The sequence below is a fragment of the Capricornis sumatraensis genome, chromosome 14 (genome assembly GCF_032405125.1).
Source record: "Capricornis sumatraensis isolate serow.1 chromosome 14, serow.2, whole genome shotgun sequence".
NCBI classification, from domain to species: domain Eukaryota; kingdom Metazoa; phylum Chordata; class Mammalia; order Artiodactyla; family Bovidae; genus Capricornis; species Capricornis sumatraensis.
Window position 1 is genome coordinate 9,562,438 of NC_091082.1, and position 143,309 is coordinate 9,705,746.

Below are 143,309 nucleotides of genomic sequence, written 5' to 3' on the forward strand. Positions count from 1 at the left end.
AAGCAGTTAGATTAATAGCTCATACAAAGTGCATTCTTATGGGCCTATGCTAAATGTGGGTTGATTTTAAGAGGATTGATGAAGTCCATGAGGACAGGTATATAACAAACGGAGTTGTAGAGGGTGCTCCAGCAGGTCATATCTCAACACAGGATCCAGATTTACTCACTACTGAGGGTTCTTGGCACTGACCTCAATGATTTCTTTAGAAAAAGAAAATGCACTCAAGTATTGCTAAGTCAGACCACATTGTAGGATATTTTAAGTTCAGGAATTTATCCAGTGCTTTCTACAATTCTAGGAAAATTTATTTTCTTGGTGAGTGTGATTAACTTTCACTATAATCAGTTCCATGGAAATGAAGTCCCACTGATAAGGTTGATGTTTGGTGATTTAGATACATCTTCAAGTTTACACAGAGTGGTTAATAGCACAAAAGTCAGAGTTAGAGTCTGCCAGAATTAGAGTCTGGATCTTAACCTTACTGTGTCTCCATTTTAATATTTGTGAAATGAGAACAGTGCTAGAAATTATCACATAGGCTTGTTGTGAGACTTGAATGAATTAGTACATGTAAAACACCTAGACTAGTGCCTGGAACATATAAGCACTCAATAGATATTAATTTCAAAATGGTTATATATATATATATATGTGTGTGTGTGTGTGTGTGTGTGTGTGTGTGTGTGTGAGAGGGTAACAGGCAGGAAAGCCAGGGGTCTCCAAACAGAGGAAATAAACTGTGAGTGGCAGACATTTTTTTCTCTCTCTCTTAAGTGGCAGGAGGAAACCCAACAAGTATTAGATTTTTTCCCCTTCTCTATACAAATTTAAAAGGAGGTTTCTTTTATATATATATATATATATATATATATATATATATATATATATACACACACACATATATACGTACATATACATACATACATATAACATAGCATATATATAACATATATATACATATATATATAACATCAAAATCTGAGAATGTCTCCTGAAATGTGACGTTATGACCATCAGATAGCACTGCATTTCTTTATTGTTGGTGATTTCATTGGGCTTCCCTTGTGGCTCAGCTGGTAAAGATTTCATTGTGCTCAGAGTACTGAAACAATAAGAAATGAAAGCAGGTTCCAGTGGTCAGTCACTTAGTTCACACATCCAGCTTAAGCTCAACATGAGTACTTCCTCCATCCAATGCATCAGCAGTGTTTCACTTTCAGGATCAGAGTGTTTACAAGTCTTGTCACATACAAAAGATATGAGTGGCCTGAGGTCTGAAGAGTTGAGTCCTTCAAAGCTTTTTAATTCCCTATGGTGGAGAAGCAGTTCAGTAAACCTCTCAAGCAAATTTTCCATGACTTCACTACCCAACAGCATCGATATAAATAATATTTTCATACTATGTTTCATCTTCTAAAATTTCAGTAAACCAACAATAATAAAAGCACAAGAACAAAGAAAATTCACAACTTTGGTGACTTCCTCCGTGGTATCAAGCAATGAGGTGATTTTCAAAGTTCACAGTACCCATTCTTCAAACAAATGATGCAATGCAAATACCTTTTGATGGGAATAAACTGCTGAGATCCCTCTGCTGCATCCATGCTTTTCTTTGCAGGAGACCAGGCTACAAACAGTGAGCTCTATTTTTGCATGTTTATATTTACACTCTTTAATAACCTTTTTTTGGAAGGCTGAGGTTTAGTTCTGTCAGAAGTTTCTGGTATACTGTCTTTAAGAGTCAGTGGGCCACACACTGATCTTGATCTTATGAACAGAGACAGTGCAGTATATATGAATCTTGCTGTAACTCTCTGTACTTCTTACTTGTATTCTTCATGTAAGTTACTGAGCACTTACTGTGTGACAGGGACTTTTCTAGGTGCCTTCCATAAATTCATATAATTGGGAAGGCAATAACAGGCTCCCTAAGCCACAACTGGCCTTTCTCAAGGAAATGGAGAGACCCAAATCAAAACGACCATGTGCCTCCAGACACACCCTTACCCTGTGCCCCTCATGTCAGCCACTGGATCCAGTCAACCGCTGAGATGGAAACTGGGAAGTCATCCTAGAACTCTCCTCCCTCCCTTCTCATAACCCATTGATTCCTGGTCTCTCAAGGCTTCTCCTTCTCTTCAGTCTGTAACCGGCTATCTACCCGTCCAACTTTCTCTCTTAAGACACTCTATTTGATCACTGACTGACTTGTCATTCAGTTGCTAAGTTGGGTCTGACTTTTTATGACCCCATGATCTGCAATGTGCCAGGCTCCTCTGACCTCCACTATCTTTAAGAGTTTGCTGAAATTCACATCCATTGAGTCAGTGATGCTAACCATTTGACCCTCTGCCCCTTCTTTTGCCTTCAGTCTTTTCCACCATCAGGGTCTTTCCCAATGAGTCAGATGACCAAAGTATTTGGAGCTTCAGCTTTAGCATCAGTCTTTCCAATGAGTATCAGGGTCTATTTCTTTTAGGATTGACTGATTTGATCTCCTTGCAGTCCAAGGGACTCTCAGGAGTCTTCTCCAGCACCACAATTTGAAAGCATCAGTTTTTTTGTGCTCAGCCTTCTTTATGGTCTAACTGTCACATCCATACATGACTACTGGAGGAAACCATAGCTTTGACTATATGGACCTTTGTCGTCAAGGTGATGTCTCTGCTTTTTACTATATTGTCTAGGTTTGTCACAGCTTTTCTTCTAAGAAGCAAAAGTTTTTAAGTTTCATGGATGTATTCACTACCATGGGGCTTCCCAGGCGGCACTAGTGGTAAAGTGGCGCTAGTACCAGTGAAGGACACACAGGTTCCATCCCTGAGTCAGGAAGATCCCCTGGAGGAGGGCATGGCAACCCACTCCAGTATTCTTGCCTAGAGAATCCCATGAACAGAGGAGCCTGGTGGGCTACACTCCATAGGGTCCCAAAGAGTCAGACACAACTGAAGCAACTTAGCACAGCACAGTCACCATCCAAGTGATTTTCAGTTCAGTCACTCAGTGTCCAACTCTTTGTGACCCCATGGACTGCAGCACACCAGGCCTCCCTGTCCATTACCAACTCCCAGAGTTTACTCAAAATCATGTCCATTAAGTTGGTGATACCATCCAACCATCTCATTCTCTGTCAGCCCCTTCTCCTACCGCTTTCGATCTTTCCCAGCATCATGGTCTTTTCAAAGGAGTCAGTTCTTCGCATCAGGTGGCCAAAGTATTGGAGTTTCAGCTTCAGCATCAGTCCTTCCAGTGAACATTCAGGACTGGTTTCCTTTAGGATGGACTAGTTGGATCTCCTTGCAGTCCAAGGGACTCTCAAGGGTCTTCTCCACGGTTCAAAAGTATCAATTCTTTGATGCTCAGCTTTCTTTATAGTCCAACTCACATCCATACATGACTACTGGAAAAAACATAGCTTTGACTAGATGAGCCTTTGTTGGCAAAGTAATGTCTCTACTTTTTAATATGCTGCCTAGGTTGGTCATAACTTTTCTTCCAAGGAGCAAGTGACTTTTAATTTCAAGGCTGCAGTCATCATTTACAGGGATTTTGGAGCCCTCCAAAATAAAGTCTGTCACTGTTTCCCCATCTATTTGCCATGAACTGATGGGACTAGATCCCATAATCTTAGTTTTTCGATTGTTGAGTTTTAAGCCAATTTTTTCACTCTCCTCTTTCACTTTCATCAAGAGGCTCTTTAGTTCTTCTTCACTTTCTGTCATAAGGGTGGTATCATTTGCATATCAGATTATTGATATTTCTCCCAGCAATCTTGATTCCAGCTTGTGCTTCATCCAGCCTGGCATTTCACATGATGTATGATGTAAGTTAAATAACCAGGATGACAATATACAGCCTTGACGTGCTCCTTTCCCTATTTAGAACCAATCTGTTGTTCCATGTCTGGTTCTAACTGTTGCTTCTTGACCTGCATACATATTTCTCAGGAGGAAGGTCATGTGGTCTGATATTCCCTTCTCTTTAAGAATTTTCCATAGTTTGTTGTGATCCACACAGTCAAAGGCTTTGGCATAGTCAATAAAGCAGAAGTAGATGGTTTGCAGTGATTTTGGAGCCCAAGAAAAAAAAAATCTTACTGTTTCCACTTTTTCCCCATCTACTTGCCATGAAGTGAAGGGACTGAGTGCCATGAACTACTTTTTGAATGTTGAGTTTTAAGCCAGGTTTTTTATCTCCTCTTTCACCCTCTCAAGAGGCTCTCTAGTTCCTCTTCACTTTCTGCCATTAAAGTGGTATCATCTGCATATCTGAGGTTGTTGATATTTCTCCCAGAAAGCTTGATTACAGCTTGTGAGTCATCCAGTCTGTCGTTTCACATGATGTACTCCGTATATAAGTTAAATAAGCAGGATGACAATATACAGCTTTGTTGTACTCCTTTCCCAGTTCTGAACCAGTCAGTTGTTTCATGTTAGGTTCTAACTGTTGCTTCTAGACCCACATACAGGTTTCTTGAAAGACAGGTAAGTGGTCTGGAATTCCCAATCTCTTTAAGAATTTTATACAGTTTGCTGTGATCCACACAAAGGCTTCAGTGTAGTCAATGAAGCAGAAGTAGATGATTTTTCTGGAATACCCTTGCTTTCTCTATGATCCAATTAATGTTGGGAATTTGATCTCTGGTTTCCTTTTCTAAAGCCAGCTTGTACAACTGGAAGTTCTCAATTCATTTACTGCTGAAAGTCTAGCTTGAAATATTATGAGTATAACCTTGCTAGCATGTGAATAAGCAGAATTTTATGATAGTTTGAGCATTACGACTGGATGAAGCACAAGCTAAAATCAAGATTGTCGGGAGAAATATCAATAACCTCAGATATGCAGATGATACCACCTTAATGGGAGAAAGTGAAGAACTAAAAAGCCTCTTGATGAAAGTGAAAGAGGAAAGTGAAAAAGCTGACTTAAAGCTCAACATTCAGGAAACTAAGATCATAGCATCTGGTCCCATCAGTTCATGGCAAATACATGGAGAAACAATGGAAACAGTGATAGACTTTATTTTGGGGGGGGGGGCTCCAAAATCACTGCAGATTGTGTCTGCAGCCATGAAACTAAAAGATGCTTGCTCCTTGGGAAAAAAAGCTATGACAAACTTAGACAGCATATTAAAAAGCAGAGACATTACTTTCCCAACAAAGGTCTGTCTAGTCAATCCTATGGTTTTTCCAGTGGCCATGTATGGATGTGAGAGTTTGGTCATAAGGAAAGCTGAGCACCAAGGAATTGATGCTTTTGAACTGTGGTGTTGGGGAAGACTCTTGGGAGTCCCTTGGACTGCAAGGAGATCCAACCAGAGCATCCTAAAGGAGATCAGTCCTGGGTGTTCATTAGAAGGACTGATGTTGAAGCTGAAACTCCAGTACTCTGGCCACCTGATGCAAAGAGCTGACTCATTCGAAAAGTCGCTGGTGCTGGGAAAGATTGAGGGCAGGAGGAGAAGGGGACGACAGAGGATGAGATGGCTGGATGGCATCACTGACACGATGGACATGGGTTTTGGTGGTTCCAGGAGTTGGTGGTGGGCAGGGGGTCCTGGCGTGCTGCAGTCCATGGGGCCACAGAGTCTGGGTGGGCTCTGGGAGTTGATGTTTGGCAGGGGTCCTGGCGTGCTGCAGTCCATGGGGTCTCAGAGTCAGACACGACTGAGCTGTTAACAAGTGCTTAAAAGTTGCTCACTGAATGAATTAATGAATAAAGTTTTATTATTTCTACATAAAAGTTTCATGAGTTAATTCCTCTACTCTTGTCCCATTAATTGCCCCAATTTAGGGTCTTACTCTTTCTTATCAGAACTCTTATAATAATGTCCTAATTTATGTTCCTTCTCTCCACTTTGTCCTACTGCCACCCAGTTGGCTCATGGCCTCAATGGTCATCTTATAAAGCACAAATTAGAGTATGATGTTGCTCTGATTAAATGTTTTAATGCTTCTCATTGCCCTTAGAATAAATTCAAGGCCTCATCTCTTACCTATGTTTCTCCTAAACTCTAAGTTTAGCTATACTGAATGATAGTGTGTGTGTTTAGGCCCTGGTGCCTTTGCACTTGTGCCTTCTGCCTAGAATGCTTCCCCCTTTTCTCTGTCTGATAATCTCCTGCTCATTCTTTGAAATGCAGCTCAAATGTCCCTTGCTTGTGAAGCCTTCTGGGACACTACAACCTCCACCTATAGAATATCAGACCTCTATTTGAGCTTTTGTTGACTGTCTATAATTGTTTGCTCACACATCTCTCTCTAGGCACTAGAATCTGAGTTCAATACAGGATACAGGATGCTTGGGGCTGGTGTATGGGGATGATCCAGAGAGATGATATGGGGTGGGAAGTGGGAGGGGGATTCAGGATTGGGAGCTTGTATACACCCGTGGTGGATTCATGTCAATGTATGGCAAAACCAATACAGTATTGTAAAGTAAAATAAAGTAAAAATAAAAAAATTAAAAAAAAAATAAAACAAATAAAAAATAAAATCTTGTGCTTGGTATCCCTAACTTCTTCACTGGCTTTAAAAAATATCAAAGGGAAGAGGGTGGAAGGTAAACATCATTGTACAGTGGAAATTGTTTTCCGTCCAAGGAGCCTGGAAGAGCCTGAGTCAACACTATCACTGACATTGCTTCTATGGCTAAAGATGGCCCAGCCTTCAAAACATGACTCCAATCCTTCTCTCCTCACCTCTCTTCTCCTTTCTTATTTCATCTTCCGTGCCCTTCTCTCCCTCTCTTCTTCACCATTTTCCTTTTATTTATTTTCCTTTCTTCTTTTTGTTGCTATTTAACATTAAATATTGCAAAAAAATTACTATTATGACAATATTAATGTAAGTAAGCAATAATAATAGTATACCCACAATTCTGTTACTATAACAAATCAAGTTGTTTTGGCTGTATTCCCTTTCCAGCTTTATATGTCTGCATCATTTTACATGGTTGTTATTATTATATAGTTTTAATATTATAGTCTACTTTTTAACTTTTTAAAAATTTATTTATTTTAATTGGAGGCTAATTTACTTTACAATATTGTAGTGGTTTTTGCCATACATTGACATGAATCAGCCATGGGTGTACATGTGTCCCCATCCTGAACTCCCCTTCCACCTCCCTCCCCATCCCATCTCTCTGGGTCATTCCAGTGCATCAGCCCTAAGCACCCTGTCTCATGCATCGGACCTGGACTGGCAATCTGTTTCACATATGATAATATACATGTTTCAGTGCTGTTCTCCCAAATCATCCCACCCTCGCCTTCTCCCCCAGAGTCCAATAGACTGTTCTATACATCTGTGTCTCCTTCACTGTCTCAAATATAGGGTTATAGTTACCATCTTTCTAAATTCCATATATATGCGTTAGTATACTGAATTAGTATTTTTCTTTCTGACTTACTTCACTCTGTATAATAGGCTCCAGTTTCATCCACCTCATTAGAACTGATTCAAATGTATTATATTTAATGGCTGAGTAATATTACATTGTGTATCATAGCTTTCTTATCCATTTGTCTGCTGATGGACATCTAGGTTGCTTCCATGCCCTGGCTATTATAAACAGTGCTGTGATGAACATTGGGGTACACGTGCCTCTTTCAATTCTGCTTTCCTCAGTGTGTATGCCCAGCAGGGGGTTTGCTCAGTTATATGGCAGTTCTATTTTCAGTTTTTAAGGAATCTCCACATTGTTCTCCATAGTGGCTGTACTAGTTTGCATTCCCACCAACAGTGTAAGAGGGTTCCTTTTTCTCCACACCCTCTCCAGCATTTATTGTTTGTAGACCTTTTGATAGCAGCCAATCTGACTTGTGTGAGATGGTACCTCATTGTGGTTTTGATTTGCATTTCTCTGATAATGACTGATGATGAGCATCTTTTCATGTGTTCGTTAGCCATCCATATGTCTTCTTTGGAGAAATGTCTGTTTAGTTCCTTGGCCCACTTTTTGATTGAATCTTTTATTTTTCTGGAATTGAGCTTCAGGAGCTGCTTGTATATTTTTGAGATTAATTCTTGGTCAGTTGCTTCATTTACTATTATTTCCTCCCATTCTCAAGGCTGTCTTTCCACCTTGCTTATAGTTGCCTTCATTGTGTAAAAGCTTTTAAGTTTAATTAGGTCCCATTTGTTTATTTTTGCTTTTGTTTCCAATATCCTGGAAGGTGGGTCATAGAGGATCCTGCTGTGACTTATGTCACAGAGTGTTTTTCCTATATTTTCCTCTAGGAGTTTTACAGTTTCTGGCCTTACGTTTGGATGTTTAATCCATTTTAAGTTTATTTTTGTGTATGGTGATACAAAGTGTTCTAGTTTCATTCTTTTACAAGTGGTTGACCAGTTTTCCCAGCACCACTTGTTAAAGAGATGGTCTTTTCTCCATTGTATATTCTTGCCTCCTTTGTCAAAGATAAGGTGTCCATAGGTGTGTGGATTTGTCTCTGGGCTTTCTATTTTGTTCCACTGATCTATATTTCTGTCTTTGTGCCAGTACCATACTGTCGATGACTGTAGCTTTGTAGTATAGCCTGAAGCCAGGCAGGTTGATTCCTCCAGTTTCATAATTCTTTCTCAAGATTGCTCTGGCTATTCGAGGTTTTTTGTATTTCCATACAAATTGTGAAATTATTTGTTCTAGTTCTGTGAAAAATACCTTTGGTAGCTTGATGGGGATTGCATTGAATCTATAGATTGCTTTGGGTAGTATACTCATTTTCATTATATTGATTCTTCCAATCTATGAACATGGTATATTTCTCCATTTATTTGATTTGTCATCTTTGATTTCTTTCATCAGTGTTTTATAGCTTTCTATATATAGGTCTTTTGTTTCTTTAGGTAGATTTATTCCTAAATATTTTATTCTCTTGATTGCAATGGTGAATGGAATTGTTTCCTTAATTTCTCTTTCTGTTTTCTCATTGTTAGTGTATAGGAATGCAAGGGATTTCTGTGTGTTAATTTTGTATCCTGCAACCTTACTATATTCATTGATTAGTTCTAGTAATTTCCTGGTGGAGTCTTTAGGGTTTTCTATGTAGAGGATCATGTCATCTGCAAACCTGAGAGTTTTACGTCTTCTTTTTCAATCTGGATTCCTTTTATTTCTTTTTCTTCTCTTATTGCTGTGGCTAAAACTTCCAAAACTATGTTGAATAGTGGTGGTGAGAGTGGTCACCCTTGTTTTGTTTCTGACTTTAGGGGAAATGCTTTCAATTTTTCACCATTGAAGACAATGTTTTCTGTGGGTTTATCATATATGGCTTTTATTATGTTGAGATATGTTCCTTCTATGCTTTCTGGAGGGTTTTTAATCATAAATAGATGTTGAATTTTGTCAAAGGCTTTATCTGCTTCTATTGAAATAACCATATGGTTTTTGTCTTTCAATTTGTTAATGTGGTATATCACATTGATCTATTTGCAAATGTTGAAGAATACTTGCATCCCTGGGATAAAGCCCACTTGGTCATGATGTATGATCTTTTTAATATGTTGTTGGATTCTGTTTGCTAGAATTTTATTAAGGATGTTTGCATTTATGTTCATCAGTGATATTGGCCTGTAGTTTTCTTTTTTTGTGGCCTCTTTGTCTGGTTTTGGTATTAGCGTGACAGTGGCCTCATAGAATGAGTTTGGCAGTTTACCTTCCTCTGCAATTTTCTGGAAGAGTTTGAGTAGGATAGGTGTTAGCTCTTCTCTAAATTTTTTTTGTAGAATTCATCTGTGAAGCTGTCTGGTCCTGGGATTTTGTTTGCTGGGAGATTTCTGATTACAGTTTCGATTTCTGTGCTTGTGATGGGTCTGTTAAGATTTTCTATTTCTTCCTGGTTCAGTTTTGGATAGTTATACTTTTCTAAGAATTTTTCCATTTCTTCTAAGTTGTCCATTTTATTTTCATATGATTGCTGATACTAGTCTCTTATGATCCTTTGTATTTCTTTGTTGTCTGTGGTGATTTCTCCATTTTCATTTCTAATTTTGTTGATTTGATTCTTCTCCCTTTGTTTCTTGATGAGTCTGGCTAATGGTTTGTCTATTTTATTTATCTTCTCAAAGAACCAGCCTTTAGCTTTGTTGATTTTTGCTATGGTCTCCTTTGTTTCTTTCCCATTTATTTCTGCCCGAATTTTTATGATTTCTTTCCTTCTACTAACCCTGGGGTTCATCATTTCTTCTTTTTCTAGTTGCATTAGGTGTAGAGCTAGGTTTACTTGATTTATTTGATTTTTCTCTTGTTTCTTGAGGTAAGCTTGTATTGCTATGAACCTTCCCCTTAGCACTGCTTTTACTGAATCCCATAGGTTTTGGGTTGTTTTGTTTTCATTTTCATTCATTTCTATGCATATTTTGATTTCTTTTTATTTCTTCTGTGATTTGTTGGTTATTCAGAAGCGTGTTGTTTAGCCTCCTTATGTTTGAATTTTTAATAGTTTTTTTTTCCCTGTAGTTGACATCTAATCTTACCACATTGTGATCTGAAAATATGCTTGGAATGATTTCAACTTTTTTTAGTTTATCAAGGCTAGATTTATGGCCCTGGATGTGATCTAACCTGGAGAAGGTTCCATGTGCACTTGAGAAAAAGGTGAAATTCATTGTTTTGGGGTGAAATGTTCCAGAGATTACTTTTAAACTTAATATCAGAAGTTTTTTCATACTCTTACACAGTCTTCAAATTGTTATTTTAATGCTACGTAATATTCTGGTGAATATATATGACAAGTTTTACTTGTCTCTTTTCTGCTAGACATTTCCAGTTTTACTCTGTTGCAGAGAGCGCTATTGCATACGTATTCTTTTACATCTTTCTCTTTCTTACTCTTTCCTGTTCACTTTCTTTCCCTTTCTACTCTCTTCATTCTCTTTTGAAACTCCTTCTACCTTCTTGGGTGCACTCTCTTTCCTAGAGCAGTGATCTTCCCCAGCTGGATGTAGAAATCATCTTAATGGGACTCAGGGTTTTTAAATTACTAAAAATGTGTTATAAAGAGTTCTTAAGGACACTTTTACTATTTTTGCATCCTTAAAACAGTATAAATGATAAATTTTCCACTTCACAAGGGGAAGGAACATAAGACCAGACAGGACAAGGTTGGAGAAGGCTCAAGCATGTGACAGAATACAATGTTTATAATGAGAGAAAATGACAGAACCTGGATGTCTGTCAACAAGGAGGTGGCTAAATGAACCATGATATGTCTATTCGAAGAATATCATGATGTAAATCTATATGTACTGGTTTGGATAAGACCTTTTTTTAGTGAATTTAATTGTGAAATATTTGTGGTTTACAATTTATGTAAAAAAAAAAGCAAAATCCAAGTCTACATGACAGAATTATATATTTTCTATGTATATATTAGGCAAATATATATTCAAGCTGGTAACAGTGGTTACCTCTGTGTTGGAGGGAAATAGTCTGGATTTAGGAGACTGATCAAAGGGAGTCTGAATCTGAAATGCAATGGTTTCATTTTTCTATTCAAGGGAAGAACATTTACATGTTGCTTATATAACAAAAAAATTAATTTTAAAAATATTGCCACTGTGTGTCTTTCTGTTTACATTGTACACTGAAACCCCTGACTCAGGTCCTGGCTACAAATAAATGAAATGTAATAAAAGAATGCTACTAAATATGCAAGTATCCTTTTGAGAAGAGTGGGCTTCTTGCTTTTTTTCACCCTGCATTTGCAGTTTGTTTCAGTCAGTGTTGGTGGGTCTAGGATAGAGAAGAACTAGGCCTGCTCTTCCAGGAGATAAGGGTGCCCCTAACTCAGACTCTGCCTTTCAGCCAGTGCTGCCTACCTCAATCCTGGCAGGTGAAAGTTGGGGATTTTGAAGTTTAGTCTCTTGCCCTGGATTCCAGATGGAGGACAACAGATGAGGCCACATAGCCCTACTGTTCAGACCCAGTGAGACAGATGGAGACTCTGGAGCCAGCGTGTGAATGGTGGCGATTCATAAGAGGTACAGGCAGGCAGAGTGCCTAGCTTAGGGCCAGTGACAGCTGAGCAACACATGGGAAGGGGAGGGAGCAGGGGCGTGGGAGTGGGGTGAGTGGGTTTAGCCATGAGGGAGGAGGCGAGAGAGGGCAGAGAACAAGGGAGGAAAAGAGGGGGAACTCCTCTGGTCCTACCCCCAGGGTGGAGCAAGCTTGAGGTCAGAGGTCCCAGGCTGACCTGGAAAGCTTACAAATTTGCAGGATAGGTGGACATAATGAGAGAGAAGAGTGTTCCTTATCTGCCCCCTCATCCTTCTCCCCCATCCTCAGCTGTCCTCTACCTAGCTCTAAACACAGGACATTTGGGCCATTCCAGTAGCAGCCAGTCCCTTGGCTGGATCAGGGCCTGGGCAGGTGGACGGAGCAGCTGCCACCCCTCCCCTGGCAGACAAGGGGTCGGAGCACAAGGAGGCGGCTGGATCGCGGACATTTCAAGCACACTACTGGGCTCTCCACACTTTTCTTTCCAGAAGTCCTACCTGCCTACTGTACCCCTCACCCTATTCCTCTTAAGTAGAGTGACAAAATAAGAAAGGTAAAAGAATTGTGAAACTATCAGGTAAGAAATGAATCGCCAGTCTATGTTCGATACAGGATACAGGATGCTTGGGGCTGGTGCACGGGGATGATCCAGAGAGATGATATGGGGTGGGAGGTGGGAGGAGGGGTTCAGGATTGGGAACTCATGTACACCCGTGGCTGATTCATGTCAATGTATGGCAAAATCAATACAGTATTGGAAAGCAAAATAAAGTAAAAATAAAATTAAAAAAAAAAATATTTACTGAAGTCACTATATGCATAGTACTATTGATTTTATGATATATCACTGAATCATCCCAACAGCCCATTATGAAAGTAAGGCCTATTTTATAGGTGAGAAAAATGAAGCTTCTTGGTTAAGTAATGTGCTCAAGGTCAGACACTAAGAAGGGACAGAAGTGAAATTTGATGCCAATTTTTTTTGACATTACAAATAAACTCATAACCCTTGAGGAGGATTGAATTAACAAAATATCCAGCAGAAAGCCAGCAGACCCACATTTCCAGGAGAAATAATGGGATGCATCTAAGCTAGCCTTTCTCACCATTGGAACTGACAGCTGCTGGATGAGGTGTGGTGAGAAAGTAAAAGAAGCTAGAAAATCCTTCTCTCTAGAGATTTTGCTAAGTAGGAACCATCCCGTCTTTTGGGGCTGCTTTAAATGGCTCTGCCTGGAGAAAGAAGAATAAAGGAGAGCAGTCTCTTCATTCCCTCTGGGTGGGCTCTCCAGAGGAGAGGCTAGTCAAAGCCTGGAGTAAGAAGGGACTAGACATAGGCTGTCTCCCACAGGTCTGGTCTGTTTTACCATGGAGCATCCCACCTGAAGCCCTTTATAGTGCACTGAATCATCCCCCTAGCCTTGAGCCTCCTCCCAGCCTTAGGAACCCTAGCTCAGAGCAGGCCCAGTGAGGAAGCCAGCCCTCCGCAGCTCCTCAAGCAACACCCAGGCTTTGGGCTGCCAGCAGGGGGACCCTGAGCCCCAGGCAACAGGGCTGAGCTGGGCAGCTTCTTCTGCATCTGGATCCCTTCTCTGAGCAGATTCACGTGCTGCCCTGAGCCACAGTTTTCTGCTCTGAAAAAAGAAAAAATATGCTTACCTCACCAGCAATGCTGTGAGAGTTAAATGGGTTCTAAATAAACAATAAAGCATTGCTGGACTTTTTCCTATTGTTGTACTCTTGTACAATTACTGTATTATGCTGAAAATTCAGCAAGAGTAATTTTAAGCCCTAGATGAAATCTCTTCAACCCTTCAGGCAGGGGAAGTGATTGAAATAGAAAAATCCAGCAACTGGAGGGTTCCACTATGTCTCCCATTCCATCTGATCAGCTGGATAGAGTGGATGGCTCTTAGGTATAGTTGGATACCTCTGGCAAGCTCCTGTTTGTTCTCCTGGCCTGGAATTTGAAACTTTCAGGTGGGCTCACTAAGGGACCTGGGAACCCAGGCCAGAGCCTATTTCTGTCAATCCTGACTTCAGAAAATGTACTTAGTGCAGAGTCTTTTCACAAACCCAGTGTTCTTTGGTGAAAGTGTCTTAGACTCAGGATAGATGGTCAAGGCAGATTTGAATAGAATATTGGGATTCTTCTTAAGATCAGGGAATTAGCTTTCGGATAAAACTGGAGCTGAGAGATGAGTTGAAGCCATAAAAAGGTCTCCTGTCCATTCTTTCCCCAGAATTATTCCCCAGGAATGTTTTCTCCTCAGTGTGATGGGGTGCATGCTTAGTGTTTTGACTCTGGTTCCATCCCTGCTGGGCAGGGCTTCAGTCAGACAAATCAGTAGGAAAACCTGTGTGTGGAAGGCTCTCTGATAGGCTCCCAGGGCCCTACAGGGGGAGAAGGGCCATTCCACGAGCCAGCACCTAATTAGGAGTTTAGACTGACTCTTCACTTTATGTTGCTTTTCAAAATTCACGTGTTCCAAAGTTCTTGGAGAGTCAATGCTGACTCTCTGAGAGTCACTGTGCTGTGTCGGAAAGAATCCTAGACTGGGTTCGTATTTCAGCTCCAGCATTTGGTGCTTTCAGGCCTCTGTTTGAGCCTCAGTGTTTTAATCTTTTAGATGGGAATCTGTTAAATGAGATCATACAATAGCCTCCCAGACAGGCAGCATGATGATATATGGAAATAAATGTGAGAAAGGGTCAGGCACACGGTTCTACTTTTCCTTCTCTCTGGATAGACTCAAAACAAATGAAAATATAGATTTACGCAAAAACTAGTATCAATACATGAATGTTCATATTGGCATTATTCAAGGTAGTCTGAAAATAGAAACAACCCAAATGAACATCAGCTGAAGAATGGATAAACAACATGTGAGACATCCACACAACAGGATATCATTCAGCCATATAAAGGAATAAAACACTGACATGTGGTACAATACAGACAAACTTTAAAAACGTTTTGCTAAGTGAAAGAAGCCAGTAACAAAGGCCTTCATATTGTTTGATTCCATTTATACAAAATGTCCAAAACAGAAAAATCCATAGAGACCAGAAGTAGATTAGTGTTTACCTAGAGTTGTGTAGGGATGGGGAGGGGTTAGGTAATGACTGCTAAAGGGTTTAAAGTTTTGGGGGGAGTAAGAAAAATATTCTAAAATTAAATTATGGTAAAGTGAAAGTTGTTCAGTCATGTCCAACTCTTTGCGACCCCATGAACTATACAGTCCATGGAATTCTCCAGGGCAAAATACTGGAGTGGGTAGCCTTTCCCTGCTTTAGGGGATCTTCCCAACCCAGGGATTGAACTCAGGTCTCCTGCATTGCAGGCAGATTCTTTACCAGCTGAGCCACCAGGTAATGGCTGGTAATGGTTGCACAATTCTGTAAATACACTAAATACCATTGAATTGTACACTTTATATGGGTGAACTCTATGTTATGTAAGTTACATCTCATTAAAGCTGTTTAAAAATTTAACTGTTCCTAAAATTAATCTGGCAACTCTAGTTTTATCCTTCCTTCCTCTTGCCCCAGTCTTCATGGACGTCTTCCCTTCCTCAGAACATACAGAAGGTAGTGGGCATATTCCTTTCTTGAGGGGACAAGAGCACTGTTTGATGAGTGAGGAGTAAGGGAGGCATCAGGGAATCTGGATACCAGTCTGCTTAATCTCCAACAGAAGTCACATAATTCCCCAGTCTTGATCTTTCTTTCTGCCCACTGAGGGGAAGGAAAGCAGAGAATCCTTGCCTCACACCCTCAGAGGTGATGTTTGAGGGGTCCAGGTAGGTGGGTGTGAATATTCTGGCCAGAATAGTGTAGGCTGTGCAGGGAGGCGTGAGTGCTAGTGAATCTAGTACATGGTAGTGTCAACACCACATCTTGCAGCCTGGCAGACTGGATTGCCCAGAGGCACCTTTTTGGCTGCAGTCAAGGACCAGAGAAGTCAAGAAATTCATAGCCAGTACCTTGTGGGCTGGGGTCAGAAGTGAAGGCTTTGCCATGGGCCTGGAGGAGCTGGTGCTGGGAGAAGACTGATTGTTTAACAGATGTGCAACAGGGCCAGGCAAACTGCTGGCCTCCTGTCAGGGGCGGGTGGGGTGGAAGAGTGAGGGGCTTTGCAGAGAGACTGGGCTGGGGCAGAAGGCCTGGGAGCTTCCCCTCAAGATTCACTGGGGGTGGGAGAGAGGGCCTTGGAGCACTAGTTCTTCCAGGTTTCTGAGTATCTAGAACCTCATGCCCAGCAGTCATTAATCACTTAGGAGTTTGACAAGTAAGGTGTCTTCTCAGTTTCTGATTCATCTCTTCCTTGCCACTACTTGCCTCCCTCTCACTATGAGCATGCTCGGGTCTCCCCATGCAAAACCAACTTCTTTCTGACGCTACTCTCTCACAGCTGGCAGTCCATCTTTTATTCTCTCCCCTGCCAAACTCTTTCAAAGCCTCATCTGCACCTACACCCTGTATTTCCCTGCCTGAGCCAGTGTTAACCTGTGAGATGGTACTTCTACCCCACTCCTCTTTCTTGCCACCAAATCTTGCCATTGCCCCCCTCAGACCATTCAAGCTGCTCTCCAGGCCTGAACCCCCTAGAAGCTTTCTTTCTGAAATACCTGCCAGCCTGCTCCTCACTTTGGCTGCTCCTCTTCCCAGGTGCTATAGGCACAGCCCTGCTTCCTTGCAGCTACTCTTCTGAGTGATCTCTTCTCCACCAGACCTCAGTTGAGATGACACAGATGGAACTCCAGTTGTGCCCTTGGCCAGTCCCACAAGCCCACTGGACCCTGCCCCTGAGTGTCCCTATTGGCACATCCCACCAACCTGTCCTGGAGTAGATTCCCATCCTTCCCCAGCTCTCATAACCAGCAGCTGCTGCTCCCTATCTCCCTTATAGGCATCAGCATTTCCTCAGGAGCCCACGCTTGACATCCTAGAGTCATCTTTGCCTGGCTGTTCTGCTTGACTGCCCAAGGATCCCAGGAATCCTACACATCTCTCTTGCTCATCTCCTCTGTTCTCACTGCTTCCTTTTATGTTTGACTTTTAATCTTCTTGGACCAAGACCATTGTTACCTCTGACAGGTGTCCCTGCTTTTACCCTCTCCCTCCTCCAGTTCCCTCTGCACAGGGTCACAGAATTATCTTTCCAAAGCTTCATTCAGATCTGTCAGTCTCCTGTTCAAAACCTACAAAAGCTTCCTGTCACCAATAGAAGAGACCTTGATATCTATTTAGTGATTTACAACCTGAAAAACACTTTCAAATGAGTAAAATATGTAATGTGATCACCCCTCCTTTATGGACAAGAGAACTGAGGCTCAGAGATGTGGTGCATTGTTGGGGTTCACTCAGGGCTGAGGGGTGGGTGCGCTGCCCACTCCAGTCATCTTGGCCTCCCCTGAGAAGCCTCAGAAATGTGACCCCTCACTGTTGCCCATCAGCTCAGCCAGAGGTCAGCGCTCTCACTAAGTTCCCAACCTTGTCCAAAACATACCTCCTTTGCTCTGGACAGACTGAGCTGAAGCTCAGATTTTCAATTTTTTTAAAGTCACATGGCCAATAAAATCTTATGTTTAAATAAAATCTTATATCAGCAACCCACATGTAATGTAAGTCAGAACAGCTAAAGCAGGGGCAGTTCTCTGAGCCCCAAGACCTGACCCTCCTTCCCAGCCTTTAGAGCCTCTTCTGCCAAGTCCTATGTATTGGGGGTCATTTATGCCTTCTGTCCCCCTCCTGACTGGGAGCTTTTCTTACCTCTGTATCTGCAGTGCTCAGCTCACTGGTACAACAAAACGTGCTCAATAACCCTCTCTTGAATAGATCAAGTGAATGGATGAATGAATGAATGAGCAATGAGTTTAAGAAGAAAGTGACATCTTCATTTCAGGATTTAGAAACAGTTCCATGCTGTCCGGAGGGACTAAGTGGCCCTGACCTTCCCCACACCTCCCTCTCCTCACAAACACACTGAGCCACAGGGAATTCTCCGCCTGTGTTGTCACTCCTTCCCATAAACCGGGCATCTCGCACAATGGAGCCTCTGATCCCAGAGAAAAGAGAGAGGAGGAGGGAGGGAGAAGGAGGCAGGGAGACCTAGATTCCAGATCTGAAGGGAGGAGGGTAGAAGAAAGGAAATGAAGGGAACTTCAGGAAAGCCGCTGCAGAGGCAGGCTTGGCTTGGGGTGGGCCCCACTGGGGAAAGGCCAGGGGCTTCCCTGCCATCTAGAAATCTTTTCCTTCCAAACTTCTTGTCCTTGCCCAGTCCTGTTCCTTTTCCTCCTCCTTGTACACGTGATACTCAGAACAATCCTAAAAAATCAGGCAAGAACTGAAATAACCTCCTCCTGTTGGGAAGAAGAGAATCCTAAAACCTCATCTACCCACCCAGTCCCCTCAGAGCTAAACAGAGCCTTGACAGCCCCCTTCCCTGCTGGTGTCCTGGTTGGGGGGGTGACTGGGATGGCTTCAGCCTCCCTGGGGGGGCCTTCCTGACTTGGGGGGTCTAACCCAGTCTAGAAAACACCAGGAAGGAAGACATGCAGAGCTGCCCCTCAGGAGTGCTTCCACCTCAGCCCCCCCCACCTCTATCCACCCTTTCCCCCACTGATGAGACTGTGGGGGTGAAGGGTCAGGGAGAAACCCAGGACAGGGGCCTTGGGAGGACAGAAGCAGGGCCAAGAGGTAAAGGGGATGAGGGCCAGGCCCCGGGGACCTGTAGACCCATGGTAATGTTATCTTGCTCCCAGAGCCACATGCCAAATATAAGCTTTTCATGGGGTATTTTAAGGACACCCAAACCTGGTACCTATGGAACGCTGCACAGAGCAGATTCCAGAATTTTTCACTTCTCTGCTCTTTCTGCCCCCACTACTCCACCTGCTTGGCGCTATCTACCTGCCTTGTTGATAAAATATCTGTGCTCGACACTCTGCGAGTCAGCTCTTTAAGCCTTCATAACCATGCAATGAGGTGGCATTTCTATGCCAGTTTTATGGATAATGAAACCAAGGCTAACTGTTCAAGGCTGGTGTAAGCATGGAGGTCATTTATGCTTTGGAGGTCAGCAAAGCATAAGTGGACCCTGGCCATAGGGATGTGCATCTAGTTAGGGTGCCCTGGACATACCGTGAAAGCCAGAGTTTTTGGTTCAGTGTAAACTCCAAACACCTTGGTTCCACTTGTTTGGCTAACACCTCTCTACACCATCCTCTGCCCACTATAGACTTCTGTCCCCCTTTTCTACTTCTCCCACCACAAACCTCCCCTCCTCTCAGCCATGAAATCTACCTTAGATTAAGTAGCTTGGATTTAGAAGTTTTCTAGATGGAAAATGGGCTTCCATGTTGGCTCGGCTGGCAAAGAATCCACTGGCAATGTGGGAGACCTAGGTTTGATCTTGGGTTGGGAAGATCCCCTGGAGAAGGGAATGGTTACCCACTCCAGTATTCTGGCCTGGAGAATTCGATGGGCTGTATTAGTCCATAGGGTCACAAAGAGTTGGACACGACTAAGCTGCTTTCACTTAGGTGGAAAATCCAAGTGCCCATGGGTTCCATATCCATCTTGGCATCTTTCCCACCTTGGAATGTACTCACCAGTTGTCAGAGAGAACAGGATGGTAGGTGTCAATCCTCTGAGATGACTGATGTATAAACTGAAGCCAGCAGAGCAAAAGTCACTTGGCTGAGGCCACACAGCCAGTGAGAGGCAGAATGTGGTCTAGAAGCCAGCTTCCAGCTCTGCTAACTCTCAAGTGCTCTTTTCAGCGCACCAAAGGGACCTGCTGCCAAAGACAGTTCACCACTGACACCCCCACCATCTCCCACTCAGGAGACTCTGAGGGGATCGTGTGCTTTTCCCAGAGTTCTCCATGATGGACCCTAACTGAATCAGCTCTGTTCTCAAAGAGGCCAGTTTATTCCCCCAGGACACTTGACCCTGGAAACAGGCAGGAGTAGAGGGAGGGAGGGAAGGATGGGGGGAGGAAAGAAGGGAAAATTCTTTTGGTTTATTTTACCCAGAGCTGAAGAACAAACAAATTACCTACAGGTATTATGCAAATGTATCTATTACATGTCAAAAATCCACGGTGAGGTGAGAAGAATTGCAGATGAGTGTGTGTAGCGGGATGGGGGACAGGGGAGGTCAGTTGCCTCCAGGACTGAAGCAGCTGCTGGAGTCTCAATAGGGTGACCCAACCATCCACCTCCAGCTAGGTCAGCCCAGCGAGGGTTTTGCAGGTTTTTATGACAGCTAGATTAATGAAAATTAGGAAGCTAAGAGAAAATTAAGAGAAAGCCTTGAATCAAAAAGAAGTTGAGTCAAGGAAAGGTCTGAGAGACAGGTGTGTGGACACAAAGCTTGTGTGTTCACAGGGCATGGGGAGTAAGCAGAACTTCAGGAGTGTGAAGGAAATCTGTAATGGAAGTGGAAGGGGACGCAGGTAGGAAAGTTGACATGTTCCAGTTTCTCCAGCTAGGTCCTAGGGAAAGATTGCAATTTCGCTCTTGAGGCATGGATTCCTTGCTCCCCCTAAAGGTAGAAATGGAAGTTAACTTTCCCCATGCTGGGCTTCCTCCTTCTCCAGGGAGATTCAATCCACCCTTACCCTTCTCCTCCAAGCTATTCAGGTTCTAGCCCCACCTCAGGCCTCACTATGATTCAGCACAGATTTCCAGCAGAAGCTGTGGGCTTACGCTTGTTAACTGAAAAACTGTACGACATGAAAGTTGTGTGTTGTTTTATTTGGGGCAAACAAGAGGACCATAGCCTGGGAAACAGCTTCTCAGATAGCTCTGAGGAACTGCTTCAAAGAGGTGGGTGGGGGGAAGTCAGTATATATGTGATTTTGGTGAAGGGGGATATGTGCAAACAAGCACACATTTTGGTAGAGGGTTGCTGTTAGTTATAAGGAGCAAATGTCTCCATTAATGTTTAGTGATTTTCTAGATATGAAAAGATGCAAGAAACTGGGCTCATAGAATCTTCTTCTGAAAATACCTGACTATCTGAAGGGCTGTTTGGCCAGTTTTTCCCAGAGCACAGAGTACTTCATTCCTGATCTCTGTCTGAACTCCTGAGCTGAAGGTCAGTGACTGCAGTGGCTAGTGACCTAATCTTTGTAGAGGCAGATGGCAAGCAACAATTTTTAGTTGGCAGGGATCCCCTCATGGTTATAGATTCAGGCATGATTTCTGGAGGCTTTTCATGACCATTTTGCCCATGGTGCTATGTCAGGTGAGGACTTCATTGACAGGCCACTCAATGTGATATTACTGGACTATAGAGGACAGAAATTGTATGGAGCAAACAGAAGTAGGGCTTCCCTGGTGGCTCAGAGGGTGAAATGTCTGCCTACAATGCGGAAGACCTGGGTTTGATCCCTGGAGAAGGAAAGATCCCCTGGAGAAGGAAATGGCAACCCACTCCAGTATTCTTGCCTAGAGAATCCCATGGACGGAGGAGCCTGGTACGCCACAGACCACTGGGTCGCAAAGAGTCAGACACGACTGAGAGACTTCACTTTCACTTTCCAACAGAAATAGAAGATATTATGAAGAGGTGGAAAGACTACACAGAAGACCTACACAAAAACCATCTTAATGACTTGTACCCATGCTTACATGCTTGTACCTCTCATGCTTATCTCTCTCCCTCCTATCTCCATCCTTGGCTGCATCTCTGAGTCCTGCCCAAAAAACAGCCTTGGGTGAGAGCATGGCAAGATGGACCATTAACTTAAGTGGATTATGCAGATTTTCTTCAAATACAATGACCAAGATTCACCACAAAGCTTCAAGAATTAGCTTCGAGGATTAGTGTCTTAGAAAAATGTGTATGCTTAGTCGTCCAGTTGGACATCACTGAGCAACTGACTGGTGCCCAATAAGCTACTGGAGAAGAGTGGAAAAATTACTCCAGAAAGAATAAAGAGATGGAGCCAAAGCAAAAACAACACCCAGGAGTAGATGCGATGGGCAACGGAAGTAAAGTATGATTCTGTAAAGAACAATATTGCACAGGAACCTGGAATGTTAGGCTCATGAATCAAGGTAAATTGGAAGTGGTCAAACAGGAGATGGCAAGAATGAACACCAACATTTTAGGAATCAGTGAACTAAAATGGACTGAAATGGGCGAATTTAGTTCAAATGACCATTATATATACTACTGTGGGCAAAAATCCCTTAGAAGAAATGGAGTAGCCTTCATAGTAAACAAAAGAGTCCAAAATGCAGTACTTGGGTGCAATCTCAAAAATGACAGAATGATCTCTGTTTGTTTCCAAGGCAAACCATTCGGTATCACAGTAATCCAAATCTATGCCCCAATCACTAATGCCAAAGAAGCTGAAGTTGAATGGCTCTATAAAGGCCTATAAGACCTTCTAGAATTAACAGCCCAAAAAAGATGTCGTTTTCATCATAGGGGACTGGAATGCAAAAGTAGTAAGTCAAGAAATACCTGAAGTAACAGGCAAGTTTGGCCTTGGGGTACAAACTGAAGTAGGGAAAAGGCTAACAGAGTTTTATCAAGAGGACTTACTGGTCACAGCTAACACTCTCTTCTAACAACACAAGAGACAACTCTACACATGGACATCAACAGACAGTCAATATTGAAATCAGATTGATTATATTCTTTACAGCTGAAGATGGAGAAACTCTATACAGTCAGCACAAACAATACCAGGAGCTGACTATGGCTCAGATCATGAACTCCTTATTGTAAAATTCAGACTTAAACTAAAGAAAGTAGGGAAAACCTCTAGACCACTCCAGTATGACCTAAATCAACTCCCTTACAGTAATACAGTGGAAGTGATAAATAGATTCAAGGGATTAGATCTGATAGAGTACCTCAAGAACTATGGACACAGGTTCATAAAGTTGTACAGGAGGAAGTGATCAAGGCCATCCCCAAGAAAAAGAAATGCAAAAAGGTAAAATGGTTGTCTGAGGAAGCCTTACAAATAGCTGAGAAAAGAAGGGAAGTTAAAGGCAAACAAGGAAACGAAAGATACACCCATCTGACTGCAAAGTTCCAAAGAATAGCATGGAGAGATAAGAAAGACATCCTCAGTCATCAATGCAAAAAAATAGAGGAAAACAATAGAATGGGGAAGACTAGAAATCTCTTCATGAAGATTAGAGATACCAAAGGAATATTTCATGCAAAGATGGGCACAATAAAGGACAGAAATGGTATGACCTAACAGAAGCAAAAAATATTAAGAAAAAGTGGCAAGAATACACAGAAGAACCACACAAAAAAGATCTTAATGACCCAGATAACTTTGATGGTGTGATCACTCACCTAGAGCCAGACATCCTGGAATGTGAAATCAAGTAAGCCTTAGGAAGCATCACTACAAACAAAGCTATCGGAGGTGATGGAATTCCAGTTGAGCTATTTCAAATCCTGAAAGATGATGCTGTGAAAGTGCTACACTCAATATGCCAGCAAATTTGGAAAACTCAGCAGTGGCCACAGGACTGGAAAAGGTCAGTTTTCATTCCAATCCCAAAGAAAGGCAATGCCAAAGAATATTCGAACTACTACACGATTGCACTCATTTCACATGCTAACAAAGTAATGCTCAAAATTCTCCAAGTCAGGCTTCAACAGTACATGAACTGTGAACTTAGATGTTCAAGCTGGATTTAGAAAAGACTGAGGAACCAGAAATCAAATTGCCAACATCTGCTGGATCATCGAAAAAGCAAGAGAGTTCCAGAAAAACATCTATTTCCGCTTTATTGACTAGGAAAATCTTTGAGTGTGTGGATCACAACAAACTATGGAAAATTCTTAAAGAGATAGGTATACCAGACCACCTGACCTGCTTCCTGAGAAATCTGTATGCAGGTCAAGAAGCAACAGTTAGGACTCGACATGGAACAACAGACTTGTTCTATTTGGAAAGGAATACGTCAAGGCTGTATATTGTCACCCTGCTTATTTAACATATGCAGAAGGCTGGATGGCTTCAAGCTGGAATCGAGATCGCCAGGAGAAATATCAATTACCTTAGATACGCAGACGACACCACCCTTATGACAGGAAAGAGTGAAAGGTGAGAATGAAATCACTCAGTTGTGTCTGACTATTTACGACCCCATGGACTGCAGCCTACCAGGCTCCTCCATCCATGGGATTTTCCAGGCAAGAGTACTAGAGTGGGTTGCCATTTCCTTCTTCGGGGGATGTTCCAGAACCAGGGGCTGAACCCAGGTCTCCCGCACTGCAGAGAGATGCCTTACCATTTGAGCCACCAGGGAAGCCCTTATGACGAAGTGCAGAAGAACTGAAGAGCCTCTTGATGGAAGTGAGAGAGGAGAGTGAACAAGCTGGCTTAAGACTCAACAGTCAAAAAACTAAAGTTATGACATCTGGTTCCATTACTTCATGGCAAATAGATGGGGAAACAGTGGAAACAGTGAAAGACTATTTTCTTGGGCTCCAAAATCACTGCGGATGGTGACTGCAACTATGAAATTAAAAGACCCTTACTCCTTGGAAGAAAAGTTATAACCAACGTAGACAGCATATTAAAAAGCAGAGACATTACTTTCCCAACAACGTCTCTCTAGTCTAAACTATGGTTTTTCCAGTAGTCATGTACAGATGTGAGAGTTGGACCACAGAGAAAGCTTAGCACCGAAGAAATGGTGCTTTTGAATTGTGGTGTTGGAGAAGACTCTTTAGAATCCCTTGGACTGCAAGGAGATCCAACCAGTCCATCCTAAAGGAGATCAGTCCTGAATATTCATTGGAAGGACTGATGCCGAAGGTGAAACTCCAATACTTTGGTCACCTGATGTGAAGAACTGACTCATTGGAAAAAACCCTGATGCTGGGAAAGATTGAAGGTGGGAGGAGAAGGGGATGACAGAGGATGAGATGGTTGGATGTCATCACTGACTGGATAAACGTGAGTCTGAGCAAGCTCCAGGAGTTGCTAATGGACAGGGAGGCCTGGCATCCATGTGGTCACAAAGAATTGGACATGACTGAGCAACAGAACTGAACTGAGACCTTATTAATGGTAGCCAAAAATCTCTGGACAATTTGTCTTACTAGTCTGTTATGGTCCAGGAAACGATTCCCTATTGCTTTTTTTCCATATTAAAGTTACACTATTACAATCATTCATATATTACTACATAAGTGGTAAACTGCTTCATCTAGTTATTATTTTATCAGAGGCTCAGCCATACATCTGGCAGTGCAGGAAACAACAATTTTGTAAATCAGGGAAAATACAAATGCCAAGAACTTCCATTAGGTGTAGCCTAGTATATCCCTAGGTCATCTGACTTATTCTATTCTGTACCAATCATATCTTTAACAGAAATTATGTATTATCATTATTCATAAGGCACCCAACCCAATGTCCTACTGTTAGGACTATACTCTTTAATCCTTCAGTTCTGTTCAGTTGCTCAATCATGTCCAACTCTTTGTGACCCCATGAACCGCAGCATGCCAGTCCTCCCTGTCCACCACCAACTCCAGGAGTTCACCCAAACTCATGTCCTTTGTGTCGGTGATGCCATCCAACCATCTCATTCTCTATCGTCCCCTTCTCCTCCTGCCCTCAATCTTTCCAAGCATCAGGGTCTTTTCAAATGAGTCAGTACTCTGCATCAGGTGGCCAAAGTATTGGAATTTCAGCTTCAATGTCAGTCCCTCCAATGAACACCCGGGACTGATCTTCTTTAGGATGGACTGATTGAATCTTCTTGCAGTCCAAGGGACTCTCAAGAGTCTTCTCCAACACCACAGTTCAAAAGCATCAATTCTTCTGCACTCAGCTTTCTTTATAGTCCAACTCTCACATCCATACATGGCTACTGGAAAAACCATAGCGTTGACTAGACAGACCTTGTTGGCAAAGTAATGTCTCTGTTTTTTAATTTGCTGTCTAGGTTGGTCATAATTTTCCTTCCAAGGAGCAAGCATCTTTTAATTTCATGGCTGCAATCACCATCCACAGTGATTTTGGAGCCCAGAAAAATAAAGTCAGCCACTGTTTCCCCATCTATTTGCCATGAGTGATGGGACCAGATGCCATGATCTTAGTTTTCTGAATGTTGAGCTTTAAGCCAACTTTTTCACTCTCCTCTTTCACTTTTATCAAGAGGCTCTTTAGTTCTTCTTCACTTTTAATCCTTAGTATGGCTTAATTGTTCCCAACTTAAAGAGGACCTTGAACTTAAATGATTATATCTTGATGTTAGTCATATAAATCTATTCCACAACTGAGGGAGGTTACATTCCTTGGCTAAAATTTTACTCTGACAAGTTTGACTTTAGAAGAAAATTCCTATTTATGGTCAGAGTCAGAGCAGGTATTATTAAATAGCCAGGTGAGAGGAACCTACCTAATAATATGAATACTGGCTTGAACGGAACTACAATTTCTTTCTTGTAGAATAGCTTTCTAAAGGCCTTCCAATTAGAGCCTTGGGGTAGAGAAATCAACAAATGCCACCCAATTATAGGTAACTGACCATAAACCTAATAATTGGATGAACTTTAACTCTGCATAAGTTTGTGATGGACATTTGGTTCATAAGCAAAGGTGTGAGCAATTATCAAAGTAATTGGTATACAGGCCTGGCCCAGCATCTTGGGTCAGCTGTCTACTTCAGATGTTGTCTTCCTCTTATCCTGATCTGGTAGTTTCTTCTCTGTATGAACATTGATTTAATGTAATTTTAAGGTCAGAAGTCCTCTCTATAGGCCAGTCCAATGCAGGGGCACTTTCTAAGAGGAAATAGTAATCCTAGAGTCAGTTCTCTTCAGTTTCCTGTGTATGAGCTAGTTAAGAGTACCTGATAAGGGTCCTTCCTTCTGATTGGAGATAGTCTTTTAAGTGACATCTTTTCAAGTGTGCATACTCCCCTAGTTTCAGGTCACAGGGCCTCTGATCTTAATCCAAAGACAGATTAATGAGATAACCTTCAGAAACAAACCTAGAGTGTCATTTTAATAATTCAATTAAACTTTACAAGAATATAACATAATAGCAAAGAGCTGCATGTGAAGTGAGTCTTCGGCAGTAAATACAGACCTCAATTAACAAATCTAGAATTTAATATCGACTGAAACACTATCTTTCTCTAGAATTACCCTCATTTCTAACAAATACTGCAAAATTGACTAATTTATTTGCAAAATAAATCTGGTTTCAATAAACTTGGCCTGATTACTTATATAATTGATCATATAGGCTTTTTAAAAATTTGGCTTTGCTGGTACTTGTCAAAAAGTTCTTGCTAGGGACTTCCCTGATGATCAGTCATTAAAAATCCACTTTCTAACCCAGGGGACTAAGATCCCACATGTCACACTAAGACCTGATGCAGTCAATAACTAGATAAATATTTTTTAAAGTTATTGCTATGAGTCTTCTTGAAGAGCAAACATTTTTGCAAAGGCATAAGTGTAAAACAATGACTATCAATGAGTGACAAAAAAGACTTAAGAAGGTACAGTTAAGTGCCTGATTATACAATGCTATTGACAAAGAAACTTGGTTACTGCTGTGACATACAGTGTTTTAAGATAATAACTAGAATTATGACTGATAATAGTTTATCAGAACATACCATATTTTTAGAAATTCCATATAATTTTTAAAATATCTATATTAAAAACAGTAACCCAGGACTTCCCTGGTGGTCCACCAGTTGAGAATCTGCCTGCCCATTCAGGGTACATGTGTTTGCTCCCTTGTCCAGGACGATTCCTCATGCTGGAGGCAACTAGGCCCATGTGCCGGATCTACTGAGCCCATTCTTCCAGAGCCTATGCCCCACAACAAGAGCAGCCACCACCACGAGTAGCCCTTGAAACACAATTAGATAGTGACCCTCACTCACAGCTAGGGAAAGTCCACGTGTAGCAACGAAGACTCAGCACAGCCAAAAAACTAAATCAATAAATTTTTTAAAAGATGAGGTTTCCCTCATTAAAAAAGGATTACCCATACCATATAACCTAAGAAGATTTACTACCCATTTGACAATCTTTCCCATTAATTAACATACCAAATGAACCTAGTTAGTTTAATATCTTTGGGATGTTTCAGGGCCCCTTAAAGCATCCCAAAGTAAGCTAAATAAACTTCATTCCAATTTTATTTGGGGAGTCTGTCAAAAAATATCAAAGAAGTTTTAAAATTCTTGGTCAAATAGGATCATAGGTCACTGTGAAAAAATACTTATTCACTTAACCAATGTGACAATAAAATATATCAGAGGCAAATACAGAGGCAAATCACTTAAAAGGTAAAGAAACTGAAAATCTGCTATCAAAGCAGATCAACATTTTAAGAAAACTTTGTTCTTTTAACAGAGAGAAAAGCCAAATTTAAATTTCCACAGTTTACTTTTAAAATTGATTTACTCAAATTAATTCAAAATTTAGTCGATCCTAATCACGCACAAATCTCTTCTCAGGGCTCCTTATCCATCACTTTCTATATCCATATTAGTTTATCCCTTATTTTCTCTATCCAGAAACAACCAGTTCTAGGACAAAATTTCTTTCCCTTAATGAAATGCAATTCCATTCCTCATATCTTCTTTTATTGAAAACGTACATCCTACTTTCTTACTGCATACTGAAACTTTTGTTATTTCCAGTAGCTTTAATGATATTTAAATTAGAATCCTCAACTCTAAAAACCTTAATTTCTACTGAAAACTAAAAAGTAAGCAACTGTGAATTGTCTACTCCATTAGCATTCTGTAGACTGGAACATATAAATACTGATAACAATTGCTGAGAACATGTACTTTTTTATATCAATTATCTCAGTATGGTACCAAATATATGCATTAATAGTACCGAATACCTTTGGTTTCTCTGAAAGGAGGCCGATGTTTAGTAATTAAAGTTTCAGTATCTTATTTTATTTGAGAATGATAAACTTCTATCATTTAACTTAACTTAGCACAACTCTACAATTTTAAGTTACCAAATACCTGGAGAGATTATTTTTAAGTAAACATTCCTGGGGGGGCTTTTCCGGTACTCAGCTGCTAAAGAACCTGCCTGCCAATGCAGGAGATGCAAGAGTTGTGGGTTCAATCCCTGGGTCACTTAGAGAAGGAAATGGCAACCTCCTCCAGTATTGTGCCTGGAAAATTCCATAGACAGAGGAGCCTAGCAGACTACAGTCATGACATGACTGAACACACATACACATGCACAGATATTTCTAAAATATAATTACTCCAAAAGAGTTCACCCAGAAGCTCTTACCTTGTTTATATTTTACTTATAAAAATTTTATCATACCAAGTTACTTCTCTTGCTGACAAATTTGCAATAGATGCTAAGACCTTATTTGACTTCTATTAAGCGTAGGTACAATATGAGGAGTACACTAAAATATTGATGTCTCTAAAGACATGTCCATATTCATTAAATCAACAAGCTTTATTGTTGTTCATTCACTCAGTTGTGTCCGAGTCTTTGCAACCTCATGGACTACAGTGTGCCTAGCCTCCCTGTCCCTCATCATCTCTCAGAATTTCCCCAAGTTCACGTCCATCGAGTCAGTGATGCCATCCAACCATCTCATCCTCTGTCATCTCCTTCTCCTCCTGCCTTCGTTCACAGCATCAGGGTCTTTTCCAATGAGTTGGCTCTTCACATCAGGTGGCCAAGGTATTGGAGCTTCAGCTTCAGCATCAGTCATTCTAATAACTATTCAGGGTTTATTTCCTTTAGGATTGACTGGCTTGATCTCCTTGCTGTCCAAGGGACTCTCAAGAGTCTTCTCCAATACCTTAGTTCAAAACCATCAGTTCTTTGGTGCTCAGCCTTTTTTATTGTCCAGCTCTCACATCTGTACATGACTTCTGGGAAAACCATAGCTTTGACTAGATAGACCTTTGTCAGCAAAGTCATGTCTCTGCTTTTTAATATTCGGCCTAGGTTGGTCAAAGCTTTTCTTCCAAGGAGCAAATATCTTTTAATTTCATGGCTGAAGCCATCATCTGCAGTGATTTTGGATGGTATTAATTTAATACTAGGTAACTCAGCTGGTAAAAAATCTGCCTACAATGCAGGAGACCCCAGTTGGATTCCTGGGTCTGGAAGGTTCCCTGGAGAAGGGATAGGATATCCACTCCAGTATTCTTGGACTTCCCTCGTGGCTCAAAACTTTAATCAGTTCAGTTCAGTTCAGTCACTCAGTCATGTCCAACTCTTTGCAACCCCATGAACTGCAGCACACCAGGCCTCCCTGTCCATCACCAACTCCCAGAGTTCACTCAGACTCACGTCCATCGAGTCAGTGATGCCATCCAGCCATCTCATCCGCTGTTGTCCCCTTCTTCTCCTGCCCCCAATCCCTCCCAGCATCAAAGTCTTTTCCAATGAGTCAACTCTTCGCATGAGGTGGGCAAAGTATTGGAGTTTCAGCTTCAGCATCGTTCCCTCCAAAGAAATCCCAGGGCTGATCTCCTTCAGAATGGACTGGTTGGATCTCTTTTTTTCCTAGTTCCTGTGAATACAAAATTCATTCTGGCAAGTTTTTTATTCTGAGAAATTTATATAAGCTCTTAATTTTCTTTAAGCCAACTAAGTAGAGCTAATATCATCCAAAGTTAGATGATATTAACAGACATATAGACAGATACAACCAGAGATCTCATAGCTTCATTTTAACACTTACTTAGCCATGAATCAAGTATTATAATATAAAACTCATTCCATTCTGAAGGAGATCAGCCCTGGGATTTCTTTGGAAGGAATGATGCTAAAGCTGAAGCTCCAGTACTTTGGCCACCTCATGTGAAGAGTTGACTCATTGGAAAAGACTCTGATGCTGGAAGGGACTTGGGGGCAGTTGGAGAAGGGGACGACAGAGGATGAGATGGCTGGATGGCATCACTGACTCGATGGACGTGAGTCTGAGTGAACTCCAGGAGTTGGTGATGGACAGGGAGGCCTGGCGTGCTGCGATTCATGGGGTCACAAAGAGTCAGACATGACTGAGCGACTGAACTGAACTGAGAGTGCCTTGTTCTTGATCTCTGCCCCGAACTCCTGTGTTGAAAGTCAGTGACTGCAGTGGCTAGTGACCTAACCCTCATAGCGGCAGATGGCAAATGGCAGTTTTAGTAGGCACCCACCTCACAACAGAACCCCTCTCTAGACATAATGAAACCCAACAAGAGTGTAGTGACCTCAGGGACTGGGGTGTGGCCAGGTGGTATTGGGCTCCCCCCACTTGACTCTTTGCCCTTCCAGAGCTCTTTTCTAATATCCACGAGCAAGGACTTCTCAGGTCAGGATCTTAGTAAGGCACCCGGTCTGAGTGAGCGTCTTCCTTGGGGTGGTGCTGAGGCAGTACCAGTGGCCCACCTAAACTGAAACTGTGGCAGGAGATCGCCAAGAGAGGGGTCAGGATGGAGGACAGTGGAGAGAGCACTGTGCGGGGAGTCAGCAGCCTGGCTTCTTACTCCGGTTCTATTAGGACTTGCTATGGTAACTTAGGAAAGTCTCTTTCTTCCCCGGCCGGCTTCTTTATCAACAGCACGTGGACATTGGATTGGATACCCCTGGTTTACGTACTGTGCTATGAAGAGGGAGATAGAGAAAAGAAAGGGGGCACAAGAGGAGGTGGCACTGATGGAAATGACCTTGTGAAGCCAGGTCATTCTCTGGGTCTCAGTGCCCTCATCTGAAAACCGGGAATCGCTAACAGATTAAAAGGTGTTCTGAAAGATAGAGGTAAAGCGGACATGCTGACTCAGGATAGAGCCTTCAGAGGAACGTGTGCTGGAAGAACATTAGCGCCTGAGAAATGCAGGGGCTGGTTTCATGGGAAAGGAGGGTTTCCGGGCTGAGGGGTAGGAGAGTGTGCCAGGGCTTCCAACTGACTGTTGAGGCAAATGGAGAAGGGGCGTCCTAGAGACTCGCAGGTGCCATGCCCTGGTGTGATCTGGATTCGCACATCAGACCCTACGGAAAGGTCACATCTTCCAGCTTCTCTCACTCAGAATTACGGCCTTTGTTTAGAGGAGGGGATGAGGGAGGAGACAGAGGCCCAGGAGGGAGGGGCCGGGGCCGCCCCCGCCGCTCCGGCTGTGCGGAGCCGGGCAGCCGGGCTCCCGCGCTGGGGCGACGGAGGCGCCGGGCGCCAGAGTTGAGTCTCAGCCAGTTACTCTCCCTCTGGATTCTTCAAGCATCCCTGGAGCGAGCGGCTGCGCACGGCGTGGAGCTAGGAGGGCGCTTGGACAGAGCCGTTCAGGTGGCTCGGAGCTCTGCCAGCTTTGGTAAGTCCGTACCTGGTTCGCCTGCCGGTCATCCCCACTGGGGATGGAGGAAAGTGCTGACAGGGACTGCTAGAATCCCCCCTCCCCACCCGGGACCGAGTGTTTACGAGGGTCCCTGGCAGAGCCGGACCGGGATTGGGGACTGCTAGGAAGCAGGAGCCAGCCGTGTCTCCGGTAGGGGGCCGTATGGCATGCATGCGCGGCAAGGTGGGAGACGGGGATCCCCGCACCCTGGCCGCTGCTGGGCTTAGTCTCCAGACCCGCGTCTGCCAGACCAGTCCCAGGTGCGAAACTGGAGCGCTACCTCTTTAAAAGCGTCCAGTCTGAGTCTCTGCTGCACCATGTGATTGCTTGAAAGGCAGGGCTGGGAGCCTGGAGGATGGTGAACCGCTGCGCGGGGGCCCAGAGCCCAGCCCTGTCTGGCGCAGCCTCTAGCCTCGGGAGGCACCAGGTGCCCAGAACTTTGGGCACCGCCTCTGGGACTCGCTGGCCACCAGCAGACAGGATCGTGAGCTCCCTGCATCCTGTTCTATGATCATGGGTAGGTAGAGCCAGGCACCGGGAGCCCTGTGGGTTGTGTGTGTGCCGGGAACTGCCTCACACCTGATAAAAAAAAGCCAGTGGAGGAGTGAGTGCTGCTATTTTAAGTTGCTGAATGAATCCTCTGGGGTTGACAAGGAGAGGGGACAGAGATTAGGCAGAGAAAGGGTTAGCGTATCCCGTCAGCTTGGGTAGGCACTACATGTGCCAAGTGGGGCACATCTCCAAAGGGCAACTGGAGTTCCAGAGCTGCCTGGTTCCCCTCCCCCCAGGCAGGCCTTCCCACCCTAGGCTTCCGTGACCACAGGTGCTTGCCTCCTGCCCCTTGGCGCCTGTCTGCTGATGTGCCCAGCCTGTGCCCACCATGCCGCCCTCCATCTCAGCCTTCCAGGCTGCGTATATTGGCATCGAGGTGCTCATCGCCCTGGTCTCTATACCTGGGAACGTGCTGGTGATCTGGGCGGTGAAGGTGAATCAGGCCTTGCGGGATGCCACCTTCTGCTTCATCGCGTCACTGGCTGTGGCTGATGTGGCGGTGGGCGCGCTGGTCATCCCGCTCGCCATCCTCATCAACATTGGGCCGCGGACCTACTTCCACACCTGCCTCAAGGTCGCCTGCCCTGTCCTCATCCTCACTCAGAGCTCCATCCTGGCCCTGCTGGCAATTGCTGTTGACCGCTACCTCCGTGTCAAGATCCCACTGAGGTGAGTCTAGAGCAGCTGCAGGGACCCCATGCCGGGAGGCTCGAGGGCCATCTGAAGAGGAGAACAGGTAGAACGTAAAACCCCACGTGAGCCGGACTTTCCTTGGGCCGTTATGCCCCAGCCCTCACTCTGCAGCACCAAGCTGAACTGAAGTTGAAGCAGGAAGGGGCTGGGTGGTTGGAAGAATGTGAACCTAGTAGTGCTTGGGCCCCCAGAGCTGAAGCTGCTGCTGCTCTCCTGATCCGGCCAGGGCACCTGAGGCTGCCTGTCTGGCCTGCGGAGGCGGTGGTGGGGAGGGGCTAGGTGGTGGAGCTGTGCTCCACCAGTTTGAGGCAAGTAGAAAGAGCAGAGCAGGTTGCTCGGGTGTGCTGAGGGTGACGCACCGCAGAGAGGGGTGCTGCTCCTCTAGCCAGACCTGAGAAGGCTTCCTAAAGATACTCCATAGCTCTCCTGTTCTCCAGATACCCCTGCGCAAGCCAGCTCCGAGCTCCAGGGCTGTCCTGTTGAACCCAAGCAGTCTGATTACCTCTACCCAACTCCCACTTATGGAATCTCTGTTGCAGGCAGGAGCAGACAGGCTCTTAATGATCCCATTCTGTTGTGAAACTGGTGTTCCTCCAGTCACAGCAGAGGTCCTTACACTGTGTCCAGGCAGCACCAGAGTGGGTGGCCCAATAACGGCCGTCCTCTCATGCAGGTGGCAAGCCCACACTGGGGTTCCTTCCCTGGGCCTGCCAGGCCATAGGCTCATCACCAGGCAGTGCCTGGGCCACCAAGTACCAGCAAATGCCTGGGCACACTGCCAGTGCTGCCTTGCTGGGACATTCTTGTGAGGCACGCTTGCCTCCTCCTTAAATCTTCTCACTGGTAGATTCTCTCTCTACTGTGAAGTTCTAGCCATCTTTGTCACCAGCCATCCCTGGAGTAGCTCCCATACCTGGGATAAGGTGCTCCTGGCCTCACTTGATAATTTGCCCAAGCAAGCCTAGACACCCACATTTGTCCTGTTTGTACATTCAATTTTTCAAAGCTTCTTTAATGCACCATTTTTTCCCCTCTTTTCAACATGATTCTGTGAGGGAGGTGAAGTAGAACCTGGTCAAGGGGAAGCAGATCCAGAGGCTCTCCTGGGGCTGGCTGGGAGCGCAGCCTTAATCCCATAGCCTCCTTTCCTTCCTGCCCCCGCTGTGTCCTGCCCCTCCATGCCGCGCTCTCTGCCTTGTTTACCCCCCTCACAATACCCGAGTTTCCCAGGGAAGGTGAAGACTGCTGCTCAAGCGAGAAGGGAAGGCAGCCCAGAAGGCCTGTGAGCTGAGGGGCCTGCATGCTGTTATTAGCCCCAGGTCATGGCTGGCCTGTGCTGACGAACCTGGTTTCAGTCCATTAGAGTAGGCTGGGCCTCTGAGCCTGGCCATTACAACAAAGTGTTGCCACAATCGGAAAGTCATGCAGATTTGTGAATATAGGAAAGCTGCTTAAGAAATGTGGTCTACTGAGTGGGTGCCAAGGTGAGACAAAGGCCTGGCCATGATGTAGCAGTGATCACAGACTCACAGAATGTGCCCAACTTGTCCTGTGGGGGTGGGGGTGGCTGTGCTGGCAGGAACTGCAGGCTCATTCCTGCAGAAGGCAGCTTCTGTCACTCCTTGCTTCAGCCTTGAGGCGGCGGGGTGGCGGGTGAGGGTGAGTGGTTTTTAGGAGCTATCACTGGAGGGCCAAAGCAGAGGCTTTGGCATAGAGGTGAATACTGCAGGCCTCGGTTCAAATCCTTGTTATGAATTCCTAGCTTTATGACTTTAAGAAAGTCACTTATTCACCTCCTTCATTTTTAATTTCCATGTCAATAAAAGGAGACATTAAATAGTACCTTCCTTCTAGGGTGCTTGGAAGACTATAATAAATTCCTACATATAAAGCACTTAGTACTGTATATACTTAGCATTATATGCAGTCCTTAAGTGGTAGGTTTATTTTGTTGCTTTATTATCATTATTAACATATGGGTCTGAATAGACAAGCCCTGTACTCCCATCCCCCACACACTCATGCTTTTATATAACAACACATATGCCCATATACACATGTGCACACACACATGGGCACACACAACACACCACATTCGCCGGGAGGTGTCAAACTACTATGAAATTATATTTATACATGTTTCTTCTCCCTTGCTAGATTGTTATGCCTCAAGGGCGGCAACCTAGCAGTGACCACATTTTGTTAGTTCTTACAGATTCTCTAAAATGCCTAGCATAGTGTCTGGCACATTGAACATGTCTACTCAGTAAAAGTCGATTGAATTGAATGAGTATTCAGACTCACACGGTGAAGCCTCAGGTAGGCCTCCCAGGGGTCTGACCTCTAACCATCCTGCTGTGGCCTGTCTTCCCTGCTTTCCAGCTCAGGGTCAGGACCACAGCTGCCCATACCAGCTCAGGCAGCTGCTTCAGAGCCACGTATCGACAGTGGCTGCAAGAGAAAGACTGCCAGGCCTGGCTTCCGAAGCTGGGATCCCAGAGGCTGGGCTGAGGTGACAGACCCCTCCAGGTCCTTGCTGGTCACTGCCTGGGCCCCTCCTGCAGGAGGAATAGCATGCGTGGCTCCGCTCTGGGCAGCTGGAGTCAGCAGGCTACTGGGCTGGAAGAACACCTCTCAGCCAGAGGCCCCCAGGTGCCTGATTCCTTGCCCCGACAAGCCAATCTGAGGTAGATTGGGCCCTGGGAGCCAGGAAGTAGCATTGTCCAAGCACTGGTGAAGCATGTATGGGGCATGCAGTGCCAGGAGTTAGTTGGACCCCTCGCTAAGCAAGGTATGATTGGACCGGTCAACCACAACTTTTATTCCCTTCCATTTGGAAGTAACAACAATTTTATTTTATTTTATTTTTTAATTTTTATTTTTACTTTATTTTACTTTACAATACTGTATTGGTTTTGCCATACATTGACATGAATCCGCCACAGGTGTAGGTGAGTTCCCAATCCTGAAACCCCCTCCCACCTCCCACCCCATATCATCTCTCTGGATCATCCTCGTGCACCAGCCCCAAGCACCCTGTATCCTGTATCGAACATAGACTGGCGATTCGTTTCTTACATGATAGTATACATGTTTCAATGCCATTCTTCCAAATCATCCCACCCTCTCCCTCTCCCTCAGAGTCCAAAAGTCCATTCTATACATCTGTGTCTCTTTTGCTGTCTCGCACACAGGGTTATCATTACCATCTTTCTAAATTCCATATATATGTGTTAGTATACTGTATTGGTGTTTTTCTTTCTGGCTTACTTCACTCTGTATAATTGGCTCCAGTTTCATCCACCTCATTAGAACTGATTCAAGTGGATTCTTTTTAATGGCTGAGTAATACTCCATTGTGTATATGTACCACAGGGAAGTAACAGCAATTTTAAAGTTTAAATTGTTGATTCATCAATAACCTGTGGTTATGTACATGTATTTTACAGGTTATTTGTGTAGTACCTACACATGTTTGGCAATGGATACCCTATCCCCCTCATTACCTGCTTCTAGGGAACCCCTGGGTCTTCTTGGTGGCACTGTGTCATCTTGATACCTACACCAGGGGCTTGTTATGGTGGGGAGTGCCACTCCCCAACCACCAAAGCCCTCTCTGTGGAAAGGGGATCTGAGCATGCTCTGTCTGTCATCAGATGGGTTGGTGTGGGGGGAAGGAGTGATGGGTATTTGGGAGTAAGAAATACATGAGTTTGAACCTTGCTCTGTTACAAACTAGCTGTGCAACCTTTAATAAGCTATTTGATCTCTCTGAGCCTCCTCTTTGCCACCCCACCCCCTGCTACCTGCCCTCTGGATTTGAGGTCTCTGAGGTTCCTTTCTATGGATATTTCTTATCATGACTCCTCCCAATACTGTGTTGAAAGCCTAGGAAGATTGTGTTGTGTTTTTTAGCTCCTAGTGGTGATGAGCTACACACAATACTATATTTTTATGTGTGTATGTGTGTGTGTGTGTGCGTGCATGTGTGTGTGCACTAAACCGCTCAGTCATGTCCAACTCTTTGCTGCCCCATGGACTGTAGCCTGCCTGGCTCCTCTATCCATGGGATTTTTCAGGCAAGAATACTGGAGAATGTTGCCATTTTCCCCTCCAAGGGATCTTCCCAACCCAAGGATTGAACCTGCATCTCCTGCATTGGCAGGCAGATTCTTTACCACTGGCCCCCTGTGAAGTAGTCGTATTTTTTTTGAAACAAACAAACAACTTTATATATATATATATATATATATATATATATATATCCATAAGTATTTTTTAAATTCTTACTCTCTCTCTTTTTTTTAACTTTACAATATTGTATTGGTTTTGCCATACATCAACATGAGATAAAGCATAATGCTCATAGTTTCCTGCTGATAGAGATTATTATCCCCATTCTAGATACTTCTATAGATAAACTAAAGTCTAAAGCTCAGAACATTTCAGTAATTTACTCAAATGTCTTATCAGGAGCAGAGAAAGGATTTGAATCCAGGTCTAGTGCATGGATGCTAAGTTGCTTCAGTCGTGTCCAACTCTTTGGGACCCCGTGGACTGTAGCCCACCAGGCTCCTCTGTCCATGGGATTCTCCAGGCAAGAACACTGGAGTGGCTTGCCATTTCCTCCTCCAGGGGATCTTCCTGACCCAGCAATCCAACTTTTGTCTGTTATATCTCCTTCTTTAGCAGGCCAATTCTTCACCACAAGTGCGACCTGGGAAGCCCTTAACTAGTGAGCCCATGTGTATTTTGAGTCAGCCTCTAGAAGCTGTAGGATTTATGGAAGAGCTGCCTCCAGGCTGTCAGTGGGGGTGATTTTTCTCCTCTTATTTTTGCCATGGACTCTACACTCTGCTCCAGCCCATGCTTGACGCCTCTCTCTGCCTCCTCACCTTCTCTCCAGTGCGCATTTGAGCCCCGGGCAGCCCTGCCTTTGTCCACAGCTGGAGGCCTGCCCAACTGGGCTGCTGACCAGGGAAGTACAGCAGAATGTGGGGGAGGCCAGATTACTGGACCAGAGCGCTGACAGGGAAAGAAATTTGATAGATTAAGGTATGTTTGCTCTTAGACATCAATTTAGGCAACCCCAACTCTCCAGCTACCCTGGGCTTTTCTGGACAGGTTAAGTGCCTCCTGTTCTTGTACCAGCAAGCGCTCATCTGTGGCCTCAAGGTCCCAGAATAATTGCTCTTCAGTGGTGCCATCTGCTTTCAGTAGACATAGGTCACCTCTAGCTCCTCTGTCTAAGGATGGATTAGTCATTGACTTAGAGTGTCTGAGACAGAAGAGGAGTGATAGCAAGCCCTGAAGCCCAACTCCCTCACATTTGGAGAAGAGGAAACAGAATTCCAGCGTTTTCAAGGTCACTCAGCCACAGGCTGTTTTCTCCTCCTAATTCTGACTGTTGCTCCCCAGCCTTTGATGTAAAAGGCAGTCATCCTCAAGGAACAGAACAGAGAAATTCAGTCTCTACAGCTTGCCAGCAAATTAATCATGGGTCTAGAAGGGAAATGTGATGGAGAGAAAGAAGTAGTTTCTTTGATTGGACTAAGGATAGCCTTCAGATGGGTTATGTTAAAGATCGTGCTAAGCACTCTGGATTAGATTCAGTGGTGAAAGCTTCTGCTAGCTGGCATTGGAATGGCATCTAGAAAGCCTCCAAGTGCTTTAGGAGCAAGATACCGTGGTGGAAGTGCTGCTTGGAAGCAAGAGAATGGCCAAGATACCTTCTGGAGAACGCCTCCACCTAGAGATCATGGGGTCAAGTTTTAGAGGCTGTGCCCTGACATATTTATTTCCAAGCATTAAAGCAATCCATATTTATCGTAAAAATTTTGAGAAATATAGAAAAGAATAAAGATGGTAAAGTGTTAGTAGCGCAGTCATGTCTGACTCTTTGTGACTGTAGCCCACCAGGCTCCTCTGTCCATGAAGTTCTCTGGGCAAGGATACTGGAGTGGGTAACCATTCCCTCCTCCAGGGAATCTACTTAACCCAAGGATCAAACCTGGGTCTCCCACATTGTGGACAGATTCTTTACCATCTGAGCCACTCAGGTCTGTAAAGTTACCAGTAATTCTGCCACCTGCACAGCACTACTGTTAACTTTCTGGTGTTCCAGAAAATTTTCCCACATAGATGATAGATGGATAGAATGATAATTTTTTTATTGTAGTTGAGTACATCAATGATTTTTATATCCTATTTTATTCACTTAATGTTATAAGCATTTCCCCTATCAATAAAAATATTTTCTAAGGATTTTTATAATGATATAATATTGAATTGGCTTTTTACTCATCTTTTAGGTCTTAGCTAAAACAGCACCTTCACAGAGAGGCCTTCTCTGACCCCCTCCTCAGCTAAACCAGTTTTATTTTCTCTGTTATTTACTCAGGTTAGATATATTTCTCCTTCCCATCTCTCCTGGCCCAGGTAGTTCTTTCTGGACTTAGTCAGCACCGAAAGGGCAGGAACACACCTGCTCACATACTGATGTCTATCCTATGCGTGGCACAGAGTAGATTTGCTGTAAACATTTTTTAATAAATGATTATCACATCTTATTGATTCATTCTTATCCTCCCTGGTGGCTCAGAGGTTAAAGCATCTGCCTCCAATGCTGGAGACCCGGGTTCGATCCCTGGGTCGGGAAGATCCCCTGGAGAAGGAAATGGCAATCCACTCCAGTATTCTTGCCTGGAGAATCCCATGGACGGAGAAGCCTAGTAGGTTACAGTCCACGGGGTCGCAAAGAGTCGGACACAACTGAATGACTTCACCTCACCTTCTAATTTTGACTATTTAGATTATTACTGATTTTTAAATTTTTACAAATAACACTGCAGTGATATCCACAGTTCACACTGTTCGTAGGATCAGGGCCAAGCCTAGAACTCTGGATTGTGCCTCCTAGTAAATGGCACAGCTTCTATCTGTAAGAGATTTTACAACTTTAAATATTCCCCAACTCCTTGTCCTCCTACTCTCCCTGCTCCTCCTGCCCAGTTTCATGAAAACTGCAAATCTCCATAGCTGCATCTGGCATTTCTCTGCTCATTTGCCCTTCTGGGCTAGGTAGGGCAGGAATGACTGGGCCCCAAGACCAGTCCACAGGGGGCCTGGGAATCCTGTTTCTTTGTGTCTTGGTGAGGAGAGCACCCCCTAGAGGAGAGAGCCTTGGAATATGGTCCTTCCTGGGTGGCCTCATCTGGCAGGGTGGGCACAGGACAGAGAGGAAGAAGGATACCTGACTCCATGAACTGCATGAATCACCTCTTCAGCCTCAGTCTCTTAACTCAAGCCCAGAGGAAGCTATCAGCTGCTGCAGAAGAAAGAAAAGGCTAGCAGCTGAAGGTGGGGTGGGATACAGAGAAGAGACAGGTAGATAGGCCTTGGTATTCATATCTCCTTGGAAATACTGGCTTGGGGGTAGGCAGAGAGAGTGGGGAAGCTGGCAATGGGCTTCCCTGATCTCTTCCCCAAAAAAAGGAGATCAGGCATCTTATCTTGCAATGTTCCTCACTTTGGAATTTTTTTCTTTACCAGGATCGCAGGGAGCTGTTCAGTTAGGGAGCTGGTTATATCCATTTATCTATTTCATAAACATACATTTTTGTACTGACCATTTATTGGGTACTTTGTGGGGCTTGGGGATACAGAGATGGGTGAGTTGGTTTGGTCTCTGTCTCTGTCTGGGGGTGCTTAGACGCTGCTGAAGTTGTGGATTCTTATATACCAAGGGGGCCAAGTAGAAAATCCCAACCCTTCTAGCTGGTGGGAGTAGGAGTGGCTGGAGAGCTGGAACCCAGCCCCTGACCCCTTGCAGTGCTTGGGCTGGGCATCTGGGCTTGACTCCACATCCATTCTCTGCAGCCCTGGTCATGGTAGAGAGGGCCTTTGGAACTATCTTCCTACCACCTGCTTTCAGAACTCTGTTCTTTGGGAGAGGAGGGTAACTGATTTGTCTAACCCTAATGTGTCTCCACACAGGGCCCTAATTTAGAGATATCTGTTCATTCATTCATAGGAGGCATCCTATGTGCCAGGCATTGTTATGGACACTTGAAATACATCCATTAATAGAACAAAGATTTTCATGGAGCTTGCAGGCTAGTTGGGTTGGTAGACAGATGCTACATAATAAACATAAAACCTAATATGTAGAGTGTTAGAAGGTAAAACACAGGGAGCCCAGCTTGGCACTCTGTCACAACCTAGAGGGGTGAGGGAGGGAGGCTTAAGAGGGAGGGGATATGTATAGAATTATGGCTGTTTTGCATTGTTGTATGGCAGAAACCAACACAACACTGTAAATCAATTTTCCTCCAATTAAAACAGAAAAAAGAGCAGGGCAAATGAAATTGGAAATGCCTGGATAGGGGTCAGTGGGGGTGGGGGTGGTGGTGTTAGTTTTGCAATTATAAATGGAGTGATAATTGAGGCTTTCTTGAGAAGGTGCTATTTGAACACAAACTTGGGGCTGAGGAACTCTGCCATGCAGATATTGGGAGAATAATCCATGCTGAGGAAATAATTAGAGCAAAGTTTCTGGGGAAGAAATGTACCCAAAGTGGTAGCAAGGAAATCTGTGCAGCTGAGATAAAAGGAGAGAGTGGTTGAAGATAAGGCTGAGAAGTTTATAAACTGCTGGCTTGGAAGCCACTGGAAGGACATTGGCTTTTACTCTGAGGGAAATGGGAAGCTATTGCAGGTTTAGAACAAGGAAGTGACATGATATTAATGACTTAGGTTTTCAATGCTCACTCTGACTGATGTGTGGAAATAGAGTGGAAAGCAGAAATTCAGGCAAGAGAAGAGGGAAGTGACGTGAATCAGAATGATAAAATAGCAAGCAGAGGAGATGGTAAGAAGTGATTAATTCTGGGTGTGCACTTTCAAATTCTAGCTTTTTGTATTGTTTTTACTGTATCCTTCCCTCGTTGGCTGAGATGGTAAAGAATCTGCCTGCAATGAGGGAGACCTGGGTTCAGTTCCTGGGTTGGGAAGATCTCCTGGAGGAGGGCATAGCAATCCACTCCAGTACTCCTGTCTAGAGAATCCCTATGGACAGAGAGCCTGATGGGCTGCAGTCCATACAGTCGCAGAGTCAGACATGACTGAGGGACTAAGCACATCCTTTTTATTGGGATAAAATATTCACACAATAAAGTACATAGTCTTACAAGTACAGCTCAATAAACTATTTCACACATGGATGTATCTATGTAACTACCACCCAGATCAATATTTGGAACAATTTCAGCACCCTAAAGGTACTTTCCAAAAGATAATCACTATTCTGTCTTTTATCTCCGTAGACTGATGTTGCCTGTTCTTGGACTTTCATAAAGGGAATTGAGTAGTATATCCTCCTTTCTGTCTGCCTTCTGAAGCTTAAAATTATGTCTGAGATTTATCTGTACTGTTGAATGAAATAGTAGGTTTTACTTGTTTTTTTTTTCTCATTGTTATTAGAATTCCATTGAATGAATATGCCATGACCTGTTTAAATTCTGGATATATTTGGAAGAAAAAAAATTTGTTTATGGCTTGAATGTGGAGTGTGAGAGAAAAAAGAGTTGAGAATGACCAAGATTTTAGTTCTAAGCAACTGGAAGTATGAAATGTGCATTATCCAAGGTGGAAAAGGCTATAGGTGATACAAGTTGTGGGAGCAATAAAAGGAGTTCAAATTTAGACATGTTGGATTGTCTGTATCTATTAAATACCTCAGTGAAATGTTGAGCAGGCAGCTGGATGGATATACGAGGATGGAGTTCAGGAGAGAGGTCTGGGCTGGGGATGTGAATGTGAGAGCCATTGGCATGTAGATAGTGTTTAAATTCATAAGGCTAGATGAGATCACCAAGAGAGAAAGTGGAAATAAAGAAGAGAGTGCAGATGATATGATGCTATACATAGAAAATTCTAAAGACACTATCAGAGTTCATCAATGAACTTGATAAAGTTGTAAGATACAAAATTGATATATAGAAATCGGCTGCATTTCTATACACTAACAATGAAATATCAGAAAGAGAAATTAAGAAAACAATCTCATTTACCATTGCACCCAAAAGAATACAATACCTGGGGATAAACCTACCTAAAAGACAAAAGATCTGTAGTCTGAAAACTATAAGACATCAATGAAAGAAACTGAAGATGATGCAAACAGATGGAAAGATATACCATGTTCTTGGATTGGAAGAACTGATGTTGTTTAAATGACTATACTACCCAAGGCAATCTACAAATTCAGTGCAATCCCTGTCAAAATACCAATGTCACTTTTCACATTTGTATGGAAAGACAAAAGACACAGAATATAACCTTGACACAATCTTGAGAAAGAAGAACAGAGCTGGAGGAATCACATTCCTTGCCTTACGTAATCAAAACAGTATGGTACTCACACAAAAACACACACACGGATCAATGGAACAGGACAGAGATCCGAGAAATAAACCCATGCACATATGGTCAGTTAATCTGTGACAAAGAAGGCAAGAGTACACAATGGAGAAAAGATGATCTTTTCACAAGTGGTTCTGGGAAAAGTGGACAGTTACATGTTAAAGAATGAAATTACAACATTCTCTAATACTGCATACAAAAATAAAGTCAAATGTAAGACTGGATACTATGAAACTGCTAGAGGAAAAACATAGGTGGAACACTCTTTGCCATAAATTGCAGCAATATTTTTTTGGATCCATCTTCTAGAGTAATGAAAGTAAAAACAAAAACAACAAATGGGACCTAATTAAAGTCTTTTGCACATCAAGAGAAACCAGAGACAAAATGAAAAAGCAACCTACTGAATGGGAGAAAATATTTATAAATAGTGTGAAACAATATGGGATTAATATTCCACATATATAAACAGCTCACACGACTCAACGTTAAAAAAAAAAAGGTAAAAAAGTTGGCAGAAGAACTGAATACACATTTTTCCAGAGAGGAAATGCAGATGCCCAAAAGGCACATAAAAAGATGCTCAACATCACTAATCATCAGGGAAATGCAAATCAAAACCACAATGACACAGCAACTCACACCTGTCCGAATGTTGTTGTTGTTCAGTTGCTAAGTCAAGTCTGACTCTTTGTGACCCATGGACTGCAGCATGCCAGGTTTCGTTGTCCTTCACTGTTGCCTGGAATTTGTTTAAATTCATGTCCACTGAGTCAGTGATGCCATCCAAACATCCCATCATCTGTTGCTCATCCTCCTCCTGCCTTCAGGCTCTCTCAGCAGCAGGGTCTTTTCCAGTGAGTCAGCTCTTCGCAACAGATAGCCAAAGTATTGGAGTTTCAGCTTCAGCATTAGTCCCTCCAATGAATATTCAGGGTTGATTTCTTTCAGGATTGACTGGTTTTAATCTCCTGTTGTCCAAGAGACTCAAGACTCTTCTCCAGCACAGCAGTTTAAAAGCATCAATTCTTTGGTGCTCAGCCTTCTTTATGGTACAGCTCTCACATCCATACATGACTCCTGGAAAAACCATAGCTTCGACTATACAGACCTTAGTCAGCAAAGTGATGTATCTGCTTTTTAGTATGCTGTCTAGGTTTGTCATATCTTTACTTCCAAGGAGCAAGTGTCTTTTCATTTTGTGGCTTCAGTCACCTTCCACAGTGATTTTGGAGCCTAAGAAAGTAAAATGAGTTACTGTTTTTACTTTTTCCTCATCTATTTTCCATGAAGTAATGGGACTGGAGGCCATGATCTTTGTTTTTTGAATGTTGAGTTTTAAGCCAGCTTTTTCACTCTCCTCTTTCACCCTCATCAAGAGGCTCTTTAGTTCCTCTTCACCTTCTGCCATTAGAGTGGCATCATCTGCATATCTGAGGTTGTTAATATTTCTCCCAGCAGTCTTGATTCCAGCTTGTGATTCATCCAGCCTGATAGTTCACATGATGTACTCTGCATATTAGTTAAATAAACAGGGTGACAATATACAGCTTGTTGTACTCCTTTCCCAATTTTGAACCAGTACATTGTTCCAAGTGCGGTTCTAACTGTTGCTTCTTGCCCTGCATACAGGTTTTTCAGGAAACAGGTAAGGTGGTCTGGTATTCCTAATCTCTTTAATAATTATATACAGTTTGCTGTGATCCACACTCAAAGGCTTTAGTGTAGTCAATGAAACAGAAGTAAATATTTTTATAGAATTCCCTTGCTTTTCCTATGATCCAGTGGATGTTGGCAATTTTATCTTTGTTTCCTCTGCCTTTTCTAAATCCAGCTTGTACATCTGTAAGTTCTCTGTTCATGTACTGTTGAAGCCTAGCTTGAAGGATTTTGAGTTTGCCACCATGTGAAATGAGCACAGTTGTACAGTAATTTGAGCATTCTTTGCCGTTGTCTTTCTTTGGGATTGGAATGAAAACTGACCTTTTCCAGTCGTGTGGCCACTGCTGAGTTTTCCAAATTTGCTGGCATATTGAGTGCAGCACTTTCACAGCATCACCTTTTAGGATTTGAAGTAGCTCAGCTGGAATTCCATCACCTCCACTAGCTTAGTTCATAGTAATACTCCTAAGCCCCCTTGACTTCACATTCCAGGATGTCTGGCTCTAGGTGAGTGATCACACCATCATGGTTATCTGGATCATGAAGATCTTTTTCGTTTTGTCCTTCTGTGTTTTCTTGCGACCTCTTCTTTAGGTCTATACCATTTCTGTCCTTTATTGAGCCTATCTTTGCATGAAATATTCCCTTGGTATCTCTAATTTTCTTGAAGAAATCTCTAGTCTTTCCCACTCTATTGTTTTCCTCTATTTCTTTGCCTTGATCAGTGAAGAAGGCTTTCTTATCTGTCCTTGCTGTTCTCTGGAACTCTGCATTCAAATGGATTTATCTTTCCTTTTCTCCTTTGCCTTTTGCTTCTCTTCTTTTCTCAACTATTTGTAAGGCCTCCTCAGACAACCATTTTGCCTTCTTGCATTTCTTTTTCTCGGGGATGATTGTTACAAACTTCCATCCATAGTTCTTCGGGCTCTCTGTCTACCACTTCTAATCCCTTCAATCTATTTGTCACCTCCACTGTATAATCATAAGGGATTTGATTTAGGTCATACCTGAATGGTTTAGTGGTTTTCACTACTTTCTTCATTTTAAACCTGAATTTTCCAATAAGGAGTGGATGATCTGAGCCAGTTAGCTCCAAGTCTTATTTTTGCTGACGATATAGAGCTTCTCCATCTTTGGCTGCAAAGACTATAATCGATCTGATTTTGGTGTTGACTATCTGGTGATGTCCATATGTAGAGCCATCTCTTTTGTTGTTGGAAAAGCATGTTTGCTATGATTAGTGCATTCTCTTGGCAAACTCTGTTAGCTTTGCCCTGCTTCATTTTGTACTCCAAGGCCAAACTTTCCTGTTACTCCAGATATCTCTGGACTTCCTAATTTTACATTTTAGTCCCCTATGATGAGAAGGATATCTTTTTTGGTGTTAGTTCTAGAAGGTCTTGTAGGTCTTCATAGAACCATTCAACTTCAGCTTCTTTGGCATTAGTGGTTGGGGAATAGACTTGGATTACTGTGATGCTGAATCGTTTGCCTGTAAGAATGGATTTCATCAAAAAAAGCCATTGTTGATGTTGATTTTCACATGTTGGAAAGGATGTGAAGAAAAGAGAATCCTCCTACATTTTGGTAGGAAGGCAAATTGGTGAAACCACTGTGGAAAACAGTATGGAGGTTTCTTAAAAAACTAAAAACAGAACTACCATTTGAGCCGGCAATTATACTACTATATTATTTCAGAGTATATATCTGAAAAAAACAAAAACACTAATTCAGAAAGATGCATGCATCCCAGTATTCATAGAAGCATTATTTACAATTACCAAGATATGGAAATAACCTGTGTCCATTAACAGATATGGATAAAGATGTGGGGTGTGTGTGTGTGTGTGTGTGTGTGTGTGTGTGTGTGTGTGTGTGTGTGTGTATATATGCAATAGAATACTGAAAGTGTTAGTCACTGTTGTGTCTGACTCTTTGTGACCCCATGGACTGTAGCCCAACAGGCTCCTCTGTCCATGGAAATCTCCAGGGAAGAATACTGGAGTGGGTTGCCCTTTCCTTGTCCAGGGTAACTTCCTGACTCAGGGATCGAACCTGGGTCTCCTGCATTACAGGCAGATTCTTTTGTCTGAGCCACCAGGGAAACCCAATGGAATGCTACTGAAACATAAAAGAGAAACACAATTTTGCCATTTGCAGCAATTTAGATGGATTTGGAAGGCATTATGCTGAGTGAAATAAATCAGAGAAAGTCAAATACTGTATATCACTTATACATGGAATCTAAAAAATACGAGAAACTAGTGAACATGACAAAAAAGAAGCAGACTCGTAGATACAGAGAACAAACTGGTGGTTTCTAGTGTGGGGAGCGGGAGGGGTGAGGGCAACATGGGGGTGGGGAAGTGGGAGGTACAACCTATTGGGTATAACATAGGCTTAAGGGTGTATTGCACAGCATGGGGGATATAGCCAATGTTTTGTAATAACTGTAAATAGAAAGCAACCTTTCAAAAGTGTATATTTTTTTAATTTAAAAAAGGAGAGGAAAGGACCAAGGACTGAGCATCAAGAGGTTGGGAGATGAGACACCAGCAACCAAGACTAAAGGAGAGCCACAGATATAGGAAGAAACCCCGAGTCCCTAGCGTGGTGTCCCAAAAGCCAGCTAGGGAAGGGGGTGAAGAGGGACCAAGAGGCTGGCCGCCACATGCTGCCAGGGTGGCAAGGGAGGCGAAGACTAAGAATTATTGTCAGCAGGAGCAATGCTAATCGACGGTGGGAGAAAAATGTCTGATTGAAGAGGACTCAGCAGAGAAGACGAACGGAATCGAAGGCAGCTGGCATAGGTTACGCCTTTGAGGAATTTTGTTGCAGAGCGCAAAGGCAGGAGGCAGGAGCTGCCAGGGGAAATGGGAGCGAGGCGTTTTGCTCTGTTTTTGCTGAGGAGGGACATTGGTATGCCTGTGTACTTACTGAGACAATTTAGTAGAGAGTGCAAAACTAACAATAGGGCAAAGAAGAGAATTTCTGGATTGATGTTGTTGTTTAGACCAACAGAGCAGGGGCCCGGGCAAACTCAGACGGGTTGGCTTTAGAGGAGCATGGAGGTCATCTAACAGGCAGGAAGGCAGGGTGTGGGTGCTGGCAGGTGAAGTTCTCTTCTGAGTGTTTCGGTTTTCTTAGCAGTGGGAAGCAAGGTCATCAGCTGAGAGGGAGGAGGTGATGGAGAGAGTAGAAAGTGTGAAATAATTCTTTAGGAAATGGGAAAATGACTAGATTCAGAAAGTCCAGTACAATCGGAGGCAGCATTAAGGGCCCACCTGAAGTTCATGGTGATCAATATGAGAGTTCAGCTGCATGGGCACAGGCGTAGAGCAGGTGAACAATTCATTCTTCCACTTAATCAGAAGTGCCAGATTCCTTGCCAGGCATTGTGTATCTTACAATGGCCAAGAAGTCAGCCCTGATCCGTGCCCTTGTGGAATTTAGAGGCTAGTGGGAGTGAACCAAGACCCAGATAGTATTAATGCATATATATGGAATCTAGAAAAATGGTACAGATGAACCTATTTGCAGGGCAGGAATAGAGACACAGATGTATAGAACAGACTTGTGGACACAGGGTATGGGTGGGGGAAGGAGAGGGTGGGACGAATTGAGGAGTAGCATTGTCATATATATACTACCATGTGTAAAATAGAGAGCTAGTGGAAAGCTGCTGTATGACACAGGAAGCTCAGCTCGGTGCTCTGTGACAAACTAGAGGGATGGGGTGGGATGGGGTGGGGTGGGAGCCAGATTCAAGGGGGATATATGTATATATATAGCTGATTCACTTTTCCTGGTAGCTCAGTTGGTAAAGAATATACCTGCAATGCAGGAGACCCTGGTTCAATTCCTGGGTTGGGAAGATCCTCTGGAGAAGGGATAGGCTACCCACTCCAGTATTCTTGGGCTTTCCTTGTGGCTCAGCTAGTAAAGAATCCGCCTGCAATGCGGGAGGCCTGGGTTCAATCCCTGGGTTGGGAGGATCCCCTGGAGAAGAGAAAGGCTACCCACCCCAGTATTCTGTCCTGGAGGATTCCATGGACTGTATAGTCCATGGGGTCACAAAGAGTTGGACACGACTGAGCGACGTGCACTTGCATAGCTGATTCGCTTTGTTGTACAGCAGAAACTAATACGACACTGTAAAGCAATTATACGCCAATAAAAAATTTCAAAAGCAAAAACAAGCAGATAGCTACAATTGCAACTTGAAAAGAATCTGAGGAAGGAAGCCATCCTGGAATTCACTGTAGCTGGCACTTGACTTTGGCTTCTGCAGACTCTGTGTCAGTCAGCTCGCTTGGGGTCCAAGGACTAAGGCAGGATCTTGTAGGCCCCAGGTGGTTCATGGTCAAGAGTTTGGTTTGGATTCTAGGTACACAGTGAAGCCTTTGAGTGCTTTAAGCAGGGAATGACATAATCCAGATTACATTTTTTAAATGTCAAGTCCTTAACAAAAGAGAAGCAAATCAAATCCAGTGATACATAAAAAGAGTAACATATCACAACCAAACAGGTTTTATCCCAAGTATTCAGGTATGGTTTAACATTTGAAAAAAATGAATATCTTTACCACAGTAATGTAAGGTCACTCTGCCTGGTGTGTGGAGAATGGCTTAGAGCGGATAAGAGGAGACAGTAAGAGAGCATGGCTCGGGCGGGGGTTGGGGCAGGCAGACTGCAGGCATGTTAGCGTTAGAACCAGCTGGTAAAGAACTGGATGTGCAAAGTAGGAGAGGGATCAAGTGTGACTCCCCAAGATGAAGGCTGAAGCCACAGGGTAGATGGTGGTGCCCTTTCTGGAGACAGGGAATGGTGAGGAAGGGAGGAGTTGGGGAGGGGGTGATTCAGATCCTAGTAGGTATTCAAGTGGAACTGATGCAATGGCAGGTCTAGTGGTAGTCTCTCTTTTGCTGATTCACCAGCTTCTGTCCTTTTCATGTGGTCCAACAAACAGCCTTTTGGCTTCAAACCGCCTTCTTTAAGGAGTCCCTCAAACATGGAGCAAGCTTCCTGGGTGCCTCCAGCTGCTGCGTCTATTGTTCCCACCTCAATTCTCAGGGGGAGACTGGCTTTCTTAGGCTGAAACCCCAGAAATAAGGACATGCGAGAAGGAGATGGCAGAGTTGGGGGTTTGTCCTTCTTGCCAGGCTTTATTTAGAATGATGCACAGTGGCTTCTGTGATAGCGAAGGCCACCTCGAGTCTCTGCCCATCCTCAGTCAGTCAGGCACTCTCCATAGATGTCCACGGCCTCATTGCCCACCCTCATCGCCGGAACCCGCCAGTGACCGGGCATTGCGCTGCTGCTGCTCACAACCCTAACCCCAACCCTAACCCTAACCCTAACCAGTCATGTCCAACTCTTTGCGACCCCAGGGACAGTAGCCCGCCGGGCTCCTCTGTCCATGGGATTCTCCAGGCAAGAATACCAGAGTAGGTTGCCGTTTTCTTCTCCAGGTCTGGCAGTGTGGACTGTGTTAATCCTCTGCACAATGGGTGTTCCTCTCCCACTCCACAGCAGGGTCCTCTCACAGCTGCTATCTTGGGCACTGGGGGCCTGGTTTTAGCTAACACAGTAAAGGAGATGGTCAACCAGTAAGGAGGCAGTTATCAGCTCCAGACTAGCCCTAGTGGGCAGAGCAGGAGGGCTGGGGAAAGCCCCAGGCTGGCATGGGTCACACAGGGACAGGGTCTCTGTCGCCATGGACTGCTTGGTGGAGCACTATTAACTCTTCCATGCAGAAACAATCTCCTTTAGCCTTGTGTAGCAAAGAAAGCTTTGCAGTACAGTTTGTGGGGTTGGCGCCGGCCATGCACTTGTTCTTAGAGTTCACAGGCTTCTAGTTCTCTGCTTCCCACCCCTGGGAAAGCAGGGACAAAGACTACAGGAGGGCAAGAGTTACTTCTTAGTCCTTGTTTTTCTAGCCCAGTGGAACCAAGTGCTCTGATGCATACCTACCAGTTGGAATGGGAATGTATCAGGTCATGATTCTCTTGGGGGCACCAGAGGGAAACGTTTCTTGGAAAAGAGCCTCTTACCCCAGATATATTTCATTTTTTATTGAAGTATAATTGATTTACAATATTATATTAGTTCCAGGTGTACAACATAGTATTTGATATTTTTATACATTGTAAAACAATCACCAGGATAAGTCTAGTTGATTTTTTACCATACAAAATTATTACACTATTATTGATGATATTTTCTATGTTGTATATTACATTCCCATGACTTATTTTATCCCGATATTTAAAATTTTCATTTATTTTTAATTGAAGGATACTTGCTTTATAATATTGTATTGTTTTAATTTTATTTATTTTTAGTTGGAGGATGATTGCTTTACAATATTGTGTTGGTTTCTGCTATATATCAACATGAACCAGCCATAAGTATACGTATGTCCCCTCCCTCTTGAATCTCCCTCCTACCTCCCACCCCATCCCACCCCTCTAGGTTGTTACAGAGCCCCAGGATGAGTTCTTTGAGTCAGATAGCAAATTCCCATTGGCTGTTTTATGTGTGGTAGTGTGTATGTTTCCACGTTTCTCTCTCCATTCATCCCACTCTCCTCCCCTGCCCCCCACATGTCCAGAAGTCTGTTCTCTGTCTGCATCTCCACTGCTTCCCTGCAAATAGACTCATCAGTACCATCATTCTAGATTCCACATGTGCACATTAATATACGATATTTGTTTTCCTCTTTCTGACTTCACTCTGTATCATAGGCTCTAGGTTCTTCTACCTCAGAATGAACTCAAATGCATTCCTTTTTATGGCTGAGTGATATTCCATTGTATATATATACCACAGCTTCTATCTCAGATATTTTTAATGATCACCTTTTCAGAGAAACATCTCTCTGGTTCTGCTTTATGGAAGTACTCGAGTAAAATGAGGGGCAAAAGCAGTATCCCCAGACAGATAGTTCAGGTACTTAGAACTAGTCATCTTGGAGTAGCTACTTAACCTTTCTGATTAAGGTGACTTAACTTTAAGGTCAAAGCTAGTGGAGGTGATGGAATTCCAGTTGAGCTGTTTCAAATCCTGAAAGATGATGCTGTGAAAGTGCTGCACTCAATATGCCAGCAAATTGGGAAAACTCAGCAGTGGCCACAGGACTGGAAAAGGTCAGTTTTCATTCCAATTCCAAAGAAAGGCAATGCCAAAGAATGCTCAAACTACCGCACAACTGCACTCATCTCACATGCTAGTAAAGTAATGCTCAAAATTCTCCAAGCCAAGCTTCCGCAATACGTGAACCGTGAACTCCCTGATGTTCAAGCTGGTTTTAGAAAGCACAGAGGAACCAGAGCTCAAATTACCAACATCCGCTGTATCATGGAAAAAGCAAGAGAGTTCCAGAAAAACATCTATCTCTGCTTTATTGACTATGCCAAAGCCTTTGACTGTGTGGATCACAATAAACTGCGGAAAATTCTGAAAGAGATGGGAATAACAGACCACCTAACCTGCCTCTTGAGAAATCTGTATGCAGGTCAAGAAGCAACAATTAGAACTGGACATGGAACAACAGACTGGTTCCAAATAGGAAAAGGAGTACGTCAAGGCTGTATATTGTCACCCTGCTTATTTAACTTATATGCAGAGCACATTATGAGAAATGCTAGACTGGAAGAAACACAAGCTGGAATCACGATTGCCGGGATAAATATCAATAACCTCAGATATGCAGATGACACCACCCTTATGGCAGAAAGTGAAGAGGAGCTTAAAAGCCTCTTGATGAAAGTGAAAGAAGAGAGCAAAAAAGTTGGCTTAAAGCTCAACATTCAGAAAATGAAGATCATGGCATCCGGTCCCATCACTTCATGAGAAATAGATGGGGAAACAGTGTAAACAGTGTCAGACTTTATTTTTTTGGGCTCCAAAATCACTGCAGATGGTGATTGCAGCCCTGAAATTAAAAGATGCTTACTCCTTGGAAGAAAAGTTATGACCAACCTAGATAGTATATTCAAAAGCAGAGACATTACTTTGCCGACTAAGGTCCGTCTAGTCAAGGCTGTGGTTTTTCCTCTGGTCATGTATGGATGTGAAGAAGGCTGAGCGCTGAAGAATTGATGCTTTTGAACTGTGGTGTTGGAGAAGACTCCTGAGAGTCCCTTGGACTGCAAGGAGATCCAACCAGTCCATTCTGAAGGAGATCAACCCTGGGATTTCTTTGGAAGGAATGATGCTAAAGCTGAAACTCCAGTACTTTGGCCACCTCATGCGAAGAGTTAACTCATTGGAAAAGACTCTGATGCTGGGAGGGATTGGGGGCAGGAGGAGAAGGGGACAACAGAGGATGAGATGGCTGGATGGCATCACGGACTCAATGGACGAGAGTCTGAGTGAACTCAGGGAGATGGTGATGAACAGGGAGGCCTGGCGTGCTGCGATTCATGGGGTCGCAAAGAGTCGGACACAACTGAGCGACTGAACTGAACTGAAGGTTAACTGTTCAACCTTTCTGATTAATGGCGGCTATAGCTATTGTCAAATAACCCAAACTTGGTTTCACTTACCACTTGCTCTTCTGTGGCCACTCTGGTCCCACAGGGAGGAAGATCTTACTGAGACGCGTTGCCTGCTCTCTGAGAGAAGGACGTGGTTCTCTTCACCTGCCTCACTGACTGTATTTCAGGACCTACCAACGCATGCCTGATTGGCACTTAGTAGGTGGCTGAATCAGTGTTTGGTGGGGGAAGGAAGCATTAGTGGGACAGATTGAGTAGCTTGACTGAGAAGAAGTCAGTTGGATATTTTAAATTCACCCGCAGAGTGCAAATGCAGATACTGGAGAGTGAAGTGTTATTTTATTAAAACATCCCCAGGAGATCAGAGGAATAAAGGGTCTCATCAAGCTTATCTGGCAAGTTAGGGGGAGTATTCTGGCCTCCTGATCCCTAGCTCAGCTCGCGTTGGTCTCCATCCTCCTGTTTCTATAAGGAAAGGGGTGAAGAGTCCCTCCTGAGCTCTGTTTACCTTCCCAAGGCCTCATCCTTCCCTTTCTGGAGGGCTGGCCTCTGAGGGAGCTGCAGCAAGGCTCCCCTGGGGGCTGGCAAGTCCATAAATCCTCTCTGGGGAGGAAAACATTCAGTGTGTTAGAGGCCCACTGTGCTCAGCAGATGCACCTGATGTGGTGCCCTGTCCTCTGCGAAGTAAACACAACTCCGCACCCCGTGCTACACGCTGCTGGTGCCGCCTCGATGCGGATGGTCCAGCAGGGCTGGGGAGAGATGCAGTCACCACTCAGGCCCTGGGGAGCAGCCAGCACGCCAGCGAAGGGTGTGAAGGCGTGACACCCCTGCCATCATCACCGTTAGTCATGACAGGAGGCCCCGGTTTGTGTGTGTGTGTGTGTGTGTGTGTGTGTGTGTGTGTGTGTGTGTGTAGGGAGCTATAGCTTTTTATTCTTTAAGGTCAAGAAATCATATTCTGGATTTGCAGCCCTTTCATTCAATTCTCCTTGTTCACCCCTCCTCCCTCTGATTCCAGTCCTTCATTCAAGGCCTAGGGAAGAGGCCCAGCAAGCTAATCTCTTTTCTGTTTGTGCCCCCACCCAATCCTCATGCCTCACCCCCACCTTTGTGGAAATACAATGTGTTCAAGTCAAGAAATGTTTTTTGACAGCACAAGTCCTGCCCTCAAGGTCACAGCCCCATCGTCCCATGGGTGGGACTGGCAGTTTACCCGCTGCACACACCAAGAGGCCTGAGCAGCGTGGTTCACACACGAGCACACAGGGCCAAGGATGCTCCCTCAGCCTAGGACACTCAGCCCCATCCCTCTTTTTACCTATGCTCAAAACTTTCTTTTCCTCCTAGCCACTTACAGCTTAATCTGTCCAAGCCTTGGAGTTGAGGAGAAATATGAAAGGATATTTAACATATAAGAACATGTCTTAAACAAATACACACACCCCCTCAGAAAACTATCCCCTTCTCTTTTCTAATTCCTGCTCATTCCATAATAGTCAACTCAGACGACACCTCCTCAAGGAAGCCTTCCTTGTTTTGTCATGTTTACAGCTCCCCATGCTCCTCTGTTACACAGCCCTTGTCAGATTGCGCTGAGGTAACCTCCTTAATTGGCTAGTGAGCAACTTGAGGGTGGGGCCCAAGCCTGTTCATCTCTCCTTCACAGTGTCCAGCATAGTTTCTGCCCATTTTTGGCATCCAATGCCTGATCAATAAATGAATGGTAATAGTAGCAAGTGACTCTTGAACACCTAATATTTGCTAGGCCCTGTGCTAAATGCTTTGTGTGGATTCTCTTATTTAAATCCTTACACAGTTTTATGAAGAGGAGCTAATAGTATTTTATAGTAATAGTTAGAATATGTTCCTCTTTTCCTCATTTTCTGGGGAAGCTGAGGCTCAGAGAGGTTAAACAGCTTGATATTAGTCACACAGCAGCAAAGTGTAACTGGGGTTGTTGAATGAGCAGTGGAACTGATGAATGAAAAGACTTGTCTTTGAGCCTTGACTCCACCGTTAGCGCTGGGTGGTTTTGGATAAACCACTTACCTCTTTGGTTTCAGTTCCCACATTTATAGAATGGGTGCAATTGCTAACCATACTGCAGAGAGCTGTCTGTAAGACGGTGCTCTCAGAACAGAAGAGGACAAGGCTCCTTGCTCAGGGGTCAGCTGGCTCTGGGTGTGTCTGGGAAGAGGCAGGACCCCCAGTGCTCCAGCCCCACCTATCCTCCGGCTGCAGCACAGAGGAAGACCCATGAGTTGGGCGGCCGGGCACACAGAAGGGACAAAGAAGCTAACGCTGGCAGCAGGGCAATGGCTGTGCGAGGGGACAGGAACGCGCGAGGCCAACACAGCTGCCGCTGGGAGGTGAGAAGGCAGGAGGCAGGTGCTGCCACGCGCCTGTCTGGGGCTTCGCATGTCTCTGGAGCCAATGTTTAAAAAGAGCACCTCTTCCCTCTCAGGTGTTGTGTCATGCTGTCTCCCCCTCACCAGAGTGGACACAGCTTCTGGCTGCTGGGAGAGGGCCATCCACCTCCAGCATGGTGGACTGGCGGCTCCACACTAACAACTCCCTGACCACATGAGGTCAGTGGGCACCTTGGGGCTGGTGGGGGGAACTCAGCCACTGGACGTGCAGGCTAGCATTGAGCTTGAGGTCCTCAGTGTTGAGCAGCTCTAGAGCCTCAAGGGTCTGCACAGGAGCGGTTGTCACCTCCCACTGCTGACATCCACAAAGGCAAGAAGGGAGACTCTTTGGGCCCTTGTCTTCCAGTCAGAACGTGGCCTGAGTCTGAGCTCAGTCTACTGTTGATTTGAAGAAAAGAAGGGAAACACTTGGGAGGAGAATCAAGGACAAGGGAACCCCTCCCCAACCAAGGAGACGATCCCTTCATTTTCCCAGGGCAGAGAGAGGCTGGGAGCCAGCAGTCCTCTGGCTGGAACTCAGACTGCACCCATCAGACTGCACCCATCAGACTGTACCCATCATCAGACTGCACCCACCATCAGACTGCACCATCAGACTGCACCATCAGACTGAATCCATCATCACACTGTACCATCACACTGTACCATCAGACTGCACCATCACACTGCACCATCACACTGCACCATCAGACTGCATCATCAGACTGTACCCATCATCAGACTGCACCCACCATCAGACTGCACCCACCATCAGCCTGCACCATCAGACTGCACCATCAGACTGAATCCATCATCATACTGCACCATCAAACTGCATCACACTGCACCCATCATCAGACTGTACCCATCATCAGACTGTACCCACCATCAGACTGCACCATCAGACTGCACCCACCATCAGACTGCACCATCAGACTGAATCCATCATCATACTGCACCATCACACTGCACCATCACACTGCACCATCAGACTGCACCCATCAGACTTCATCCATCATCAGACTGTACCCATCAGACTGTACCCATCAGACTGCACCATCAGACTGCACCATCAGACTGAATCCATCATCATACTGCACCATCAAACTGCATCACACTGCACCCATCATCAGACTGTACCCATCATCAGACTGTACCCACCATCAGACTGCACCATCAGACTGCACCCACCATCAGACTGCACCATCAGACTGAATCCATCATCATACTGCACCATCACACTGCACCATCACACTGCACCATCAGACTGCACCCATCAGACTTCATCCATCATCAGACTGTACCCATCAGACTGCATCCATCATCAGACTGCACCATCAGACTGCACCCATCATCAAACTGGAGCATCAGACTGCACCATCACACTGCACCATCACACTGCACCATCTGAACAAGCCACCCCGCTTCTCTGGCCCCAATCCCCACCAGGAGCGGGGACTCGCAGCCCCTACTGACCTCACAGAGTGGCTGCAGGGACCAGGGGGCAGCGCGTGTGCTGAGTCTGAAAAAGGGAGGCAAGCTAAGAGGTGCAGAACTGCGTGTCTCAGGAGTCAGGCTGGCAGGGCTGGTTTCCTCATCCTGACTCTGCGGCTCACTTGTTCTGGGATCTTGGCAGAACTCTCTGAGCCTCAGTTCCTACATCTGAAAAATGAACATAAAGATATCTACCTTACTGAACTGTTGAGAGGATTACATGTGAAAATAATGTAAACCCACCGTCTTTCTCTGGTACCACAGGGCTTGTTCTTCCCCTTTCCTGCTGTTTCATGGAAGGGAGGAGAATAGATGGATAGCAGCGTGGGTGTGTGTATGTGTGTGTGTCTGTCTCTGTTGCAAACGGGGTGGACAGTTAACACACGCCTGCACCACTGTGTCTTGAGGGCTCCTTCACAAGCTTCCTGTGTTTACCTTGGGGAGGTGGCTGCGGCAGGCTGGGAGGCGCGCTGAGTGTGAGGTGGTGCTCTGTCACTGCTCTGGGTACAGTGCCCGGGGCTCCTCCCTCTGCCTGAAGCTCCTCCATGGGCCCTGAGGCTGTCTGACAAAGGGTCCTGAGGAAGGAGGCGTGTGGTCTTGAGGGGAGGGGAGGCAGCTGCGTGCTATGTGTCTCCTCAATGTCAGGAGCAGCACTGAGTGACTTCTTTGGCAGCATATTTAATTTTATTTACCTGTGCAAGGCTGGTATAAACATCATTTCTACAAATAAAGAAACAGAGAACCAAGCAGGTAAAAGAACTTGAAAATTGCTATCCAACTAGTAATTAGCAAAAGTGGAGCTTGAACACCTGCCTGCCAGACGCCAAAGTGAATGCTGTTTGTGATACACCCATCACCCAGCCACTGTCCCCAGGGATTTCCAGGGGAACCGCAGTCCCTGTCCTCAGAGAGCTTCTAGGCTGAGACGGAGCTAGAACACACAAGATTTTCCAGATAAGAGAAACTGGCTGAGAGGGCTGAGACTTCCGGGACAGGGGCTGCTTGCAGCGGGTACAGGCCGGGCCTGACCCACCGTCTGGTTTCTTTTAGGCCCTGTCCGCTTTCTCTCAGGTCCCAGAGCCTGTGTGTGCTCATCTGCACAGCTCCTTCAATCACAAGTGCAAGGAAGCTAAATCAGGAGGTGTTGCTAGCCTCATGACAGCAGAAATAGTCCAGTGAGGTCTGTGGAAGTGAGAATGGAGGAGATGGGCTAAAGAGGCAGCCCAGCAGACGCTGGGCTTGGTCCTAGGGCTTAGTGTTATGAGAGATTCTGGGAAACTTTCTCTGCCACCCGCTGGTAGCAGGCACCCTGCAAAGAGCACTGGGCCACAGTCAGAGGAACCTGGTTAAGTCTTTATCTGTCAAAATGATGTTTATACCAGCCTTGCATGGCTGAACCCTCTTAGGCCTCAGTTTCCCTACCTGTGAAATGTCAACAACAAAAGCTGTCATTTCTGTCAAGCAAGATAATGTGTGCAACAGGGGGGATCCTTGGTTGGAGGTGCTTTGTGAGAAGAAAGGTTCCACCCCACTGTCATTTCGCTGAGGTGGAAACCTCTTGCCCTTCTTTCTCCCGTTCTGGCTCCCTGCCTTTTTCTCCCTCCATATGGTGGAGGTGGCTCTCCATAAAGAGAAGCAAGTCACACAGGTGGTTTGCAGGGGACTTGGCGTGGATTTGAGTTCCTATTTCCTACAGGATCCAAGACAATGCCTTTCTTTTTCCTGGGCTTCTCAGACAGGCTTTTGCGCAAACAAGGGTGGAAAGGGTTACTTTTGTGCCAACCATTCAGCTGAATGCCACTGGGACTTGCTCCTTCGACACACACTGAAGTCTGAGAAGCTTGGACAGTGAGCGACACTGGGGACGTAAGGCTACAGTCCCTGCTCTCAGGGTCTGCCCTGCCTCACGGGGATATGCCTGTGTGAGACACCAAACCCTGGTCTTGAAGGGAGCTGACCTGAGGTGCAATCCCAGTTCTGACCACCAGCTGTATGACTCTGAGAGAGTTACCCAGTCTCATCTGTGGAGACACTGCCTTCTTCCCAGGAAGACTGTGAAAAGAGAAAGGAGAGACTGCACGAAGGCTCAGTGCCAAGTGGTTACTATGGAAACACTGGAAGGTGGATGAGGCAGCTATCAGCTCCGTTTGATATCTGCCTCGCTAAGATTCTGAGAGGTGATGCAATCTGCTAACACAGCAAGTTTGAGTCTGATTCGAACCCAGGCCCTGTGATGCCTGTCACATGCCTGCCAGTGCTTTGTTATCTTGAGCTTCTTGCTTCCCTGGCCAACTGGTGTGACTCTATTGCAGATACTGGTACCGGCTTCCCCAGGAGAGGGGGGTGGTCAGATCCCTTTGTGGGGCGCTTGAGTTGGATCTTCCAAATGGCCCAGATTGTTGGTATTAATATCAGCTGGGAGAGGAAAGCCACTTTGGTGTTCCCACCACATGCCTGGTATGCCTTTCCTACCGAATTCTTGCCTGGTTGAGTCCCCAGGGTCCATTATTGCCCACAATCTGCCTTTACTTTTTGCGGCTCTGAGCCCAGCACTTTGAAGTTTTTGTGAATGGTAGATGGGAAAAAAGGCTTTGATTTTTAATAAGCTTCCTCCTCTCCCACAGACATCATAATGTGAGATTCCCTCATCCAGGGTCGTGGCAGATGTGAGTGATTTATTAGGCTTTGCAGAAGTGGCAGAAGTGACTGAAAATGAGGTCATTGATCAAGGCTCCGAGAAGCTGCCTCACCAGGTCCCTGCTCTGGGATGCTGCCAGTGGCTCCAAGCTGCTCCATTATCCTGATGCAAGTCACGGGGATGTAGGCCAGCTTGCTGAGAACAGACTGTCCCCTACTTCCACCCAGGAGCAGCTGTGAGAAGAAAGTCTAGTCTTGCAGCAGGAGGAAGTGTAGTTAGACTCTAAATAGGCTAGAATCACCTAATTAAGTAGCTTACTGTATTAAGCTGGGTGACTTAGAATGGAAAGTGGGCTGGGTAACTAACTGGCGCAGAAACGTAGGATTGGAAATCTCAAGGAGTCTATGGAAGGTTCCTCAGCTGGTGGGCTGGGTGCATGTTCTGTGCTTCTTCCAGAAGGGATGTTGTGGCAAGAAGCAGAAAGCCTCGGAGCAGCTTCCTCTTCCTCTTCTTCCTGCTTTATTCCCATTTAAAATGGTCAGTGGTATCACTGGCCGTCTACCATGTTAGTGACTGTTTTCTGTTCATTGGATCTGTTCTTTCGCTCCCACCTTCTCTTTTTCTGACTTCTCTGGTTTTAACTGAGCATTCTATGTGACTGTTTTCCTTTCTAAAAATATTATTGTGTGCCCACTGAGTACCTGTACCATGGCAGGTGCTAGGAATGCAACACTGAACCAGACCTGACTCCCATCACTGGGGAACTTTCAGTTATATGCTCCGGGAGGAAAGCATAGTTTTAGTGATTGCCCCGCCTGGGGAAGAGGAGGGTACCCACCTCCACCTTGATCCGGGTGAGCCAACTGTGAGAAGGCCTGGGAAGGGGACTCTATGCTGGCCTGTGCCTACCTGGGCAATGCTGGGTGCCTCCCCATCTCTCACTGCATCAGGACCCTCCTTCTCCCCAGCCCATCTCTGGAGGTGCTACAGGAAAGAGGAGAAAAGCCTCAAATCCAAGAAGTCGGAAAGGCAGGGTGGGGCAGGGCTCAGGGCTGACGCCGTTGCTGAACTTTTCTGTGTGCTCTTGCCTGGGTGGCTGCACTGGCTCCGGGACTGGGCCTGGCCTGCAGCTTCGTGTGAATGTGCTGCACACGGGGATCAGTGAGTAGGCCTGTGGTGGGGCTCGAGACAAAGGAAGCCTGAGAGGCACAAAGGAGGGACGATGGGAAGCTGCTAGGTGCTGGAGTTCTTACTGCTCTAATTGGGGCCCCACATTTCCACCAACCTGAACGTGAGGTGGGAGCAAGGACAGGACTTGGGAAAATATGACTGCAGCTTCTTCCAGGTCCTGAGAGCAGAACTTCCTTGGGTTGGGATACAGCAGGAGGGACTGAGGTTAGATCCTGGGCAGGACTTCCTGGTATAAAAGTACAATCTATGGAATAGAGGCCTGCAGGTGAGATGGGCCTTCTCTTTGAAAAGATTTCCACAGAGAAGGGGTCTTCCTGTTCTCCTGCCCCTCTCCCACGTCTGCTGTGTCTTTCCTAGAGTAGAGGGCTGATGCTGACTTTAGGGAACCCTGAAAGCCCAAGCAGCTTTTCTGGTGGTTCACTGGTGAAGAATCACCTGCACCGCAGGAGACTTGGGTTCAATCCCTGGGTCGGCCAGATCCTCTGGAGAAGGAAATGGCCACCCACTCCAGCATTTTTGCCCAGGAAGTCCCATGAACAGAGGATCCTAGTGGGCTACAGTCCATGGGGTCGCAAAAGAGCTGGACATGACTTAATGACTAAACAACACCAATGAGGCCCAGGCGGCTAAAGCAGAGTAAGGACCCGAGTCCTCGAGAGCAGTGACCTCCGCAGGGCGAGCGCCCCCCACCCCAGGCCAGGGGAGGGCTGGGGGCGCCCCTGTGACTCCATGCCCTGATCCGCTTTCTGGCCTCAGTGGGCTACCGCCTTTGGGCTGCTCTGGACTCTGCTCACTGTCTCTCTGCCCAGGGTGGGTCATGGCCCCTTGAGGGAAGCAGGCCTTTGGGCGGATGTTGAGTACTCTACAGTTCCAGACAGACTAGAAGATGAGCAGAGGGGGGTGGGAGACAGCACTGGAGCCCCCCAAGACTGTCCCCCTGTCTCCACTTTCTGCACTGGCCGCTTACTCGCAAGAGCTTTCCTGGACTTAGCCAAGAATTAAGGTTTCTCCAGGGCCCCCTGTGGGGTGCAGTGCTGGGCTCAGCAAGCTCCCCATGCACTCTGCTCCCCACCCAAAGAATCAGACACTAGTCAGATCAGGGGACACAGACTAGTTCTGTGCCAAGGCTGAATTCAGGAGGGGAGCTGAAGTGAAACAAGTAACTTTTTGTTTCTCTGAGTTGCTGCAACCTGTTTTGTTTCTCTTCAGGAGCTGACTGTGTTTTCTGGTAGAGCCAGGGGTGTCCTTGGGAGAGGGGTGGTGGTAACAGGAGGCACCAGTTGCTACTATTCACAGAGGGGCCTTGTGGTCACAGTGAGCTTGCCAAGTAGGTCCCCTCGTGCCAGTGTGCTGAGGACAAAGCAAGGCTCAAGGAATTGTTACTTGGCCAAGGCTACAGATTATTAACTGGTAGAGCCAAAGCTTAAACTCAGATCTGACTCCATAGCATTCTTCATTCACTGGAGAAGAGTTTCACCCAAGCTCACTCCCTCCTGCAAAGCCTGGACCAGAACTCAGCTCTGTTTTCCTATAACATCAGGTCTTTCCACTCTGTTGGAAAAGAATTTGACACCCTTTACCACCGTGGTCAAACCAGGAAGGCCCCCCCTGCCAACCACTCAGAGGTCATTAAATCTATATGCAGACAGGATTTTTTCTTTTTCCATGCCACTGAATGAGTCAGAAAGTCTCCCACAGCAGGTGGGGTTATCTGGCCCTGATGTTTTCACCATCCTGGCCTCACCCCAAGAATTGGAGACATTCAAATCTGAGGGCAGGAAATGGCCAGGAATGCTGAGGTCTGGATCCTGTTTTCCTGAGTTTGCAGTTCAGGTGAGACACTCTCCTCCCTGAAGACCACCCTGCTCCTGGGATGTGGGGCTTCCCTGGCCTCAGGAGTCAGAGTACTGGGCTGGGGAGGAAGTGACGGCATCTCAAAGTCACCCAGGGGACTGTGTCAGAGCACAGTCCCCCGTCTCCTGTTGCCTGTGTGGGGACGTTCTGATATGCCCGGGACTGCGGGAAAGGGTTGGGGATGTAGGCAAGGTTGGGGCTTCCCTGGGGGCTCAGACAGTAGAGAATCTGCCTGCACTGCAGGAGACCCAGGTTCAATCCCTGGGTCAGGAAGATTCCCCTGGAGAAGAGAATGGCACCCCACTCCAGTATTCTTGCCTGGAGAATCCCATGGAGAGGAGCCTCGTGGGCTACAGTTCCTGGGATCGCAAAGAGTAGGATACGACTTAGTGACTAACATGTTCACTTTCACACTTTGAGTGCATGCCTACCCTGAATCTGCGAACCTTCCTGCCTACATCCCACCCCCTGCAGCGTCCTCCGCATCAGATGCTCTGAACAAATCCCAACCCCTCTTTGTAAGGATGAGAGGACACAGCCAGAGAGGTGAGGGGCTTTGTCTCAGGCTCATAGGCCTCTAGAGGAGCTTGTGATGTCAGTTACCTGGACTACTTCTGAGTCTGGGGTTGAGGCCAGGAACTTTGGCCTTGTATGTTTTATTTAGCCTGGACTGCTCTTCCGTCAGAGACTCAGGAGCTATACCTCCCCTGTCAGAAGGGGAGTTCCCTTGGGGCAGAGAATAGCATGTATCTTCCACTCATTCCCAGATTCAAGGAAGCTCTGAATCTGAAGCAGAGAGGGTGGGGAAGTTGTTTCAGAATAGAGGATGTTACTGGGTCACAGGCATAGATATAATTGTTTTTCCTACCAGTCTGTTGAATTGTTTGTCCTCAGAACATGACCAGGAGTTATTTCCAAGGTCCATTACACTACTAGCATAATTAAATTATCCAGCTTTGTTCTTTCAAGGAGTTTCGTGTCTCCCCCACCGTCTGTAGCTCTGCAAAGTAGCCCTGAGGGTGTCAGATGGATCCCCCTTTTGGGGATTGGTGACACTGATATTCAGAGGTGGTGGGTAATGCCGCAGGGCCTAAAGCAAGCAATATTCAAGGCAAGATAATTAGGACCCAGACATCCTGGTCCTTCCCCGGGGCTTCTGATCCAGACTCCTGTGGGGAATGTTACTATTAAATATTTTGTCCCTGGAGTGTGCTTTTGATTGTATATGGTTTCCTGTTTCCTCTGAAAGGGAGAATTTCTCTGCAGGAAGTAGTTTAATAGTCTGAAAGTCTTACGTCCCTGATCTTGAGATCCAAGTTTCCATTTATAAGTAGCTGAGATCTGTGATAAGAAGGGAGGCAAGGAAAGAGGTAACCCGAGCTGCGGAATATCACTCCTTCTCAGATGGCGAGAAAGGGAAGGGAAGATGGAGGACTCAGCCTCAGACTATCCAAACTGCCTGTTGCAGAAAGGTGTGGACCCCTCCAGTCCCTGCTCATTCTGCATGCCCAGGCCCTTGGTGAGAGGAAGGTGGCGGTGGCCTGCAGACCCTGCCCCGGTCTCAGCAGTTCACAGGATACTTCATCACCCCTGCCTCCAAACAGAACCGTGTGTAGCCTTTTCCACACTCACTCCTTGGATTATCTCTCTTCTTTTGAGTTAACACACATTTATTAAAAGTCTGGCCAAGTCTTTCATCTCTCTAACAGGGAGTTCTTTATGATAACTACACTCAATTGTTCCTGCTCCAGCTTCACCCCTGAACCACTGGGATCTAACCCGGAACACAGAAATTATTAGGTGTTTACAACTGAGGGCTTTGAATGCCCGCATTAGGAACTGGTAACATAGGTCGTGAAGCATCTGAAAAGTCAAAGAGGGGATAGTGAGGTAACTCAGACATTAGCAACAACAAGAAGCTACCCCTAGGCTGAAGGGCAAAAGAAGCAGGTGGTCCCAAAACCCAGGGGCTGTGGGCAGTGAGTGGAAGCAGGAACCAGTGGGCCTGCTAGTGGGAGGTGGAGCCAAGGAAGAGATTTAACCACTGCCTGAGCCCCGCCTGTGACAGAGAGGTGGGCGGAAACATCCCTCCGTCTCCTCCCTCCAGCAGTCCAATGCCTTCAATGAACCCAGTGACCCAGGGCCTTGGGAGATGCAGGCTACAGGAGTTAGCCCCCACCCCTGTGACTCAGAACAGGACAGGGTTGGGGGGGGCGGGTAGGGTGCCCACCTTGAGGACCAGCACACCCAGTCTTGTCTGTGCAGGGATGGAGCAGCTTCTCTGAGGACCTGGCTCTGGTGGCCAGTTCTTTGTCCACCAAAGAGTTTCTGAGGATCTGTTTCCCTCCCTTCTCTTTTCTTTGTCCAGCGCATCTTTCCTGCCTAGGTCCCCGGTCTCTTTATCACCTGGTGGCATTCTGAGCTTTTCCTGTTCTAAGGAGCTTACTGTTCATGGTCTCATAATCCGCCTAAAAATTAGCCCACAGCAGTGTACCTGAAGAGCTGTCCTACGATGCTGTAGGCAGACAGAGGCCAGCCCTCTCTGCAGTCAGGTCTCCAACCCATGAAGAGGGCTTATTCATAATGCAAAGGGCCAATGCAGAGCTCAGGCATGCTCATAGCTCCTGCTGGAATTTAGCTTGAGATGGAAATGCCTCTGCTCTGGGAGACTCTGGGGAGGCTGGTTCTGGCTGGGGAAGCCTCTGCTGGTCTCACTGTGTGTTGGGAGCAGGGCTGCTGCGTGTGTGTTGGAGCCTGGCCGGTGGCCTGGTGGCACTCGCTCATACCGCTCAGAAGAGGCCCTTGTCCTCAATCAATCATGAATGGTCAAATAAATCATTATTATTTATTGCTGAATAAAATGTGGTTTCCATTGCATAAACCATAAAGACTGAATAAATGGATACATGGATTCATGTGTCCATTTTTACGTGTATTTATTCATGTTGAGGTGTTGGGAGAGGAGAAGGGCCCCTGGTGAGAGAGGGGTCAGGCTGAAGGCAGGGTGCCTCTGTCCCCTCAACGGTTGGGACCAGAAACTGAGCCTCAGCCTGATGGTGCTCTCTCTCACCTGGACATCCAAACTCAGCAGCAGGTCCTGTGGGCTCTGCTCCCAACGCCTCTGACAGCCGGGAGCTCCTCCTCACCCCCACCATCACCTACCCGAGGCCACCACCTCGCCTCTTGCCTTCCTGCACGTACATCGCTTCAGTCGTGTCTGACTCTTTGTGACCCCACGGTCTGGAGCCCACCAGGCTCCTCCGTCCGTGGGATTCTCCAGGCAAGAGTACTGCAGTGGGTTCCATGCCCTCCAGGGGATCTTCCTGACCCAGGGATCAAAGCACGTCTCTCATGCCTCCTACATTGGCAGGTGACCTCTTTACCACTGAGCCGCCACGGAATAGGGAAGCCCTGCCTCTTGCCTGGACAGCTGAAGTAGGCTCACTGTGGTGTTCTGGCTTTCCCCGCTGCACACAGCACACTCCACACCACAGTCCGAGGTATCTTTTAAAAACAGAAAGTGGATTATATTCTTTCTTTGCTTACAACGGCTTTCCCTGCACAAGAACAAAACCTTGAAATCTTTCATGTGACCAGCCCAGCCCAGGGGGCCGCCCCAGACCACAGCTCTGATTGCCCTGCCCTGCCCTGTGTCTTGCCCTCACTAGGCTACAGGGGTGGGCAGGGCTCTCCCTGGTTCCTTCAGTGACGTCTTCGAAGGGCTGCCCACCCCGCTTGCCCGCGGTGGGGCCCCACGTGGTGTTTCAGGGCCTCGATGCTATTGCTTCCCCTTTGTCTGGGGCAGTCATCTCTCTGACTAGCTCTCAGCACAGCCCCAGGGGCGATAAGGCCTTAGACCATGACTTGGAGGGGACAAGCACTTGTCCTGTTGAACATGCCCCACCCCATGTGCACGCCAGAACTTGCAGCCTCTGCCGCTCTTTCCCACATGTAAGGAGAGGTGAGTTTTTCTCCCAGCCCTGGGAGGTAGCCCTTCCTGTGAATGCCTGCCCCTACCCCACCAAAGTTCTGAGTCTAACCCTTTCCCACTATGGAAAAAATAGCAAGAAAAACAGATGAGAACTGATACCCTAGGCTGCAGGGTCTGCTGGGACCTGGTCCTGGAGGAGCCCCAGGAAAGCTTTAACCCCAGGGCTCCAGGCAGTTGAGAAGCGTGCAGGGAGGAGAAAAGGGGGGCACCTCTTTAGCCAGAAGCTGCCTTCTCCTTGTCTCCCAGCTGGGACACTGTCAGAATTCATCTCCTCTCTTGATGGGTCATCATTGCCCAGATGTGAGTCCTGGGCTAGGCACCCCCTCCTCCAGTCCTCAGGCTGGGTGGCAATACCAGAGCTCACCGTGTCTACCCTTCTTTCTCCAGGTAGTACCGCCTGTGGACAGGCATTTTAAAGCTTGTCAGAAAGGGATATTCCGAATCTGCTTATCATCCACAAGTAAACAACCCATAGTCAGCCTGCAGAGTGGTCGTGCGGATTACCGAGACGTGAATGTGAAAGCGCTTTATAAGTGATACGCATGATGTGAACACAGAGGTGATAGCTGTGACGGGATGCCTGCCTCCATCCTTCCTTCTGCAGCTGCAGCCCCATTTGGCCCTGCTGAGGCTCACCCCAGGGCCCTGCCCCCTGCTTGTGACAGCCGTGACAGAGTGCCTTTCTCTTTTGTAGAATGATCTTCACTCCTTTAGTCACACCCCATAGACTCTCCCAGAACTTCTTTCACCATGGGATGCGTGGGAAAGCAATTGGAGCTCATCAGAAACAAATCCTGAGCCAGATGATTGCAGACACATTGGGCTACATTTGCTGAACATCTAAAGATAGCAGGGTTTCCCAGGTGTGTGTGTGTTTTCAGGAGCTTTGGAGGGGTAGGAGCTCAGGCACAGGAATGTTGGTGGGGTGCTTACAGAATACTTCACATATATTAACTGATCTGAAGTAGGTCCCATAAACTCATTTTACAGAGGAAGAATTGACCAAGTAGGTTGCAGACCTGGGGCTCAGATATGGATCTGTGACTCCAAAGTATGCACCAGGCTTGCTATTCTGCTGGGGATTCAAGAGGCAGAAATGGGCTTTAGTTATAGCAAGAATGCAAGGGTTCAGTTCAGTTCGGTCGCTCAGTCGTGTCTGACTCCTTGTGACCCCATGAACTGTAGCACGCCAGGCCTACCCTGTCCATCACCAAATCCCAGAGCTTGCTCAGACTCATATCCATTGAGTCTGTGATGCCATCCAGCTATCTCATCCTCTGTTGTCCCCTTCCCCTCCCACCTTCAATCTTTCCCAGCATCAGGGTCTTTTCAAATCAGTCACTTCTTCCCATCAGGTGGCCACAAAGCATTGGAGTTTCAGCTTCAACATCAGTCCTTCCAATGAGCACCCAGGACTGATACTGATCTCCTTTAGGATGGACTGGTTGGATCTCCTTGCAATCCAAGGGACTCTCAAGAGTCTTCTCCAGCACCACAGTTCAAAAGCATCAATTCTTCGATGCTCAGGTTTCTTTCTAGTCCAAGTTATTTCTCACATCCATACATGACTACTGGAAAAACCACAGCTTCAGATAGGCACAAGCAATCTGGGCAGCTTTCAAGACTCCTCGGAGCTCTGGGGACACAAGATTACAGAGTAGGGGAGGGGTACCACGCTGTGGTGTTGGAGTGTTCTAAGGGACTCAGTTTCCCTACTGGGATGATGAGATTGGAAACGAGGTTCCCAAGGTCCCTTCTAGTGCTCAGTTTTCATTTTTATTCTTTTTAATGTTCTTATGTTTTATTTTTATTTATTTGTGTGTGTGTGTGTTTGTGTTGGTGCCAAGTATAGTGCTTAGTTTTTAAACGGGGTGGGAGTGGGTCCAGCTTCTCGCATCCCCCAAATCATTCCCCTTTCCACTCCAGTAAAGTAAATATGGAGGAGAAAGCTGCAGACTCTCCAGGCACAGGACAGAAGAAAACGGAGCTAGAAGGAGGCCTCCGCCTTCACACCCGTGGGCCGCAGGAGCTGTTTACATGCTCAGGAGGCCAATCCATCCATCTCAGAAGCTGCATCGGAAAATAACAACCGGGCAAGCTGCTGGCCCAGAGCCAGGCAGGCCCCAGCCTTTGGCCCTCATCCCAAGGCCAGTGCATGGGCCACGGACATGCTGGCTGCTGGCTGAATTGGTTTAAAGGGAAGCGGGGAGCCCCTCTAGACTGCATCTCCTCAACCTTGGGGACAGCGAGAGGGGCATGGCCCGCGGGCAGCCTCGTCCATTCTCGGGGCCCTCCTAATGGTTTCATATCTGTGTGTGTTACGGCCTGAAGAGGGTTGGGTGCTCTGCCCCTCAACGTGGTCCTGCTTATTTTCTTCAAAGGACATATCACAACCTGTAGCTGCATTATTCCTCTCTTACTTTAATGTTTTCTGTTTCTTCACTTAAAATATGAGCTATGTAGCGGGAGGGGTTCTTTATCTTAGTCCCAGCACAGGGGCAACGCCTGGCACGGAAAGCACTCAGAAAACGGATGACCACGCCCAGGCATGCAGGCCGGGACTGGGGTCCCCTGCATGCGGGTGTCAGTCCTCTTTCCAGTTAGTTTGGGGGAGGAGAGCTGCTTCTTGAGATGAACCCTTCAGGAGACAAGCATGTACAATGGCTGAAAAAGGAGGGGAGGTTGGGATGGGGGTGGGGAGACGGGATGGAGCCATGGGAGGCAGGAGTGGGGGAGCTTTTTATGATAGTGAGTCAGCTGGCCCAAGGGGAGGGGCGGTTTGTTAATCATTTTGTTGTGTGGTCAGCTAGGAAGCACAGGATAGCCTGCACCCTCCATGTGGCCTCGGGAAGAACACTTGACTACCTTGAACATCAGTCAATGGGCCCTCATTCTGATGGTGCTTTTCTACCACATGGGGACTGTCACGAAGCCATGATAAGGTTACCAGTGGGGGTGTGCCAAGGGCGTATGAACAATTTTTACTTTGGTAATTTTAGTAAAACTCCTAAAGGAGTTCATCTGTTATTTTCTTCTAGATTTTTCCCACCCTCAGCAGGCGACATGAGCCAGTGCATTACAAGTTCTGGCCTAAATTTTAGATCCCAAAGACTTTGCCCTCTAGCCAAAGACATGCACCTCCCCACTTACTGGGCCCTGGCTGAGCAAGGAGCTCCTCTTAGAGACCCCTGGGGTTGGGTGAACCGAGGAGGGGGCCTCACACTCTGCCCTCCTCTCCCTCAGGTACAAGACAGTGGTGACTCCTCGAAGGGCTGTGGTGGCCATCGCTGGCTGCTGGATTCTCTCCTTTGTGGTGGGCCTGACGCCCATGTTCGGCTGGAACAACCTGAGAGCCGTGGAGCGGGACTGGCTGGCCAACGGCAGCGTGGGCGAGCCTGTGATTGAGTGCCAGTTCGAGAAGGTCATCAGCATGGAGTACATGGTCTACTTCAACTTCTTCGTGTGGGTGCTGCCCCCGCTGCTGCTCATGGTCCTCATCTACGTGGAGGTCTTCTATCTGATCCGCAAGCAGCTCAACAAGAAGGTGTCGGCCTCCTCCGGAGACCCGCAGAAGTACTACGGGAAGGAGCTGAAGATCGCCAAGTCGCTGGCCCTCATCCTCTTCCTCTTCGCCCTTAGCTGGCTGCCCTTGCACATCCTCAACTGCGTCACCCTCTTCTGCCCTTCCTGCCGCATGCCCAGGATCCTCATATACGTCGCCATCTTCCTCTCGCATGGCAACTCGGCCATGAACCCCATCGTCTACGCCTTCCGCATCCAGAAGTTTCGAGTGACCTTTCTTAAGATCTGGAATGACCACTTCCGCTGCCAGCCCGCGCCCCCCGTTGATGAGGATCCCCCAGCAGAGAGGCCTGATGACTAGACTCCACCTCCCGCCCCCCTTGGCCCGCATCTGGGGTGTCTCGGCCCAGGGCTCCCCTCCCTGCTATCCCGCTCGTCTCCCTTGTCTCTCCCTCCTGTGGGCTGTGGGCTGTGGGCTGTGGCTGAGACCCACCCCTCACGGTGCTGGGGGAGGTTTGGGAGGTCAGTCCACGGGGAGAGAACCAGGTAACCTGAGGGAAAGAGGAAAGTGGCTTGGGCCTCCCCATCTGCCTGATCAACCCAAGGCAGCCCAGGGCTGCAGCCTGAGTGGGCCTGAGACCCTGAGACTGCCGAGGGACCACACAGGCCAGAAGAGCAAGCTCAGCTCCCACAGCAGGCAGAACAGCAGCGTGTCTGACTTAGGTGCTGGGATTGCAGCCCTGGGACCCAGCTTAAGGAGAGAAGCCCCTGCCAAGATAGAGAGAAGGAGAGAAAGTGTTTTCTCTCCTGTTCTACAGGAGAAGGTGGCCAGAGCCACTGATAGGCAGGAATCAAGGAGCCTTTAGTCCCCGCCTTCCACAACCCTGTGTCCCTGGCCATGATGCTTGCCAGGGTGCCTGCTCTTCTCGCCCCAGGGATTCCAAGGTTACACTTGTGGGAGGCAGAAAGAACGGGTCCAGAAATCATTTCCACTATTTGCTTTATTCTCCACCAGCCCTTGGGCCCTGAGTGGGAGCTCCGTGCTCCCTGGAACTAGTGTGGAATGGCAGGTGTGGGCCTCAAACAGCCACAGGGCAGAAGCATTGAGCCCTGATTCTTGCCCTGAGCACCCCAAGTAAGAGAAGGAAGCGTCACGGCTTGTCATCTGGGCCACCAGCTCTATCCGCTCCACCCCTCCTCTGTGCTGGGCACCCTCCTAGGTGACACCCCTCTTTGCTGCTTCTGGGGAACTCCAGACCTGTCAGCTCTGGGGAGCACGCTGCCTGCCTGGGGAGGAGACGAACAAGGGAAAGTGGGCTGCCATGGGCACCGTGGGATGAGTGTGCCAGGCTGCTCAGGCCAGAGCAGACGCCCCTCTGGAGTGTGTGGACAGGAAGGTCTTAGCGGATTTTAAGTACCCTCAGCACCCCGGCACTAGCTCTTTATTCACGGGCTTTCGGCTCTGTGGCAGTGTCTAGGCCTTCAGACTAGACCCTTCAGGAAGGGTCTACTCCTGGCCCAAACCAAAGCTCCTTATACAGAGGAGTGAGGGGCCAGGTTCTAAGTGTGAACAGCAACTCCAGGGCAGATTCCAGGCCCTTCCCTCTCTCAGGTGGAATGTCCCCTGGCTCCCAGGGAGGTCACTTGAGGAATAAAAGACTGTCAACCCTCATGGATAATGCACCCCACCACTGAGGGCAACAGGCAACCTCAGCAGATAGAAATTGGCAGTGGTGTCTGGGGAGAAATGAAGGGAATGGGGAGGGCATGGAGGTGTTTGGAGCAAGGAGCGTCCAGAGAAGGGTGTGTTTGTTCCTGTAGTTACCCTCTAAGGGCAGCAAACTCTGAATGTGAAGCGAGATCCTAGAAGATCTCATATCTGGAAAACCCCCATGAGATCACGAGACCGCTCCCAGCGGACCTTCCTCACGGTGTCAGAGGCAGAGGCTCCATCATGGGGACACATTCAGCCCATCCTCCTGGGGACACAGTGCCCATCACGCTGACTCTCACTGTCACAGAGGCGCTGCACCATAACACCAAACACCTTTATTCAAGTGCTTCCCGCCCAGCATACGACTCTTTGCAGGAGGGCTCCGATCTTTGCACCTTCCAGGACTCCTGGTGTCTAGAAGCCTGTCCAGAGGCCTGCTCGGCCCGCTCCCAGTGGAGGGACAGAGGCGAGGCAGGTACCGAGGAGCAAAGCCATCAGCTGTCGCTGTGGGGTGAATACCTCTGGCCTCTGAGGCGCTTGATTCTGGGCCTGGCAGCCCTGACCCCTCAGGTCTGCGGCACCTGGCAGAGAACATTTCATGAGCCCTGCTGGTAGGCAGAGCTGGGCGACGTGCGCCTGCTGAAGAGGTAATATGGGGGAAAAGTCCTCCCTTCCTGCCTCCCCTCCCCTCAGGCCCTAGACCCGCAGCCCGGGCTCCAGCTCTGGCCCCCGCAGCTCTAGGATACACCCTCACCCATCCAGAACCTCAGATCCACCTGGGAAGGGCAGTCAGGGCACGGTTGTTTCTGCTACTTTTCTGGCTGAGGAAATTATCCCACGGGGATGCCCTAGCCTAAGGTCATTCAGAGTCGGGACTAGACCCTGTCCTGTGCCCGTCCCCTGGATGTCCATGCCTTCCAGCCCTTGCCAGCATCACACTACCGTGATGGGTCTCCGGAGCACCACCGGGACTGCGCGGGTATCTTGCCTGTGGCTGCAGATTTATACTCAGAGCTGACTGCCACCCTCCCTTCTTAAGCCCACCCCTGCTCCAGGCCTCCACCCCCAGAGGCAAGAGAGGGGGTGCTTGCAGTTACTTACCTTTCTCCTCTTCACAGCTTCCACCAGAGGCTTCTCAGTGTGTGGCTGAGGCTGGGAGAGACCTGAAGGTTAGAGCTCAGGGAGGGGGCAGGTGTCTGCTGGGGACCCAAGTGCAGGGTGGGAGATAGTGAGTCTCACACCGTCACCCAGTGAGCCGTGTGTCTGTGAGGCAGACTCCAGCCCTCCTTTTCCCACACTGGGCCACCCTCCTTCTTGGCAAGTCCTCCTGAGAGTCTGACCTCTATCTTTACTCTCCTCATCTTGCCTTGATTTTCAGCGCTCAGCCTCATCTAGTCCAGCAGGAGAAAAGATGGCTTCTCCTGGTCTCCCATACATCAGAAGATCCCTAAAAAGCAACCTCTCTCAGTCCTCACCTTTCACCTCCAGCCGGCAGTCCACAGACGCCTCCCCCAGCACATTGATGGCCTTGCAGGTGTAAACTCCGGAATCAAAGGGGCTGGGTTTCCGGATCTCTAGGGTGCAGACCCCTTGCTCAGAGAGAGCTCGGTATTTGGGATCACCCTGGATGTCCATCTTGTTTTTCATCCAGATGATCTTGGCCTGGGGGGGCAAGGTCAGAGAGAGCTGGGGAGGGTGTGGGCCAGGATGAAGCCCCCGAAGGCCACCCTCAGGCTTAGGCGGAGTAGTCTGGAAAGATCCTTCACCTCACCTTGGGTGAAGCTCGGACACTGCAGGAGAGCTGTGTGCTGTAGCCGGGGGTGGAGGTGTGGTCAGCCAGGGGCTGAGTGAACGAGGGGGCTTCGGAGAAGTCTCGCTCAACAAAGCTTTTAGGTTTGGCAACAGTATCTGGTTTCAGAGGAGAAAGACAGGATGAATTTGAGGTTACAGGAGGAGACCTCTTAAGACTGACCTCATTTGTTTTCCTGAAATAATCACTATAGCTTACACCTAGGTATCCCATCTAATCTACACAGGATTCCTTTGGAAGGGTAGGTTGATCACCCCAGCTAACAGATGGAAAACTAAGACCCTTCATGGATGAGGGACTTGCCAATCTCACATAGTGAGTTTGCGGCGTAAGAGGTGGAAGGCCACATGCTGGTCGTGGCTCTTTGAGCAGAGAGCTGGTGGTCTGGAGGCAGACTGAGGGCAGGCGACAGTCCGCTTCACCCCGCCTCCACCGCTGGAGGCCCATGGCAGGACCCCCGGCTCCTGAGATCTCCGGGAAGCCAACGTGCAGGAGCAAAGACAGTATCTCAGGGAGGCAGACGAAAGCCAAAACCATGGGAGGATGGTGACACTGACTGAGGGTGGAGACTAAAAACCCAGCGAGTCCACACATTTTTTCTCTTTGTCTTCAGAGACTTTACTGGCTTTCTATTTTTAAACAAAACCTTTTTCCTAATTCTGTGCAGCTTAGGCTGGTGTTTAAAAGAGTGTGCTTTCTGTGGCCCACACGGACTGTGTGGGGCCCTTAGGCCCAACGTCCAAGTGACAGACAACGTGACAGGGAGAAAGGACTGGGAATTTCACGTTTGACGCAAGAGGACCACGTGTCTGTGTGGAAACAGTGAATATCCACATCTCTGTCGTCCATCTATGTGGTGCTATATTAGAGTTGGGAGTTTGCTTTGGGCAAACTCGCCAGTCTACCTAACCACACACATTGTCCTTCAGAGTGGTGCTCTTGGGACGCTGTCCATGAGACCCAGTGACTGCTATGATGCCGGCAGCCACGTGGCATCTTTAGCATAAGTGCAGTCTCCCAAGGGGTGCTGCTCATTTGCGTGGTTTACTCTGATGTGTTTGTTGCAATCAGTCAACCACATTCATCTTTTATAGTCACTCTGTGAATGTGTGTGTGCGCATAGCGGTGGCCTGGGTGTGGAGAAGCAAAAGTTCTGGCAAGTGGACTCCTGTGAGACGCACCCAGGGAGGGGTGCCAGCACTCCAAGCAATGGAAGAGACAGGCGTGGCGATGCCTGGCTTGGTTTCTGGTCTTAGACCCTGACCCACCTGTCTTTACGATGTGGGCGAGCTCCTTGGTGACGGCTGCTGAGGCGCTGAGTCCACACAGGTTTTCTGAGAAAACTCGGAAGGAGTAGGAGTTGCCCACGATGAGGTCAGAGACAGTGCAGGTGGTGGGGCGGCAGCGCTCGATCACCGTGAACCATTGCTGCAAGAGCCCGGGCCTGCCGTCCTCACTCCCCATGCCCTCACCCTCCCTGCGCCCCGGGGCCTCCTCCTCTGAGGGGCTTCTGGAAGAAGGCGACCTCTCTGGGGACCTCAGAGAATTCTAGAACCTTACTGATCCAAGAGTGGCCAGATGACCTGCAAAGTAAGAATCACCTGGGACCTTCAGAGATGTGTAGGATCTCAGTCCCCACCTCAGACCCACTGAATTAAGACCTGCATTTTAGCAAAATTCCCAGGTAATTCACATGTACATTACATTTTCAGAAGCACTGCTTTAGAGCTTGAAGGGCCCCAGAGAACAGTCCTTGCAGTCTTCATAAGGAAACTGAAGTCCAGAGATGAAAGAGATTTGCCAAAAGCCACACAGTGAGTCAGGATCACAGTGGGCAGACCAGAAGGCCTCAGTTCTGTACTCTCTGTGAATAGGCCTTTCCCACCACCTCAGCCACTTCCTCTCCCCCAGACCCACCTCTAGTCAGGCCCTCTTCCCCACGCCACGCTGCTCCAGCAGGCCTCACCCTTGTCTTTCTGTCTGCCTTCTGCACCGTGTAGCCCAGGAGCTCTGTGTTGCCTGTGTCCTGGGGCGGTGTCCACTGGAGGGTAGCGTTGCAGTTCCAGACATCCAGCAGTCTGATGTTGCTGGGGGGTCCAGGTTTCTCTGCAGGACCAGAGAGTAAGGAGGAGGGCTGGGCTCGCAGCAACCCCACCCTCAACACGATCAGGCTCCTATCGCTCCCTCTTGGCCTGACCCCCCTGACCATCAGTCCTGGGGTGGGGGAACCTCAGCCCTTGCCTCCCCTGGTCCCATACCAATCACCAGGATGTTGATGGCTGCTTTGGCCTCCAGGCCTTTCAGCTGCACAGTGAGCTCATAGCAGCCTGAATCGGAGCGCTGGGCTGAGCGGATGAAGAGGATGGAGTCCTGGTCCCCAGTGCGCACGCTCACCCGCTGGCTGTCCAGGGCATGACCGTTGTGGGTCCACGAAGCCTGAGGCTTGGGATTCCCCTGGGAGAGAGAAACTCTCTGAGTGGGAGCAGAAGGTGCCAGGCCCCACCACCGCTCCAGGGTTCTCTGGAGCTGTGCTCAAGGGAGCTGGCTGCACCAGCCTTGTCTAGGAAGGGCAGCAGCGGGTAGAGCCACAGGCGCTTCCTAGAGCCTCATCGTCCGGTTGTCCAGCCGGCCCTGGGGCCACCTGTTCTATTCGCCGGCTGGAGAACTGACTGAGTCATGTGTATCTTGATGGGTGGGTCTCAGCAGACCTCCAACAGAACCCTGACATTTTCTGGGCTCATCCGATACACCTCAGGTGGGGCCCTGTATTTCCACCCAAGCTCTTACCCTGGGAGGGAGGCATACCCACCTGGAAGGGGATTTGCAGGTTAATCGACTCTCCCACCTGGCGAATGTAGGTCTGACGAAGGTGCCGGGGAACACGGATCTTGGGGGCCTCTGCATTAGAACGAGAGTCTAGGCTTAGCATAGCAGTGGGGCTACTGAGAGGCTTCTGTGGCAGGGGACGGGACAAATAGTGAGGCTGCGCCCCGCAGGAGGGCTCCTGGGATGCTCTGAGACTGCCTCCTTGTGGGCAGGGCAAAGCTCACTCCCCAGATTCAGGGGCCAGAATCCCCTGGGGCCCTTGGGGAGTTGAGAAACAGGAGGTTCCAGGAGGGCAGGGCCTTCACGGTGTGAACTGGTAGGCATCCTAGGCACTCCCTTGGTGCCCCAACCCTGCCAGACTGGGATTTGCCCTGCAGCCCTGGCATTCCTGGACTCCAGATGGGCCCTGCTGGATCCCCGGCTCCCCCTGGTGGGGAGTGCGTGCGCACCTGTCGCCTGCATTCCCAGGAAGTGTGGCCAACTCTGTCTCCTTCCTAATGCCTCTGCCCTTCTGCCTTGCACCAGCGCAGGCCTTCAGAGATGCCCCTGTGAGACCCATTTGCACATTGCTGTGTCCCCAGTCAAGTAAGAGAGCTGGGGTCTTTCCCTTGCTAAAGGGAGCAAGAGCAGGCATACCCCCTTCCTTCTCTTTTCCCTTCCATTACCTTTCAGTCTGCGGAGGTCCTTCCTGACACCTTACTTCTGACCTGTGCTGTAGTGGAGAACCACCTTCCTGACCATCACCTCATTGGGTGCAACCCCTGAAGCTGTTGGGTGTTCCACGGGGAGCTGTAACACCCTCACAACTCTGCCTAGGCGGGATTGGGGTGGGGGTGGCTGAGGCCCCTCAGTGGCAAACAGGTGGCAGCAGTTGGTTAGCGGCATGCAGGGTGGAGAGGGAGGAGACAGTGAGAAGGAACACGGTGTCTCTGAGGATTAGCTGTGCAGGCACTTGGCCCTGGGAGCACCAGGGGTGGAATGTTCCAGAGGCAGCTGCAGGGGGCCAGGAATGCTTGGCAGCTCCAGGTGGCTGAAGAGGGACAGCTGAGCAGCTAAGGACTCTAGACAGGGTCCCCACCCTGCCCTGCCCCTGGCTGCTCCCCGTTTATTCACTCTCTCCTCCTGCCCTCTTCTCTCCAGGAAATCCCCTTCTTTCCTGCCAGAGGAGTTTCAGTGGAGTAGTGGGTGCTGAGTCTAGCTGACTCCTCCAATGTTATGCCTTGAGGTCGAAGGTCCTGGCCCCAGCAAGCTCTCAGAGTCCGAGCTCCCTGTGCCATCAGGGAGGGTCCAGGGTGCCTGCTAACGCCCCCTTCCCAGCCAGGATGGCTCCCACCGCTTCCAGGCTAGAATCATACCGAGCTGCAGGTGGGACCATGTCTCACCCAGACTCGAAGGATGGACATGTACTCTGGTTTCGAAATACACCAGAAAAGATTGCTTGCCACCTGGTGGGACAGGAATGGTCCTGTGTGGGAGTCAGTTCTGGAACTGCCACTAATAGTCTGGGTGACCTCAAGGGAGTCCTGGGGTGCCTTGGCTTGGCTAGACCAGCCATGACAGTCCATAATTCTATATTGCCTAGCCCTGTGGGTCCCACCTCTCTCAGGCCTTAAAGCTGAAAACTATCTCCTTGAAATATTCCTTCAATATTTCCCTCTTTCTGGAGGCCTGTCCAGGCTGCAGGGTGCCCCTCTGCCTCCGAGAGAGAGGAGGGCAGGACAAGCAGGAAGGTGGAGGCGGCCTCGGGCCACCTGCTGGCCCATGTCTCTTGTCACTCTGGGGCTCTGGGCTGTCCCCAGAGACCTTGGATCAGACCAAATGACTCACTGCCATTAACAGACTGAAACCTGAGCAGCCTTGGGAGGGGAGCAAGGGTAGGCTTGAGGCTAATGCACCCTACAAATAGAAATCTTAGCAAGGAGACAGCAGCTGGCCTCCCGGGTTTCCAGTTCAGCACTGGCCTCTGGGGATGGAGAAACTTTCACAGGTCTTTTGCAGGGTGTTTGTCTTCTTTCCACTAGGGACGTGGTACAGTAAGAGGCAAACAAAGACTTTTCTCTGTTCCAAAACCTTTGGGAGAATCTGGAACCCAGGTCATATGAAATGAGCAGAAAATGAGCTTCTGTGGCTGCTGAAGGGATTACGATTAGATAGGAAGAATGAAATGACTCTAAGCGTTGGGACTCTTGAGGCAGGTGACCGGGGCAACGTGAGCTTTCATTTCTGGGGGTCGGGAAGCCCTTCCTCCAATGCTTGAGAGCTGGACCAACCAGAAAATTGGCCTCTTTGACCTCCAGAGACTCCTTGCTGCCGAGGAACCTGGAACTTTCTTAAGGCAAGATGGCGCTAGCAGGTGGCTTGTGCACGTGAGTGTGGGGAAGCAAGTCTACCCATTGGCCTCCTTTTCTCCGTCCACTAGCTACGGTGCCTGGGAAGGGCTGGGGAGCAGGGATAGGCTTTACCGATGGTCTCCTGGATGTGGACAAGCTGCTCCAGTACCGCTGGTGGGCCAGCCCCTGCAGAGCTCACTGCAGCCACGCGCACGAAGAACTTGTCACCTACAGCCAGGTTCCGCAAGGTCTGCTGGGTCACCATCATGGGCCGGGCATTCACAGGCACCCAGTCCAAGGCTGAGAGGAATGAAGACAATACAAGGCCCTGGCCCCATGGCCGCAGGCACCCTTTCTCAGTGGGGCTTCCCTTCTCACTGATGGTCTGAGGAAGCTAGCCTCCCATTCCGGGCCTTATATTCCTTGTGCTCTCCCTCCTGGACTTCTCATGTGCCAAATGCCATCAAAGACACCTTGTGTCAGAGCCCTTGAGTGGTGGCCAGAGATGGGGTTGCTGAAGCCCAGAGAGGCTTGGACACGTTTGCCAAGTCACACAGTAAGGTGGGGGCAAAGGCAGGAGCCAGACTGAACTTGCGTGTCGCCGAGGTGGACAAGATGGCGGGGGGCAAGATGGCGGCATCAGGAGCTTGGCCACAGCCCCGCTCCTTCTCCTCACTGTTTCTTGTTCTAACTTAGCCCTCTCCCTCAGCTCTACAAGCAGGGTCCTCTGAGACTCAGCACCTCCTTAATTCTTACAGAGGAGAACCGCAGTGTCACCGACCCTTTTATCCTTGTTACTCAGAGGCTTCCTGAAGCTGGAGGACAAGGCACCTGCTGAGGCCCGTTGGATGCCCTCCTGCTTTCAGAGATGTGTAGGTGAGCCAGACGCTGTCTTGAGGCTTAAGCAGACTGCCTCCACTCCCGCTCTGCGTCTCCCTCTGGTCTGACTCCACTGCAGCGTCTGGGGGCTTGACCCTACTGCCCCCCAGGCCCACCTCCCCTCCGCATATGAGGGCTTAACCCGGAGCTCACCTCCCTCTCGACGGAGTTCCAGCACATAGCCCTGAAGCCCCAGCCTCCCCAGCCTCTCTGGAGGCTCCCAGCTCACAGTCACCGAGCTGTCACTCACATCCTCCACGGCCAGCAGCAGCGGGGCACTGGGGACATCTGAGAGAGAAGCAGGGGGCGGTGAAGGGGTTTGCAGCCGAGACCTCGCCCCGCACCGCTCCCTGCCATGACTGCCTCCCCCCTCCGCCCGCCCCAGCTCTCATCACCTTCACGTGGAAGTGCAGGGTCAGTGGCTGTGGGGGCTGCGGGGGCTGCAGAGGCTGTGGGGTCAGGAGGCTGATGGGCAGACTCCTGTGGCTCAGAAGCCTGCTGCCCCCCGGGAGCCTGCTCCCCCCCAGGAGCCTGCAGAGCTGCCGTGTCTCCAGAGGGCTCTGTAGGGGGCACACGGGCAGACTCAGAAGCGGTCTCCTCCAGACCACAGGCAGGGGCCTCCAAGGTGGCTTTTTCTGTCATTGCGGTGCCTGATGGAGGGTCAAGCTGGAGTGTGCAGGGGTTTGCACTGGAGGAGCTGTGCTTCCAGGGTGCCTGGGACTACCTAGGTCCAGTCTTATATAGTCAGGGGGCTGCCCCACCCCCAAGCAAATGTTCCCAGCTGTGGGGTCAGGTCAGGCAGGGGGACCGAAGGGAGAGGGAGGCGCCTAGGCCAGGAATAGCTCTGGGGGCGGAACTTCAAGGGTCCCTTGAGGAGCGCACAACCTCGTCCATCATCCCGATTGAATCTTAGAGACAGGGTTCTTGTGCCCAGATGGGAGGAGGGCACAGATCAGTGAGATGGGACGTTGCCAGGAGCCTATGCCAGGGGTCAGGGCATTGGGAACAAGAGATTCTATCTGGATAATGAACCCAGATCAGGCTCTGTGTGTTTGGCCTCTGTGGGGCCACTTGTGCTCAGGGCTTCTCGGCTTGGGTGCACACAGCTTGAAGCAGCCTTCTCTTAGAGCACTCCCAGCTTTGTTCCTGGGCTCCCACACTCCCCTAGTCCTTACAATCCCCGGGAATTTTCACTTGGGCTGTATGAGGCTGAGGGCCTAGAGAGGGAGGGAGCTGAGATGCCCAAAGTGGGCTGGATTGCAGGAAGTCTTCTAACAATGGGATCCCAGGAAGGGAGTCCAAGGCTCCAGGTTACCCAGTCTGTCAAATTCCTGCTCTGGACCTCAGTTTCCTCATCTGTTACAGAGGGCACTATGACAATCCCCTAGCCCTTGGGGTGAAATCAAATCGTAAGACAGATCTGGAAGAGATCTTGGAGGAGGACAGCACTCAGAGACTTCTAGAGTCCTCGAAGCAGAACATGGCATGGACGTTGGCATGCCACGGGGAAAATGAGGCAGGTATGGCCAGATTCCCAGTCACTCAGTCATTCATCGGATAAAACATTAAGATTTGTGGCTGGCGGGACTGTAGATAGGAGCAATCTCTTTGAAAAAAGTGAGATGGTATCTAGTCGAACTGAAAACGTGTGACCCAGCAGTTACAGTCCCAGGAACATGCATGTAAACATTCACAGCAGCATTGTTGATAACATTAAACTTGGAGAACACAGCCCTGCCTCAGCAGAGGAATATATAAATAAGTGGTGTATATGTGCACCTATAAACCAAAAATGAAATAAAATGAGCAAACTTCAGCTACACGGTTGATCAAACAGACATAACAGGGAGCGAAAGAATCTGGGCACAGAGAGTGATGCAACCCCATTCATACTCAATTCAAACTCGGGCAGCACCAGATCTCTTCTTCAAGGGGCATCTTTAGGTGATAAGACCACAAAAGAAGGCAAAGAAGATTAGGATAATGCTTGCGCCTGGGTGGAGGGACAGAGATATGGAGTTTCAGAGGCACGAATGCGGTCTTGTTTCCCGTCCTGAGTAGTAGTTTTACAGGCTTTCACTATATAGTAATTCTTTAAATTAAAAAAAAAAATACATTTTGTGTGCTCTTCAGCATGTGTGATATATGCTACCATTTTAAAATCAATGCCCGTGTAATTTATTTCAAGCCATCAGTCGTGTTTACACTCTGCCCCTTCCCCAGGGCTGAGGAGTGTGGCCACGTCCCACAGTGGCTGTCCTTGTTGGGAAGGGCAGTCGAGGGCCTCAGGAGCCTCTCGATCCTGCCCTGCTTGTGTGCCCGGGCCCTCTGCTGGGTGAGTCAGAGTCCTGCTGGGCGGGATTCAGGTCCTGGAGACCCAATCCCCATCCCTGGCCTCTGACTCTGCAGCTATAAGTGAATGTGACTAACTCTGCGGGACCCTGAGTCAGCCCTGCAGAGCCTGCCCCAGGATGGGGGAAGGGTGGCCGGGGGAGGTGGGGAGGGGGTTAGCTGCACTGGAGGACTCACAGCTCCTGGGATTTCAAAGACCCCCGTGTGGTGGGAGGGCAGTGGGCACAGATTGGGAATGCTGGGCCCACTGGCCAGCAGTGAAATGCCAGACAACCTTGAAGCTCTGGCCAAGTTCTCACTCTCTTTGCCTTTAGCTTGGCAGTGACCTTGGGATTAGTTGCTTCTGTCCTGCTCCAGCTAGTTCAGATTTCAGGGAGGCCGATAGGTATTTCCTTTCCCCACACCTCAAACTAGTGCCACAAGCCACTGGGCCAAGTCACAGATAATTCAAACATCCGGGAATCCACAAATAAATTCTCTTTGATTTGGGACCATGCAGATGAACCCTCTTTGGATACAAAGCTTGTCCAAGGCTCTTGGAGTCTGCAGGAACTGTTAAGAACATTTCTACTTCATGAAGGCTAGAACCCTGGCTGATCTTCTGAGCTCGTCCTGTCTGACCCACACTGTCTTATCTGGCCCCCACCTCATGTCCCAGCCTGGGCCAAGGAGCCTTGATTTCTGCATGGGCTGAGGGCTGAGTGTGTCCTGAGAGGAGACAGAGGGCTAGGATACAGCCCTACGACATCTGACCAATTTCAGTCCAGCAATGAAAAGGGCTCTTCTAAGGTGATGAGCAACTGGTCACTGAGAGTGGGGAGCTTGGAAGGCCAGCTCTCAAGATCTGCAGAGACTCTAGACCTGGGATTGTGGGACAATGTGTGAGGTAACGTTGGTGTCTCCTTCTAACCCTGAGTCCAGGGTCAGGGCTGTCTCTAACCTGGCCCTATATTGGCTCCTTCCCCTCCCCAGGGTGAGAAGAGATGAAGGGCTGGGATTAAAGGGTTTCCTTCCTAGTGTCTGCTAGCCCCTGGAAACAGAAAAGGCTTCTTTCAACAAAGAATCGTATAGAGAAGTCTGGATGACAATGACTTTAAGATCTAGAAGGCCTCCAGCACTCTCGGGTTAAGTCCACAGCTGATGAATCTGGTGATGCTTGCCGCTTTGGGGGGTGCCCTGGAGGCAGCAGAGGATAGGGTGGTCTCACTTTCTGCACCTCGGGGCTCCCAAGTCTGAGAGAAAGGAATCCAGAAGAGAGATGGGAGGTGAGCCCAGTGGGGCCACAGATACTGAAGCAAGCGCCAACAACAGGTGAGCCTTGGTGCTTTATTGAGCAGGTGCAGAACCAGCAAGGGAAAGTGGGATGGAGACACAGTTATGTTCCCGGGAAAAGGTTTCAAGCTAGGCTTTGCAGACGGTGTAATTAGTGTGGTTGCTGCTTCTTGTAAGGCTGTGTGGCCGCAGAGCTTGCCAAAATGGCATCCTTAGGCATCAGGCCCCAGGAGTAAGCAAGGGGAAGAAACCTGGTGTCGGGCTTGGCGCTGCTGAGCATTCTCGTTCGTCAGCAGGTATGTGCTGACCCTGCACCGTGCGCTGTGCTGGCCCCGCAGCCCCACCCTGGCCTGCCCCTGAACCAGAGCTGAGCTCAGACTGCGGAGCCGTGGCCCTCACATGGGCCCAAAGAAGGGAGGCTGAGGCTCAGCGGGGCCCCGGCAGGGCAGAAGATCAGGCTTCTGGTCAGTCAGAGCCAAGTGTGAGCGGCATCTCTGCCCCACTGTGAGCCCAAGGGCAGAAGGCTACACCTCAGCAAGCACATCCTTGATGGCACTCGTGAGAGGAAAGGTCAGGTTCTGCCCACAGAAGGTGCCCCGGAAGTCATCCAAGTCCAGGGCCCACACCATGGCGCCAGCCAGCTGCCTGTTCTTCAGGTACCGCGCCTGGTGGGGAGACCCAAGGCGGGCGTGGCTGGGTTCCCTGTGCCAGGGTGCACATGGGGGCATGCTATCTAGACTCCTCCGCAGAGGAGAGGAAAGCAGACACCGGGACCCGAAACACCCCTGTAGCCAAGCCCCACCCTCAGTGCAGGGGGCGTCCCTCTCGCTTTTTATCTGGTGGGTGTGGCCTTGTGAACATACCTTGTTTTTGACGCTCTCCTGATCGTCATATGCCACCCACTGGTTGCCCTTGGTGGCATAGGGGACCTGCTGGTCACGGAATCTGTGGGTGGTGGCTCCGTGGAGGAAATCACAGATCTGAGCAGAGAGAGAACAGGGCAGTGGTGGCTGGAGAGCTGTGCTGAGACGTTGCTGGTCACTGTGGGGATGTTACCCCCCCAAATCTATTGCAGCCCCTTGCTTCATCCTGCAGGTTGCACCTGCCCCTAGAACCTGCAGATTTCACACAACTTTACTTAAAATTGATGCAAATATCCCGGGGTTCTGTGGCTGTTCTGCACTGACACTGAGGATTGGCCAAGGCAACTCAGAGCAGCAGAGGTTGGGTAAAAACAAAAGAACCTACCTCTTGGCCGTTGCTTTATCCTGGGCTAAAAGGAAGGCCTCAACTTGGTGGCCAGAGGGGATGAAGATGTGATGTGCCTGCTCTCCTCCTCCCTCCTCTCTACAGTGCTAGGTCTGCTGGAATTTTTTTTTTTTTTTAATTTTCAAAAGAGTAAAGTGGGGGTGATTTGGAGGGTCACCTTCCCCAGGGCTGCTGATGCTGTGGGAAATCTTACCTTCTTCCTAGCTCATACCTCATAATAAGCAAGGATCCCTTTCTCCTTGGTGAACCGGCCTGGTATTCCTGGCCCTGAGATGGGGGCACCCACATCTGTCTTGGAAGAGGCCAGAGTGAAGCTCCTCCCAAAAGTGGGGATGCCCATCACCAGCTTATTGGCTGGAGCCCCCAGCCTCAGCATGTAGCTCACAGCGTAGTCCTGGGCGTGGGCAGGGCAGGACAGTTTGAGCAGTTAGTCTCGGAGGGAGAAGGTCGTGCAGTTCCCACTGCTGCCTTGAAAGGAGTTCCAGGTCTAGATGCATCTGGAATTCCCTTCCTTCTGGGAACTTATAATGTCAGTCTAAAAAGCACTGTACAGTTTCCATCCCAAAGAAATCCTCTTAGGTGTAGGAAGAGATGCTGTTTCGTAGTTGCAGAAATCAGGTGACTGGCTCACATTTCACAGCAAGCAAATGGCAGGGCTAGACTAGACGCTTGGCTTCTCAGCCCCCAGCCCTCGTTTGCTCTCTCCCATCTGCCCTGTGCCTCCACACTATAGGCCTGTCAGGAGATATCTTGATTCTTTATGTAAGTATCACCTCCTCAGTTCCCAGAGCTGTGGAGAATGAATGAACATTGCGCCTCAGATTCCTCGTCTGTGAAGTGGGCCCCTAACCCCTCCCTTACAGGATTACCAAGGAATGGAGAGGTTGGTGTGTGAGCTCCAGCAGGTGGCAGGTCTTTGTGGCCCCCTCTCATCCTTCCCTCCTTCAGGACACTCACAGCATTACTGAATCTGTCAGAACTTGCATCTTCCTGGCCTCGAAACAGGGGGCTGTGATGTCCTACTGTCTGGCGCCAGGCTCCATGAAAGTCATAGGTCAAAAGGCTGATGAAGTCCAAGTGTCTATAGAAGAGTGGATGCAGGGCAAGGAGAAAAGTTTAAAAGCACACCACCCCAACAGAATGTGAGCAAGAAAAACAGGCAGTCATTAATCCAAAATCTGGTAGAAGCCGGTGACCAGACTAGGCTGCTGGACCCAGGCTCTTGCTCAGGGTCCCACAGGAGCATTCAAAGCAAGAACAGGGCTCTTCCTATCTGCTCGCAAAACACAACCGGGAGCTGCCCTCCAGCACATCTCAATCCCTACTCTCCAACCACATTCATCTTTGACAAAGCAGATTAATATCATCAGTAACTAGCCTTGTGGGGAAAGAGCAGGACCAAAGGATGGCCTGAAATTATGATTCCTTGTAATAAGGAGTAAGCTTTCTATACACACAGATTCGGGGTCTCCAGGTGGATTGCATGAATATGGGCTGTTGGGGCAAATGATTGAGAGCCACCTCATTCCCACCCTCTAAGTGATCAATGATCACTTGACCACCGTCAATGATCAAGGCAAAGAAATAGAGGAAAACAATAGAATGGGAAGGACTAAAGATCTCTCCAAGAAAATTAGAGATACCAGGGGAATATTTCATGCAAAGATGGGCACAATAAAGGACAGAAATGGTATGGACCTAATAGAAGCTGAAGATATTAAGAAGAGGTGGCAAGAATACACAGAAGAACTAGACAAAAAAGATCTTCATGACTCAGATAATCACAATGGTGTGATCAATCACCTAGAGCCAGACATCCTGGAGTGCAAAGTCAAGTGGGCCTTAGGAAGCATCACTATGAACAAAGTGATGGAATTCCAGTTGAGCTATTTCAAATCCTAAAAGATGATGCTGTGAGACTGCTGCATTCATTATGCCAGCAAATTTGGAAAACTCAACAGCGGCCACAGGACTGTAAAAGGTCAGTTTTCATTCCAATCCCCAAGAAAGGCAATGCCAAAGAATATTCAAACTACCGCACAGTTGCACTCATTCCACATGCTAGTAAAGTAATGCTCAAAATTCTCCAAGCCAGGGTTCAACAGTACATGAACTGTGAGCTTCCAGATGTTCAAGCTGGATTTAGACAAGGCAGAGGAACCAGAGATCAAATTGCCAATATCTGTTGGATCATCGAAAAAGCAAGAGAGTTCCAGAAACACATCTACTTCTGCTTTATTGACTATGCCAAAGCCTTTGGCTGTGTGGATCACAGCAAACTGTGGGAAATTCTTAAAGAGGTGGGAATACCAGCCCACCTTACCTGATTCCTGAGAAATCTATATGCAGATCAAGAAGCAATAGAACCAGACATGAAATACCAGACTGGTTCCAATAGGGAAAGGAGTATGTCATGTTCTATATTGTTACCCTGCTTATTTAACTTATATGCAGAGTACATCATGTGAAATGCGGGGTTGGATGAAGCACAAGCTGGAATCAAGACTGTTGGAAGAAATATCAACAACCTCAGATATGCAGATGACACCACCCGAGAAAAAGAAAATAAAGAGCTTCTTGATGAAAGTGAAAGAGGAGAGTGAAAAAGCTGGCTTAAAACTCAAAATTCAAAAAACTAAGATCATGGCATCCGGTCTCATCACTTCATGGCAAATAAATGGGGAAACAATGGAAACAGTGAGAGACTTTATATTTTGGGCTACAAAATCACTGCAGATGGTGACTGCAGTCATGAAATTAAAAGATGCTTGCTCCTTGGGAGAAAAGCTATCATCAATCCTAGATTGATTAAATTAAAAAGCAGAGACATTACTTTGCCAACAAAGGTCCATCTAGTCAAAGCTATGTTTTTTTTCCAGTAGTCATGTATGGATGTGAGAGTTGGACTGTGAAGAAAACTGAGCACCGAAGAATTGATGCTTTTGAACTGTGGTGTTGGAGAAGACTCTTGAGAGCTCCTTGGACTGCAAGGATTTCTAATCAGTCCACCCGAAAGGAAATCAGTCCTGAATATTCTTTGAAGTACTGATGCTGACGCTGAAGCTGAAGCTCCAATACTTGGGCCATCTGATAGGAAGAACTGACTCATTTGAAAAGACCCTGATACTGGGAATAATTGAAGGCAGGAGGAGAAGGGGATGACAGAAGATAAGATGGTTGTATGGCATTACCGACTTGATGGACCTGAGTTTGGTAATGGACAGGGAAGCCTGGCATGCTGCGGTCAGTGGGGCTGCAAAAAGTCAGACACGACTGAGTGACTGAACTGAAGTGATCAATTAAAGCAATTATTGCAATTAAAGCAATGAATCTACATGTGCCTGAGGCCCTAAAGAAGATTCTAGTCAGAGTGAAGAGTCTTTGTTTCTTACTCTTGGGTTTCCTAAGATCCATGTCTTGTTCTACCAAGAAGTCAAGCTGCTTGGCTGGAGACTGCTCATCGCCACATGCATAGGAGGCAAGGCGAGGAGAAGGGCCAGATGCATAAGAAAGGGGAGTCTCTGCAAGACAGAGTCCCTTGAGGACTCTCCAGCGGCCTAGAAATGAAAGGCATTATTAACTGCTGCTTTGCCCTTCCAAAGACTAGTGACTGGCTCATTTGTATAACTTTCTCTATTTCTTTTCCCACAAGCATACATTCGTAACAGTTTTCTCAATTGATCACCACAATATCCCAAGTGAAAAGAAAAGATAGGGATTATTATACCCCTTTTGACAGATAGGAAGGCTAAGGCACAGAGAAGTGATGTGACTGGCTCAAAGTCACGCATCTCTGGAGAAATTGGGACCAAAAGCCCAGTCTTCTGATTGTACATAGACTGCAAAGGCAGAGTAGGTCAGGAGACTTACCGGGATATCTGGGCGATGTCATAGCCTCTGTCAATAGCAATCTTCCCTGCGGGCACTGCTGCGCTGAGCAGGAGCTGCTCTGTGCCTGCTTGGGCTTCCCTTACAAACTCAGCCTTCATTTCCTGGTGGGGAGAGAGGCAGGTGAGTGACAGCAAGCCTTGTGGAGAAAGATCGTTGAGCATGTCATTGGCCTTCCCTGTCTGCTGTAATCTCCAACCAGACTGGAGCTTAGTGGGAATGATACACTGGTCCCATCTGCAGGCTCACCCATCCTTTTCCTAAAAAGAGTTTGGGCCGATCTCATCCCTACACCCCATGTATACTCATCAATATTCAATTTTTCTTTATCCTGCAGGGACCATGAGAATAAAGAGTGATCCCACTTAGCCCACAGATAGAGCTGGAAGACATCTGCCTGTTGGTCTGTGCCTTGTTCAAGGTAGTAAATGAGAACACAAAGCTACAGTGATTCACGCTGATTGTTGTTCAATCTGTTGTTCTCCTCTGTTCAGTCGCCAGGTTGTGTCTGACTGTTCGCGACCCCATGGACTGCCGCACACCAGGCTTCTCCGTCTCTCACCATCTCTTGGAGTTTGCACACGTCCATGTCCATTGAGTCAGTGATGCCATCCATCCATCTCCTCCTCTGTCACCCGCTTCTCCTTCTGCCTTCAGTCTTTCCCAGCATAAAGTCTTTTCCAATGAGTCGGCTCTTCACATCAGGTGGCCAAAGTATTGGAGCTTCAGCTTCAGTGTCGGTACTTCTAATGAATGTTTAGGATCAATTTCCTTTAGGATTGGCTGGTTGGATCTCCTTGCAGTCCAAGGGACTCTCAAGAGTCTTCTCCAGCACCACAGTCTGAAGCATCAATTCTTCAGTGCTCTGCCCTCTTTCTGGTCCAACTCTCACATTCGTACATGACTACTGGAAAGATCATAGGTTTAATTATATGGACCTTTGTCGGCAAAGTGATGTCTTTGCTTTTTAATACACTGTCTAGGTTTGTCATAGCTTTCCGTCCAAGAAGCATCCACCTTCTAATGTCAAGGCTGCAGTCACCATCCACGATGCTTTTCGAGCTCAGGAAGAGGAGATCTGTCACTGCTTCCACCTTTTCACTTTTTGTTTGCCATGAAGTGGTGGGACTGGATGCCATGATCTTAGGTTTTTGAATATTGAGTTTTAAGCCAGCTTTTTCACTCTCCTCTTTCACCCTCATCGAGAGGCTCTTTGGTTCCTCTTTGCTTACTGCCTTTAGAGTGGTATCATCTGCGCATCTGAGGTTGTTGGTATTTCTCCCGGCAATCTTGATTCCAGTTTTTAATTCACCCAGCCCAGCATTTTGGAGGATGTGCTCTGCATATAAGTGAAATAAACAGGGTGACAATATACAGCCTTGTCATAGTCCTTTCTCAATTTTGTACCAGCCAGTTGTTCAGATTCTAACTGTTGCTTATTGATCCACATAGTTTCTCAAGAGACAGGTAAGATGGTCTGGTATTCCCATCTCTTTAAGAATTTTCTACAGTTTGTTATGATTCACACAGTGAAAGGCTTTATTGTAGTCGATGAAAAAGAAGTAGATGTTTTTCTGAAATTCCCTTGCTTTCTCCATGATCCAGCGAACGTTGCTGATACTGTGAACAATTTGATTGCTCTGCCCCTAGGGTAACTAAAGATGCTTGCGCTGCCCCCAGATGGAGCTGAGTATCCTGATTAGTGCATGCTTGGGAGTGTGCGGTGTCAGTTTGAGAATGAATAGAGGACAATGATGCTCGACTAAGTGGCAGTGAGGAGTAGGTGCTCTGGTTAGCGAGCGCTGCCTCTTGGAACCCCAGCCCACCTCCCACTGTTTTCAGAGGATGTCTTCCCTGCTGTGTCAGACCTCAGGACACAGACCTGTGTGTGTCTCACCTTTGGCCCAGATCTCAGGACTCTGCAGCAAGGAGGCTTCAGTCTCCCTTTTCCTGCCTCAGGAGAACATGCCCAAAGATAGCTTCCGCCCTCCCCACTCCTTGGTGCTCCCTGCCTCCCTGCCCCTTTCCCCGGCCCGACCAGCACCTTGACCAGAGCGGTGAGATGCCGCTTGTCTCTCCACCCGGGGTAGAGCCATGCTAGGTCCAGTCCATCAAAGCCATGGGTCCGCAGAAATGGTGGCACTGACTTGATGAAAGTCCTGCGACTCTGGGTCTTGGAAGCTATTTTGGAAAATCTAGAACCAAAATCACCACAGTTGAGGGCTCAGCACCAAAATGCTGGGTGCCTTGGCCCTTTGGAGTGGTCTCTGGGGCATGTGCAGCTGGGAGCCTGAACTCACAGAGCTATCGGAGGGCATGGGTGGGACAGGACCCACTTCTAATCATCTTATTAACAGAAAGAACATGTGCAATATAATCAGATATCCCTGGCTCTGTCACCTAGTAGCCAAGCCATTTTGAGCAGATTATAGCCTGAGCCTCAATTTCCTCATCTGTAAAACAGGCATGAATGTAATATCTCACAGTGCTATTATGAGGATTACATGTGATAATGGTTGGACAGGATGCCTGACACATAGTAACCACTCAATAAATGAGAGCTGTTATAGCCATTACTTCAACTCTTTTTAAAGCTGCTCCAACTCTACCCATTCCAGGAAGTCCTCCCAGGGTCTCCACTCCCAAATTCCCATTCATTCCATCTCGCTCCTTCCAACCCTTAGGACAGTATCCCCTCAAATTTCTTTGTGTTCATGTCTGAGAAGTAGTAAAAAGAGCATTGGCAAGAAATCAGAACATTGGCTGCCATCTTGCTGTGTGTCTCTTGGCAAGTTCCTTCCCCTTTCTGGGCTCTGATTTCATGATTGCACATGATGCAAACTCCTGACAACCATTCACATCCCTGTGCCTGGCCATTCTGGGGTCCCTGTGACCTTCCATCCCATGGGTGTAGAGAAACCTATACTTCCTCTTATCCCATCGTCCTCTGGGGGATGCATCCTACCTTTGAGGACCGAAGTTCCATCCTCCAACAGATAGGAGGGTCTTCAGCTTGGGGTTCCTGTGGGGCACAGAGAGGCAGGAAGGCTGGTGTTGAGTGAAGTTGCTGTGAAGTCGCTAGTAGGCTTCTAGCTTCGGGTAGAGGCTGAATCAGGCCTCCAAGGCCCTTCCAACACTGAAATTCACTATTCTAAGGTTTTCTAAGTATTTGTGACACTTATTCTGAGATGTGTTGCCCATTTTTTTCCCTCCAGTGGGAAGCCACAATATGGCAAAATAGATCCATGAACATTTTCTCTGTGGAGAGGTACCTTCAGGGGACAGAGAGAGTTTCTTCTCCCAGGGGAGTCCAGCTATGCCTTTTTCTGCAGGCTTCTTCTATATCCTGACCTCTGCCCTCATCACTTCCTCCCATTTGAGCCAAGGCCCTCCAATTCTCCACCCAGAAGTGAGTCCCGGGGACCTTGCCCATCCCCTTGCTCAGGCGTACTCTACCCTGAAACCAGCCGTCCGCACCCTCCATCTTTCTCCTGCCCTAGCTAGCCAGTGACCCAACCTGTTCTTGAGTGTGTTCAGTGTGTCATAGAGCGTCACGTCATTCCACTCCCAGGTGTCGATCTCGTTGTTGCTTATGTTGGCAAAGCTGTAGATGACGTGGGTGCACAGGAAGGGGTCGATGGCATCTGGGAAGCAGCTCCCATCCCCCTCCCGGTACTGGGACCAGCTGGTGTAGTAGCAGATCAGCTTGTATGCAGCACCTGAGGAGAAGGCTAGGTGAGCCCTGGGCCACGGTTGAGCCTGGGACCCTCTGGCTGAACCCTGAGCTGAGCACCAGTGGGGTTTGGGGGGAGGGGTGGGATGGACGGGTAGAATTGTGAGCATAGTTAAAATTCTCGGTGAAAGGAACTGGCTCAAGGGAGTTCCCTGTCTGGTGAAAATAAAACCTGTTTTGAAAATGCTTAGGAAAGATCAAACACGGCATATAAATACACTGCAGACTAAGAGCAGAACACTGTATGGAGTGCGGGGGCCCTGGTGGGTAAAGATAAGAAGGGACTTGGTGCAAGTAAGGAAGGTTTCCTGGAGGCTTTGAAGGAGGGGAATGGCCCAGCCCCAAACAGCCAGTGTTAGAAGACCTTTGCCTTTCAGGAGTCCTTGATCTGAGAGGCTCTGGCCTGTCTCTTCTCTGCCTTCATGCGGGAGCTACCCCTGACTTGTAACCCGCCTAGAATGGCAGTCTCCGGGCCCCTCAGTGCATCCCCCTAGCTGGGACACAATAACCCAGTGGACCGGAAAGTTCCCACTCTCTTCTTTTTCTAATTTCTGCTGCCGCGGAGCAGGCCTCTTCTGCCCTCTTGATTGGAGTGGGCATCACTCATGCACACTGTTCCTGGGCTCCTGTTAGTGGTTCCCACTAGGCTATTGGTTGAAGGCTTCATTGAACCTGAGCCTTTGAAAGTTTTTAATTTTGAAAAATTTTAAATATACAGAAAAGTAGAGAGTAGTATAATAAACATCTATATACTCATCATCTTGGTTTAACAAATGCTAATGTTTCTGAGCCATTTGAATCAGAGAAGAAACTGGGAAAAAGTGCCAAGTTCCCTTCCATATAGCCCTCACCACACCCCCACCTTCCATGACTTAAAAGAAGGTTACTTACAGCTCTGGAGCAGCACCAGGACCACAAAACCTGAAGGGAAATCCAGGATGAGACCCCTTGCAAGCACCTCCGGCCCTACCTCCTGCTGCCTGCACCCGCCCCACCTCCAGGGAATCCAGGGCCTCCTCACACCAGGCACCTCCTCTCTCTCCCCTGGCTCTGCGCCGCCCCTTCTCCCGCCCGCTGCCTCTCCCCACAGCAGGTAGGAGGCCAGCCTTTGCAAGCAGCAGCTCTGCGGCCAACCCAGAGACCTGTCCGAGCCGCCCTCAGCCCCATCCTGGCTGCGGCAGAGGAGGGCATGGCGCGGCCTCTTCCTCCGGTTCAGGTTCCTGCTCCCCAGCTGCCTGAGCAGGACGCTTCCTGGGCCTCCAGCTTCCTCTTATATGTACCCTTCTCCACTCCCCTGCACCGCAATCCTCCCTTTACAGGAAACCGAGCTGTGTGTCAGTGAAGGAACTGGCAGACTGAAGTGGCAGGGGAGGAGCCCTGTGGGCCACTGGAGGTGGATTGGGAAACCCTGGAAAGTCTTGAAAACTTGGGCCAGGTCTCCCTGAGGCATCTGCCGGTAGAACAGCCATTAGAGGGATGATCTGGGGGCTCCTGGGGCCAGTGACTCAGCCTCCCACTCACTTTTCTCCAAAAGCCAGCAGTTCCCCTGCTTTTCTGGCAACCCCTACCTTTGCCTCTCCAGCTCTCTGTCCAGGCCTTCGGCCAGGCTGAAACTGGGCACAATTGAATTCTGCAACCCGCAGCACCTCCAAACAAGGCTGTTATTTCTTCTCTCCCTGACCCCGGCATCACCCTGCCTGACCCTATCTCCTCCTCTCTAAGCCTGTTTCCCATAGCAGCCTGAAGGTCAAGGTGAGGGCCACAGAGCCTCTCAGCGACTGGCATGCTGATTGTTTAACAAGAAAAGCTAGAGAGGAGTGGGAAGTTGCTGGGTGGCACTCTGAGACCTGCTGCTGCTTTCCCTCCTTTTGAAATGCCAGTTACAATGAATGAGAAAGAATTTGGCAAGTCTGAGGCTTTGGTGAAGTACCAAGAGGTAAAAATGCAGACAACTCAGTTTCCCCCAGGAGCAGATCATCTCAGATCAATAACCTCCATTCCCTCAGCTCCTCTCTTTTGAAGCCCAATGATACCACCCCTTTCTAGATCCTTCGGTGATTTTTTTTTTTTTTTTGTCACTCTTCAGATAAGAACAAAACTTAACAAGGCTCTGCATGATTTGTCGTATTTGTGGATACATTTTGAGCCAAAGATCCTGGACAACTCCATTCTTCATAGGCTATAAACGAATTAATAGGCAGGGAGTGAAAAATTCAGAACGCCAGTTGCTGGAATAGGTCAGAGGGCTTCTCAATAGATACCTTTACTTTTACACTAACATTAGGTACTAATCCGATGTCAGCCACACTGCTGGAATAGGTCAGAGGGCTTCTCAATAGATACCTTTACTTTTACACTAACATTAGGTACTAATCCGATGACAGACCTCACCAAGAGAGGGAGGTGGTGCTCCTCAACCACCTTGTAAGTAAAAGTCCTTGCTCTCTGTCTCCTGCAGGCTTGTGAGCTAGGACAGAGCACTGCTCCCACCCCCAGCTCATTGCACGCCTCTCTCATCTGTTTCTGGAGTCTAAGTAATCCTGCCACTTCACTTCCTTTGTGTATTGAAACTGTGCCTTCAGTCAAAACAGCCCCAGGGTTTTCATTTCCCCAAAGTCAAAGCTGATAGTGAAGGAGCCTCCTGCCCACCCTGGGTGCACGGCTCCTGCCTCCTCGGGCCGCAGGTCATAATCTGCATATTCTCATCTTAACACACTTACTCATCCTTCAGACTGCAGCTCAGCAAGCACCTTCAGAAGAGGCAGACTCCCCTGTGAGGGAAGATCCCTACTGGGGCTGTCAGAGTACTTTGTACCTCTCTTCCTAGCACATGACTCTGTTATAATTTTACATCTTGTGTCTGAGTGCGGATGTCATTAATGTCTGCCTCCCTCAGTAAAGGCAAAGACAGGGTCCTGTTCTACTCACATTTGTGTTCATCCCTAGTGCCTGACACATAGTAGATGCTTAGTAAAGTATTTACTAAGTGACTGAATAAATGAAAAAATGATCTCAGGATGGTACACAACTCTGAACTCTTCTACTTTGAATTTGGAACCTGAGGTGTTAGAAATTTCATCTTTTTCAATAGTTATGTCACCTTGTGAATAACCAACCCTGGAGGTACAATGAAAACCCAAAGAAAGCACCCTGACCACTTTTCCCTGATCCAGTCGTTCTAATCATCTGCTCTTTTCATTCATTTACTCATGCAACCAATGCTAACTGAGCACTTACAGTTGCCCTGCACTGCGGGAGGCGGTGGAGGCAGAAAACCCAGTGAAATCAGAGAGTCAGCACCTGTCCTCATGAAGCACTTGGTCTGCAAAGAATATGGACATTAAACAGCGGCTCGTATAAAGCAGTAATTCATCACAACTGTGAAACGCTCAACAAAGTACTTCTGAGGGTTAGGAGAGTTTATGAATGCTGTGGGTGGTCAGGGAAGTCTTCCTTGGGAAACGATGTTTCAGTTGAAAGGGGAAGAACAGGCGCTAACCTGGCAAAAACATATGAGGCAGGAGAAACAGGAAAAGCCCATGATGGGAAGAGGCTGCCGTGTTCCAGGACCTGCATGGATTTAAGAGGTTGAAGCACAAAGTAGGGTAAGAGAGGCACCGTGGTGGCCCCGACAGTAAAAAATCTGCCTGCAATGGATGAGAACTGGGTTTGATCCCTGGGACAGAAAGATCCCATGGAGAAGGGAGTGGCTAACATAACAATTCCAGCATTCTTGCCCAGAGAATTCCAGGGACAGAGGAGACTGGCAAGCTACAGTCCATTGGGTCACAAAGGGTAGGATGCTACTGAACGACTTTCACTTTCTTTCTTTCACTTTGAAGAACGAAGTAGGGCAATGAAGGCACAGATAAGGCTGGATCAGGAGGCTGTGGGCAGACAACTATGTCAGAGGACAACTTTCTGGATCCCAGGGATAGCCGCTCAGGCATAACTGTTTTGAGGATCCTTTCCTGTTGCATGGAGCACCAGAACAAATGAAGGTGATGTTAACATCCTACCAAGTATTTGAGGGGAAGTTCTTTATTCACAGTCAGGTCTCTTCTTCAAATTCATTTCCAAATCCTCAGCTCCAGCATGGTGTTAGTGCCAGCACATACTAAATGCTGTCAAAGACTCAGGCACAGAAACATTTGGACAAGTAAACAACTGCAAAAGTAACTTCAGAAAGAAAACTTTGTTGAATACAAATTGCAACAAGTATTTAAAAAGTGAAAAAAGATGACTAAGGCTACCATGTTCATAGAAATTAACAGCTTTCTTATGTGTCCATCATATTCAGTTTATCTTCACTTGTTAGCATGGTAAAAATCAAGAAGAAAATAGTTTTCCTCAAAAAGTCCATATTTATGAGAAATAGTCAGAATTTATTATTTTGGAGTCTGAAACCAGTCAGGATAGCCGTTGTTTTTGATTTATCTCCATATAAAGAACTTCTTTCTGGAGGCTTGTGAAACTCCTAGGCTGGGAATTACTTTTATGTGTCAGAGAAATTTTACCATCCTTATTAGCACTATTTTCTCTTAAATTCCCATGTTTGTTAATATGCCTGCCAATAAATGAAATTTTGGAATTTCACAAATCATAAAGCTGTCCCAGAAAAGTTTTCCTGAGAAGACTTCATAGATATCATCCTTACATGTAAAATGTAATCTTTGTTCCTTTAAAAAGGGCTTATCACACCTAATTAAGTGGAATTTTTGGCATAGTCAATACTCAATTACATTCTGGTAGGAAAAATGGATAGATTCTTATTGAGCCTATATAAATAAACTACACAAGTATTAATCACAAGTATTAATCACAATCCAAAGGTAAATAAGCCATATCAGTTTGGTTACATTGCCTCAAACTTATAAAATACGGAATTTGGCCATGAAAAGTATAGGAAATCAGTAAAGGCACTTTCCATACTATTTAACCTGTGTTATCATTGTTCTGTAGACAAGCCAAATCAATACATGTCATTATAATTTACAAAATTGTTCTTTTTAAATTGTGCTAATGATATATCAGCTTATAATATATTTAAGATCACTCAGGTTTTCGTTTTTGTTTTTTTTTTCTTTTGAAATCTGAAAGTTCAATTGGGACAAAATGACATTCAAAATGTAATTTAGTAGGCTCTAAAGTATAAAACTCAATGGCCGTGAGTCTGAGTGAACTCCGGGAGTTGGTGATGGACAGGGAGGCCTGGCGTGCTGCGATTCATGGGGTCGCAAAGAGTCGGACATGACTGAGCCACTGAACTGAACTGAACTGAACGTATAAAAATAAACACTAGATTTAAAATAAAACTGAAGACAGAGAATTTAAAATATAAGCTATCTGTAATATTTTTTGCCTTGATTATATGTTGGAATTCTAATATTGTGGATTACATAGGGTTAAATAAAATATATTACTTTTAAAATTAAGTATATTCTAAGTTGAGGGTAATAAATAGATTAAAAGGAAAGGTTTTATCCTTATGCCAATTAATATAAATATTAATCATATGAGATCAGTCCATTTAGTCTATTTAACTGTAGGTAATTCATTTTATTTTATTGACCTGGGGTTAGGTAGTCTATTTCTGGAGAAGGAAGTGGTAACCCACTCCCGTTTTCTTGCCTGGAGAATCCCATGGACCCCTGATGGGCTACAGTCCATAGGATTGCAAAGAGTTGGTTACTGCTGAGTGACTTAGCCACAGCAGCAGTCTATTTCTACAAAGTTTTATACTTTCAGGTGAGTTGCATACCTTGTATGTAACCACTGAATTCTGCTGTTGCAGGATGTGAGCCATAGATAATAGTGACTCTGTGAGCATGTTGTTGTTTAGTCGCTAAGTCCTATCTGACTCCTTTGCAACCCAATGGACTATAGCCGGCCAGGCTGCTCTGTCCATGGGATTTTTCCAGGTAAGAATAATGGAGTGGGTTGCCATCTCCTTCTCCAGGGTATCTTCCTTACCCAGGGATGGAACCTGCATCTTCTGTGACTTCTGCATGGTAGGGGGATTTTTTTTAACAGTTACCTACCTCATGCACCCCTCAATGTTCATGACTATGTTCCAAAAAAGCGTTATTTACAAAAACAGACAGCTAGTTGTATTTGTCCTGAGGGCCATAGTTTGCTGACCCTTATTCAAATCTAGACCAAAGTAATTCTAGAGAGTCTGACTCGGTGACTCGGCTCAGTCTGATAGAGGCCCAGTGTCCATTTATTTAGGGAGGTAATGCAAAGAAATAGAGGGAAACAATAGAATGGGAAAGACCAGAGATCTCTTCAAGAAAATTAGAGATACGAAGGAAACATTTTATGCAAACATAGGCTCAATAAAGGACAGAAATGGTATAGACCTAGCAGAAGCAGAAGATATTAAGAAGAGGTGGCAACAATACACAGAAGAACTGTACGAAAAAGATCTTCACAACCAAGATAATCACGATGGTATGATCACTCACCTAGAGCCAGACATCCTGTCATGTGGGCCTTAGAAAGCATCACTACAAACAAAGCTAGTGGAGGTGATGGAATTCCAGTTGAGCTCTTTCAAATCCTGAAAGATGATGCTGTGAAAGTGCTACACTCAATATGCCAGCACATTTGGAAAACTCAGCAGTGGCCACAGGACTGGAAAAGGTCAGCTTTCATTCCAATCCCAAAGAAAGGCAATGCCAAAGAATGCTCAAACTACAACACAAATGCACTCATCTCACATGCTAGTAAAATAATACTCAAAATTCTCCAAGCCAGGCTTCAGCAATACGTGAACCATGAACTTCCAGATGTTCAAGCTGGTTTTAGAAAAGGCAGAGGAACCAGAGATCAAATTGCCAACATCTGCTGGATCATCGAAAAAGCGAGAGAGTTCGAGAAAAACATCTATTTCTCCTTATTGACTATGCCAAAGTCTTTGACTGTGTGGATCACAATAAACTGTGGAAAATTCTGAAAGAGATGGGAATACCAGACCACCTGACCTGCCTCTTGAGAAACCTATATGCAGGCCAGGAAGCAACAGTTAGAACTGGACATGGAACAACAGACTGGTTCCAAATAGGAAAAGGAGTACATCAAGGCTGTATATTGTCACCTGCTTATTTAATTTAGATGCAGAGAACATCATGAGAAATGCTGGGCTGGAAGAAGCACAAGCTGGAATCAAGATTGCTGGGAGAAATATCAATAACCTCAGATATGCAGATGACACCACCCTTATGGCTGAAAGTGAAGAGGAACTAAAGAGTTTCTTGATGAAAGTGAAAGAGGAGAGTGAAAAAGTTGGCTTAAAGCTCAACATTCAGAAAATGAAGATCATGGCATCTGGTCCCATCACTTCATGGGAAATAGATGGGGAAACAGTGGAAACAGTGTCAGACTTTATTTTTGGGGGGGCTCCAAAATCACTGCAGATGGTGATTACAGCCATGAAATTAAAATACTCTTACTCCTTGGAAGGAAAGTTATGACCAACCTAGACAGCATATTGAAAAGCAGAGACATTACTTTGCCGAATAAGGTCTGTCTAGTCAAAGCTATGGTTTTTCCAGTAGTCATGTATGGATGTGAGAGTTGGGCTGTGAAGAAAGCTGAGCACCAAAGAATTGATGCTTTTGAACTGTGGTGTTGGAGAAGACTCTTGAGAGTCCCTTGGACTGCAAGGAGATCCAACCAGTCCATTCTGAAGGAGATCAGTCCTGGGTGTTCATTGGAAAGACTGATGCTGAAGCTGAAACTCCAATACTTTGGCCACCTCCTACAAAGAGTTGACTCATTGGAAAATACTCTGATACTTGGGAGGGTTTGAGGGCAGGAGGGGAAAAGGACAACAGAGGATGAGATGTCTGGATGGCATCACCGACTTGATGGACATGAGTTTGAGGGAACTCCAGGAGTCGATGATGGACAGGGAGGCCATGGCCTGCTGCACTTCATGGGGTCACAAAGAGTCAGACATGACTAAGTGACTGAACTGAACTGAACTGAACTGTACCTGTGAGTGTATGTCCTATGGGGTTCAACTCAAGAGTAGCAGATTCAGGGTTTTTTTGTTTTTTTTTTAATTGATGTTCCTTTGTTAGCTATTTCTTTAGAAGACTGAATTTCTGATTTTTCAGCTTATAGCAGGGGCCTTTAGCAGATGCAAGGAAAACTAATTTGCATTTATGATTAATAAACTATCATCTGTAATAATAAGATTACAGGGTTCTGGTTAATCAAAAGATGGGGTAGGATTGTAGAGCCTGTTTTATCTAAATATAATATGCAATCCATTTGTGTGAGAGAGTGAATGCAGAGCTGCATGGATGTCTTGTACCATAGCCAGGAGATGGCTCCTCTAAGGGCTTTCAACACTTAAACAGGCAACTAGAAACATCTATAGATCCTCCATTCTTAGAATCTTAAGCCAGGCACTTTGGACTAAGATAACAGTCTCTTTTGGAGCCTGGGAAATAGATGAAGTTTGAAAAAAATAGGTTATACACTAAGACAATTGCAGTAGACAGAATACAGTTTCTCCAAAGACAGCCATGTCCTAATTCTTGAACCTGGAAATACAGCACCTTACACACAAAAAGAGCTTGGAAGATGTGTCTACGTCAAGAATCTTGCAATGGTGAGATTACTCTGGATTATCCGGGTGGGCCTGATGTAATCATAATAATCCTTCAAACCCAGAAAAGGGGATGTGACAATGGAAGCAGAGGTTGGAGTGATCAGCTCTGAAGACGGAGGAAGGGGCCACAGACCCAGGAATGCGGTGACTTCTTGATGGTAAAAAGGCAAGAAAATGGACTCTACCCCAAAGCCTCTAGAAGGAGTACAGTCCTGCTGACACCTTGATTTTAGCTCCACAAAATTTACCTCTCGAACCGTAAGAGAATAAATGTGCCACTGAAGTCTGTGGGGATTTGTTGCAGAAGCAGTAGGAAACTAGCGCAGAGGTTGTTTTCTCCAACTAGCAACAAGGAAATAGAATAGCTGAATTCCCAGGTCATTCAGCCACTGTGACAGAGCCTGCCCTAGAGCCCAGACTTCAGTTTTGTTCCGACAGGCACAGCCTAAAGCAGGCCTGAGCTCAGGGACTTTGAGGCCATGCCTGAAAGTGAGGGTTCTCCTGCAAAGCCTTGGGAGGTAACACCTGCACAGTGTGAAACGAATGCCCCTGGAATGTTGAAGGGGCCACTGCAGCTCCCTTAATAAAAGCAAACTTCAGGCAGCACTGCCTGAGTTGGCGCTGGAAGAATTCATACACGGGAAGGGCAACTGGACCACGTGATCCCACCTTGAGAGGCTATCAGCAAAGTGGCCTTGGGACACTGGTTGTCCTTCAGTGAACACTCTAGCCCAGGAGGTGGCACACCATCCCTCTGCCGAGTTGGGTCTGAACCACTACATTCAACTAAGACATTAGGGGCAGCTCCGGGGTGTCAAAGGGAAGTGAGCACTAAGCGATGGATTCCAGAGGAAGCAGACCCTCCAGCTGTGGTCTCCCGCTGATGCTGCAGGAAGGGTGCCATCTCACAAGCACTTTTCAGGGATGCACCCCTGTTCCTGAGCTGGGGTTAAGAGAACCAGGCCCAAAAGACTGGAGATCCTCTACTGTCTGCCTAAGACCAGTCTTAGGAGCTCTGATTTCCAATAAAGATTTGCCCTTTCCCTGCTAACGTGCAAACCTGAGTCCCTAGAAGAAAAAGTCCCCGCACTTTCTTCCTCTCCTAAGGGAGACCGAACTCCTGCCCTATAGACGTGACCTGGCTCACAATCCAGCCCACAGGAATGTACCAGTCACCCAATGCCATATCAGTTTCACATGTACACTGGTCAAAGCACTAAACTCTTCACTGGAGCTTAGGATTCTGTCATACCATTTATCCATTCTGAGGGAAATGGGGGCACTTTTTTATGGGTTCCAAATACTTGGCACTTATGCCAATCACCACTTTGGCAGTTCCTGGAATGGAGGTATTGTTCTTATCCTTATTTTGCAAATGAGCAAACTGAGACATGAATTTCCCCAAAGTCACACAGATTTTAATGTGGCAGAACAAGGGTTTGGACCAGACTGTGGCTTTTCAACTGCTGAGAGCTGGGGTGGTTTAAGAAAGCCTCCTGTCCTGGGAGAAGAGCAGGAAGAGAAGGTTAGAATGACCGTATGGTAAGAAGACTCATGGTACATAGTCAAACACTAGAACAGAATGGAGGAAGTCAGGGCTGTCCTAGATAACTGGTGGGATCTTGCCAAGAAAGGCAGTCAGGAGCTAACTATAGAGCACGACCACGTCTCCGGAAACTGCATTGGGCTCTGAACTCAGCCACTTCTCCCTGTTGGTGATTTTCCATTCTCCCCACCATTCCCCTGCAGTGACTAGCTTTTAAACCTGAAGCTGAAGGTGACAGCCAGGAAGCAGATAGCAAAGGAGTCTTTGTCCAATTTTGCAGCTAATTTTGGAGGAGAAAGAAATCCTACAATATGGTGCTTGTGTGGGCGTTTTTGAGAAACTGTAAAAATGTGGGGAGAGTGCTGAATTCCTGGTGGTAAGGAAGGAGGAAGAAAAGAACTCACAGGAGATGGGACCCAGGCCTGCACCTACCATCCTTTCAGGAGGTAGTTACTGAGCCCTATTAGGTGCCAAGTCCTGTCCTAAGTGGTGTGGGTAGGAGTGGTGAGTGCGTGGAGGGATTTAGTTTACCTTGCATGGCCAGGGAGGTCTCTCTGGAGAGGTGAGCTTAAGCTTAAATCTGAGGGATAGGAAGTTAGCCATGCCAAGAAATGGGAAAGTGAGCTATAATACCATATGCAAAGTCCCGGGGTGAGAAACAGCTTTGATTTTTTTTTTTTTTTAAGTAAGAGAAAGAGGCAGTCACTGGCTATGGCAGACTGAGCTAAGGGGCACAGAGGCAGGAGGCCCAGTGGAGAGAGAGAGGACTGGGTCAGCGGGACCTTGTAACCCAGGGGGCGGAGCTTACTCTGTGTGCAATCAGATGACACTGGATGTTTAAGCAAGGAGGTATGTGGTAGGATTTGTGCTTTTAAAAGCCACTCTCGTTGCTCTATAAAGAGTAGATATAGAGTGGAAAGAGGTAAGAACATAAATAGCTACTAAAGAGTTCAAGCAAGACACGTCAAAGCCTGCACCAGGCTGGTAGAGATGGAAATGGAGATAAGCGGGCAGATTCTAGACATTTATTGGAGGGGAATTAACAAACTTACTGATGAGCTGGATGTAAATGGGTGATGGAAAAGAAGGAATCAGGAACCACCTTGGACTTCTAGCAACTTGGAGAGGATTGTGGTAATTTTCTAAAGTGAGGAATACTTGGGGTGAGGATAGGCTTTAGAGTAAAGAGTTCTGTTTCAGACATGGTAAAGATGAGCTGTTTACACTTCCTCTGAGTGGAAATAACAAGCAGGCTTATGGATATATATGTCTGGAGCTCAGAGGGGAGCCTTGGACTAGAGAGATAGAAGTATGGGAGTCGTTAGCATAAACATGCTATTTAAAGCCATGAGAACGGATGAGATCTTCCAGAGATGGAAGGGCAGCAAGCCCCTGTCCAAGCCCGGTGATGGTTAGAGATCAGGTAGAGATGGCAGCACCCAGAAGGTACAGCTGGAGCCGCTTCATTCAGCCAAACACTTTATCCAGCCTACAGGCTTGGCTGCACAGATGCTAGAGACACCAGAGGAGGAGGACACGGCCCCTGCCCTCAGAGGCTCACAGTGTGTGTGAGCATGTATGTGAGCCTGTAATTACAGTACAATGTGGTAAAGTAGTTATAGAGATGGACCCAGGAGAAGGAGCTGAAAATGTCTGCTGGTCTCTGAAACTGGGAGAATGGCTGAGTCTATGGGAGGGGCCATGAGCCCCTGGAAGATGAAGAGAAATGATGCAGAGGCTTGGAATTATTCCTGGTCTGATGGATCTCCCATGAGACTCCCCAAGTCTCCTTGAACTTCAACTTCACCTTCAACTTCACCTCTCCCCAGCCCTCCACACCCTAGTCTTCTTCCACCAGAATACCCACTGTCCATGCCAACTCCATACAGATCACTCTTAGTTTCCACCCCTGTCTCCAGCCCCAGGTCTCCACCCCTTCCCAGACAGGCTAGTGCCCTTACAAAGAAAACTGCTTTTAAAAACAGGATTGGCTACAGAGCAAAATTACTCTGGCACCTTGCCCTCTCTCTAGGCAGGATGTTGTCTCAAAAACTGCTGCTTAATTTCCTACTGTTGAGAAATCGTTTATGTGGACCAGCTTGTTTTTCACGCTGCTTGAAGAAGAGAAATGTGTCTCACTGAACTGCTCAGAGAGAAGCCAGTTCAGCCCCCGCATGAGTGCAGGTGAAGACCCTCCTCTGCCCACCCTCCCCCCACCCATCCACTGCTGGGGGAAGGGAGCCTGGCTGCACTTGCTCACTTTGCTTCTAGGTCAAGGCGCCCTGTGGCTCACTCTCCCTCGGCTAGGTCCAGCCCATGAACTTGCACAACCCGGCCCCGCCTCTACTTCCATCATTGTCCTGTGTGTGCCTCCTTCGTGTGTGCCACGTCCCATCAGCCTGGCCGTGCCCTGGGGATCCTGGCACTCAGTCCCTGCTTGGGTAATGCTCTGCCTCTGGGATTGAGGAGGGTCTGAACCCACATCCAAGGCTCAGTCTCAGTGCTGGCACCTCTGTTAAAGCCCTCACCCATCACCCAACCAAAGAAAATTTCTCTTTCCTTTGAACATGTTTAGTTTGTTCCTCTTTGATTCTTTATGGCATTTTAATCTTGACGTATAATGCTTCAGGCATGCGTGTTGCCCCTTCAGACTCTACAAACTCCAGAAGATCAAGCCTTGTGTCTGGGGTCCAAATCTCATTTATCTCCATCCACAGTCTCAGCAGAGATCCTGTAAAGTTTGTGGAATGGATGAGTTTTGATTAAAGTTGTAGGGGGATCCTTGAGATGATGTGGGAAACGCAGCCTAAGACTTCATTTTATTGGTTCTCTGGGAAAAATTTATCTCTCTGCTAAACGCAGTATGTAAAGGGATAATATCCATTCATTCATTCATTCATTCACCCATCCATTCATTCAACAAACAATTATTAAGCATCTTCCATGTACCAGAAATAATGTTAGATGCTGGAGAATAAGCCTGGTAAGTTCTTACTCAGGTAGAGATTCTGTTCTAACCCAGGGAAACAGATTATAAGCAAGGAAAACATCACTTAGTGGTAAGTGCCATGATAAAAAAAATTAAGTCAGAATGATGTGATAGTGTGACTGGGAAATGAGTGCCAGGGCTCTCTGAAGAAGAGGGTCTTAAGGAAAGACCTGAAGGATGAGCACGACTGGCCACAGAAAGGCTGAGCAAGAGCAGTCCGTGAAGCGGGGGACACAAAGCTCTGAGACTGGGGAACGTGGGAAGAGAGACAGAGCGGGTTTAAAGGCTGTGAGGGCTAGAAGGAGGGGAGAGTGACTGGGTCACGGGAAACAAGTGTTCAATAGGGAGCTGATAGTGAGATAGCCCATAAAGGGTGGCATAGTATATAGAGCTTTAAAATAAAGGATGAATTTGAGTCCTGATTCTAATTATTAGTGGTGTGTGAACTTGGACAAATTTTCTGGGTCTTAATTTCTTCATTTGTAAAAGATCTCATTTTTAGAGTTTTTGTGCATTTAAGTGATGTGATAGAAATAAGCATCTACATGTCGACTCTTTACAAATGGTAGATTATAACCCGGGCAGTGGCGTAGAAAGAAGCTTAATAAGGTTAGTGATGGCCCGGAGCATGAGCTCAGAGGGCAGCATGCTAGCAGTTGCCCTAATAAGTCTTCCCTGCTCTCTCCTAATTCCATCTCCCTCTTCCTCCCTGGCTTTTCTCACTCCTTCATCTTTTTTCTTGCCCTTTATTTTTCTTTCTTTTCTTCCATCACAAATTTCTTATTTGTGCTTTCCTTTACATTATTTCAAGTCATATCATCTCAACTAACCAAACCTTGGATTAAAGACATATTTTAAAATATTGATTATTTAGTATAGCTTTGCTTACCTTTTAAAATTAGGTGTGTTTAATGCTTATACATCTCTTTAAGCTAAAAAGGAGCAGCAGCAGCATCCACACCTAACTTAAGCAATTTTATATGATTATATGACCCACGGATGTTTTGTTTTTTCCACTGAGGTCACCGTCTCTTAATAGAAAATGGTCCAACCTACTGGATTAAAGGATTGGAGAGAGATTGTTTCAAGGCATTTGAGGACTAGTGTGCTGAGAGATCTCTCCACCACTGGGGAGTGGAGGTCTGGATGTCCCCCAGAGGCCAGTGACCTCAGAATCACTCCAAGGATGCTCTGGAACGCAGCCAGAACGTTATGCTCAGCTGTTGGCTGGCTTTGGCTCTGAGGCTGCCCCTGCAGATGTGGAACAGGGCAGAGGCAAGGGCAAGGAAGGCCTGGTTGAAGTCTGCTAGCGGAGATGGAGACCCTGAGAAATATGTTAAGACAGATTCTGGCATGAAGGATTTTGGAAAAACCCCATCCTGGTGTTGCAGCTCCTTTGCTTGGCCAAGGAAGCACAAACTTTCTACGCGCGCGCGCGTGCGTGTGTGTGTGTGTGTGTGTGTGTGTGTGTGTGTGTGGGTATAGGAGAAATTCACAGAGCACGTCCCCAACATTCAGCTCAAGACTTATATTAAAAGTGGCCTTTCAGGTGGGAGAACAGGGTGAGGGGAAAATATTTAAGCCAAAAGGAGGTTCTGGCCTCCCCATGCTGTTTTCTGGAAACAGGTGTTCGGTGGTTGGCAGTGGCTGGTTGTGGCCAGTAAGTCTCACCCACCCACTGTCAGCAAGACACTAATGACTCAGGATCAGAAGTGACTTGCCCAAGGCCACACAGGGCGGCCGAGGTAAAGCCTGGTATACCTTCCTCCTCATCAAGTCGCTTTTCAGTCTGGGTGACAGTGGTAGGAACAAGATGGGGTGACAATCTCTCCGTACTCTAACTTTAGGGGTTCCAGACGTCTGGCTTCAAATCCTGCCCTGGCTCGTGTTACACAGTCTGAGCTCCGCATATTTGAAGTCTGCCTTTCAGTGGGGCAAGGGTGAGTGAAGGAGACTTGGGCTGCACACTGGAAGGGAGCCCAAGAGTTACACATGGACACAGAGAAGCCAAGGGTGCAGATTGAGGGCTTACTTTAAAAATCAATGGGGTGAAGGTTTCCAGACCTACAGAGGTCCAAGTAAGGTCGCGTGAATTATTGCTATGGCTCCAGGCTCTCATATTTAATCCTAGGAAGGATCTTAAGGAAAACAAGACCCAAGGCCTGTGGTCTGGGCTGGTTTAGACTGGTCTGGCTCCTCAGTACCACAGCTGTTTTGTCTCAGAGGAAAGCCAAGGGCAAGTCACAGTGACAATGGAAGTTCTGGACACGGAGTCCCTCTGCCCTTTTCGTCCAGGTGCCTCTCCTTCTGAGGTTGCCCCTTCAGTTTCCTTTCTTGGATCGTGGTCTCCAGGAAACAAAGGGGCTGAGAAGATGGGAGGACTGGGGGGACATGCTCAGCTAAGCCTGGGCTCCCGGCTGCTTTGAGCTGTCTAGTTTGCTATTGGCTCGGGTAACAGTTGGAAATAGTGAAGACACTCTGAAATGGATGATGTTGGGGCCATCTTAAACTCCCAGGATTTCACAGGCCATATGGTGGGGGCCGAGGAGGAGAGGGGAGTGCCAGGAAAGTCTGTGTGTTTTCTTCTCCCTACTCTCAGTGCTAAATAAAATGAGGCAAGGCCCAAGAGAATTTGAACAGTCCGTTTCAGAAGCTATGCTTTTCTACTTGCTGCTGCTGCTAAGTCGCTTCAGTCGTGTCCGACTCTGTGCGACCCCATAGACGGCAGCCCACCAGGCTCCCCCGTCCCTGGGATTCTCCAGGCAAGAACAGTGCAGTGGGTTGCCATTTCCTTCTCCAATGCATGAAAGTGAAAAGTGAAAGTGAAGTCAGTCAGTCGTGTCCGACTCTTCCCGACCCCATGGACTGCAGCCCACCAGGCTCCTCCATCCATGGGATTTTCCGGGCAAGAGTACTGGAGTGGGGTGCCATTGCTTTCTACTTGAGATGTATTTAAAAAACACTTTTTTTGTCTGAATGACTGAGTTAATTATTGGCTTAATTAATATATGACTGGCTATTTTCACTTTGCACCAAGATCTGAACATGAGGAAATGGGTTTTCTTAACAGCAGAGAAAGGTGGAATGAACTCCAGGAGTGCTTGTTAGAAGGGATTCCACACTGACCTGTGTGGTGGCATCCAGTGAAGATGCTTAGCAAAAGGACTGTATTAATAGCTGTCTGGGCAGCATGACTCGGCAGGGGTGCCCAGGGTCCTTCAGTAGCCCCCAACTCCTGTATGCCCTCCGCTAGCCTCTTAGAGGCAGCTCTATCTAAAATGCCTTTCCATACCTCTCCATTTGTAGCTCTTATGGCACTGATCCCTTAGGCACAATCCCTTCCAGTTTTCCCCAAACTCCCCAATAGCAGGCCCTGAGGTCAAGGGAACTGCAAGTGTTTCCCAGGTGAGAGTCTAACACTGGAGGGAAAGTGGCATCCGGAGGGTTTTGCCTTGGGGGTGGGGGTGGGGGTCAGGGCAGAGGAAGGAGGCAGAAAGGCCTAGAGGGAGCTAGTTCTTTGAGCCTGAACCCCCTGGAGATCCCTGGGGATATCTGAGGACTCTTTAGTGGGAGGAGGTAAGGATGGTGCATCTAGATGGACTGCCTTTCCAGGAGGCTTGTAACTGCCCATGGGACCTTCAACAATCTCAGTCCATGCCACTGACTTCTGAGATTATGGGTGTGCAACCTGACCCAATTCTCTCCAGGGTCACTTGGTAGGGACAGATGGGAAAAAGAGAGAACCAGTAACCTCCCGAACTTTATCTCAAATGAAAGCCATACCAGGAGCACAAGGATACTGAACTCTGAGTAATAAAAGCAGGCTCTAGGGCCACAAGATACAACTCTCAGATTCACTGAGGAGGGAGGGAAGAACTTTGGCCCAGAGAATAATAGAGTTTCAGCCATCAATCTACTCAAGGAAAACTACAAAGTTCAACAGTCCTGTAACCAAAAAGAGACATTTAATTAGCAGTTACGAATCACCCTCTGTGAAAGTATGGGGCAAGCATTCAAGAAATGGATGAGTCCTTCAATAAAACTCAAGAGACTGGAGAGAAAGAACCTGCCCAACTCATTTTATAAGTTTAGCAAAATTCAATTTAAGCCTAAAAAGCAGCAAGAGATGGCAAGGACATCCTAGAATGTAAGATGCAGGCCCATCTTATTCATTAATAAATAAGTGCAAAAACATGAGACACAATATTAACCATATCCAGCAATATACAAAAACTGTAATCTATCAAGACTCAGATTTGCCCTAGGAATGCAAGATGCCATCCCTTTCTCCTTCTGCCTTCAATCATTCCCAGCATCAGGGTCTTTTCCAGTGAATTAGTTCTTCGCATCAAGTGGCCAAAGTATTGGAGTTTCAGTTTCCAGTCCTTCCAATGAATATTCAGGGTTGATTTTCTTTAGGAGTGACTGGTTTGGTCTCCTTGAAGTGCAAAGGACTCTCAAGAGTTTTCTCCAACACGACAGTTCAAAAGCATCCATTCTTCAGCACTCAGCTTTCTTTATGGTCCAGCTCTCACATCCATACATGACTACTAGAAAAACCATAGCCTTGACTAGACGGACCTTTGTCAGCAAAGTAATGTCTCTGCTTTTTATTATGCTGTCTAGGTTGGTCATTAACTTTTCCTCTAAGGAGCAAGCATTTTTTAATTTCATGGCTGCAGTCACCATCTGCGGTGATTTAGGAGCCCCTCCCCCGCCCCCGCCAAATAGTCTGTCACTGTCTACATTATTTCCCTATCTATTTGCCATGAAATGATGGGACCAGATGCTATGATCTTAGTTTTCTGAATGTTGAATTTTATGCAACTTTCTCACTCTCCGTTTTCATCAAGAAGCTCTTAGTTCTTCACTTTCTGCCATAAGGGTAGTGTCATCAGCATATCAGAGGTTATTGACATTTCTCCTGGCAATTTTGATTCCAGCTCCCACTTCATCCAGCTGAACATTTCCCATGATACACTCTGCATATAAGTTAAATAAGCAGGGTGACAATATACAGCCTTGATGTACTCTCTTCCCTATTTGGAACCAGTGTGTTGTTCCATGTCCGATTCTAACTGTTGCTTCTTGACCTGCATACAGATTTGTCAGGAAGCAGGTAAGATGGTCTGGTATTCCCATCTCTTTAAGAATTTTCCGCAGTTTGTTGTGATCCACACAGTCAAAGACTTTCTTGTAGTCAATAAAGCAGAAGTAGATGTTTTTCTGGAACTCTCTTGCTTTTTTGATGATCCAACAGATGTTGGCAATTTGATCTCTGATTCCTCTGCCTTTTCTAAATCCAGCTTGAACATCTGGAAGTTCACCATTCATGTGCAAGTTCACAGTTGAACCCTGGCTTGGAGAATTTTGAGCATTACTGTGCTAAAGTTTGAAATGAGTGCAATTGTGCGGTAGTTTGAACATTCTTTGGCATTGCCTTTCTTTGGGATTGGAATGAAAACTGACCATTTCCAGTCCTGTGGCTTCTGCTGAGTTTTCCAAATTTTGCTGGCATATTGAGTGCAGCACTTTCACAGCATCATCTTCTAGGATTTGAAAGAGCTCAACTGGAATTCCATCACCTCCACTAGCTTTTTTTGTAGTGATGCTTCCTAAGGCCCACTTGACATTGCATTCCAGGATGTCTGGCTCTAGGTGAGTGATCACACCATCATGATTATCTGGGTCATGAAGATCTTTTTTGTATAGATCTTCCATATATTCTTGCCACCTTTTCTTAATATCTTCAGCTTCTCTTAGGTCCATACCATTTCTGTCCTTTATTGTGACCATCTTTTCATGAAATATTCCCTTGGTATCTCTGATTTTCCTGAAGAAATCTCTAGTCTTCCCCATTTTATTGTTTTCCTCCATTTCCTTAAATTGATCACTGAGGAAGGCTTTCTTATCTCTCCTTGCTATTCTCTGGAACTCTGCATTCAAATGGGTATATCTTTCCTTTTCTCCTTGCCTTTAGTTTCTCTTCTTTTCTCAGATATTTTAAGGCCTCCTCAGACAATCATTTTGCCTTTTTGCATTTTTTTCCTTGGGAATGGTCTTGATCACTGCCTCCTCTATAAAGTCATGAACTTCTGTCCATAGTTCTTCAGGCACTCTGCCTATCAGATCTAATCCCTTGAATCTATTTCTCACTTCTACTGTATAATCATAAGGGATTTGATTTAGACTCAATGGTCTAGTGGTTTTCCCTACTTTCTTCAATTTATGTCTGAATTTTACAATAAGGAGTTCATGATCTGAGCCATAGTCAGCTCCTGGTCTTATTTTTGTTGCCAGTATAGAGCTTCTACATCTTCAGCTGCAAAGAATATAATCAGTCTGATTTCAGTATTAACCATCTGATGATGTCCATATGTAGAGTCATCTCTTGTGTTATTGGAAGCAGGTATTTGCTATGACCAGTGGGGTCTCTTGGCAAAACTCTGTTAGCCTTTGCCGTGCTTCATTTTGTACTCCAAGGCCAAATTTGCCTGTTACTCCAGGTATCTCTTGCCCTCCTGCTGTTGCATTCCAGTCCCCTATAATGAAAAGGACATCTTTTTTGGGTGTTAGATCTAGAAGGTCTTGTAGGTCTTCATAGAACCATTCAACTTCAGCTTCTTTGGCATTAGTGGTTGGGGCATAGACTTGGATTGTTGTGATATTGCCTTGAAAATGAACAGAGATCATTGTATCATTTTTGAGACTGCACCCAAGTACTGCATTTTTGGGGGCTCTTTTGTTGACTATGAGGGCTACTCCATCTCTTCTAAGGGATTCTTGCCCACAGTAGTAGATATAACGGTCAGCTGAATTAAATGTGCCCATTCCAGTCGACGTTAGCTCACTGATTCCTAAAATGTTGGTGTTCACTCTTGCCATCTCTTTTTTGGCCACTTCCAATTCACCTTGATTCGTAGATCTAACACTCCAGGTTCCTATACAATATTGTTCTTTACAGCATTGGACTTTCCTTCCATCACCAGTCACATTCACGAAGTTATGTTCGCTTTGGTTCCATCTCTTTATTCTTTTGGGAGTTCTATCTCCACTCTTCTCCAGTAGCATATTGGGCACCTACCAACCCAGGAAGTTCATCTTTCTGTGTCCTTTGTTTTTGCCTTTTTGTGGGGTTCTCTAGGCAAGAATAATGACGCGGTTTGCCATTCCCTTCTTCAATGGACCATGTGTTGTCAGAACTCTCCACCTTGACCCATCTGTCTTGGGTGACCCGACACAGCATGGCTCATAGTTTCTTTGAGTTAGACAAGCCTGTGGTCCATGTGATCAGTTTGATTAGTTTTCTGTGTTTGTGGTTTTCATTCTGTCTGCCTTCTGATCAGAATAAGAGGCTTATGGAAGCTTCCAGATGGGAGAGACTGACTGTGGGGGAAACTACGTCTTGTTCTAATGGGCAGGGCCATGCTCAGTAAATTTTTAATTCAATTTTCTGTTGATGGGTGGGGCTGTGTTCCCTCCCTGTTGTTTGACCTGAGACCAAACCATGGTGGAGATAATGAAGATAATGGCGACCTCCTTCAGAAGGTCCCCTGCACCCACTGCTGCGCTCAGTGCCCTCGACCCTGCAGCAGGCCACTGCCGACCCATGTCTCTCCAGAGACTCCTGGGCACTCACAGGCAAGTCTGGGTCAGTCTCTTGTGAGCTCACTGCTCCTTTCTCCCTGGCCCTGGTGTGCACAAGGTTTTGTTTGTGCTCTCCGAAAGCCTGTTTCCCCGGTCCTGTGTAAGTTCTGTAATCAAATCGCAGCAGCCTCCAATGTCAAATTCCCTGGGAGTTTTCAGTCCCTTTGCCAGATCTCCAGGTTGGGAAGTCAGGTGTGCAGCCTAGAACTTTCTTAACAGTGCGAGAATTTATTTGGGATAACTGTTCTGCAGTTTGTGGGGTGTCTGCTTGGCAGCTCTATGGTGGGGCTGATGGTGATCTCCTTGAAGAGGCTTGTGCCACATCCTGTGTGATCCAGCTCTGCCACACCCAGAGCCCTGCCCATGTGGCAGGCCACTGCTGACTTGTACCTCTGCAGGAGACTGTCAAACACTCAAAGGCAGGCCTGGCTCAGTCTCTGTGGGGTCCTGGTGAGCACTAGGTTTTGTTTGAGCCCTCTGAGTGTCTCTGGTGGGTATGGGGTTTGATTCTAAACTCGATTTTGCCCCTCTTACCTTCTTGCTGGGGCTTCTCCTTTGCCCTCGGATGTGGAGTATCTTTTGGTTGGATCCAACATTCTCCTGTCGATGGTTGTTCAGCAGTGTGTTGTAACTTTGGAGTTCTTACAGGAGAAGATGAGAGCACATCCTTCTACTCCACCATTTTATCAAGGCCCTGCCCCTGAAAACCACACCACAAATCTGAACTCTTTTTCTGTGAGTTTGTTTGGGAATTTTTGAAGTAGAATTGACCGACAACACTAATTTAGTTCCCATTAAGTGACATACTGATTTGATATTTCCATATATCTTAAACTGATCATATAGTAAGTCTAGTTATGATATGTCCCCATACAAAGAGACAACATTGTTATTGACACTGTACCTTTCATACTGGTGACTCATTTATTTTGCATCACAGGCCTTCTTATGAAAATTCTCGGCAAAGTAGGAATAGAAAGAAACTTCCTTTGTCTTATAAAAGGGATCTACAAGAACCCTACAATAAATAGCATACTTAAGATTGACTGTTGCGAACATCTTCTATCCAGCCAGAAACAAAATAAAAATGCCCACTGTCACTGTTTTTATTCACCACTGTACTGGAGGTGCAGACAACAAGAAAATTAAACAAAAGTCATAAGGTTCAGAATATACAAAACATTCATGGAGACGATATGATTGTCTACATAGAACTTTTTGCAGAATAATCACTGAAATTAACAAGAAGATTGGAAAAATTTCTGAGCATAACATCTATATCCAAACATCACTGACATTATTATACACTAGCAACAATTAATGAAAAACTTTAATTTTTAAAAAGGATAAAATTTATCAAAAATTAAAAACCTAGGAATAAGTATCATAAGAAATGTATAAGATCTTTATGAAGAAAATTGCAAAATTTTATTGAGCTACTTTTAGAAGATAAAACTAAATAAAGGGATATACCATGTCTTTAGAATAGGAAACAATAAAAATACCAATTCTCCCTAAACTAACCTATAAATTCAATGTAGTTCGTATTAAAATCTAAACAGAATTTTTAATGAAATTTGGCAAAATGATTCTAACATGTACATTGAACGAGTTACGAATAGCCAAGATGTTCCTGAAACAGAAAACAGAAGGATTTACGGTCCCATCTACCAAGTTGGGGGGCCGAGATATGGAGCTTCCATGGTGGCTCAGATGCTAAAAAATCTGCATGCAATGCAGGAGACCCGGGTTTGGCCCCTGGGTCATGAAGATCCCCTGGAGAAGGGAATGGCAACCCACTCCAGTATTCTTGCCTGGAGAAATCCGTGAGCAGAAGAGACTAGCTTCATACAGTCCATGGGGCAAAAAGAGTTCGACAACTGAGCAGCCAGTGCACACAGGAAGAAGGAAAAGCCAGACCTCAAACTGGGAGAAAATATAGTCAAATTTGTAAAGATGTAAGGATCTGTGTTCGGAATATGTAAAGAACTCATACAATTAATTAGAAAGAGACAAACAACCGAACAGAAAAATGGGCAAGAGACACTCACTCGACTCACAGAAGAATGACACAGGAAAATATGGTAAAATAGTGAGGAGTCATGAAAATGCGATTTAAACCATAGTGAGATACCTATTTGCACCTCCTGGATTGGTAGAAAGGATGGAAGGAAATGTAAACTTTTCAATGGGGGGAAAAACTTGTATAATCACTTTGAAAAACCATTCACCAGCACCCAGTGAAAATAAACCTGAGCATGCCTCAGGCCCTATCAAGTCCTGGACACACTCTATACACTCTCAGCAATAGTCATGCTCAACATGCCTCAGGTCCTAAAAAGTCCTGGACACACACTACACACACTTATCAGAAGTCTTGCTCAACATGCCTCAGGTCCTAAAAAGTCCTGGACACACACTACTCACACTTATCAGAAGTCATGCTCAACATGCCTCAGGTGTTGTCAAGTCCTGGACACACCCTATGCACACTCATCACAAGGCATGCTCAAGAGTGTTCATACCAATATTGTCCACACTGGCCCAAAGCCGGAAGCAACCCAAAATGCCCACTGCCAGCAGTATGTATGCACCGTGGTGTAGTCGTGTGAGGGAATACCGCAGAGCAGTGAAGAAGAGCTTCCAGCTCTGGGAAGCATAAGCAGTGGGCCACAGAAGGTACCACACGTATGTTTCTATTTATTTAAAGTTCAAAAATGGCTAGACTAAACAATATCTTATTCAGGAACATACACACAGTTGGTAAAACTGTAACAAAAGAGAAGAAACGGCTAACCAAAGGCTGGCCAGAAGAGTGTCTACTCAAGAGGGGCACAGGGCAGCTCCACAGCTCCTGGTAATGCCGCTTCCTTGCCTCCTGTGACTGATTTCTGGAAGATGCCGAGCATTCGTATCTTAAACACTCCTTGCTCGTGCGGCAGATTTCATCATTGGAACAACATGAAGGCAACAGTGCCTCGGTCTCCGTGGCTCCGAGCGAGGCGTGGCACACTCAGAGGCAGGCTGTGCTGGGGCGACACTGTGGCCCATCCAGAGAGCTGGGCCCCGGCCTGGGTAGGGGCTGAGGACTCACCTGTGCAGCAGGCGTGAGAGGCCTGCTGGCGAGTGCTCAGAGTGTGCTCAGAGAGAAGACCAGAGGAACTCCTCTAGGGCGCTCACAGCGGTCACTGCTGTTAGGAAGAGTGGTCTGACAGCAATTCATGGGCTAAGCCACGAAAGCATAAATGACCCCAAATTCCTTTTTATATAAACTGTGCGGCTCAAAGACAAGCAAATTCTAATATTTCAGGCAGCATTTGCACCTGACTTCAAAGGCCTAGTTTATAAAATGAGCAGTGGATGGGTGGGGCAGACTGGTGGATCAATGGAGACAGTCTTGTTTAAAGCAGTATTTGCTATGGGGCAGGGGCTCAGATTATAGGAAGACATAGACATATGATGGTAGACATCTGGGGATCCTATGTGAGAAGCTGGTGTGTCTGAGGTTAGCACTGACCGCTGGGGTACCCGGCAACCAAACTGGAGTGGGATGAGAGATGTGAGAGCAGGAGGAGAGACTAGGGCCTGATGGAAGGTCTTAGCACTTGACAGAGACTTTATGATTTAGACAGGAAGAAGTTGTTGGTAGTTCTTGGGCATGGGAGATGAAAGGATTAGGTTCCTAATTTAGAAAGATCAAGCTAGTCACAGTGAGGAGGTTGGAGTGGCTGAGAGAGGTACAAGAAGCAGAGAGCCCAGTGAGAAGACTGGTGGGAGGCGTTGCTGATCACGTTGATCCAGCTAATGTGTGCTTAACGCTCACCCACCCTGCCAGCAGGACAGACTAGGACACTGAGCTCCCATTTCTTCGCCTAAACTCGCACAGCTAGTAGGCGGTGGGGCAGGAAGTCAGCTCTGCCCTGCCTGGTGCTCCCCCTACCATAAGGACACTTCCATTCTACGCTCCATTCTGAGCAGGTAGTTAAGTCTCAGTTGAGACCTCAGCAGAAAGAACATGGGCAAAAGCAGACCTGTGCTCTGGACTGAAGAAGAGCAGATTTCAGAAGGCCCACACACAGGCAGGGGATAAAGGGGAAGTCACTGCTCAAGGGACCTGGTGCTGCTTGCACCCATGCAAAGAGTCAGCTCATCTCTCTCCCTTCCTGTCTCCATCCTTAACTGCCTCCCTGAGTCCTGCCTTCAAAACAGCCTTGGGTGAGGACACAACAAAATGGATCATTAGGTTAAGTGGATTATGCAGATTTTTTTCAAATAGAATGACCAAGATTCAACCCAAAGCTTCAAGAACTAGCTTCAAGGATTAGTATCCTGTACAAAAGTGTATGCTTAGGCATTCAGTTGGACATGACTGAACAACTGAGTGGTGCCCAATTTGCTAAGGGGGAAGAGTGGAGAATAACTCCAGAAAGAATGAAGAGACGGAGCCAAAGCAAAAACAATACCCAGGTGTGGATGTGCCTGGCAATAGAAGCAAAGTATGATGTTATAAAGAACAATATTGCATAGGAATCGGGAGTGTTAGGTAACTGGTCCACATATCAGGGTAAATTGGAAGCAGTTAAACAGGAGATGGCAAGAGTGAACATCAACATTTTAGAAATCAGTGAACTAAAGTGTACTAGAATGGGTGAATTTTATTCAGATGGCCATTATATCTACCTCTGTGGGCAAGAATCCCTTAGAAAAAATGGAGTAGCCATCATAGTCAACAAGAGTCAAAATGCAGTACTTGGATGCAATCTCAAAAATGAGAGAATGATCTCTGTTCACTTTCAAGGCAAACCATTCAATATCACAGTAATCCAAATCTATGCCCCAACTACTAATGCCAAATAAGGTGAAGTTGAATGGCTCTATGAAGACCTACAAGACCTTCTAGAACTAAGACCCCAAAAAGATGTCCTTTCCATCATAGGGGACTGGAATGCAAAAGTAGAAAGTCAAAACATACCTAGAGTAACAGGCAAATTTGGCCTTGGAATACAAACTAAAGCAGGGCAAAGGCTAACAGAGTTTTGCCAAGAGAATGCGCTGGTGATAGCAAACACCCTCTTCCAGCAGCACAAAAGAGGACTCTATGCATGGACATCACCAGATGGCCAACACCGACATCAGACGGGTTATATTCTTTGTAGCCGAAGATGGAGAAACTCTATACAGGCAGCAAAAACAAGACCGGGAGCTGACTGTGGCTCAGATCATGAACACCTTATTGCCAGATTCAGACTTAAACTGAAGAAAGTCGGGAAAACCACTAGACCATTCAGATATGACCTAAATCAAAACCCTTATGATTATACAGTGGAAGTGAGAAATAGATTCAAGGGATTAGATCTGATAGACAGAGTACCAAAGAACTATGGACAGAGATTCATGACATTGTACAGGAGGCAGCGATCAAGACCATCCCCATGTGGAAAAAAATGCAAAATGGCTGTCTGAGGAGGCCTTACAAATAGCCAAGAAAAGAAGAGAAGCTAAAGGCAAAGGAGAAAAAGAAAGATATACCCAACTGAACGCAGAGTTTCAAAGAATATCAAGGAGAGATAAGAAAGCCTTCTTCACTGATCAATGCAAAAAAAGTAGAGGAAAACAATAGAATGGGAAAGACTAGAGATCTCTTCAAGAAAATTAGAGATACCAAGGGAATAGTTCATGCAAAGATGAGCACAATAAAGCACAGAAATGGTATGGGCCTAACAAAAGCTGAAGATATTAAGAAGAGGTGGCAAGAATACACAGAAGAACTGTACAAAAAAAGATCTTCATGACTCAGATAATCACAATGGTGTTATCACTCACCTAGAGCCAGACATCCTGGAGTGTGAAGTCAAGTGGGCCTTAGGAAGCATCATTACAAACAAAGCTAGTGGAGGTGATGGAATTGCAGTTGAGCTATTTCAAATCCCAAAATATGATGCTGTGAAAGTGCTGCACTCATTATGCCAGCAAATTTGAAAAATTCAGCAGTGGCCACAGGACTGGAAATGGTTAGTTTTCTTTCCAATCCCAAAGAAAGGCAATGCCAAAGAACGTTCAAACTACCACACAATTGCGTTTATCTCACACTCTAGCAGAGTAATGCTCAAAATTCTCCAAGTCAGGCTTCAACAGTATATAAACCATGAACTTGCAGATGTTCAAGCTGGATTTAGAAAAGGCAGAGGAACCAGAGATCAAATTGCCAACATTTGATGGGTTATCAAAAAAGCTAGAGAGTTCCAGAAATACATCTACTTCTGCTCTACTGACTATGCCAAACCTTTCTGTGGATTACATCAAACTGTGGAAAATTATTAAATAGATGGGAATTCCAGACCACCTGACGTACCTCCTGAGAAACCTGTGTACAGATCAAGAAGCAACAGTTAGAACTGGGCATGGAACAACAGACTGGTTCCAGATTGGGAAACGAGTACGCCAAGGCTGTATATTGTCACCCTGCTTATTTAACTTATATACATCACGAGAAATGCTGGGCTGGATGAAGCACAAGCTGGAATCAAGATTACCGGGAGAAATATCAATAACCTCAGATATGCTGATGATACCACCCTTATGGGAGGAAGTGAAGAACAAAAGAGCCTCTTGATGAAAGTGAAAGAGGAGAGTGAAAAGGGTGGCTTAAAACTCAACATTCAGAAAACTAAGATCATAGCATCCGGTCCCATCACTTCTTGGCAAATAGATGGGAAAACAATGGAAACAGTGACAGACTTTATTTTGGGGGGGGCTCCAAAATCACTGCAGATGGTGATTGCAGCCATAAAATTAAGACATTTGCTCCTCAGAAGAAAAGTTAATGACCAACTTAGATAGCATATAAAAAAGCAGAGATATTAATTTGCCAACAATATCCATCTAGTCAAGCCATGGTTTTTCCAGATGTGAGAGTTGGACTATAAAGAAAGCTGAGCACCAAAGAATTGATGCTTTTGAACTGTGGAGCTGGAGAAGACTCTTGAGAGCTTCTTGGACTGTAAGGAGATCCAACTAGCCAATCCTAAAGGAAATCAGTCCTGAATATTCATTGGAAGGGCTGATGCTGAAGCTGAAACTCCAATACTTTGGCCACTTGATGCAAAGAACTAATTCCCTGGAAAAGACTGTGATGCTGGGAAAGATTAAAGGCCAAAGGAGAAGGGGGCAACAGAGGATGAGATGGTTGGTTGGCATCACCAGCTCGATGGATATGAGTCTGAGCAAGCTCTGGGGGTTGATGTTGGACAGGGAAGCCTGGCGTGCTGCAGTCCATGGGGTCACAAAGAGTCGGACACAAATGGACAACTAAACTGAACTGCATCGAGCAACTAAGCACACACATTTGTCAGCATACTGTGTTGTGTGCGCATGCCCTTCTGTTCCATAACGGTCGATTTAAGCCTTTGTTCTGGTCCCAGAGCTGCGTTACAGTAAGTCTTCAGTTTAAATACCTGTAAAGTGAGGGTAATAATTGACCCAGACTCCTCTGGCAACTAGGATTTCCCCAGTGGCTCAGCAGTAAGAAAAATCTGCCTGCGAAGCAGGAGACTCAGGAGACAAGATTATGATCCCTGAGTTGGGAAGATCCCCTGAGGGAAGAAATGACAACGCACTCCAGTATTCTTAACTGAAAAATCCTAAAAACAAGAAGCCCGGCGGGCTACAATCCACAGGGTACAGAGTCAGACGCGACTGAGCGCACACATCTGGCAAAAGAGCTTAGTAGCAGGGGGCCTGGATTCTCATTCTAAAGCAGAGAGACCCTGCTGCTGCTGCTGCTGCTGCTGCTGCTGCTGCTGCTGCTGCTGAGTCGCTTCCGTCGTGTCCAACTCTGTGCGACCCCATAGACGGCAGCCCAACAGGCTCCGCCGTCCCTGGGATTTTCCAGGCAAGGACGTTGGAGTCGGTTGCCATTTCCTTCTCCAATGCGTGAAAGTGAAGTCGCTCAGTCGTGTCCGACTCAGCGACCCCGTGGACTGCAGCCTACCAGGCTCCTCCGCCCATGGGATTTTCCAGGCAAGAGCACTGGAGTGGGGCGCCAGTGCCTTCGTGAGCAGAGCGTTTAAGGCAGGGAAAAGCTATTTTCTGCTGCCATCTAGTGTGCATCTGTGGAATAACAGTTGAGTGGAGGTTACCAGGAAAAGTTCTCTCCAAAGGCTTTTGAGCCAGGTCAGATCCAGGGCCATGCCCCAGATGCAGTCATCTCCTACCCTGAATGCTGCCCACTGGAAAGTGAAGTCTTCAAGGAGAGCCCTAGAGCAGAACCTGACATACCCTGAACGGACCACCTTCTCACCGGACTCTGACCTAGGCATACCTTTTGTCACCTCCCACTCTTGGTTCTCTGCCTTCCTCGGGGTAGGTTTTGAACTAACAGATAACCTCTGTAAATTATCACATATGAGGACAGTGAGCTGAAAGTCAAAGATTTATTTTTAAAATAAGGCAGCCCAGGAAGAGCAGAACAGGGCTGCTGACAGAGGCTGCCCAAGGCTGAGAACAGAAAGCTTGGATAAGAAAAGACGCAGGAAGGAAGCCCAACTGTAGCCACCAGGGAGCGCTAGGGAGGTGTGGAATGGTCCGGGGCCATTACCCAGGTGCTGGGGCTGAAGGGGCCTTGGAACTTCAACTCCAGGTGCAGAGTTTGCAAGAGGAGCTGAACACCAGGCTCCTCCGGCTGCTTTGCTGGAACAACCATCCCCCTGTACAGCTGTAGCAACTGGACCGGTCCAGAGGGTTGGGGTGAAGCCCATCGGCTTTGCCCTGGCATGAAGCGTCTTGTCCAAGGCTGGAACTGTGGTCAGGTTCAGAGGGCTGGGGTGGTGCAGGAACATCAGGTTCTGGGGGGTCTAAAGGCTTATACAGAAGACCTGGGGAAACAGCAATGATTCAAACAAGACTCGTCCGAAAGATCTCAAACCCATAAGCCAACACACAGGCAGTCAGTAGACCACAGTCAGACAGCAGCTCAACACACCACAGCCTAGGGGCAGGGAACGCCAGACACCCCAGGCAGAGAGCAGCCACTCCCACAGCTGGAGCAGAGCTCTGCAGGAAACACCAGGGCTGCACGTGCCACAGGCAGTCAGGGGCCATCATACGCAGACCCAACCAAGTGACGGCGAGGCCAGCGGGGGCCACACTGAAGGCTGAGCACAGGCTTCCTCCCTGAGAAGGGAGGCTGAGGGCCCTCTACAGGGAAGCGCTGGTCGCCAACACCCTCGGCCAGCACGGGCACAAGCATAAGGAGGAAGAAGAAAGTGTGAAAAGAAAACAGTTGCATCAGCTTCCTCAGCTCCTGGGGGAAGAATTTGGGAAATCCCGGTACTGGGGCAGTTATTCCTTCAGAAGAAGCCAGAACCTAAGGTTCAGGGAGCTGGGGCGGCAGGGACGGGTGCTCATACTTTACCCAATATTTTGCCCCTGGTTCCTAGCTCCTTACTCACTCAACTCCAACCGCAATGTCTTGATGAGGGGATACCAGCTCTGGTTACAGAAGAAACCAGCAAAATCATCCATGTCCAGTGTCCAAACCATGGCCCCTGCCGTGCTTTCTGCTTCAGAAAGCTGAGCCGTGTGAGGGTGAGACCGTGGTGGAGGAGCCCGGGGAAGCCTGGTCAGCACCCACAGCCAGCTTCCTCATCTACACAGGGTTCTCTTCTCCACACCCCCACAGGACCACGAGTCCTGATTCCTGCTAGGAATGATTCGTTCTGGAATCTTATGCACTAATATAAGCACAGTGGGGGTGGGCATGAGGGTAAGGGTGTGAGGAATACATGGGTTTGTGGCCTTCCTTAGACTGGAAGCCTTAACATCTCAGCCTTTTCTCTTTGGGGTACTGTCTGCTTATTGTGAGGAGTTCAGTTACCATAGGGAATGACTAAGCTTCCCCAAAGATCTGAATCCATTTCATCTTCATGTATTTTTCCATCCCGAGGGCCTTCTTTCCCCTACCAGTTCTCTGGGGCTTCTTTAGGGGATGGCTGTGTGTCCCTTCTGAATAGGCTTTCCTGGCCCCAGCCCCATTAGGGGGCCAAGGCTTACCTCTAGAGTGGTGCTGGGGTTAGAAGGTAGGGGTGCTCTGGCCCCAGTCTCCCTCCCTTTTGACACCAGTCCCCACTCAGGGCTCCAACTTGCTCTCAGAGGCCATCTTCCCCTTTCACCCCCACCATGTCCTTCTCCTGTGCTTTCCTGCCCAGAAGGCCCAGCTTCCCTGCTTTGAGACTTCCACAAAAGCTCTCCCACCACAATCCCTCCTCTCGTTTTCCCCGGCAGGATCATGCTGCCTCCTCAGTTCCTCCAAGGCATTTTGTCTACACCTCCGGAAGAACCTGCCACTGTCCACCCTTCCTAACTGAGATGAGACAGGAAGATGAGCAAATGCAGGCCCCTCTACAGGAACCGACGACCTCACTGAGGGGAAAGACGTGGAGACAAGTAAATTACTCAAGTCTTGAGCCACCAACTTTGGGCAGCAGTGGAGAGGGTGCCATGTAAGTAAATCAAAGGGTCTATAATTTGGACATTCAGCAAATATTGTCAATGGATTGAATAAAATGACATGCCATAAGGAGTTTCAAAAGGGAGGGGTTATGTGTATACCTATGGCTGATTCAGACTTCCCTGGTGGCTCAGATGGTAAAGCGTCTGGCTACAATGTGGGAGACCTGGGTTCGTTCCCTGGGTCGGGAAGATTCCCTGGAGAAGGAAATAGCAACCCATTCCAGTACTCTTGCCTAGAAAATCCCATGGACAGAGGAGCCCGGTGTCCACAGGTCGCAAAAAGTCGGACACGACTCAGCGACTTCACTTCACTTACGGCTGATTCATGTTGAGCTTTGACAGAAAACACCAAAATTCTGTAAAACAACTGTCCTTCAATAAAAAATAAATTAATTTTAAAAATGATATGCCTTCCTATATGTATTTTTCCTCTTATATGACTGCATAATATGTATTTAATAAAATAGGAATGTTTTCAGAGTGACACTCAGTGTAGAGTGGTTTTTGTCATTGTGTCTTTTCTTACCAAGTGATAAGTGTACAGAATGTTATCACATGGAGCTCTGTGAGATGCTGGGATATTTCTTCCTGAAGAGATATCTCTTCTTGAAGAAATAAAAGGATATTTCTTCTTGTAGAGATTCTTAATGCTGTCATTGTTTTTGACAGGCCTTGGGCACAAAACCACCCTCTCCCAAAAGGGCTGAGTCTCACCTTAGTTTTGAAGCTCTCCACATCATCAAAACCTACCCTCTATGCCCTGAAAGACATAGGGCACCTTCTGGTCCTTGATTCTCAGCAACACCCTTCCAGGAACAGACCTGTAAGAGAAGAAGGCAGAGCTGGAAAGGTGATGAGAGGTACTGCATGCATCGTCTCCTTGTAATGAGGAGACTCATTCAGTTCAGTTGCTCAGTCATGTCTGACTCTGCGACCTCATGAATTTCAGCACTCCAGGCCTACCTGTCCATCACCAACTCCCAGAGTTTACTCAAACTCATGTCCATTGAGTCAGTGATGCCATTCAGCCATCTCATCCTCTGTCATCCCCTTATCCTCCTGCCCCCAATCCTTCCCAGCATCAGAGTCTTTTCCAGTGAGTCAACTCTTTGCATGAGGTGGCCAAAGTATTGGAGCATCAGCTTTAGCATCATTCCTTCCAATGAACACCCAGGACTGATCTCTTTAGGATGGACTGGTTGGATCTCCTTGCACTCCAAGGGACTCTCAAGAGTCTTCTCCAACACCACAGTTCAAAAGCATCAGTTCTTCGGTGCTCAGCTTTCTTCACAGCCCAACTCTCACATCCATACCTGACTACTGGAAACACCATAGCCTTGACTAGATTGACCTTTGTTGACAAAGTCATGTTTCTGCTTTTTAATATGCTGTCTAGGTTGGTCATAACTTTCCTTCCAAGGAGTAAACATCTTTTAATTTCATGGCTGCAGTCACCATCTGCAGTGACTTTGGAGCCCCCCAAAATAAAGTCTGACACTGTTTCCACTGTTTCCCCATCTATTTCCCATGAAGTGATGGGACCAGATGCCATGATCTTCGTTTTCTGAATGTTCAGCTTTAAGCCAACTTTCTCACTCTCTTCTTTCACTTTCATCAAGAGGCTTTTTAGTTCCTTTTCACTTTCTACCATAAGGGTAATGTCATCTGCATATCTGAGGTTATTGATATTTCTTCCAACAATCTTGATTCCAGCTTGTGCTTCTTCCAGCCCAGCATTTCTCATGATGTACTCTGCATAGAAGTTAAATAAGCAGGGTGACAATATGCAGCCTTGACATACTCCTTTTTCTATTTGGAACCAGTCTGTTGTTCCATGTCCAGTTCTAACTATTGCTTCCTGACCTGCATATAGGTTTCTCAAGAGGCAGGTCAGGTGGTCTGGTATTCCCATCTCTTTCAGAATTTTCCACAGTTTATTGTGATCCACACAGTCAAAGGCTTTGGCATAGTCAATAAAGCAGAGATAGATGTTTTTCTGGAACTCTCTTGCTTTTCCAATGATCCAGCCAATGTTGGCAATTTGATCTCTGGTTCCTCTGGCTGCCTAAAACCAGCTTGAACATCTGGAAGTTCACAGTTCACGTAGTGCTGAAGCCCGGCTTGGAGAATTTTGAGTATTACTTTACTAGCATGTGAGATGAGTGCAATTGTGCAGTAGTTTGAGCATTCTTTGGCATTTCCTTTCTTTGGGATTAGAATGAAAACTGACCTTTTCCGACAGTCCTGTGGCCACTGCTGAGTTTTCCAAATTTGCTAGCATATTGAGTGCAGCACTTTCACAGCATCATCTTTCAGGATTTGAAATGGCTCCACTGGAATTCCATCACCTCCACTAGCTTTGTTCGTAGTGATACTTTCCAAGGCCCACTTGACTTCACATTCCAGGATGTCTGGCTCTAGGTGAGTGATCACACCATCGTGAAGATCTTTTTCGTACAGTTCTTCCGTGTATTCTTGCCACCTCTTCTGCTTCTGTTAGGTCCAGACCATTTCTGTCCTTTATCGAGCCCATCTTTGCATGAAATGTTCCCTTGGTATCTCTAATTTTCTTGAAGAGATCTCTAGTCTTTCCCATTCTGTTCTTTTCCTCTATTTCCTTTCATTGATTGCTGAGGGAGACTTTATCTCTCCTTGCTATTCTTTGGAACTCTGCATTCACATGCTTATATCTTTCCTTTTCTCCTTTGCTTTTCACTTCTCTTCTTTTCACAGCTATTTGTAAGGCCTCCCCAGACAGCCATTTTGCTTTTTTGCATTTCTTTTCCATGGTGATGGTCCTGATCCCTGTCTCCTGTACAATGTCATGAACCTCTGTCCATAGTTCATCAGGCACTCTGTCTGTCAGATCTAGTCCCTTAAATCTATTTCTCACTTCCACTGTATAATCATAAGGGATTTGATTTAGGTCATACCTGAATGGTCTAGTGGTTTTCCCTACTTTCTTCAATTTAAGTCTGAATTTGGCAATAAGGAGTTCATGATCTGAGCCACAGTCAGCTCCCGGTCTTGTTTTTGCTGACTGTATAGAGCTTCTCCATCTTTGGCTGCAAAGAATATAATCAATCTGATTTCGGTGTTGACCATCTGGTGAAGTCCATGTGTAGAGTCTTCTCTTGTGTTGTTGGAAGAGGGTGTTTGCTATGACCAGTGCATTCTCTCGGCAAAACTCTATTAGCTTTTTCCCTGCTTCATTCCGCATTCCAAGGCCAACTTTGCCTGTTACTCCAGGTGTTTCTTGACTTCCCACTTTTGCATCCCATTCCCCTATAATGAGAAGGACATCTTTTGGGGGTGTTAGTTCTAAAAGGTCTTGTATGTCTTCATAGAACCGTTCAACTTCAGCTTCTTCAGCATTACTGGTTGGGGCACAGACTTGGATAACTGTGATATTGAATGGTTTGCCTTGGAAACGAACAGAGATCATTCTACGTTTTTAAGATTGCATCCAAGTACTGCATTTCGGACTCTTTTGTTGACCATGATGGCTACTCCATTTCTTCTAAGGGATTCCTGCCCACAGAGTAGATATAGTGGTCATCTGAGTTAATTTCACCCATTCCAGCCCATTTTAGTTTGCTGATTCCTAGAATGCCGACATTCACTCTTACCATCTCCTGTTTGACCACTTCCAATTTGCCTTGATTCATGGACCTAGCATTCCAGGTTCCTATGCAATATTGCTCTTTGCAGCATCGGATCTTGCTTCTATCACCAGTCACATCCACAGCTGGGTATTGTTTTTGCTTTGGCTCCATCCCTTCATTCTTTCTGGAGTTATTTCTCCACTGATCTCCAGTAGCATATTGGGTACCTACTGACCTGGGGAGTTCCTCTTTCAGTATCCTATCATTTTGCCTTTTCATACTGTTCATGGGGTTCTCAAGGCAAGAATACTGAAGTGGTTTGCCATTCCCTTCTCCAGTGGACCACATTCTGTCAGACCTCTCCACCATGACCCGCCCGTCTTGGGTGGCCCCACATGGCATGGCTCAGTTTCACTGAGTTAGACAAGGCTGTGGTCCGTGTGATCAGATTGGCTAGTTTTCTGTGATTATGGTTTCAGTGTGTCTGCCCTCTGATCCCCTCTCACAACACCTACCATCTTACTTGGGTTTCTCTTGCCTTGGATGTGGGGTATCTCTTCACGAATGCTCCAGCAAAGCACAGCCGCTGCTCCTTACCTTGGATGAGGTTGCCCGTCTGACCCTGGACATGGAGTAGCTCCTCTCGGCCCTCCTGCACCTGTGCAGCCGCCACTCCTTGGACGTGGGATAGCTCCTCTCAGCTACCCCTGCGCCATCGCAGCCTGGCACTCTTGGTCCCATGAGGAGACTAGAGACTAAAAATTCATGTCTGAAAAGCCTGGAGAACCGAGGAAGTTCTAGACTGAGTGATCTAGAACTGTGGATTTAGTGAGGAACCTGGGCATAAGGATAAAACCAAAATGACATACATGGGATGGAATTTATGAGACCAGAATTCACTGTGCCTGGCATCCTCATTCAGAAGTTATGGGAGAAGGAGCCCCTACTCTGCACAGTACTCAGGGTGGTTGTGGGTTTTCTTACTTCAGAGTAAGCTAGCAGTCTTTGGTTCCCCTCCCTCTTTGGTGCAGGGGCCAGGAATTCCATGCCCCGTGGCTTGAGCCCCCACTGTGGTCTCCAACGAGGAGGCCAGGGTAAAGGATCGTCCGTAGGTGGGCATAGCCACCATTGTGTGGCAGAGTCCTGGTAGTGAAGCAGGAGTGTCAGGGTTAATTTTCTTTGCCTTCAGACTGGGTCTGCTCATCCAAGGCTGGTGGCTCCCGAGGACTTTCATGAACCTTTACTAGGGCTCCAATCCTGCCTCCATCTTCTTTAGTTCCTATCTTAGACCCTCAACCCAGGGAGAGAAGCTACATGGACCTATCGCCAAGAGCTTGGGCTCTGGAGTCTGATGGTCATTGACTGAGTAAATACTTATTGAAGGTTTGCTGTGTGCCAGGTACTGTCCTAGATGCTTGGGATAACTCAGTGAGCAAAGATCCCTGCCTTACTCAGCAACTTATTTGATTGCTAAGCCTCAGCCTTCCTATCTATAAAATGGAAGTAATAAAGTATTTGTCTCTAAGAGCATTGTGAAAATTAAAAGATATAATGCATGTATAAGATCTAAGACAATGCAATAAAGGGGAGCGGTGATTGTGATCATTGCAATCACTGCTGTTTCACCTTCAGTACAAGAGCGAACAATTTTATTTATCTCTGTATCCCCAGTGCCCAGAACAACACTTGACACTGAGAGGCACAAACAGAGAGAACAAATGAGCACAGGGCTTCTTCACCACCTCTGCAAAAGACCTTCTCCCATCAGGTACTGCTTGACATAATACCCCCAGGCCTACAACATGAGGAGGTACACTATACAGCCCTGTAAAATAACCAGATAATGAAGACTCTTCCTTGCCAGTTTCTCCAAGAAGCCATTCTGTTTTAGTCCAGATTTTCTAGTTACTCTAGCAACCTTTTAGCACTTAGGCTATTTTCACTGTGATGACGGACATGTATTTCTTTTTGATGGTCTGTAAGACTTACCTCTTTGATCAAACTGGAGCTTTCCGAAAGCAGACATCAGAACACCCTGCTAAGCTCTGTGGCATTTTTATGCAAATTTGGAAAATTCACCCCTCTGATCAGAAGCAGTCTGACAGGGCACACAGTATGCAGAGTAGAAGGCCTCTTTGTAAGAGGAGAAAGGCCTCCATCCTCCCGTATTGATCCAGAGCACACAGTTTGGAGGGCACCATGCCAGTGGGGGTTCTACTCCCTCACCTCTCAACTGAAGGGTTTTGTGTGTCTCCCCACATGCCTGGGTTGGCTTCCCCTGGGACCCATACAGTTTTCCAGATGGGAGTGGAGGGTTGGGCTATGTGAGATCTAGACACCTGGCCCCAGTGCCTAAAGAAGTATACTTTATTTGTGAAAAAGTCACAGAAGTCCTAAACTTTCCACCTAGCTGACACACAAAGATGTGGGCTCCTCAGAAATAACAAATATTTTATTTTCTCTATTGTTTTTCTGCTTTCAATTTTATTGGTATCTGCTTCAATGTTATTTCTTTTTTTAATTTTTATTTTTACTTTATATATTACTTAAAAAAAAAGAACCCTATTTTTAAAACAAATATTTTAATTTAGGACATTTTGTTGTTCTTGTTTATGTTAAGAAGGAGAAGTGATATGGCCAGTCTTGACTTTTAAAACATAGAATGGGCTTATAAAACCATCTAGCCTGCTCAGTGAGGAAGAGCTGGGCAGGAAACCCCCCACCCACCCCAGTCTGCATTCAGGTCTGCCCTTTCCAGGGACTGGGGTGGGGTAGGGGTGGCACTTCCCTGAGTGATGTCTCCTGAGATGCTATCAACTTGGGAAAGCTCTTGCCTCTGAAAGCACTTTCCAGAATGTTAGTTAGTGACAAGGAGCAAAAGTTATCCATTATTTTGAAGGAAATGGGATTGAGGGTGTATGAAGGGAGCAGGAACCATTTGGACTGGAAACTTGAGCTCAAAGACAGCCTCCCAAATAGTCACTGGTTTATATGATACCGTTAGATTTGTTTATTGTGTCTAATATAAGCCAAGATGCTACGTATTCTGTCACATCAAGAAAAAGAAAATACCCAGGAATAAATCTACCTAAGGAGACAAAAGACCTGTACTCAGAGAGCATGAAAGCTGGCTCCTGCATGGAACACTAAAAACCAACTTTTTTAAAGAGTGCCTATCTTCTGAATGTTAGTGAAGACTTTAAAGGAAAACATGACAGTCTGGTTGAAAAGGTAAAAGACTTTTTGAGCACTTTGTGATCTTGCTAAAGGCTACATGCAGCCAAATGACTGCACCTTCTTCAGCTTTGTATCTGCATGGATCCATTTTCATATGCCTCTCTTCTAAATCCAAGTTTTTAACTACTTTTGTTCCAAAAATAATTTTTTAAATGAATCCTATACAAAAGTTTATAACTAGCTTTTTTTCTCTCTCTCCAAAGACATTTAAGTATCCCTTACAAGGAGTCTGGGGGTAGGTGGTTCCAGAATCATTATAGTAATTAAGCTACATCATAAAGGATCCAGCCTCCTTCTGTCTTTCCTCTATTATCCTCCTCAGATGGTTGACTCTTTCTTTTTTCCTGGTGCTTCTCATCTCACTAACCAGTTTCTTAGCTGGAAACTTTAATGTTACATAGCAAATGGTAATATGTCTTGTGTAAGTAAATTAGTGTATCTATTAAAAATTGAATTTAAGGAATCCCTTGTGGCTCAGCTGGTAAAGAAACCACCTGCAATGTGGGAAAGCTGGGTTTGATCCCTGGGTTGGGAAGATCCCCTGGAGAGGGGAATGGCTACCCACTCCAGTATGCTGGCCTGGAGAAGTCCATGGACTGTATAGTTCACGGGGTTGCAAAGAGTCAGACATGACTGAATGAATTTCACTCACTGAAAACTATAAGATGCTGATGAAAGAAATCAAAGAAAACATAAACAGGTGGAAAGATATACCATGTTCATGGACTGGAAGAATTAATATTGTCAAAATGGCTACACTACTCAAAGCAAACTACAGATTCAGTGCAATCCCTATCAAATTACCAACATCATTTTTCACAGAACTAGAATAAAAAAATCTCAAAATTTGCAAGGAGAAACAAAAAACCCCAAATACCCAAAGCAATCTTGAGAAGGAAAAATGGAGCTGGAGTAATCAAGGTCCTGGTTCAGACTATACTACAAGGCTACAGTCATCAAAATAATACAGTGCTGGGGCAAAAATATAGAAATATAGATCAATGGAACAGGATAAAAATCCAGAAATAAAACTATGCATTTATGATCAATTAATCTATGACAACAGAGGCAAGATTACAATATTGGAAAGATCCCTTCAACAAACATAGTGGGAAAATTAGACAGCCACGTGTAAAAAAAAATGAAATTAGATCTTTCATTAACTCATAAATAAGGTCAAAATGGATTAAAGACCTAAATGTGAGACCAGACACTAAAGATCTCCTAGAGGAAATCATAGGCAGAACACTATCTGACATAAATCACAGCAACATCTTTTTCAATCCATCTCCTAGAACAATGGAAATAAAAGCAAAAATAAACAAATGGGACCTACTTAAACTCAAAAGTTTTTCTTTTAAAAACTTAATCAAGTTTTCAAAAGAAAACAATAAACAAAATGAAAAGACAACCCACTGATTGGGAGAAAACATTTGCAAATGATTTGACTGGTAAGGGATTAGTCTCCAAAATTTACAAACAGCTTATAAGGCTTAACAGCATCAAAGCAAACAATCCACTCAAAAAATGTGTAGAAGACCTAAACAGACATTTCTTAAAAAAATAAAAAAATACAGATGGTCAATAGGCACATGGAAAGATGTTCAGCATCACTAATTATTAGAGAAATGAAAATCAAAAATACAATGAGATATCACCTCGCATCAGCCAGAATGGTTATCTTCAAAAAAATCCACAAAAAGTGCTGGAGAGGATGTGGAGAGAAGGGAACCCTCCTACACTGTTGGTGGGAATGTGAATTGGTACAGCTACTATAGACAACAATATGGTGGTCCTTGAATAACCAAAATTACAGCTACCATTAGATAAGGTGTTATGTCCAACTCTTTGCAACCCCAAGGATTGTAGCCTACCAGTCCATGAAATTCTCCAGGCAAGAATACTGGAGGGGGTAGCCATTCACTTCTCCAGAGAGCTACCATATGACCCTGCAATCCCACCCCTGGGCATATATCCAGAGAAACACATGATTTGAAAAGATACATGCATCCCAATGTTCATTGCAGCACTGTTTACAACAGCCAAGGCATGGAAGCAATCTAAATGTCCATCAACAGATGAATGGCTAAAGAAGATATGGTGTGTGTGTGTGTGTGTGTGTGTGTGTAATATTACTCAGCCATTAAAAAGAATGAAATGATGCCATTGGCAGCCACATGGATGGACATAGAAAGCTCATATTGAGTGTACTACATCAGACAGAGAAGAGGAAATATCTTATGACATCCCTTATGTGTAGAATCTAAAAAGAAATGATACAAATGAACCTACTACAAAACAGAAAGAGACTCACTTAGAAAATGAGACAGGATTGCTGGGGTAAGGATAGTTAGGGAGTTTGGGATGAACATGTACACAGTTATATTTAAAATGGATAACCAACAAGGACCTACTGTATAGCATATGGAACTCTGCTCAATGTTATGTGGCGTTGGATAGGAAGGGAGGTTTGGGGGAGAATGGACAGATACATGTATATGTTATGGCTGAGTCCCTGTACTGTCCACCTGGACCTATCACAATATTGTTAATCAGCTATTGCTGTTCAGTTGCTCAGTCATGTTCGACTGTTTGCAGCCCGATGAACTGCAGCACAACAGACTTCCCTATTCTTGACTATTTCTGGGAGTTTGCTCAATCTCATGTCCATTGAATTGGTGATGCCATCCAACCATCTCATCTTCTATCATCCCCTTCTCCTCCTGCCTTCAATCTTTCCCAGCATCGGGCCCTTTTCCAGTGAGTCAGCTCTTTGCATCAGGTTGTCAAAGTGTTGGAGTTCCAGCTTCAGCATCAGTCCTTCCAGTGAATGTTCAGGGTTGATTTCCTTTAGGATTGACTGGTTTAATCTCCTTGCAGTAGAAGGGACTCTCAAGGGTCTTTTTCAGCACCACAGTTGGAAAGCATCAATTCTTTGGCACTCAGCTGTTTTATGGTCCAACTCACATCTGTACATGACTACTATAAAAATCATAGCTTTGGCTATACAAACCTTTGTTGGTGAAGTGATGTCCTGCCTTTTAATACTCTGTCTAGATTTGTCATAGCTTTCCTTCCAAGGAGCAAGCATCTTTTAATTTCATGGCTGCAGTGATTTTGGAGTAAAAAAAATAAAGTCTATTTTCCATTGTTTCCCCATCTATTTGCCATGAAGTGATGGGACTGGATGCCATGACCTTATTTTCTGAATGTTGAGTTTTCAGCCTGCTTGTTCACTCGCCTCTTTCACCTTCATCAACAAGCCCCTTAGTTCTTCTTCACTTTCTGCTGTAAGAGTGGTAACATTTGCACATCAGAGGCTATTGATATTTCTCCCAGCAATCTTTTTTCTATCTTGAGCTTCATCCAGACCAGCATCCACATGACGTACTCTGCATATAAGTTAAATAAGGAGGGTGACAACAAATATCCTTTCCAAATTTTGAACCAGTACATTGTTCCATGTCTGGTTCTGTTACTTCTTAACCTGCATATATATTTCTCAAGAGGCAGGCAAGGGGGTCTGGTATTCCCATCTCTTTAAGAATTTCCATAGTTTGGTGTGATCCACACAGTCAAAAGCTTTAACAATGAAGCAGAAGTAGATAGTTTTCTGGAATTCCCTTGCTTTCTCTATGATCCAATGAATGTTGGCAATGTGATCTCTGATTCCTCTGCCTTTCCTAAATCCAGCATGTATATCTGAAAGTTCTTTGTTCACAAACTGTTGAAGCTTAGCTTGAAGGATTTGGAGCATCACTTTGCTAGCATGTGAAATGAGTGCAATTGCATGGTAGTTTGAACATTCTTTGGCATTACCCTTCTTTGTGGTTAGAATGAAAACTGACCTTTTCCATTCCTCTGACCACTGGTGAGTTTTCCAAATTTCCAATGGCATATTGAGTGCAGCACTTAATAGCATCATCTTTTAAGACTTGAAATAGCTCAGCTGGAATTCCATCACCTCCACTAGCTTTGTTTGTAGTAATGCTTCCGAAGGTCCACTTGACTTCACACTCCAGCATTTCTGAATCTAGGTGAGTGATGATAACTATTGTGGTTATCCCAGTCATTAAAACCTTTTTTGTATAGTTCCTCTGTGTATTCTTGCCGCCTCTTCTTCATATCTTCTGCTTCTGTTAGGTCCATACTGTTTCTATCCTTTATTGTGCCCTTCTTTGCAAGAAATATCCCTCGGTATCTCTAATTTTTCTTGATGGGATCTCCAGCCTTTACCATTCTATCGTTTTCCTCTATTTCTTTGCGCTCTTCACTTAAAGCCTCCTGATCTCTCCTTGCTATTATTTGGAACTCTGCATTCAGTGTGCATCTTCCTTCTGCTCCTTTGCCTTTAGCTTCTCTTCTTTTCTCAGCTATTTGTAAGGCCTCCTTAGACAACCATTTTCCTTTTTGCATTTCTTTTTCTTGGGGATGGTTTTTGGTCACTGCCTCCTATACAGTGTTAAGAACCTCTGTCCGTAGTTCTTCAGGCAATCTGTCAGATCCAACCCCTTGACTCTATTTGTCACTTCCACTGTATAAGCATACGAGATTTGATTGAGGTCATACCTGAATGGCTTAGTGGTTTTCCCTTCTTTCTTCAACTTAACTCTGAACTTTGCAATAAGGAGCTGATGATCTGAACCACAGTCTTGTTTTTGCTGACTGCATAGAGCTTCTTTACCTTTGGCTGCAAAGAATATAATCATCTAATTTTGATATTGACCATCTGGTGATGTCCATGTGTAGAGTTCTCTCTTGTATTGTTGGAAGAGGGTGTTTGCTATGACCAGTATGTTCTCTTGGCAAAACTGTGTTAGCCTTTGCCTTGCTTCATTATGTACTCCAAGGCCAAACTTGACTGTTAATACAGGTATCTCTTGACTTCCTACTTTTGCATTCCAGTCCCCTATTATGAAAAGGACATCTTTTGGGGGTGTTGGTTCTAGAAAGTCTTGTAGGTCTTCATAGAACTGTTAAACTTCAGCTTCTTTGGCATTAGTGTTGGGGTATAGGATTGAATTATAGATGTTCAATTCCAGATATTCAAGCTGGGTTTAGAAAAGGCAGAGGAACCAGAGATCAAATTGCCAACATCCACTGGATCATTGAAAAAGCAAGAAAGTTCCAGAAAAACATCTATTTCTGCTTTATTGACTATGCCAAAGCCTTTGACTGTGTGGATCACAAAAAACTGTGGATAACTCTTGAAGAGATGGGAATACCAGACCACCTGACCTGCCTCTTGAGAAATCTATATGCAGGTCAGGAGGCAACAGTTAAAACTGGACATGGAACAACAGACTGCTCCAAATTGGGAAAGGAGTAAGTCAAGGCTGTATATTGTCATCTTGCTTATTTGACTTATATGCAGAATACATCATGGGAAACGCTGGGCTGGATAAAGCCCAAGCTGGAATCAAGATTGCCAAGAGAAATATCAATAACCTCAGATATGCAGATGACACCACCCTTACGGCAGAAAGTGAAGAGGCACTATAAAGCCTCTTGATGAAAGTGAAAGAGGAGAGTGAAAAAGCTGGCTTAAAGCTCAACATTCAGAAAACGAAAATCATGGCATCCGGTCCCATCACTTCATGGGAAATAGATGGGGAAACAGTGTAAACTGTGTCAGACTTTATTTTTTGGGGCTCCAAAATCACTGCAGATGGTGGTTGCAGCCATGAAATTAAAAGACGCTTACTCTTTGGAAGGAAAGTTATGACCAACCTAGAGAGCATATTAAAAAGCAGAGACATTACTTTGCCAGTGAAGGTCTGTCTAGTCAAAGCTATGATTTTTCCAATAGTCATATATGGATATGAGAGTTGGACTATAAAGAAAGCTGAGCATTGAAGAATTGATGCTTTTGAACTGTGGTATTGGAGAAGACTCTTGAGAGTCCCTTGGACTGCAAGGAGATCCAACCAGTTAATCCTTATGGAAATCTGTCCTGAATATTCATTGGAAGGACTGATACTGAAGCTCCAATAATCTGGTCACCTGATGCAAAGAACTGACTTATTTGAAAAGACCCTGATGCTGGGAGAGATTGAAGGCTTTTTCTGCATCTATTGAGATGATCATATGGTTTATATCTTTCAGTTTGTTAATATGGTGTATCACATTGATTGACTTGTGTATATTGAAGAATCCTCACATCACTGGAATAAACCCAACTTGATCATGGTGAATGAGCTTTTCATTGTGTTGCTGAATTCTGTGTGCTAAAATTTTGTTGAGGATTTTTGCATCTATGTTCATCAGTGATATTGGCCTATAGTTTTCTTTTTGTGTGTTGTTTCTGTCTGGTTTTGGTATTGGGGTGATGGTGGCCTTGTAGAACGAGTCTGGAAGTGTTCTTTCATCTGCAATTTTTTGAAAGAGTTTTAATAGGCATTAGCTCTTCTCTAAATGTCTGATAGAATTCTCCTGTGAAGCCATCTGGTCCTGGGCTTTTCTTTTGGGGGAGATTTTTGATCACAGCTTCAATTTCAGTGCTTGTAATTGGGTTGTTCATAAGTTCTACTTCTTCCTGGTTCAGTCTTGGAAGATGGAACTTTTCTAGGAATCTGTCCATTTCTTCCAGGTTATCCATTTTCTTGTCATATCATTGTTCATAATAGTCTCTTATAATCGTTTGTATTTCTGCACTGTCTGTTGTAACCTCTCCTTTTTCATTTCTCATTTTGTTGATTTGATTCTTCTCTCTTTTTTTTTTTTATTTCCTTGATGAGCCTGGCTAAAGGTTTGTCAGTTTTGTTTATCTTCTCAGAGAACCAACTTTTACTTTTATTAATCTTTACTATTATTTCTTTCACTTCTTTTTCATTTATTTCTGCTCAGATCTTTATGATTTCTTTCCTTCTACTAATTTTGTTTTTTTTTTTTTCTTCTCTTTTTCTTCTTCCAGTTGTTTTAGGTGTAAAGTTAGGTTGTACGTTTTTCTTTTTTCTTGAGGTAGGATTGACTTTCTATAAACTTCTCTCTTAGAACAGCTTTTGCTGCATACCATAGGTTTTCAGTTGTTGTGTTTCCATTGTCATTTGTCAGTAGAAATTTTTCACTTCCGTTTTGATTTCTTCAGTAATCCATTGGTTATTTAGAAATGTCTTGTTTAATCTCCATGTGTTTGTGTTTCTTAGTTTTTTTCTTGTAACTGATATCTAGTCTCATAGCATTGTGGTCAGAGAAAATGCTTGATATGATTTCAATTTTCTTAAATTTACAGAGGTTTGGTTTGTGACTCAAGATGTGGTCTAACCTGGAGAATGTTCCATGCGCACTTGAGAAGAAGGTGGATGCTTTTGAATTTGGATGGAATGTCCTGAAGATATCAGTGAGATCCATCTCATCTAACGTATCATTTAAGACTTGTGTTTCCTTATTAATTTTCTGTTTTGACGATCTGTCCACTGGTGTGAGTGGGGTGTTAAAGTCTCCTACTATTACTGTGTTACTGTCAGTTTCTCCTTTTATGTCTGTTAGTGTTTGTCTTATGTATTGAGGTGCTCTCATGTTGGGTGCATAGATATTTGCAATTTTTATGTCTTCCTCTTGGACTCATCCCTTGATCATTATGGAGTGTCCTTCCTTATCTGTTGTAATATTCTTTATTTTAGGATCTATTTTGTCTGATATGAGGATTGCTACTCCAGCTTTATTTTGTTTTCCATTTGCATGGAATATATCTTCCATCCTCTCACTTTCAGTCTATGTATGTCTTGAGGTCTGAAGTGGGTTTCTTGTGGACAGCATATATATGGGTCTTGTTTTTGTATCCATTCAGCCAGCCTGTGTCTTTTGGTTGGATCATTTAATCCATTTACATTTAAAGTAATTATTGTTATATATGTTCCTATTTCCATTATCTTAATTGTTTGGGGTTGATTTTGTAGATTTTTTTTTCCTTCTCTTGTATTTTCTCACTATATAAGTCCATTTAACATTTGTTGTAAAGCTGGTTTGTTGATACTGAATTCTCTTAACTTTTGCTTGTATGAAAAGCTTTTTATTTCTCCATCAATTTTGACTGAGATCCTTACCAGGTACACTAATCTTGGTTGTAGATTTTTCCCTTTCAGTACTTTAAATATATCCTGCCATTCCCTTCTGGCCTGCAGAGCTTCTGCTGAAAGATTAGTTGTTAAGCATATAGGGTTTCCCTTGTATGTTACTTGTTCCTTCTCCCTTGCTGCTTTTAATATTCTTTTTTTGCATTTAGTCTTTGTTAGTTCAACTAGTATGTGTCTTGTCATGTTTCTCCTTGGGTTTATCCTGTATAGGACTCTGAACCTCTTGGACTTGATTCACTATTTCCTTTTCCATGTTTGGGAAATTTTCAACTATAATCTCTTCAAATTTTTTCCCTTTCTTTTTCTCTTCTTCTGGGACCCCTATAAATTGAATGTTGGTGCATTTGATATTGTCCCAGAGGTATCTGACACTATCCTCAATTCTTTTCATTCTTTTTACTTTATTCTGCTCTTCAGAATAAAGTTATTTCATTTTGGTGGAAATAAATAATTTACAATGGTGGAAGTTATTTCCACCATTTTATCTTTCAGCTCACTGATTCGTTCATCTGCTTCAGATATCTGCTACTGATTCCTTCTACAGTATTTTTAATTTCAGTAATTATGCTGTCTGTCTCTGTATGTTCCTTCTTTAATTCTTCTAGGTCTTTGTTAACTGATTCTTGCATTGTCTCCATTTTGTTTTCAAAGTTTTTTTATTTCATCTTTACTCTCATTATTCTGATTTCTTTTTCAGGTAGTTTGCCTATTTCCTCTTCATTTATTTGGATCTCTCTGTTTCCAGGTTGTTCCTTCATTTGTGCAGTATTTCTCTGCCTTTTCATTATTTTTGTTAGCTTATTGTGTTTGAGGTCTCCTTTCCCCGCGATTCAGGGTTGAATTCTTTCTTCCTTTTGGTTTCTGCCCTCCTATGGTTGGTCCAGTGGTTTGTGTGAGCTTCGTATAGGGCGAGATTTGTGCTGAGATTTTTTCTTCTTATGGGCAAGTGTGAGTGAGGTGGTGCTCCTGTCTGCGGATGACTGGGTTTGTGTTTTTGTTGTGTTTGTTGTTTAGGTGAGGCGTGCTGCACAGGGTGCTACTGGTGGTTGTGTCATGCCAGGTCTTGTGTTCAAGTGGCTTCTTTTCTGTGAGTTCTCACTGTTTGATACTCCCTAGGGTTAGGTCTCTGGTAGTCTAGGGTCTCGGAGTCAGTGCTCCCACTCCAAAGGCTCAGGGTTTGATCTCTGGTCAGGAATGAAGATTCCACAAGTGGTTTGTTATGACATCGACATTGACGTTGAAGTCGCTCAGTTGTGTCCAACTCTTTGCGACCCCATGGACTGTAGCCTACCAGGCTCCTCCGTCCATGGAATTTTCCAGGCAAGAACACTGGAGAGGGTTGCCATTTCCTTCTCCAGGAGATCTTTCCAACCCAAGGATCAAACCCGGGTCTCTCGCATTGTAGGAAGACGCTTTACCGTCTGAGCCACCAGGGAAGTCCCAAACGAGAAACCAAAGATGAACCCCACACAAATGGCAGTTACAAAATCAGGCAAATAATAAATAAAAGAATGGAATATACACATACACATGTACACCCATGAGCAAAGTCTAAACAGTCCAACAAAAATAAAGTACAACAGATTGACCTAGAGAACAAAGAAAATCAAACAATATATTTACCAGCTAAGAACAAAACTGGCTAAAGCTCAAACTGGAAAACAAAAGTAAAGCAAGGTGCCAGCTGGGGAATAAAGCAATGAAAATAAAACTAGCAAATATGTTGAGAGGAAAGGAAAGAAAGAAAAGAAAAAAAGAATAGATATGCAATGTTAAATGGAGGTAGATAAAGAAAATTTATATATACCAAAGGTTAACTGCAAGGGGAAAAGATCGATAGGAAGGGCAAACAAAGGAATAAATTTAGAAAATAGAATAATAGATTTAAAAAATTAAAATTAAAAAGGAGGAAAACTCCACAGAACTGCAAGAGCCTAATGTAGAGGCAGAGGTTTATAAAATCAATAAAAATTGCTGACTGAAGAAAAAAAATGAAAAAAGAAGGCTCAAAACCTTGATCAGATTTCATAGTGCCAATAAAATCAACAACTACAACAGAAGGGGAAATGAAAGAAAAAAAATTCAAAAGAATCTACGAAGCAAGTCAAAACATAATATTCTTATTTATTATTCCATAAATGTTTTTCTTGAGTCGCTGCTGTCAGAGTCCTTTCCTGCGCTGGGAGTCACAGTCCACGTCACCTGCCTAGGATGCCCTCCAACACTCTGCCCGTCCCTGGACCTGCTGTGGGGGCAGCTTAGATTCTAACCTGGTCCTTCTCCTGTGTGTCCCTGCCTCCAATGCCCACAGCTATCAGAACTAGTGTGTTTTCTTTTATGGGAGCTCTCAATGGCCTTTTATATATTCCATAGACACCGAGTCTGTCTAGTTTATCGTGTGGATTTAATCTGCAGCTGGTGGGAAGGTTTTGGGTCTTCTTCCTTAGTCACACTGCCCCTGGGTTTCAATTGTGCTTTTATTTCCACTTCTGCATGTGGGTCAGACTTTCCATGTGGCTCAGACAGTAAAGCATCTGCCTACAATGTGAGAGACCAGGGTTCGATCCCTTGGTTAGGAAGATCCTCTGGAGAAGGAAATGGCAACCCACTCTAGTACTCATGTCTGGAAAATCCCATGGACAGAGGAGCCTGGTAGGCTACAGTCCATGGGGTCGCAAAGAGTCGGACACGACTAAGCGACTCACTTTCGCTTTTCACTTTCTGCATGTGGGTAGTCCACTGGGATTTGCTTCTGAGGCTGCCCTGAGGGACTTTGGTTTGAAACTGTGAGGTCCAGGTGTGGAGGTGGTGCAGCTGCTTGGGTTGCAGGGGTTCTGGCAGCACCAGGTACTCAGAGGGGTTGGCAGCTAGAGAAGCAGGAAATATAGTGCTCTAGAAGGGTATGGCAACCAGTATTGGCCAATGTGCTCCAGTATTCTTGCCTGGAGAAACCCCTCCCTCACAGAGAACCCTGGCAGGCCACAGTCTACAGGGTCACAAAGAGTCAGACTCTACCAAAGCGACCCTGCGCACATAGACGCAAGGCTTTCTGCCTGTGGCAGCTCTGCCCCAGGGACAGTTGAGTGTGAAGGCGGTGCAGCTGCTTGGCTTGTGGGGACCCTGGTGGTGCCAAGTGTGCAGGGACACAGACTGCCTCTGACACAGGAGTTATGGCCCTATCGGAGTCTTTTTTCAAGCCTCTTGTGGCTGGTGATCAGAAGGCCTCTTTGGCCAGTCTTTCTCCATAGCTCCACCTGTTCAGGCACTTAGAGGGCTCCCTTGCGTGGGGTCCTTCTCTGTTGTTCAGCTTGTCAGGCACATCGGGGGGGCCCCCTGGCTGAGGTCCTACTCTGTAGATCGGCACATCAGGCACTTAAAGGAGCACCCTGGGTGGGCTTCTGCTCTGTAGTTCAGTGCGTCAGACGTTTGATGGGCCAGCCTCTCTATTGTTCAGCTGCCGATGCTGGCGTGTGGGGAGAGAGAGGCTATGGGGATGGCTCCACCCCCTACATGTGACTTAGCAGTATCGCCTTGCTTCCATGGTGCCTGGCTTTCCTCCACAGGCATTTCCCACCACTATCTCCTCCCTCGCAACCCCTCGGTCTGCCTCTCCACAGCCAACAGCAGCCCTCGCCCTGAGATTGCTCCACAATCCCCAATCTCCAGCTCCCAGCCACTGCCCCTTCCAGGTGACCAGCATTCCTGTCCAAGGTATGTATG

The 143,309-nt window shown here is 46.2% G+C and overlaps 3 protein-coding genes across 4 annotated transcripts; 1 reads left to right on the forward strand and 2 right to left on the reverse strand.

Moving 5' to 3' along the window:
- Positions 1–33,234: 33,234 nt before the first annotated feature.
- Positions 33,235–71,646, forward strand: ADORA1 (adenosine A1 receptor). Its single transcript, XM_068986528.1, has 2 exons — positions 33,235–33,575; positions 71,007–71,646. The coding sequence occupies exons 1-2, from the start codon at positions 33,235–33,237 to the stop codon at positions 71,644–71,646; spliced, it is 981 nt and encodes a 326-aa protein (XP_068842629.1).
- A 1,591-nt stretch (positions 71,647–73,237) lies between these two features.
- On the reverse strand, positions 73,238–81,486 carry MYBPH (myosin binding protein H). Its single transcript, XM_068986373.1, has 11 exons — positions 81,240–81,486; positions 80,998–81,132; positions 80,098–80,265; positions 77,619–77,707; positions 77,068–77,263; positions 76,776–76,915; positions 76,078–76,237; positions 74,771–74,907; positions 74,475–74,661; positions 74,101–74,162; positions 73,238–73,264 (listed from the first exon to the last, which is right to left on the reverse strand). The coding sequence occupies exons 1-11, from the start codon at positions 81,484–81,486 to the stop codon at positions 73,238–73,240; spliced, it is 1,548 nt and encodes a 515-aa protein (XP_068842474.1).
- A 3,108-nt stretch (positions 81,487–84,594) lies between these two features.
- Positions 84,595–94,595, reverse strand: CHI3L1 (chitinase 3 like 1). 2 transcript variants are annotated; one of them, XM_068986270.1, is made up of 10 exons: positions 94,501–94,595; positions 94,250–94,279; positions 93,143–93,344; positions 92,591–92,647; positions 91,670–91,820; positions 89,608–89,729; positions 86,695–86,818; positions 85,949–86,131; positions 85,332–85,448; positions 84,595–85,133 (listed from the first exon to the last, which is right to left on the reverse strand). In XM_068986270.1, the coding sequence occupies exons 1-10, from the start codon at positions 94,547–94,549 to the stop codon at positions 84,993–84,995; spliced, it is 1,176 nt and encodes a 391-aa protein (XP_068842371.1). In that variant the 5' UTR covers positions 94,550–94,595; the 3' UTR covers positions 84,595–84,992. The 2 variants fall into 2 exon arrangements, with proteins under 2 accessions (XP_068842371.1, XP_068842372.1); XM_068986271.1 differs by lacking the exon at positions 85,949–86,131.
- Between the last annotated feature and the right edge of the window lie 48,714 nt (positions 94,596–143,309).

Bases quoted from the DNA above. Each gene is read 5' to 3' on its own strand.
- ADORA1 (XM_068986528.1), top strand. From the start codon at position 33,235: ATGCCGCCCTCCATCTCAGCCTTCCAGGCTGCGTATATTGGCATCGAG. The intron at 33,576-71,006 runs GTGAGTCTAGAG...CCTCTCCCTCAG, and splicing joins CGTGTCAAGATCCCACTGAG to GTACAAGACAGTGGTGACTC.
- CHI3L1 (XM_068986270.1), bottom strand. From the start codon at position 94,549: ATGCCCTCCTCTGCCGCAGCCAGGATGGGGCTGAGGGCGGCTCGGACA. The intron at 93,345-94,249 runs GTAAGTAACCTT...CCTTCTCCTCAG, and splicing joins CCTGGTGCTGCTCCAGAGCT to GTGCTGCATACAAGCTGATC. The intron at 85,134-85,331 runs GTATGTTCACAA...TCTCCCCACCAG, and splicing joins AGGAGAGCGTCAAAAACAAG to GCGCGGTACCTGAAGAACAG.
- MYBPH (XM_068986373.1), bottom strand. From the start codon at position 81,486: ATGACAGAAAAAGCCACCTTGGAGGCCCCTGCCTGTGGTCTGGAGGAG. The intron at 81,133-81,239 runs GTGATGAGAGCT...CTTCTCTCTCAG, and splicing joins CCCTGCACTTCCACGTGAAG to ATGTCCCCAGTGCCCCGCTG. The intron at 76,916-77,067 runs GTATGGGACCAG...CTGGTCCTGCAG, and splicing joins CATCAACATCCTGGTGATTG to AGAAACCTGGACCCCCCAGC.